The sequence below is a fragment of the Gopherus evgoodei genome, chromosome 12 (genome assembly GCF_007399415.2).
Source record: "Gopherus evgoodei ecotype Sinaloan lineage chromosome 12, rGopEvg1_v1.p, whole genome shotgun sequence".
Classification (NCBI taxonomy): domain Eukaryota; kingdom Metazoa; phylum Chordata; order Testudines; family Testudinidae; genus Gopherus; species Gopherus evgoodei.
In genome coordinates, this window is record NC_044333.1 from 718,797 (window position 1) to 859,708 (window position 140,912).

Below are 140,912 nucleotides of genomic sequence, written 5' to 3' on the forward strand. Positions count from 1 at the left end.
GAATTTTCCTCCAGGGAAGATTGGCAGAGGCCCTGGAGGTTTTTCGCCTTCCTCTGCAGCATGGGGCATGGGTCACTTGCTGGAGGATTCTCTGCACCTTGAGGTCTTTAAACCACAATTTAAGTACTTCAATAGCTCAGACATAGGTTAGGAGTTTGTTACAGGAGTGGGTGGGTGAGATTCTGTGGTCTGCATTGTGCAGGAGGTCAGACCAGATGACCATAATGGTCCCTTCTGACCTTAAGTCTATGAATCTATGAGTCCTGACTCCCTGCCCCTACCTGCTCTACCCACTAGACCCCTGCCTCCTGGTTTCACATGGGCCCTGTGGCCATGTGGTTGGGTCTGTGATGCTGAGGAAGGGGGAAGCTCTTGTTCATGGCCAGCTGGATGTCAGTGGAGCTGCTCCCAGCAGGGCCCAGCTGTGGCTGGGTGCGTGTGCCTGCCAGGGTGCCAAGGAGCAGGCTGCGACTAGGGGGGAGGGTGAGTGGCGTGACAGCCCTGGGAGAGGGTATCTGGTGCTGGTGTCAATCACCCCCCTGCAGAGTTGGCAGTGGGTGAGGCAGATCTCGACAGGCTCCCCTTCACCTGGGCAGCAGGGGCCGTCTGGGCCGTTCCCAGGTCCAGGGTAGTAATTTACGGAGTGGTACAGAGGGCTCTGGGCCCCATTGTTCTGGAAACAGCCCTCTCTGGGCCCAGCCTCACTGGTAATAACCATGCCGGATTCCAGAGCGCTGGCTCACCGCTGAGCCACAACGGCAGGGGCGGGAGGGGGCAGAGCAAGCAGGGCTTTCCCACAGTGCCAGGCCACTGCCCTGCTGAGGAGGGGATGTGCTGGAGACTGGGGGAGCTGTGACAGCCTCCCCTTGCTGCAGCGGGGGGGGGTCTCTGAGACCCCCCCACTATTCCCTTCTCATGCAGGCTCCGGGAGTCCCAAGCTAATCCATCTCCTGGCCAGGGCAGGCCCCGATCACACGTTGCCCCATTGGCCTGACTTGCCCCATTGGCTCCAGGAGGCTCCTGCTGAAGCAGGGTTCCTGTAGGTCTGGCCAAAGCCCAGTCCCAGCCTCACTAGGGTGACCAGAGAGAAAGTGTGAAAAATCAGGACGGAGGTGCGGGGGTAATAGGCACCCATAAAAGACAAAGCCTCAAATACCAGGAATGCCCCTATAAAATTGGGATATCTGTTCACCCTACAGTCTTGGTGACAGCTGGACTTCCCTCCCTGCCTCGCCCCAGTGGCTTTGACATTAACTCTTCTTAATATAGCCATTAGCTGCTCTGAGATGTAGAACCAGATGGGTTTGTCCCTGAGGCACGGCCTCCCGCTGGCCAGCTTGCTATAATGGCTACTGCGTCCCAGGGTAGGGGGCAGGGAAGGGGACAGTAGCTTGGGGGGGCAGGTCAGGGCCTGGCTCATCACTCATGCCCGCACAGCTACTCCAGCAGCGTTCCAGCGCTCTGCGGATGTGCTCGGTTCGCCAGCAGGCGTGTGGCACAAAGGAGTCCAGCCCCTTGCCATCGAGTTTCTCTGCTCCACGGAGCCTGGTGCCACACAACAGCCCCTGAGCCAGCAGCCCAAGCTGATCTGGCCCATTTCCTGCCCCCCAGCTGCCAGGACTGCAGGGTTGGTAGTTCCCCTGGGCCTCCTTTTTCCCAAACCCCCCTGCTCATCTCCCCAGTGTGGGGAAACGCAGAGCCCTACGGATGGCAGCTGTCATGGCGCACTGCCCCTGGGGCTGGGCCCATTGCTCTCCGGGCCAGCAGGGGTTTCCTTAGGAACCCAGCTTTGGGAGCGGGGGGCCATGGTCCCTGCACACTATTCCACCTATCCAGGCCATGCCAGGAGCAGGGGAAAACAGGAGCCAGGGAGCTGCCTCTTTGGGGTGATGGCCCAGCTTCCCCCGCTCCCGCAGATCCAGGGTATGTGGCTCCAAGCTGTGCCACAGGAGGGCAAGCCAGCTGTCAGCTGCTGCTGTAGTGCCAGTCACCCTCTTGGCTGATGCCAGGGATCGAACAGGGACCTCCACAGCTAATAGCATAAGGCAGCTGCAGCTAGAGAGCCAAGCTGCAGGCACACCAGGCTGGAGCAGTGCAGCTCCTCCATGGACCAGAACGGGTGTGTATGTGTGTGTGTGTCTGTAACACACGCTCACCAGTGAACTACATCAGCACTGCTGCTGCACCATAGCCAGAACCAGGCTCCCACTCCCTCATGGCACCTCCCCTGGCTCCCTGTGCCCGCCCTCCGGAGGAGCACAGCTGCAGCAGCACTGACAGCCCTGGGCACAAATGCTGCTGTCCCTCCAACTGACCTTTTCATTTGTAGTAGATTGTTTAGCGTGGGGAGCATGTCCCTGCCCCCAGTGCCACAATGTGGGGGATGTAATGAGAAGGTGCCAGCAGCAGAATGGGCAGTGCCCGCTGTGGATGGAGAACTCCACTTGGAAATCTTCAGTCCCTGGTTGCCAGCAGCTCACATTACCCTGACTACCTTAGTCTGTGACCATTTGATTCCTCTCACCCCCGGTCAGTGGAGCTGGGGCCCCTCTACATCCCCCTGGCACTGCCCCCCTCCAGCACTGCCCCTCCTGCTGAACCGCTCTGGAGCAAATGGGGCCCAGCAAGTGGGCTGTCTGAAACTTGTGGGCACAGTATGCACTAGGCAGTGACATGCAGTATCTGCCCACACAGCTGGGACCACATCACCCCTGGTAGAGCTGGCACAGCCATCCCACATGCTCAGCCCAGGAAGCTGAAGCTGTGGCTGCTCCCTGGTACCAGGGGACAATCCTGGGCTGCCTCCATCACAGAGTTTTCTGTGCACCTGCGTAGCCCTATTTCCAGGGGGGCCTTAGCCAGGTCAGCTTCCACATGCGGGTGAAGCACGAACTCCAAGCCCTGGGCCTGGGCACTGCCTGCACATTGTTTGTGGTTCCCACACAGTGATGGTGGGACCCAGTTGGCCAGAGGCCAGGAATTGTTTCCCTCTGTGCCTGCCAGGGGCAAAGGCCATTTCCACAGTGTTTAGTCATGACACGGGAAAGATTTCCAGATGTTAGCACAGTACTAAGCATTGCCATGATCACCCCTCACAGAGACCACCCCCACACCTAGCCAGAGCCAGACACTCGCAGTAACGCTCCAAATTGGGTCTTTGGCGACCTGCATTCTAGATCTAGCTTTGCCTCTCAGCTGCTGGGTGACCTGGGGAAAGTCACTTCCTAGCTCCATGCCTTAGTTCCCCCTACCAGCCGCAAAGGAAGCCTGAATGAAGCTTGTCAAGTGCTGTGAGCCAGAGATGTGCAAAGTGTCACAAGGACATTTAAAAAACTTGAAGCTCCCTGTTCACTGGAAGCTTCCCACATCTGATTTCATTTGCTTTTCAGTTCTATATGACAGAAGGGAATTCCCAAACCCAGAGCAATTTAACCCAGGTCATTTCTTGGATGAAAATGGTGCCTTTAAGATATTCTGCTTGGTTAGGGGACCCTTCCCCCTCCCTTTGTCTTCTTTCTAAAGCCCTGTGAATCTTCATCCGAGAGGTTAAATGGCATTAAGAGGAGAGCTGGCTGGATATTTTCCAACAGAGCAGTTCTCCAGCGGAAAACACTAATTTGACAACATTGAAACTTTTCGTGGCAATGGGTCAATTGTGTTGAAATTTTTGTGGGAAATTAACAAAATGTTTAATGTAATATAAAATAATACAAATATCGTGTCCCAGTTTGGTTAAACTCTGCCCACACTAGAGAAGTAGACACACAGCTTAATCCGCTGTTGCCTACTCTCATGATAATTATTGTTTTCCTTAAAGCCACAGCTCCTGGAGTCAAGTGGATATGTGATGAGTTCAGCCTTCATTCTTAAAGAAAAAATAAGTTTCTAGCTCTCATGGCTGTAGAGAAAGCTTCAAAATGCAACCCCAGTGCACCCAAAAGGTTCAAAAAGCAGAAGGCAATAAAAAGAACCCCAGATCTTTTATTTGTACATAATCTCATGATTTTAAAGCCAATCTCATGATTTTGGTTGAGTGGGATGCATGATTTGTGAGCATTTGCAGTTGGCGATACTGTTAATCATACCGTGAGAATTATCCCAAGCACACTGAAGTCTACAAAATTATGGCAGTGTTTCCCAAACATTTTTGGCCACGGAACACTTTTTAGCCTATTACGGAACACTTATAATATTATTTTGTAGTTGTTTGGTTTTTAAATAAAAAAATTGCTTTATTTATGCTCAAATATATTTTATTTTATAAAGCAAAGCAAAAATACAAATTTCAAATAACTTGAACTAACAATTTCTAACTGGAAAGCGCGTATAAAGTAGTACAAAAATCAGGTGCAAGAGTAAAAATTAAAACCAGTATTCTATTTAAAAAACCTGTTTACACAAACACCAAACAAATTAGATTTTTACTAGGAAAATCTATTTTTATAAATAGACATACAAATTGGGACTTAATGGGATTGATGTTTTGGCATTTTTCTATCACAAATTCATTTAATATTAGGAATAATGCTGGAAAGTTGAATCCTCGTGTCAGGCACAGCACCGTCTATTTCCATATTTGGTTTTTGTTGTAGTATAATAAGAAAATTCTGTCTCTTACAAATAAGTTGTAGCAAAAGGAAGGAGCACTCAAACTGCACGTTTAGCTACATTAGAGTACTCTTCTATTAGGCTGCTCCAAAAATTATTCAGCGGAAGATCCTTAAACTTTTGTTTCAAATCAGAGTCAGAAATTAAGTCAATTAGGCTTTCATAATTGTGTGCAGTAAAGCCGAATGGTTTGGCTGTAATTACAAAAGGATTTCGAATCCAAGCATTATCATCAGTAGTTGTAGGAAAATATTCTAATAAAGAGGCCTGCAAATCACGTAAGTGCTGTAAAATGGTGCTAGAAACTTCTTCATGGACTGTAGAATTTATTTCAGTCAGAAATTCATGTACCGTAGGGAAGCAGTCAAAGTTATTCTGTTCTACACAAAATGACCAGAATATCAGTTTGTTTTTTAACAACAACATTTTATCCATTGTAGTAAAAATGGTCACATTCTTTCCTTGCAGCGACAGATTAATTTCATTTAATTTTGCAAAAATATCTGCAAGATACACAAGTCTCATTAGCCACGAGGAATTTGTCAGTCATTAAATTTTCGTTCTGAATTATCTGAAGTGGAGAATACCAGTAGTTCACTATGAAGCTCAAAAAGTCTCACAAGCACTTTTCCTCTGGATAGCCACCTCACTTCCGCATGTAAAAGAAATGTTTCATGCCGACTATCCATTTCCTCGCACAAAATTTTAAATAACCTGGATTGAAGTGGTCGAGATTTGACAAAATTGATCATTTGTACTGCTTCATCGAGCACAATTTTCAGATATGCTGGTATTTTTTTTACTGCAAGTGGTCATCTGTGTAGAACACAATGGCTCTTAGTGCTTTCTGGTGCCACACTTATGATTCGCATTACAGCTCCCTTCATCGTCCCAATCATTGCCCGAGCACTGTCAGTACATACATCAATGCATTTTTCCCAACCAATTTCATGCTTTCTGATAAAGTTGTTGATGTAGTTGAATATTTCTTCTCCAGTCATGTTGCTTTGCAGAGATTCACATAAGAGCAGGTCCTCTTCAATAATATTATTAAATCTTTTTTGGACAAATACTGGTAGCACAGCAAGTCCTGAAGTGTCAGTGGACTCATCTAGCTGCAGTGAATACTCATGGCAAATTTTCAGTAAGCAAACTAGCTCTTTTTCTTTGTCATTGGCAAGATTTTTAATACGACATGCAACAATATTATTTGACAACTGTACAGAATCAATTTTTTTACCAGACTGCTCGCTCAACATGCACATTACAGTATCTTTCGCGCAAGGCTTGATAAGTGTTTCTCCAATAGTGTGAGCTTCTTCGGCAAGCGCTACAGTAACTTACTCGATAAGATGCCTCTGTTCCACTTTCGTTGTCTGTTTTAGCAATTTTAATCATCAAAAGTTTACAATTTCCGTGAGTCACGCTGCCTCCTGAAAAAAATTATATCTTTGTCTTTGTATTCAGCATGCTTGGTTTCCAAATGCCTACAAAGTTTAGCAGGAGCCAGTGAACTGTTTGCTAGTATTTTGTTGCACACGACGCACTGCGCATCAGGAACATCTTTATTTCCAACACACATAAAACTGAAAGACAAATAACTTTCATCATACTTTTGTTTCTGTCTTCTAACACCTGCTTCTTCTTGTTTTCTGATATACTTCAGTGGAAATTCTTTCACCTTGGATAACTCACTAGTACTAGCAGATTTTTTGGCAACAAAAGACTGCGATTGTTCATCCTCACTTTGAAGTGTCACAATATTTTGCTCGTTTATTTCAGCCACAGTTGGAGTACCAGAAGAACTTGCTTTTTGTTTCAAAGTTCCTTCTTTTAGCCACAAACTCACGGTGATTGGGTTTAGTAACAATATTTAGAAATATTGATTTTTGTTAAATTTTGTTTGTCACAAATATTTATATTGTTTTGATCGAAGCTAGTTTAGTTGTGCTTATCGCACACACGGTAAAGACCCACAGGTTTGAACGTGTTGAGTGAATATGTTACATTCAGCATGCCGTAAAGAGAATGGTGTGTGCATACCGCTGCTGTTCACGCAGCCTCGAGTGGAAGGGGTACGACTGAAACGTGTCCAAAAGGGGTAGAGGTCAACATGCTTGCATGCCGCGTTCTCTTTACTCAAGGATATTCAATATGAGATCTATCAATAACCAGGAAAAGAGTTTTATGTTAATTATAGTCATTCAAAAAGAGTTGTAAACTATGCTTCAAATATGCCAAATTTAAAATTAAAAAAAATTTAAAGACCCTTTTTTAAAATTACGATTCTTTCATAGAACACCTATTCACATCATGCGGAACACCAGTGCTGTGGAACACAGTTTGGGAAACACTGAACTATGGTTATGTGATGGGAGGTGCTCTACTCACCACTGGATGGTGCTGCCTCCTGGCACTTCTGGGGATGAGGTGACGCCCCTTCCAGCAGTTATACCCCATCTATTCCTCCTCTGCAGCCCTTCCCTTACTCTCAAGAGCCACAGCACCCACCCTCTTTGTGACACACCACTCTGGCCATGTCACTAGTGTGGTTCCCCTTATGGGGGGGGGGGGCAGTGCATCAAGGTCCCTGCTCTTCAGCCATCTGTCTGCTACACAGTCTCACCAGTGCCCCTTCCCCAGTGGCAGGTGGGGAACCCGGGCACACGCCCTCTACTCCAGGTTCTAGCCCAGGGACCCTCAGCCCAGCAGTTCTGGGCTTTTCTCTCCCAGGCCTCATGGCTCCTCCCCTGGTCTGCTTCCTACCACTCCTAGTTTCCCCCGCCTTTTGCTGGGTGTACCAGCCCACACAGTGTGTGACAGCCCTGTCCCAGCAATGGCCCCTTCTGGCTTATATAGGCCCTGCCTCTTCCTGCCTCTCTCCAGCCTAAAGCTCTTCAGTTTGCAGCTTAATTGGCTGATTGGGCCCACCTGGCCTAATCCAGCTCTTGCAGGGCCAGGGTGGGGAGCTCACTCCATCACAGGTTACCAGTCCTACCCAATATCCCTCCACCTAACATCAGCCAACCAACTGATCCCCAGGGTACAGCACACGCCACGCTTGCCACTGTTCAAGGAGAGATGGGATGCACCCTGTCACCAAATGAGTGACAGAAACCGTATCTGGACAGCGCTGCATGCTCTCCATCCAGCGGCTAACACATGAGCCACTATCAGGATCAGAAATCACCACCAGGCTGGAGAACGGCTACCTGGCTTTGGGGTCCCATGCCACCCTGGAAGCCAGCTTCACAGGCCCAGGAGTTGCACGGTTAATGGTCCACTGGGCATGTGTGGTGCCCAAGGGCACCCAGGCAGGCTGTGGCACTGGAACCTGGGTGACCATGAGCAAGCCTCTCTGTGCATCAGGGCTAGCTAGTGCCCTTGTTAAGGTCAAATCATTTCTCACCAGGACAGAAATGCCATTTTCCAGCCAGCTCTGGTTAATTATTAACACATTAATTACAGCTTCCACTCATCTAAACTGCCATTCACAGGATTTTGGCTAGGTGAACTGCTCCAACAAGAGGAAGCGGTCTAGTAGTGTGGCATAGTGGATAGAGCACTACACTGAGGCATGGGTTCTATTCCCTGGGTGACCTCAGGCAAGTCACTCCCCCATTCTGTGCCTCAGTTTCTCGGTCTAAATGGGGAGATGATACTGGTTCTCTTTGGAAAGGGCTTTGAGATGCACTGGAGACGGACCAGTGGTATTGTGATTGTTAGCGATGGCTCACCCTTCTAGCTGGGCTGGCACTGTGGCTTGTCGGGGGTGGGGGAGGCAGGAATATTGACCTCATTATGCTTCTCAGCTCCCGCTCAAGGATTCAAACCCCAAAACTTAAAATGAAGCCATGGCTGCCAAAGTCTTTGTATGCTGGGTGCGGTCCGCTCTTGTCAGGATGGAGCAGTGCATGCTGGGAACCATGGCCTCTGCCAGCGGCAAAGGCCCTTGGATAAAGATGGAGCAGTGTTTGCTGAGACAGATAATGTTTTCAGCCCACAGCTGCACAGTGAGGGACAGATTCTCCCCGGTTCAGGCACAGGGACCGAGGGGAGGCAGTTTGCCCCTCCCCAGCTCAGGGGCTTTGGAGGCCCCTGTGTGTCCAGCATGGGGTGGGGACCCCAGGACTAGAGTATTGGGAGCAGGGCAATGGGTCAGGCTTGAGAGTATTAGTGGGACTATGCCACAAGCACTGGGTGGAGGTGGGGGTTCATTTGCCCAGGTTCAGCTGGAGCAGCAGGTGATTTAAATCACTCCACCCTGCTGGGGGCCCAGGCCTAGAATAGCAGCAGGGGGCTGCAGGTCAGGACTGAGGGGCATCAGCAAAGCCATGGGGCTGGGGAGTAGCCTGGGTTTGGGATAGCAGGGGTGGGGGTTGCAGGTTAGGAGCAAGGGGCATTGGCAGAGCTGGGGGCAGGGAGAGACCAGGGCTGGAATAGAAGGGAAGCTGTGGGTTGGGATTGAGGGCGTCAGCTGCACCATTAGCACAGTCATGACCCAGCCCCTTTCCTCAGTGATAAGCCATGCCCTGCCTAGAGACGGTCTAGCCCTTGGAAGTATGAAGGCCTATTGAGCTCCCTGGCTCTGGAATCTCCCTTGGTCGTGGACTGGGGCAGCATATTCTAGCGATTAGAGCACAGGACGGGAGCTGCGTGATTGGATTCTGCTCCCAGCTCTGCACTATGGGCACTGGAGATGGGGACCCCACTTCTGAGTAATGGAAGTGCAGGGCCTCCCACCATCCAGAGCTGGGTGGCATAAGAGCAGAGCCCCTTCCCTTGGTGTGGCTGCCTCTCCATCATGATGGAGAGGTGGTCGGGCCAAAGCTGAGTGTTGTTGTGGCCCTGTGCACCTGGTTGCAGCACCACTCCCTCAGAGCCATCTCCAGCCCGGCAGCCCCTCTGCTCAAGGCTGGATCACAAGCCAGGGAGGTGGCCATGTGTGGGGCCAGGTGCAGAACTGTTGTGCTGGGTAACAATGCAGCTGCAATTTGCCCTGCGCATAACAGAGTTACGGCTATGCTGCACAACCGGGCTGCAGCAGGGCTACCGTGGAGAGCCCCTGCACTCACCCAGCCCTTGGGATGCCAGAGCACTCACCAGGGAGCTGTAGATGGAGCCTTCTCAGCAGCTGGCCGTAACATGAGGTGCTGTGGCCCAGAGCACCTAAGGAGAACCGCAAAGCTGCCAGCCCACAGCTGCCCTCTTAGCAATGCCCCATCCCCCACACTCCACGGATACCATCAGACACACGCCCACCTGAGCTCAGAGCAGGGAGAAAATCACAGCAGGGACAGGAGCTCAGTTTTGGGCAAGCTGCGCACTCCTGAGCAGGGGCAGAAGAGAGGGGGAGGCCAGTTGTCAGGACAGGGCCAGCGCTAAAGCAGGGGCAACCTACCAAAAGCACCAGCCAGCTGGGAGGATCCCCAGCAAGGCCATAATGCTGAGCCAGCTGGAGTGGCTGCTTTCATGAGGAGCCAGTAGACCTGCCTTGGGGTTGCCCAGTTAGGCTGGGCCCTTAGGAGTCACAGGTCGTTACCAGGGATGGCTCATCAGGTTCAGAACACCCCTCGAACCAATCCCATGCAGACCCTCTGTTCTTCTGAGGCCTTGTCTTCCCCACAGTTCCGTGTTGTAGCTCGATGGCTGACCCAGGCCTCTGCCACACAAAAACTCCTGTGCAGTGGTGGAACGCCCAGGGTCAAAGGGCAGAACTTGTCAGCTGCTAACATGACCTGGACACAAGCTGGCGCCAGGATACAAGGCTCAAGGTCCTCTAGTCCTCCAAGGCCTTCCCAGAACTCCCCGGGGGCCCTTTCTAGCCATCTTCTGGATTGGAAGTTGCCAATCCATAGAATTCATATAGACTCCTTCAGTGTTTGAACCCCACATCCACCAACTGGAGGGGCTCGGATACGGTGGTCCAGCAATGGGTCCTGACCCAAACGTTGGTGTGTTGCTTTATAATAGGCCCATCCCAACTCATCCTGGCACGTAGCAGGCACTGGGCTGAGTTATGTGCTGGAGGTAGTGAGCTCTGCCTGCCTGCCACGCTGTGGATATTGCAACAGTACACATCCCTGCCAGCAAACAGGATGGGCCAGAGCAGCCCAGGGACGGAACTAGATTTGCTGGAGCTGTGCCTGTTTGCACCAGATGAGCATCTGGCCCCTCTTGCTTTCTGTGATTCCAGTTTGACCTTATACTGCCTGCAGCCTTGGGTCACAGGTTTGCAGAGCAGCAACTCGCCCCATCCTCTGAATGAGACCCTCCACGGCATTGTCCATGTGGCTCTTTCATCTGATCCCAGACTCCAGGGGCCCTAAGCGCTCTGTCCGGGACTCGACTTTCTCTGGGCTGAAGTTAGCTTAGGCACCTGAAACTATGTGTCTGCACCCAGGTCTTTGTGATCCTGCTGTCAGAATATGCCAAGGGAGGCGAAATGCTGAAAACCAGAGATGCCTCACCCAAATCGACCTGCCCGAATCTCCTTCCATGCTGCTTCTTGGTGTCATACCCCACTCCCTGCATTTCCTGCTGCTTGGGGAGTTTGGGAGGGGTGGATAAAGTCTGTCGCCCTGAGGTGAAAGTAAGCGGGTACGGCTTCCGCGGTGGGGATTTAAAAGGCTGGGCGGGGGCTGGGGCTGGGGCTGGGATTGGGATTGGGATTGGGATTTAAAGGGCTCAGAGCTCCCATGGCTGTGGGCAGCCCAGAGCCCTTTGAATCCTGCCCGCAGCTCTGGTGGCTGGGCTGGGGATGGATTTAAAGGGCTTAGAGCTCCCCACAGCAGGGAGCCCAGAGCCCTTTGAATCTCGTCTGCAGCTCTGGTGGCTTGGCTGGGGCTGGGATTTAAAGGGCTCAGAGCTCCCATGGCTGCATGCAGCCCAGAGCCCTTTGAATCCTGCCCGCAGCTCTGGTGGCTGGGCTGGGGATGGATTTAAAGGGCTCAGAGCTCCCGTGGCTGCAGGCAGCCCAGAGCCCTTTGAATCCTGCCCGCAGCTCCGGCAGCCGGGCTGGGGCTGGATTTAAAGGGCTCAGAGCTCCTGCCACAGCAGGGAGCCCAGAGCCCTTTGAATCTCGTCCGCAGCTCCGGTGGCTGGGCTGGGAACGAATTTAAAAGGCTCAGAGCTCCCCACAGCAGCAGGAGCTCCAGGCCCTTTAAATCCCAGCCCCAGCCCGGCAAGGCTCAGGGTGGTGGGGATTTAAAGGGCCTGGAGCTCTGTGGCGGCTGGAGCCCCAGGCCCTTTAACTTGCCCCTGAGCCCCGGGGGCTCCCAGCCACCTCTGCAGCTGAAAGCCCTGGGTTGATTTAAAGGCCTTGGGGCTCCCAGCCATAGCTGGTGCACCAGGGCCTTTAAATCTTGAGAGGCCCCGCCTCTTCCAGTTGAGGCCATGCCCCCGCAGGGCTCCGGCAGTACCGGTAAGTCCTGTAAGTTACTTTCACCCCTGCTGTCGCCTCTCATCTGCTTAGCAGCAAGTTCCATGAGGAATCTGCCGTCTTCAGGGAGCACAGGGTGCGAACAGTAATGTTCAGTGCTGCCACAGGGGGCCCCCCTATTTCCCAGTGCTGAACAAACCAGGGGTAGGGTCATTATTCCCCTTGCACAGCTGGGGGCCGAGGGCCAGGAGCAGGTGCCTCACCCAAGGTGACACAGCAGGGCTGTAGCAGAGCCAGGGCAGAGCTCGCATCTCTGAATACTCTCCAGAGGCTGATCCACCAGCACACACCAGCCAGCATGGAACATGATCACAGCACAACAGGGGACACAGCATCATGAGGGGGCTGTGACAGGCCGGACACGCTGGGTTCTAATTTTAATTTTCAGGCCCTGCTGAGCAGTTGATCTGGACCAAAAAAGCCCTCTCAGTATATGTCCCTGGTTTCCTGCTCCTTCGCCTCTGCAGTACAGAACAGAATTACTGAGCAGACAGTGTGGGCATGGCTAGGGAGACAGGACATGCTGCTACAGCTGGGTAGTTCCAAAAAACGGAAACAAAGATTTGTTCCATGTTGAGCCGAAGATGAAATTGTTCAAAACTGTCAGCAAAGCAAAACATCCAACCCAGTTTCATTTCCGGTTGGCTGAACCATTTCACTTCCATGATTCATTTTGAGTTTCAGGGATTTTTTTAAAAACATTTGTTTAAAATCTAAAATGAAAAGAAATTATGAAGCAAAAAAAGTCACTTTCAGTAGAAGAATCTGAACCTTTCAACTTCTCCAAATACAATTTGACTCAGCGAAATACACACAAACTCATAGAATGTTTCAATGGGGCTGAAGCTGCGTTTTTCATCCCCCAAACTTTGGCTGAAAAATTTCACCCCGCTGGGTTGATCGCATCAGGGACCCATCCAGAGGCGGTGCTCTGTGTCCCCAGTGGAGCACAGGATCCCTCTTCCCTCCCAATAGAGCCTGCATCCCAGCACCCAGGGGCCAACCAAGCTAGTGATTGTGGTTTCCTTCCCTGTACAGAGCAAATGACCTATCCCTTCCCCTAGCTGCCTTTTAATCAGCACTGAAACCTAGGGCCCAGAGGGGCCTCAGCTGGGGGCGTGTGAGATCAGACAGAGCTGCCTGCTGCTTTGAAAACCACTTTGTGCAAACTCTCTGACCCTGCTGGCAGTAAGAATTTGGGGAATCAGGCAGCTGTCGCAGGGCCTGGGAATGGCCATCGCTGCTCTGAGTGAAGGGAAGTTCGTGATTCCAGCAAGGCTTAATGTGTGCTATATGCAGCCTGCCACACCATGGGCCTGACAAACTAGGAGACTGGGGTACATCAGATAATTGCACATTGCAGTTAACCCCTGGCTGTCCCTGCATGGCACAGCACGGCCATGTAAACGTCACTGCAACAGCAAGGAGAGAATCCAGATGCTGTGCTCTGTGAGCCCATCTCCCTTGAGCTACAGGGAAAAATTTTTCAGCTGTTTTATTTTTCAGAACAACAAAAAGGCAGGTTCAGTGACACAGAAACGTTTCCTGAATTCATGGGGGTTTCGCCAAATAATTTGTGTCGAGAAAAAAGTGCCAAACATTTTTTTGCTTTGAAAAAGCGAGAGTGTTTGGTTTCAACACATTTTGACTCTTCAATTCAGTTAAAGGGCCCTTCAACTTATTTACATTTACAAAACTGCTCAAAGTTGAAATTAAACATTTCATTTGACCCAATTTTTTTTTACCTTTGATTTCCTGAAAATTTCTGAAAAAGGTCATTTCAGATCGACCCAAAATATGATTTTTCCCCCTAATTTTTTGGATCTGTCAGTGAACCAAACAAATCACCTATTTGTAGAGCTGTATTCTCCATCAGCTACTAGCCATATAAGGCCTATGACACACACCTGTGCAGTCCAGATTCTTTTCAATGACTTCAATGAGCTCTCTCAGGACAGGGCTCTCTATCTAGCTGTAGACAACAGCATCAAACCTTCATTTCCCAGGGCATACAATAAATCCCTCATACAATCTTTTAAAATTGATATATACCCTAGAGGGGTAGGAATGCCATTTCCTCCAGCTATTAGAAACCTGCAAGAAAATACTCAGTGGAGAGATGTTGATTGACCCTAGCTGAGGATATGGCCTTGTTTCTCCCTTAAAGAAAATATTATTCCTCCACCCCAAGAATATATCCAGTAGGGAGATTAATACACTTTACACTGGTTATGTTAGTCACTATATTCATTGCAGCGTCACAAGATGTGGAGAATTATGATGCGCTGAAAGGAAAATGAAATAATGGGAAGTAAAGACAGTCCTGCACAGTTCCCACCTTGCAAACCTCCCCAACACACACACAGAGCTGCAGCTCCATGCAGCACACGCTCAGATTTCTGGCAATGTTGCAAGCAGGTGATATTCTCTCATGACAGTGAAGATTTTAGTCCTGCATCAGCTGTGATGACTGTGGCTGTCACAGCAGATCTGTGCAATTGCTTCCCCAGCCTCGCCAGGCCCAGGGTTCCTCGCTACTTTAAAACCCAGTGCCGTAAATATGTCTCCAGAAAGCTGTAAATTGTTAGCAGTGTGAATCCCAGATGGGTTTCAGTGTGACAATGGGATCCAATCTTTGGGGGGGCGGGGGTGAACAATGTACCTATGGGGCATAACTACAGGACTCACTGCCTTTGCAGAGAGGCCTAAAATACAACCAGCAATCCCCTGGAGATCTACACCCTGATCCCTGGTTGCCCTCATCTGGAATGTGGGGGTGCAGCCCTGGGACAGCACAGATCTCCCCACTCAGGGCTCATCTTCAGCCAAGCGGCTGGTATGTAAGGCTCAAGAAGGAGCATTGCATGTGGGAATTGTAGTCTTCAGGGGCAGCACCTCCATCTCAAAGTCTGTTGCACTTTTGTTAAGGCTGGTGGCAGATTTCCTTGGTGGATGGAAAGGAGCATTTTCCACTAGGCATAAATATCCGCAAAGCATCAGCTGCCCACGGGAAACACTGATTTTATTTTTCTGGCAAATAAATGCCCCAAAACTGAAATATCAGGTCAATAGAGGGAGACCATGGTGCATCATGGGAATGTAAAAGGCTGAGCTCCCCGCTGGAGTGCCTCTTTGTGGCCAGGAATGGCATGGCAGCTCTCTTCCTGTCTGGCACCCCCTGCCAACAGCCTGCTGGACCTCTGCCTGCTATGTGTCAGAGTCGCCCTTTCTGAAGTCCGGTGTCCTTCTTTTGCTGTTCTCATGTCCTCCTTTCTATAGGATCTTGAATTCTATCAGTGCATGATCACTTCCTCTCAAGTTCCTGACCACCTTCACGTTTGTTCACGACTAATTCATCCCTGTTGATCAAAAATGGACAACACCCTAGTTGTTTCCTCAACTGTCTGAATCTTTAGATGATTCATAGACTCCAAGGCCAAAAGGGACCATTGTGATCATCTAGACTGGCCTCCTGTATAACACAAGCCAGAGACTTGCCCCAAAATAACTCCTAGAGCAGAGATTTTAGAGAAACAGCCCATCTTGACTGACAAATTGTCAGTGATGGAGAATCCATCACAACTGTAAGTTGTTCCAATGGTTAATTACACTCACTGTTAAACATGGACACCTCCTCTCCAGTCTGAATTTGTCTAGCTTCAGCTGAATCATGTTAGACCTTTCTCTGCAAGACTGAAGAGTCCATTGTTACATTTGTTCCCCACGTAGGTATTTATAGACTGTAAATAAGTCAGCCCAAACCTCTCTTTGTTAGCTAAACTAGATAGACTCAAGAAGTTCAATCACTTTCAGGCAAGTTTTCTAACACTCTAATCAGTCTTGTGGCTCTTCTCTGACCCCTCTCCAACTGATCAACAGCAGAATAGTGTTTCCCATTCTGCCAGGCGGCTGCTGTGGCCGTGGATCTCTGAGGGCATAAAGGAACGTGTGAGTTCAGATGGAGGGGGGCAGGCAGAGAGAGCAGACGGGGACTGCCACCACTATGAGAGAGAAGGCTGGGAAAGCCTGGTGCTTAGCAGAGCTACCAGAGGAAAGGGAAGAGTATAAATTTGTATCATTTTGGATTTTGCGTGCCCCCAAGGGATAGAACTGTGGGACCTAGCCAGAGGGCTAAGTCTCTGGAACCCAGAAGGCACTGGGGACTGGGCAGAACAGCAGAAGACTGGCTGGGAAACTGAGGCTGAGTGGTTGGTGCACCACACTATGCCTCAAGGAGGTGCTCTGGAAAGGACATGCTATAACAGAGGGTTCTCTGGAGAGAACAGCCACCTGTGTGTTTTCCTTAAACATTTCCAGCCTCCTCTATGGCTTCACTGTATGAAGATTTTGCCACTGCTGAGCTTTTTGTACAGAGCATCTTGACGCTCTCTTCCCAGTCTACTCCTGGTGCCTTTTGAGTTCATCTTTGAATACTGTTGGGGGAAAATTTACATGCATTATCTTTTCTCATCAAAAAATGCAAATTCTGGTCAGTCAAACCAATTCACAAATCTGAGTAGACTTCAGCTAGTTGTGTTGGTTCAAAATGGCCAAACTGAACTCTTGCGACATTTCTGAACCAAAATGTTTCAACGTCTTGTTTCGTTTTGGAATTTCCCTCCCTTGGATTTTAAAAAAAAAGCTTGAAAATGTTGTTTAAAAAATCTCTTGAAATGGAAACAAAATGGTTCCATCAGCATAAAACAATTTTTTGATGTTTCATTTTGTCAAAAAATTCAAAACCTTTTGATTCAGGTTGACCTAAAATTATTTTTTTTGCCTCCCCGCATTTTGGGGTTAAGTCACTGACCTGAAAAATGGGTTATTCGCACAGCTCTGGCTCTATGGTCTAAGTGTGTCAGCGTCGGGATTCAGAGGCTTGTTACAACCCCCCAGCTTCTGGAGTTGCTCATTCTTGCTCTTGGATTTTGGGGGATTCACAGAAGACCCTTGGAGGGTGGAAATCAATTAGCAATGTCTCCCTGTCTAATTTCCTAAGCTGGTAAATCATCTCAACCTGCTTGTCTTAACATCCTGGCTTCATGAGGGCATCTGGCCTGGGACACACTGCTCCTGCTTTGTAAACTCAGAGAACAGTGAGTGGAGACCACTCCCCTAGGACAAGGCTCCCCAAATCAGCATCCCCCAGGAGGCCTACCTGGATTGATCCCCTCCTAGCTGGCAATTCCCTCCTCACCTCCACTAGTGACATGTCCTGAGACCCCCCCATCTCAATCGTTCCCCTACACCCACTGTGACAACAGGGATGGTGTCCTGGCTGTCAGTTGTACCCATCCTGCTGCCATGGTCCCTAGCTGGGGAGCATCCGATGCCCCTGCAGGTGCCTTCTGGCCCTTTGGGAGCTGGGACTTAGTTGCTTCTTTATGGTGCATTTCATCACTCATTAGACAGATGCGTGAAGCTGGGCAGCCTGCTGGTGGTCTGAGCTCAGCACCATAAAGTGGGGTGTTTTGTCCCTTCACCTCCAGCTCCCCTGTGGATGAAGCTGTTGGCTGGGGATGGGCCAGTTGCTGAGCCCTTTCCCTGCTCTGCTCCAGTTGCCAGGCAACCCAGAGCCAAATGTGTGGGCACAAAGACTTTCTTCCCCTGAGGAGGAAATGGATGCCTGGGCTCAACACAGTATGTAGCTCAGAAGCCACGTTCTCCAAAGCGTGCATGTTACATTGCACATGCTCTGTTGTGCCTGATCTATATGAGGCAAAGCCCAGTGCACACGCCTGGCAGAATGTGCCCATGCCTGGCGGGATTCTCACATGTGCAGTTTTGGCCTGGGCTTACAGAATATGCAGCTACAATGTAGGTGCCTAAAGTTAGGCAACTAAATCTGTCTTTAAGCATGTCAGGCAGTGGGCTGATTTTCAGAGGTGCTGAGGCAGTGCGACCTGCGGGTTTGCTCAGCACCCTCTGACAATCCAGCTGCTCATAATGGTGTCTAAATCTGGATTTGGCTGCTTAAATTCAGGTGCGGAAACATTGGCCCCTTAGCTGACAGTCATGCTGGTTCTGATTATGTAAAAGCCCCTGGCTGCCTGGCTGGATACTTGGAAGGAAATTAAATAAGCAAACGAATTGATTAATTGCATTCAAACACAGTGGAAGAAGAATCAATGGGGCAAAGAGGATCTTTGAAGGGCTAGAGTCAGTGTAGTGAGGAAGTGGGGCCTCCCTTGGAGATTGACAGGAAGTCCATGCCCACCCCATCGGAAGCAGAGGGGCAGGATAGGAACAGGAAGTATAAAAGGTGGGCCCTGCAGATCAATTGGGCTGGAGCCGCCAAGGGAGACAGATGCATCCCTACCCACTGCTGCACTGAGAACTTGCCAGACCTTGCTGAGCTGCCAGGATTACCATTGGCATTGTATCCCAGGGGACAGAGGATAACCTCTGGATGCAGGTACACCCCAAGGGGAGGGGAGGAAGTAGCCCAGGGACAACCAACTCCAGTCCCGTCTGCATTGCTGCCTGAACCCAGGTCAGTGTGTTTCCCCACTGACAGGGCACTCTGCACAGGGACCTGCTGGAGCCAGGTGGGCTGGGTTCCCATACCCCCTGCCCCAGGAGGCCTCTGTGAGCCTACTGTCTGCCAGATCTAGGACACTAGACCCTTTAATGCTCTGCCCTGCTGGAGCCTTAGACTGTGTGGTGCCCTGTCCTGCCTGAGGGCCACAGTCCCCTAAACTGTTTGGGGCTCTATCATACCTGGGGGCTTGAACCCCTGAGAGTGATTACTGCCCAGCCCAACTCAGAGGGCCTGGACATCAGAGAATGCTAATTTCTTCTTTTACCAGATTACCTTTCTAGGAAGAAGCCAGCAAGAAGGCATTGGCCTCACTTTGAGATTGACAGGGAGGGATGGCCATGCACTCCTACAGTCAGCTTCTGTCTAACTGCAGCTTCTCTGTCAGTGCTAGTGCTAGCATGAGCTGTGCCCAGGAGTCCATTGCTCAGGGATTGGGGATGATATTTCCTTTCTCCCGCTCTCTGATACTTGCGTGGATTTGTTTAATTTTTCCCTCTGTGTGTCTTTTGTTCCTTGCCCAAGTGGCTCAGCTCCTCTTGGTTCCGAATACCTGAGCCTTCATAGGATATCAGGGTTGGAAGGGACCTCAGGAGGTCATCTAAGTCCAACCCCCTGCTCAAAGCAGGACCCATCCCTAACTAAATCCCCAAATCGCCCCCTCAAGGATTGAACTCAGAACCCTGGGTATAGCAGGCCAATGCTCAAACCACTGAGCTATCCCTCCCCCTTGTGCAGGCTTGTGTACGTTATCAGATTAGATTGTCGGGATTGCACTATTTTAAGATTAGATCACACGATGAGACAAACTGTTCAGCTTTAAAGGGAATTTTGGGCCTCATTGAAAGCCCGTTGGGCAAAGACAAGATAACCAAAATATAATCACTCCCTGGGAGTGTGTTACAAGCAGTTTTTAGGATCAAAGAGGCTGAGACTGACTCATAATTTATGGGGTGTGGAGCATGCACAAGTGATCTGAATTCTCTTGCCCCTGAGATAACTCTGCAATGCTGAGAATCGGAGAGTGGCTTCACCTGTGAGTTCAGCCTGGCTTCCATACAAGGATCTCCACACAGCAGATTATGGGGGACAGGGCTGGTCAGCAAAACCAAGTGCTGGGTCTGCACAGCTCCCTGGCCAGATTTATGGCAATCTGGGCCTTGATCATGGCTAGGTCAAGTTCTGTTGGGGTCACGGTGATCTTTGGGCCAGATCCCAGCTGATATAAACGGGCACAAGCTCCTCAGAAGTCCAAGGCGGGAACTGAAGTCAGTGATACTGCTGAGGCGTGTCCGCCAATCACCTCCATCTTCCACAACCCGCTAGTGCAGGGCAGCAGGGCCGGATCAGCTGCTGAGCTTGGGCAGTGCCAAGCCATCCCAGGGCTGCCTTGGCCAGTGTCCACAGCCCACTGCAGGAGCTCAGCACAGAGCCACTCAGGGTGCAGAGACCCAGCAGTCAGAGGAGGGGGGCAGAATTAATGTGGTTTTACCATCCTAAAGCTCTGGTCCAACACTGCACTGCAAGTCTCTGCTGAGGGGCTGCTTCGAAAGCGAGTCAGAGCCACCTCACCAGCAGGTCCCTCCTCCCCCTGCTGCACTGACTTCGCTGGAAGCAAACCGGCTAGGAAGTAGAGGGGGGACTCCATGTCTGGACAAAAGCCACTCTCTGTAGAGGTTAGACTATGTCAGCAAGAGCAGACTAGGTCACGGCATGTACAGAAATCCCATAACCCTGAGGCCTGTAACATGGGCATGCATTGACAGAGCCAGCTTGTGCCCATTCTCGAGGTACCTGGGGCACCTTGCTTGAGCCTGGCTGGGTGGCAGCTCCCTGATACCACCAGCCCGTCAGCCACTCCAGCCCTCTCCTCGGAGATGTGCTAGCCCCTCCCTTGCCTTGCAGGTTAACAAGGGGTGCACCCTGCTCCCTGAGTCCCTTTGAAGCGTTCCCCTGTGTCATGGAGTCCCCGGGCAATGCTCTGGAACTGCTCCCTACAAAGCCAGTCACGACTTTGGGGAGCCTCCTCTCCCTTGGAACAGATTGTCTTCAGGGCAAGCAGCTCACACGGCTTCACCTTCCTGGGTTTGACCTAGGAGCATTCAGCATCCTCTGCCCCTCCATGCACTTCCCACAGCGAGTCCGCCCAGGTGGGGTCCTGGGGAAGCCAGAAGGTCCTGCATACACCCCAACTTTGCAGTCAGATGTGACTCTTAGCCAGCCAGTAAAACAGAGGTTTATTAGATGACAGGAACACAGAGCTTGTAGGTACAGAGAACAGAACCCCTCAGCTGGGTCCATTTTGGGAAGCAGTGAGCCAGACAACCACAACTGCACTTCACTCCTTGTCCCCATCCAGCCCCTTCTCTCTGGGCTTTGTTCCTTTCCCAGGCCAGGAGGTCACCTGATCTCTTTGTTCATAGAATATCAGAGGTGGAAGGGACCTCAAAAGGTCATCTAGGCCAACCCCGTGCTCAAAGCAGGACCAATCCCCAGACAGATTTTTGCCCCAATCCCTAAATGGCCTCCTCAAGGATTGAACTCTCAACCCTGGGTTTAGCAGGCCAATGCGCAAACCGCTGAGTTATCCCTCCCCAAAACGGCTCTCCAACACCTTTAGCGATCTCCTTGCAGAGGGGAAGGGCCCAGGCCATTAGTTGCCAGGAGACAGAGTGTCAGCCATTTATGCACACTGGCCCTTTGCTCTGCAACAATCTCACCCCTTAGAGACTTAAGAAATGCATAGGGGAAACTGAGACACCCACACAGTATTCAGAGGAAACATTAAGAACGGTCCCACTTCATCAAACCCTGTGACACCCAGCCCCTGACACTGGCTACTCACAGGACTGCCAGCTCTGCTGTTTCCAAAGGGACAGAGCTCCCCAGCTCAGAAGATCCAAGTGTGGTTCACGTGCACTTTGCTTAATGTCACAGCACTGAGATACATTGACAGCGACAACAAGGATACGATTCAAGAGACAGTGAGTCAGAATACTGGAAACAAATGGTTGCATATCCAACACAATCCTAACGCACTTTCTAGAGACTAGACTTAACTATCAGGTTAACCAGCTGTCTAAAGAAGCTTGTCTCACCCAAAGTTCTCACCAACCTTTTCAAGCAAGGTTGGCTAAGATCCTGTTTTCATGAATGTAAACACACTGTCTGTTTACTTCCCAGGTGCAGAATGAGAGGGTGTCTCCTTTGCCTTCCAGATATACCCCCAAAGTTCACTGTCTTTGCTCACAGACAGGATAACCACATGTGGCTGATTTGCTTGCTTGTTCTTTTTCCTTTTCTGTGTGCTGCTTCCCAGTTGACTTTCCATCTCTTCATTAATGTCTGACTTTGTATGCAAAGGGGCACCCACTGGGTTAACATACAATGCTTACCTTACCTCCCGCCAGAGAGAGGTGAATCAGTCTCTCTGGTCTGACAGAAAACATCTGATGGTGGCTCAGCCTGGCTATAGAACAGACGCTAGGAACATATTCCCAGTATAGGTACAGAACTCCTCACAAAGTGTCTGCTCGTACGTTTCACAACAATATTAATGGCTGGTGTGACACATTGGAGGCCTCACCTGACATCCTTTGCTGAACCAGAGTGTACTTACCAGAATCAGGACAGTCCTGTAACACCGCCCCCCTTGCCAGTTGGCATCAGGAGGTTCCTGGTCACACAATTAGAGGCGTAGCTGTGCATAGATGTGTCTCGTATGTATCATGGAGAGCCCTCAGATCAGCTGGGCGTAGAGCTGGGAGAGGGAGGTATGTATCAGACAGTGCCACCAGATCACCTGGGGATATAGAGGGGTGTGTCTGTAGTAGCCTGTCTCCCCAGCTGACAGATGACACTCCTCTGTATCTCCTGTGGAGAACCCCACACGCTTTGGGGTGCCATTAAATAAGGAGATCAGCAGAGCTCCATAGACTACCAAGGAGCAACCCCAGAAGGCTGCCAGCTCAGATAGACTCACCACATATTTTAACAAGTCCCAGTTCAGTCCAGAGGGCAAGAGGCCTAGTGTCAGGGCTGGATCTCTATTGAGACTTGACTTGATATTGATGTCAGTGGAGCTGAACATCAAGTTTGATTGTGTTGAGAGACATATATTGGTCCCTGGAGGGGTGCTAGATTTTGATATTCGCTGACACAAGAACTAGGGGTCCCCCAATGAAATTTACAGGCAGCAGGTTTAACACAAACATAAGGAAACATTTTTTCCCACAGTCACAGTCAACCTGTGAAACTCGTAGCCAGGGCATGCTGTGAAGGCCAAAAGTATAACAGGGTTCAAAAAAGAATTAGCTAAGTTCATGGAGGATAGATCCATCAATGACTATTAGCCAGGTGGGCAGGGACACAACCTCATGCTCCAGGTGGACTGGATGACAGGGGCTGGATCACTCAGTGATTGCCTGCTCTGCTAATTCCCTCTGAAGCACCTGGCCCCGGCCGCTGTCAGAAGACAGGACACTGGGTGAGATGGACCTTTGGTCTGCCCCATTGTGGCTGTTCTCATGAAGTCCATCGCCGCATTATTATGTGCATTCAGGGGGTTTGCACTGGCTTGAGCTTAGTTTGGAGATCTCTGCCTTGCAGCCTGGGATTTCAAAGGTGAGACAGCTCTTCAATGGGCTTTTGAAAAGGGAAGCGGAGCCAGGTCTAGAAATCCCTAGTCTTCTCTTCTCCAGAGGGATGTGTATTCCTTTATGCTTGTAATTACTGGCCTGCCGGGTGCCACAAACACACCAAAGGAACGATGTCTGCCCCAAAGAGCTGCCAGTTTAAGTTACAGCTCAGTTGCCAAGCTGACCCAGTCCCTCTCTGGGCTGACACTGGTGCGATCTGCTGGAGTCGATCCTGTGGGGACATCTTTGGCTCCAGGCAATGGCCCGTCATAGGGGCCGTATTTGAATTGGACCTGTGCTCTTCACACCTGCTCTTCATGTGACCTCTCTGGCCTGGCTACACAGCTGCAGGTGACCCTCTCTCATGCCAGATCTTTGCACCACTTTGCACCACTTAGTAGCTTAATTCCATGCAGTGCCCCCCGCCCACCATTCACCTGCCTTTCCCTGTAGAAATTACCTTTCCACCCAGAGGAGGGAAGCAGCATTTGTTGTCCCAGCCTATCCTCTCAAAGCAAGGCCTGATCCTAGCTTGAACTCCTCACACAACAGCTTCTCCACAGCTCTTGGAGTGACAGATGGGGCGATTTCACAGAAAAGGTGCACGGCCATCATATGCCATAAAACTACAGACCCAGGTGCCTTTGTAGGGGCCTGTGGGGTTGCCAGGTGTCCAGTTTATGACCAGAACACCCGGTCGAAAAGGGATCCTAGAACTGCTGCGCCATTAAAAGTCTGGTTGGCGATGCTGCTGGCAGAGCGGGGCTGGCAGGCTCCCTACCCGGCTTGATGTGGCTCCCAGGAATCAGCCATCATGACCCTCCAGCTCCTAGGCATAGGGGTGGCCACAGGAGCTCTGTGCACACACCCTGCCTTGAGCACCAGCTCTGCAGCTCCCATTGGCTGGGAACCACGGCCCATGGGAGCTGCAAGGGCGGTGCCTGCAGGCAGTGGCAGCAGGCAGAGCCCCCTGGCCACTCCTACACCAAGGAGCTGGAGGGACATGATGCTGCTTCCTGGGACCCACCTGATGTAAGCGCAACCTAGAGCCCGCACCCCACTCCTCCTCCTATGTCCCAACCCCCTGTCCCAGCCCTGAGCCCTCTCCCTCACCCAAACTCCCTCCCAGAGCCTGCACCCCCTCCCATACTCCAGCTTCCTCAGCCTCCATCCAGATCTCCCTCCTGCAACCCAAGCCCTCGACCCCAGCCCAGAGCCCCATCCCGCACCCGCAGCTGGAGCCCTTACCCCCTCCTGCACCCCAACCCCCTTCGCCAGCTCGGTGAAAATGAATGAGTGAGGGTGGGGGAGAGCCAGCAACAGAGGGAGGGCGGATGGAATGAGCAGAGGCGGGACCTCGGAGAAGGGGCAAGGGCAGGGAAGGGGGTGGATGGGGCAGGAGTGTTCATTTTTCTGCGGTTAGAAAGTTGGCAACCCTAGTGCCGCATGACCTAGTTGCCTTTTCCATCCTCTGTTTACTCCCCCAGCAGTCACCAGGGTGACATACGGGGTAACAAGGCCATACCACCGGGTAAGGTGCCTGGCACAGAAGTGATGGCAGCTGGTCCACGGGAGCTCCCCTCACCCACTCACAGCATGCACTCTCCACTGGGAGCCAAAGGGCAGGCGAGAGGGCCCCTGTGCACCATAGATACCCGAGTACAGGGGGCCTTTACGCCAGATGCCAAGCCGGCTCATCAAGGCCCCGACTAGGAGGGCATTGTGAGCTGAGCTGGGGCTGAGTGGGGCTTGGACAGAGCAAGGAGGGGTTCAGACATACCCATGACCCGGCCCCTACTCTCAGTGAGGCCGTGCAGGGCTGGCCGCTTTCCCACCGAGTGGCAGGACTAACCTTTCCCCCATTTCTGACAGTCCTGTCTGCGTGTGTTTTGCTGGAGGGGCTGCTGGCAAGTTGATGGAGCCTTGATCCTGCCTATATTTATTTACTCCACATGGCCTGCCCATGTGTAAAATCCCTGTCCCCTTGGCAGCCCCCAGGTGCTGAAAACCAGCAAGACCCTTTGAGTCTCTCTCTGGGACGTCCCCGTGCATTCCCTGCATAACGGATGGTGTCCTCTACCCTGCCAGCAGGCTTCCCACTATTGTTCTCCACTGCAAACACAGATGTGAAAGCACCCTGGGTCCAGATCTCCCAAAGCCCCCAGCAGCCCCCATTGTTCTTAGGGCAGTGGGGCCAACCACCTTCTCCCCCAACATTCAAACATCACAAGTCGGCTCAAAAATCAGGAGCTTGGCTTAAAAAATGAAGAGATTTTATTTCACAAATAATGCTCCTTGGGGTCATTTCCTTTGTATTCTGCTTCTGGAGCCTCCAAGTGTCACGTTTCCAAGCGTTTATTTGAAACCACAAGGACGGGAAGCTTTGTTTTTATGTTAAAGGCAAGCTGAGAGTCTCACAGCCTCAGAGGACTCCAGGAACTCCTCAAATATTGCAAGATGCATGATAAACCCAGAGAACTGGCAGCCCTGTCTGCAGGCATGGAGCATATGAAAATCTGGCCCTGAGGATCCAACTTCAAACCCTACAGTGTGTTCCCTAGAAGAGACCAAACTTGGGGTCCCGACCTCCTTGAGGCTGTATCTTTAAGACACACAACACTGGTGTGTGGGTAAGAACCTTCAGAATAATGTCTTAGGTCCCAGCTATGACCTGGCATCAGTACAGCCTGCCTCTCCAGGAGAGCTCCGAGGGCCGAGCAGCCTACAGGAATCTGTTTGGGATGGGCAGCGTCCAATGAAAGGAGGAGCTCTAGCCTCTGAAGATCATAGAATATTAGGTTTGGAAGGGACCTCAGGAGGTCATCTAATCCAACCCCCGGCTCAAAGCAGGACCAATCCCCAGATTTTTACCCCAGTTCCCCAAATGGCCCCCTCAAGGATTGAATTCACAGCCTGGGTTTAGCAGGCCAATGCTCAAACCACTGAGCTATCCCTCCCCCCAAGATAAGATAAGATAAGAAGAAAGGAACATCTCTGCAGGGCATGGTCCCTGGGAAATTAAATCCTGTCCAGAAGGAAAGCTCCAGGGAACTCAGCACGGGCAAGGCACAGATGAACACATCCTGCTTAGAGGGTCAGCTCGGCCCTGCCCAAGCTCTGTTCCTGCCCCTGTATTCATGGGACCAACCCAAAAGACTCCAAGGAATGAGGTGTACGAGGCTGGCCACCTGCTTTGTATGGAGCAGAGCAGATTGCTGCAGATGCCTCTCCTGCCAGGCAGGCAGGCACAATGCAGAGACCATGTCCTCTATGAACTTATCTACTTATTTTCTGAACCCTGTTATAGTCGGCCTTCACAACATCCTCTGGCAAGGAGTTCCACAGGTTGACTGTGCATTGTGTGAAAAAAATACTTCCTTTTGTTTGTTTTAAACCTGCTGCTTATTAATTTCATTTGGTGACTCCTAGTTCTTGTGTTATGAGAAGGAGTAAATACCACTTCCTTATTTACTTTCTTCACACCAGTCATGATTTTATAGACCTCTATCATATCCCCCTTAGTCATCTCTCTTCCAAGCTAAGAAATCCCAGTCTTATTAATCTCTCCTCATACGGCAGCCGTTCCATATCCCTAATAATTTTTGTTGCCCTTTTCTGAACCTTTTCCAATTCCAATGTATCTTTTTTGAGATAGGACGACCCCATCTGCACACAGTATGAAGATGTGGGCATACCAGGGATTTATATAGTGGCAAAATGATATTTTCTATTTTATTATCTATCACTTCCTAATAATGCCCAACATTCCATTAGCTTTTTTGGCTGCTGCTGCACATTGAGTGGATGTTTTCAGGGAAATACACACAATTACTCCAAGATCTCTTTCATGAGCACGAGTAAGGGGCTGGTTTCTTTGCGCCTGTAGCACACTGGAGGTTCCAGCTGTGTGGAAAGGGCCAGCCCCTCCCCGAGGTGCTCGTGGTCTAAGGCTGGCGGACAGACAGATAGCTCTGGGAAAGGGGGCCAGCCCAGATTTCTGATACCGGTCAGCCAGGTTTGCACCTTAGAGGAGGTGCCAAGCTGTTCACATTGGATTCAATGGCAGCTGGGAGCCAGAGAGGGGGGATGCCGTCCTGGACAGTGGGGCATCTGCATCTGCCGAAGAATGGAGAGGCGGGGAGGCCAGAAAGGAATCTTGTTCTGTCACCCCACCTCCCTTCCTGCTCCGGCCTGTCCCTCACTGCCCATCTCCATTGACCCTCCGAGCCCAAAGGGGGAAAGTTCTAGGCAAGGATGTTCCCTTCCCAGAGGCCTCCCTGTGACGGCCTGAGGGGAATCCAGCCACATCCGCTGATGATGCTGGCGCAGCAGGAACGCTCGCTAAGATGCACTTGGCTGCACCTCTCCCTGGTCCCTGACTAATGTGCAGTGGGGTTAGGCTGCCCTTCCAGCCAGAGGGCAGGTGGGAGACCCCCCCCCCCGAATGCAGAGATGGAAGCCGGCGCTGGACAAATTCAGATTAGAAATCAGGTGCTCACCTGGAACAACGCACCTAGGATCATGATTCCCCACTGCTTTAAGGGGAGGCAGTGTTGCCTAGTTGCTAGCTCACTAGCCGGGGGCTTAGGGAACTTGGGTTCTATTTGTGGCTCTGGGTTACCTCAGATGGGTCATTTCCCTCCCTGGTGCCTCAGTTTCCCTGCCTGTAATGGGAATAATGACACCGACCTCTTTTGTAAAGCACTTTGAGAGCCCCTCATGCTCTGTTAGAGCCAGGTGGTGTTCTCATTCAATGCAAGATTGGCATCTCTTTCGCTGCTCTCGTGAGGTTCCAGGCTCAACACAGGAATTACTGCGCCAGGTTGGCTGGCCTGTGCCAGCCAGGGCAGACCAGAGGATCACACCAGTCTCTTCCGGCCCGGAGATCTCAGTCTTGACCCACACAGGTCTGTTTCGATAAAGCACTTGAACTCGTCAACGGACGCTCTCGGACTGGAGAGGAAATTGTGGCTCACTCAGCCTGGCTTTTCGGGGGCAGCTGCGGTTTACCAGCTTGACCACGGGCCTGCACAGCAGGGGATGTGGGTTCTATTCTGGGACAGGAACTCGTCAGGTCACCTCAACCAAGGCCCTGTGCCTCCGTTTGCGCGCTTAGAGAGCTCTGTGGAGGCCAAGTAGGGGTGTTTGGAAGCCGCTGAGGTGAGGTTATTTTGGTCACCCTGCCTACGGATTGATCCTTGGTTCCCTCTGCAGGTCTTTCTCCCCACCCGGGACACTGCTTCTTTACGAGGGAGAAGCTGCTCAGCACACCCCAGCTTGGCCATTTAACAGGGTGGGGCAGCACCTAGAGGCCATAAAGAAAAGGGTGGGAGAGCCAGTGAGAAGGAGCCCAGGTGACTGGAGCCTGAACGGGAGCCAAGGACAGGACAGAGAGGGCAGATCTGGGGAGCTGGGAGACTGGCCAGGTGCAAGACGTCCCTGGGAGCGACTGCCAGAGGCCGGGGGCAGAAACCTGTCAGGCAAGACCAGTGAGTTGGAGCAGACTGGGTCAGACAGGATCAGGGGAGAGCTGCCCCATCCCTGGGAAACTGGAGGAGCCCAGGGAGGGAGCAGAAGGTGGCTCCCGGGAGAAGGCAGGAGAGCAGCACAAGGGGTTTGGTGGCTGGTGTTCCTGAGCCAGAGCCAGGCCCGCAGAGAGCTGAAGACTGGAGAAACGACAAAGGGCCATGTCAGCTGGCTCTGGGCAGGAGAGTACTGAAGGCAGAGGAGCAGCAAAGAAGCTCCCCTGCTGATGGGAGCTGGCCAGGAGGACCCATGTGAAGGCTGGAGGAGCAAGGAGTGCATTCCTGGTACAAACTATCTCCCAGAAGCCAGGCTTGGGGGAGCAGGGGAAGGGCTGTGCCCTGGTTGCAAGGGCTGGGGTGGCTGTCCCGGCATGAGGACAGGAGAGGACTGACAGAGTCCGGGTGTGGGCAAAGGTGATTGGTATGTGGGGCAGCGAGGCATGAGGTGTCTTGAGTTGTAATGACCGTGCCCGCTAGACTGAGCAATGGACAGTGTGTCAGACTTCTGTTAGGTGCTCTCTGGACTGGGTTGTTGTAATACAGCAGCCCCAAGGAGGGGGAGTGTGGAGACAGGAAAGCCTGAAGTGAAGTAATGGGGTCACCTGAGAGGGGAGACTGAGGCAGATGGGCCTGTCATGCTGCGGCCTGCCCCGAGAGGGTGCTCCCAGTGGAGCAGCATTCTGACAGTTAGTGTAAGAATCCTCCAAGCCAAGGGGAAGGCGGGCAGCGGGTGGTGGTGCAGCACAGGGAATCACGGCAGTGCCAAGGGCTTCCTCTCAGCCCACATATGTGGTCCCGGCAGGGCGGCCAGCGAAGTCCTCCCATGGTTGCATTGAGCTGGAGCTGTGCCACCAGGCAGCTGAACCAGGAGGAGGGGGCAGGATCCGGGTCAGGCCCTGCGTGAGGCAGTGATGTCAGCCTGGCTGTGGGGGGAGAGGAGGGGAAACCATGTGTTAGCAATTTTGCCTCTCGCAAGCAGCTGGCTGGCACATAGCAAAGGTAACCCCCAAGGGGGAGATTTCCAGAGAGGAAATGCCATTGCAGAGGAGTGCACTGCTGCAGGATGAGGAGGAAAGGGGCACATTCCTGAGATGCCTGTACCAGTGCTTCTGCTGTCACACACTCACAGCACTCGTATGCATGCAGCTTGCACACACAGATCTCACAATGGCTCTTTGACACAAGCACAGTTCTCATGCATACACATCGCTCACCGAGCTCACACATGGCTCTTACACACACATTCACACATGATGCAGCTCTCATGCTCATGGAGCTCACACATGGATCACACACCCTCACAGCAGTCACACACACAAATCTCACACATGGATCTAACACACTTGGATCTCAGGCTCACATGCAGATCTCACACTCACTGCACTCACCACATGACTTACACACACACATTAACCACACAACACACTGATTTCACACTCAGTACTCCCACACATGTGCACTCTCTCTCACACACACACAGAGCTTACACACCACAGATCCTACCCCTCCCCACAGGTCTAGGACACTTATAGGATTCATCACACATACATATAGCTCACACGTGGATCTTACACACTCAGTGCTCACTGTCCCTCCACCACAACTGTCACATGTGGATCTTACACACACAGCTCTCATCACACACACAACTCACACATCTAGTGCTAATCAAATACAGACAGCTCTCTCAAATGCCCTGATCTCACCCAGCAACCCTCATGGACATGCCTGGTTCTCACATGTACGCAGCACTCACCACACACCCACCTCTTACACCCCCAGATCTTAGTCTGACTCCCGGTGCTCGTCACATGCACCCAGTGCTCACAACACACATAGAGTGCACGTCCACACCCAGATCTCCCTTGCACACAACTCACACAGGTGGTTTGAATCCCTGCCTCATGCACAAGTTCTCACACAAACGGTTCTCGACTATGCACCCAGAGACAAAGGACTGGGTCAAGCCAATCCAGAGCCCTAGGTATGCACTCACATGACCCTGTCCCTGCCCCTGCCACTCCATGGGGTAGCATTGGCATGAGCTGCCCATCCACCCAGAAGCTGTATGCAGGGCTTGCCAGCAAGGACTCCCTGCATACAGATCCCTCGTCTGAGGAACTGTTGTTAGGTTTCAGAGTTAACCACCCGATGAAATGCATGGGGCAATGCCCCATCAGAGCTATTGCTGAGGCTCTCTGCAGACGCAGCAGATGTCCCTGCATCAGTGACCCCCCGCCCCACCTCATGTTTTCATGGCTTTGTTCACAGCCATGAGGGCTAGAGCCATATTGTTTTTCAGTGAGAGCGAAGATTCTGTGTGATCTGGGACTCCAGGCGCTGGGCCTGAGGCATGGCTCTGTTGTGCTTAGGTGCCTCTTCCTCACTCTGAGTTCTCCTATCTTCAGCTCCCAGCCACTGGCTCCTCTTCTACCTTGGCCTGCCAGATGAAAGAGCCCTTGGAAGCATCAGACCCCTTCTCCCCTGCAGGTACCAACATCTTCTGATCTTAAACCTGCCACCAGGGGCTGCTAAGGTACAGTGACCTGCCCCTGCCCCTCGCATGCCACAGCCAAGTGCTGTTTGTAAGAGAGGCAAGTCGCAATCTCCTTTCATCCCCCAACAATCCGCATTGGCCTTCAGCTAGGGAGCAGGTTTGCTTGGCTGGTGGTGTGAAAAATACCAAAGCGGCAGATGTGAACCTGGCATCCTAAACCCTGTGGCAGGGGTTGGCTGCCCAGCACTCCCCTAGGGTGCCATGCTCTGGTGTCCAAGTACTACCGTGGAACAGTAGTTTTTTTTTAAAGGGACAGCATGTACAATGGGGGGAATGACCCTGCACCAAGGCACAGGCGCCGCTCAGCAGGGGCAGATGGGTGGTGGGTTCTGGCAGGACCAGGGTAGGCCCTGTCTAGAGAGCAGCAAGCACTGCGTTAACCTCTAGTCCAAGCCCTCCTGTGCACGAAGGGAGGTGAGGGGCCAACCAGTGTACAGTGCTGCAGCCTTTAGGAGCAAATGCTGCTCCCGGGTGTGGGCTGGAGGGTTTCTGTCCTGCTTTCACCCTGTGGAATGGCTGATGGAGTTAGGCACCAAGGAAGGGAATTTCTCTGGGGCAGCGAGGGCTTTGTGATGCACACAGACCTTGTGTGTTTGCTGGGAAAGTCAAACACCTTCATCAGACAAGTGCTGCGCTCAGTCATGCAGACAGGGGGAGGCTGGCCTGGCCTCGTGGGTAGGACACAGCCTGGGACCCTTGCATAGTCTTCTGGGCTCTGCCATTGATTTGCTGCCTGACCTTAGGCAAGTCACTCAGCTTCCATATGCCTCAGTTCTCTTGTCTGTGAAATGGGGATGCCAGTGCTGCTAACCAAATACAGACAGCTCTCTCACACACCCTGATCTCACACACAGCCAATGCTGCTGCCTGCCTTTGCCTATTTCTTCAGGATCTGCCACTGTGCTAGTGAAATACAGTGGGCAGCTCACCCTGTTTCTCTTGAGCACAGGGATTTTCTCTGCGGGTGGGAATTAACCAACTATGCTCCCAGTGGCCCCTCAGGGCCATGCTCAGGTGCTGCACTTCCTCTGGGACCCAGAATCTGTGTGATCACACAGAAAGTGCAGTGGCTGGCGAGGAGCTAGACCAGTGGAAGAGAGGAAAAGGTTTGCACTCAGAGCTCTGCAAACCTGAATTGTGCTGGCACCTGAGAAGAGCAAAGTGAAACTGACTAGACACAGAAGAAGAAACTGACCAGCCAGGCATGACTGTCCCAGCAGAGAGTAGCCAGCAGGGAAAGGAGCTGCAGAAGCCAGGATGAGGGATGAGCCTGCTGTGTTCTATAAAACGCTGTCACCTTTACTAATCACAGGTGTTCCTGGGACAGAAAGAACCTGCTGCCTGGAGGATGAGCCCAAGTCCATTTTAATGACTTGCAGGCCCACATGTAGCAATCCTGCCTGGATCTGTTCTGAAACAAGAAAATGAAACTTTCTTCCACTTGGGTGCCATTGTAAACATCCCCCCGCGCAGCACCAGCCAGTGCTGATTTACCCACTCGGCCTGCTCTGGCATGCGTTTCCTCCTCAGCCTTTACCCACGTGGCTAAATGCAGAAGCTGTGAGACTGGGTGGTTTGTGTTGAGGACCCAGCATTCACACTAGGTACTCTGGCCAGATCCACACTGCGAATTTCTGCTGATGCTCTGTCCGTCAGAGCTGTGATGAGGTGCGAGCTACACCGGCAAATGCCTCTAGGGCAGAGACAGCTCTACTGGCTGCACTTCTACCAACAGAGAGGCTGGTTTGACTATCCCAGTGCATAATGCACAACCTCCATCCTTGGAGGTTTTTAAGGTCAGGCTTGATAAAGCCCTGGCTGGGATGATTTAGTTGGGGTTGGTCCTGCTTTGAGCAGGGGGTTGGTCTAGATGACCTCCTGAGGTCCCTTCCAACCCTGATATTCTATGATTCGAACACAGCTTTGCTGGACGCAGCAGCATGAGCGCTTTGCTGGTATAGTATACTGGTATTGCTAGCCTGATAAAGAGCTCCCAGACAACGCCTCTGTCTCTATACAGCACCTAGCACAATAGGGCCCTGATTTTGGTTGCAGCCTCTGAGCGCTGTAATAATAAAGGAGAAGGCTAGGAAAGAACAGTGTGTGACCCTGTTCTCTTGGGTTGGATACGCATCTTTGAACTGCTGGACAAGTGACCTTAAAAAAAAATGTTCCTTGTCTGTGAGATAAGGCCAGCTCTTCTAAACCCTGTAATTCCAGTCTCAGCAGCGGCCCCTTTTGAAACCCTTTGCCGGTTGTTTCTTAACAGTGTGCAGTATTGTTAGAACATGTCTCAGCTCCAGAGATAAGAACCCTTTCTTATAGGCAGCCTGTGCATCCTCCTGACTGAGTTCCCCCTTCTCATCCGGCCCTCGCAGGATCCATTTGTTGTACAGAGCAGAGTTTAGGAGACTGCTAAAACCAGGTTTAGGGGGATTTTGCTGGGAGCCAGGCCTCTCAGCAGAGGTCAGAACCGCTGTGTCTCAGGGCTGTTGGTGTGGCTTGCTGCAGCCAGCTCTGGGATTTCATTCCCACTTTCCCCAGCCTTGAAGGGAGATGGTGTCATCACTGACCAAGTCCCTGGGAATCTGATTTATAGATAATGGCAGGGCCGTCCAGAGGATTCAGGGGGCCTGGGATCGTTGGCGGCGGGAATCCCCCACCGCCGAATTGACACCGAAGACCCAGCACTGCGGCGGGGGGTCCTTCTGCCCCGGGACCTGCCATCACGGGTCTTTAGGGCACTTCGGCGGTGGGTCCTGGAGCGGAAGGACCCCCCGCCACTGAATTGCCGTGGAAGATGCTCCAGGGCCCCCAGAGCAAGTGAAGGACCCCAAAAAACTCTTGTGGGGGCATCTGTGGGGCCCGGGGCAAATTGCCCCACTTGCCCTGGGAGCCCTGGATAGCAGAGGTTCTGCACTGGGGCAGGCTAGCTTCATGCTTGGTATCCCAGACACCACTCAGCCTCACCTCATCCCCTAGCAGCACTGAGGCCTTCTTTTTAACCGTCCCACCAACATTCTCAGCCCCAAACATGACTGTAACTGTAACCAACATTTAGGGTATGTCTACAGTATAGGAGTATTCCGATTTTACAGAAACTGTTTTTTGGAAACATTGTATAAAGTCGAGTACACACGGCCACACTAAGCACATTAATTCAGTGGTGTGCGTCCATGTACAGAGGCTAGCGTCGACTTCGGGAGCGTTGCACTGTGGGTAGCTATCCCATAACTATCCCATAGTTCCCGCAGTCTCCCCCACCCATTGGAATTCTGGGTTGAGATCCCAATGCATGATGGGGCAAAAACAGTGTCGCGGGTGATTCTGGGTAAATGTCATCAGTCAATCCTCCCTCCATGAAAGCAACGGCAGACAATCGTTTCGCGCCCTTTTCCCTGGATTGCCCAGGCAGACGCCATAACACAGCAACCATCGAGCCCGTTCAGCCTATTTTCACTGTCACCATATGTCTACTGGATGGTGCTGACAGACGCGGTACTGCAGTGCTACATAGCAGCATCCCCTGGCCTTTTGCAAGTTAGCAGAGACAGTTACCAGCCCTACTGTACCGTCTGCTGCTTTGCAAGTTGACAATGATGCTTACCAGTCACACTGTATAGTCTGCTGCTGTCATGGGTGCTCCTGGCTGGCCTCGGTGAGGTCGGTCAGAGGTGCATGGACAAAAATGGAAATGACTCCCCAGGTCATTCTCTTCTTTAAGTTTTGTTTAATGGAGAGTCAGTCCTGTCTAGAATATCAGGCAAGCCTACTAAAGAACCAGAGAGGCGAATGGCCGCCCCGGGTCAGAGCCCCAGACATCCCGCAGAAATGATGAGCTGCATGCCATTCTAGGGGGTGCCCCTGCAACAACCCCACCCATTGCTTCCCTCCTCCCCCACCCCTCCTGGGCTACCGTGGCAGTTATCCTCCCATTTGTGTGTTGAAGTAATAAAGAATGCAGGAATAAGAAACAACACTGACTTTATTGCCTCTGCAAGCAGAGATCAAAGCGGGGAGGGGAGCGCAGCCTCCAGCTGCCATGATATTCCAGGCAGGAGTGATTCTCCATTAGACAAAGCTTAAAGAAGAGAATGACCTGGAGTCATTCCCATTTTTGTCCAGGCGCCCCCGGCCAACCTCACCGAGGCCAGCCAGGAGCACTCACGGGACGACAATGACGGATACCAGTCCCACTGTACCGTCTGCCCTCCGCAAGGCAAGGCAAGGCAAGGGGATGCTGCTGTGTAGCGCTGCAGCACCGCGTCTGCCAGCAGCATTCAGTAGACATACGGTGACATTGAAAAAAGGCAAGAAACAATTTTTTTCCCTTTGCTCTCACAGGGGGTGGGGGAGCAGGGAGGGGCTGATGACATATACCCTGAACCACCCGCAACAATGTCTTTGACCATTCAGGCTTTGGGAGCTCAGTCCAGAATTCAAATGGTTTTCGGAGAGTGTGGGAACTGTGGGATAGCTACAGTCGTCAGTCGCCCCTCCCTCCATGAGTGTCCATTTGATTCTTTGGCTTTCTGGTACGCTTGTCTCAGCTCCTTAAGTTTCACACAGCACTGTGTTGAGTCCCTGTTGTGGCCTCTGTCCATTATAGCCTTGGAGATTTTTTCAAACGTTTTGGCATTTCGTCTATTGGAACGGATTTCTGATAGAACAGATTCCTCTCCCCATAAAGAGATCAGATCCAGTATCTCCCGTATGGTCCATGCTGGAGCTCGTTTATTATTCTGGGACTGTGTGGTCACCTGTGCTGATCAGCGCTCACGCTGGGCAAACAGGAAATGAAATTCAAAAGTTTGCAGAGCTTTTCCTGTCTACCTGGCCAGTGCATCCGAGTTCAGATTGCTCTCCAGAGCGGTCACAGTGGTGCACTGTGGGATAGCTCCTGGAGGCCAATACCATTGAATTGAAGCCTCACTAACCCTCATTCGAAATGGCAGTACCGATTTCAGCACTACTCCCCTTGTTGGGGTGGAGTACAGATATCGATATTAAGAGCCCTTTATATCGAAATAAAGGGCTTCGTTGTGTGGACGGGTGCAGGGTTAATTCGGTTTAACGCTGCTAAATTCGAGATAAACTCGTAGAATAGACCAGGCCTTAAACAGGTTGGGCCTGAATCTCCTCTCGCTGCAGCATAACCAATATCACTGGGGATACCCACTAGTGTCAGTGACAGGAGACTGCTGCTTTCCAAGGACTTAATAGGTCCAGGGCTGTGGGGAACATCCCTAGTGGAGGCTAGGCGCACAGCTCCTCCTGATCTGAAAACTGAGGCCTCTGCCACTTCAGCAATTGATAGAAGAATCTCCAGTAATGGCCAGCAGTAGAGGGTCTATGACATAAGATGAGCTGTAGGACACAGACACACTAAGTAGGTCTTTACAACAGGAAGGAAAGAATCTTGAGCAAACTGCTGTCCCAGGGTGTTAGCCAGGGACAGGCTGCCATGGGCATTTCACCCCGGGGAGGATCAAACAAAGGGGTTGGTTTGCCTCCGTTTAGCAAACAAGGGGGTTGCAGAGATGAAAAAAGAGAAAGAGAGAGAGAGAAATGAATGTTGGATTGAGGGGGGTCTGTCCTACCCCAGGCTGCAGACCTCATGATCAGTACAGCAGCCCTGTGGCTGCAGTGCACTCTCCCACTCCCATGGAGGAAAAGACTGGGGGAGCTTCTCCCCCCCACTGAGGCACATGGGGCTTTCAGAGATTTCCTCTTTGGGGGCCACAGATCTTCAAGGGGCTCCCGAGATCTTCTCCTTTCTGTGCTCTGGTTCTGCTGCAAGCAGGAGGTGGCACGAGTGTAGTGCTGTATCCGTGGCTGTAGTCAGAGACCTCCTTGAGAGTGAGGCCAGGAGCTTCCCCCTAGCAGGGCTGTCGCAAGACAACCAAACTAAGCCTGCTCATTCACAGGGGGCTGCCGTAGGGCCAGGAATGCCCCAGGGAGACTGCAGGCAGATCACCACTAGCTATTGCACGTGGCCTGTTGACTATGTCTTGGGGGTGGGGGGGTGTCATGGCCAAGCACGAGGAACCTGGGCCATGTCGCTGGGTGTTATTTTCCTCTGCCGGGACTGCCTCTGTTCACAATCCATTGCCTTGCTATCTGGGCACCAGCATATACATCTTTCATCTAAGGATCTTGGTATTCTTTACAGGCGTGTGTTGCTGCTGTTAAGCCTCCCACCACCCCTACAGTGTTCTTTGAGCCATAGGACAGATGGGTCGAAACTGAGCCGTGCAGAGATTTGCCCAAGGTCCCCCAGTGGCAGGGTTGTGAATAGAAAGGACCCAGAAGTCCTGACTCCCAGGTGCCCTTCTCTCATCACTAGACAATGTTACAGTGTTAGCTCTCGTTCCCAGAAGCTGGATTCTCTCATGCAATTGTTTTCAACCGTACAAAGTGGCTGTAAAATTACCATGGACCCAGTGGCATTTCATGCCCACATTGAACAGATGTGAATGACCACACAAGGGGCAGGGGAGCTGTGAACACGGCCCCCCATTCTTAAGGAAGTGGTTTGATTCAATGAAAACCCACCAACTCTCCCCCACACCTGCCCTAGGCTGAACACATCCTCCTGTTTGCAGAGGAATCAACTCCATGGCGTGTTTTATCCAGAGATCTCGCAGCACTGCAGGAGAGTGCAGGAGGATCGTCACCCCATTTTACAGATGAGGAACCTGAGACACAGCTTTGCCCAGGGTCACACAGTGAGTCACAGAGCCACTCTGGCCTCCTTGATGCTCACAAAGCCCCATGCCAGCTGGTGCAACGTGCAGCTGCTAAGATAAGCGTCCTTGCCTTTCACGCAGCTTGTGTCAACCCTTCTTTGCATCTTTATGCTGGCTCCTTCTGTTGTGCTGCACCCCGTTCCAGCTTCCTGTCTTTGTCTTAAAGGCCCTTCATAGCTGTGTTGTCCCTCCTTACGTGTCCTCATTTCTTTCCACATCATCCTCTCCGCTCTGCTAGAGACACTTGTTCATCTGCTTCTCTGCCCTCTTTCCTCTCTGCTGCTTGGCACACCCTTCCTGCAGTGCCCACGTAGCCACCACCCTCTGTGCATTGAGACCCATTCCTCAAGTCCCATAGCCACTGGGATGCCTACAAGGAGCTAGCCATCAAAGCTTGGCGAGGTGGAGGCAGTGCTGGAGGACTGGATATAATTCTAATATAAATTAAAAACCAACAGAACTGTTAAGCGTTGAGTGGTCTAACCCAGTATTATTTCTTACAGCTGGTCAAAAAAGTTTTCCATTAGAACATTTCCCCCCTTCTCCCCTGACAATGTTTGTGGACAAAAAATCTGATTCCATCAACAACAACAAAAAATCAGATTTTTATTTAAAAAAAAGAAAAGCAGCAGCACACATTTTTTTCTTTCGGTTTCAGTTGTCAATCTCCCCGCCCCCAAGTCAGCTTTTAGGAGTGGCGGAGGGACAAAAACCCAAATAATGTTGAGAAATGTGAAAATAGTTTCATTTACATCACAAATTTTCATGGAGAAAAAAGATTCCCAGAGGGCTGCATTATGTACATTCTGCTAGTACCTAGAATCAAGGCCCAGGTGTGCCGGGAGCAGTAGGAACACGCAATAAGACAGTCCCTGCCCCAAAGAGATCAATCAAAATAGATGAGACAGACAAAGCATAGGTGGGAAAAGAACTTGCCCAGGGTCACACAGCAGGAAGAGAAGCCAGGTCTCCTGATGCCAGTCCAGAGCACTATTCTGTCTGCCAGGCAACCTTCCCTTTCTTTGTTGTACCCTTCCTCTGACCCTTTCAAGCTCTTCGGGGCATGGGCCATGCATTCCTGCATGTTTGTACAGCACCGAGCATGCTGTGGACATGACTGTAATACAATTAACAAGAGCCTGGCATATAGTCCACTTATGCCGTCTACTGGTTCCTCTCTCCTCTGCCCCGTGCTTCCCCATGCTCATCGTCACTCGTAAGCATCTTTCAATATGGTCTCAGGGCCCTAACTTAGGTCTTCATCCTATCATGCTGGGCACAAAATGTGAATAGGAAGAGCCAGTCCCTGCCCCTAAGAGACGGAGTAGACACAGGCTGGGAGAAAGAATGGATTGTCCCCATTTTACAGATGGGGCAAGGATGCCAGAAGTAGCTGTAAGCACATATTGAAGCCAAGGCGATTACTCCCATGTTTCAAGTGACATCCGTGCATAAGTGGTTTGCTGAACTGAAGCCAGACATTCAGCCTCATTCAGTTCCTAGTGAGCACCACAGTAAGAAGCCAGTGTTTCCAAAGAGGCATCAAATCTGTCCCTAAGTGTCCCAGTAGAAACTGCTGTAGAAGCGGCCAGTGTTTCCTAAGAGGCATCAAATCTGTCCCTAAGTGTCCCAGTAGAAACTGCTGTAGAAGCGTGCCAGTAGAAGTGTCCCAGTAGAAACTTTGGGAAATCCAGCTCTGATTTCAGAGCTGAGCTCTGGAAAATCCAGCCGCACATGCCAATCTGGCCCAAAGGACTTACATGCACCAGAAAGTTTTATTAACTCCAACTAATGTGGACAGAATTAGACTGGTCTACAGGTGAGCGATTCCTGTATGAACCACACTGGTATAAGGCCCCTTACATGGGTAAAACTGGGTCCACCCCAGGGCTTTTACCAGTATTATTATTGCAGTAACAACTCACAAACACCTCTGACATTGTTGTAGCAGTAAAACTTTGTGAGCCAACGAGACCAGAATGACTCGCCCAGGGTTACACAGGCAGTGTGTCAGAGCCAAGAATCAAAGACAGATCTCCCGAGTCCTAGTCGAGTGCTTTGACCACCCAGTCCCTGTCACACACACACACAATCACTCACACATCCTGCCTATCTCACATACCCAGCTCGTCCCTCTCTCTCTCACACACACACACCACTCCTGTCACACACACACACACAGTCCGTCTCTCTCATGCACACATAATGCGTCACACACTCACATACACACCACACATCACTCCACACACACAGCCCGTCTCTCCCTCTCTCACACACACACACCCCACTCATCACTCACACACACACACCCAGCCCATCCCTCTGTCTCTCTCTCACTCACACTCACCATCTCTCTCACACACACCACCCATCACTCACACACACATAGCCCATGTCAATCATATACACACACACACATAGAGCCCGTCCCCCTCTCTCTCTCTCTCATACACACACACCCCATTCCTGTCACACACACACACACAGTCCGTCTCTCTCATGCACACACAATCTGTCACACACTCACATACACACCACGCATCACTCCACACACACAGCCCGTCTCTCTCTTGCACACACCACCCATCACTCACACACACACACAGCCCATGTCAATCATATACACACACACCCAGCCCGCCCCCCCATACACACACATCCCATTCCTGTCACACACACACACACAGCCCATCCCTCTCTCTCTCACTCACACTCACCATCTCTCTCTCACACACACCACCCATCACTCACACACATGCACATAGCCCATGTCAATCATATACACACACACACAGAGCCCGTCCCCCTCTCTCTCTCATACACACACCCCCCATTCCTGTCACACACACACACAGAGTCCATCTCTCTCATACACACACAACCCGTCACACACTCACATACACACCACGCATCACTCCCCCACACAGCCCATCTCTCTCTCACACATACCCACCACCCATCACACACACACACACAAATCCTGCCCCATCACACACACACCCAGCCCATCCCTATCTCTCTCTCTCCCACACACACACCATCTCTCTCACACACACACCACCCATCACTCACACACAGCCCATGTCAATCATATACACACACAAACCCCACCCCGTCACACACACACACACACACACACACCCCCAGCCCATCCCTCTCTCCTCTCACCCACACACTGTCTCTCTTTCTCTCTCTCACACAACATAGCCCATGTCAATCATACACACACAGCCAGCCCGTCCCTCTCTCTCTCTCTCTCACACACAAACACAGCCCACGTCAATCATACACACACACAGCCCGTCCCTCTCTCTCTCTCTCACACACGCACACACCCCACCCATCACTCACACACACACAGCCCACGTCAATCACACACACACACACACACACACACACACACAGCCCGTCCCTCCCGCTCTCTCACACACACACACACCCCACCCATCACACACACACACACACACACACAGCCCATGTCAATCACACACACACACACACAGCCCGTCCCTCAATCTGTCACACACACACACACCCCACCCATCACTCACACACACATACACGCACACACACAGCCCACGTCAATCACACACACACACCCCCAGCCCGTCCCTCTCTCTGTCACACACACACATACCCCACCCATCAGTCACACACACACACACACACACACACAGCCCACGTCAATCACACACACACACACACACAGCCCCCCGTCTCTCTCTCACACACACACACACACACACACACGCCGCTCCCCGCGCTGGGCTCGGCACCGCCCCCTGCTGTCCCGGCCGCGGCCGGCGGTGGGCGGCGCTGGAGGCGGGCTGTTCCCTGGCCAGCCCGGGGCTGGCGGCCAGTCGGCCGGGGGAGCGCTGGGGTGCAGAGTTGCCGAGCCGAGCCGAGCCGGGCCGGGCCGCGCCGCGCCGCCTGGGCCCGCAGGACTATGCGCTGACGGGGCCGGGGCGGGCAGCCTGCACCGAGCGCCGGGATCGCGGCTGGGCAGTCGGCGGGGCCCTGCTGGGGCCGCCCGAGGAAGATGAACTACCTGGTGAGTGCCTGGGCCGGCCGGAGCCCCCGCTTTGCAGCCGGGGGGAGCAGACCGGAGCCCGGCTGGAGCTGGCTCTGGGGTCGGCGGCGGGGGTCTCCGGAGTGGGGAGCTGGGCCTCTCTGCCTGCCCGCCGGGCCCATCTCCGCTGCCTCCGCGGCGGCCAGAGGGGTGTCGTTCCCGGGGGTGCTCCGCGGAGCCGGGCGGCTGGAGCTCGGGCCGGGGACGCCGCCGGGCGACGGTGGGTTGCCAGCCCCGCCCGCCCCAGGGAGCCGGACCCAGCTGGCAGGGACGTGCCTGGGCCTGGGAGTTGCCGGGCGCCGCCCCCTGCGCCCCCAGCGGAGACAATGCGGAGCCCTCCCGGCGCTGGGAAGCCCGAGGCCGCGGCGAGTTTCCTGCTCCCAGCTCGCCCGCTGGCCGGGGTCCCCAGGCTGCGTCCGGGGAGCCGAGCGCCCAGTGCCCGCGGGGCCGGCCGGGTTAGGCGCATGTCCCCTGCTCGCTGCGATCCGGGACCTTCCCGGGCTCTGCTCTGCCGGCCCGGGATCATGCCGCTCTCGACGTGGCACAAACCGTTCCGCGTGGCTCCTGGGGACCCTGATCTGGCCCCGGGCCGCTTCCCTGGTGAAGCCTGGGACTAGGGCGGGCGCCTGGGTGGCAGCTGGGTCTTTCTCGGGGTGGGGAGCTCTGAGGGCAGGGCTGCGGGGCAGTTGTCACAGCTACGGACAGCGGCTGGTTTCTGTGCCCGGGTCAGGATCTGGCCCAGCAGCCCGAGGCGGATGGGGGACAGTATTTCCAAGGTGTGGAGCAGTGCCTTTGTCCTTTGAAGGAGATCTGAAACAGAAATCAGTGGCCAAATCCCCTGAGACAGGCTGTTGCCAGCCCTGTGGCTGCTCAGGGACCTCCCTGTAACGAGTTTGTTGGGTCTCAGGCCAGTTCCTGGAGGGCCTGGCATGGCCTGCTATAGAGCCCACCAGCACTCCTGGCGCTCCCTTTGTTGGCAGGAGAGGCCACAGCGGTGAGCTCCTCTCCCCCCAGTGTCAGAGCAGGCATGCTGGAGTTACCTGTTGCAGTGCACTAGAGTCCTCGGCGCTAGCAACCGTGGCAGCAGTGGGTGCAGGCTTGCCTGGCGCTGCCCCTGCCCTAGGGGCGTGCATGGGAAGGGAAGCCCCAGGGCTATCTGCCCAACATTGCAGTCCCCTCCTGTGGATGTGGGTTTACAGCCTGGGTGCCTGTCCCAGGAGAAGGTGACCTGGCTGTGATGTGGGCAATTAGCTGAGTTAAGCTAGGAGGCTGGAGGGCATATTTCCCCCATAGGATCCCCTCCCTCAGCAGCAGCATGGATCATTGCTCTGCCCCAGGCTAACATCAGCACCTAGCACCTGCCAGCCCAGGATCTCAAGCTCTTAATGAGGTGATGGCCGCCATCTTGGCTGACAGGCCAGGGCTCGAACTGGTCACCTCCAGGGCTAGCTGCGTGAGGTGGCCCATGGCACATGTTTGCCTGTGACACTTGGTACCTTTGTCTCCCCTATAGGGAGGATCATGATCGGGGTCCCTGGTTTACAGATTGGGAACTGGGGCTCTGAGAGGAAGTGATCTGCCTGGAGGCTGTGCAGAATATCGGACTGAGTGCCTTACTTCCAGGCCCTGCTCTCACCACTGGCCTGTGCTCTCTCTTGGACTCGACCCCATCTGGGATGGCACGAGACTCTAAGCAGGGGGCATTGCTCCCTCCTCCCACCTTGCTGGCATGTTCCTGAGTCACCCTTCAAACCCTGCCCCCCTTTTCTCTCTGCCCCCCGAGGAGCCATTGATACCCTCCCCATCACTGTCAGCACCCTGTCAGCCAGGAGTGGGCACCATGAGGCTGTCCCAGGCAACCCCTTCTGTTGCTGTCCCCAGGAGCAAGGGCCCAGGCCCAGCAGCACCCAGACCCTCACAGGGCCACCCAGGCTGGCTCCCCTCAGGGGCCGAGCCAGTGGGCCTGGATCCAGGCAAGCTGAGCTGGGAGTCTGGCCTCTAGAAGCATTTTACCATCCAAACCTGGGCGCAGCGGCGGTCTGGGACTGCACTGGGCAGCAGGGCCCTGAGGCCTGTCAAGGAGGCGTGCTGGATTCCCCCCTCCCAAGGCCGGGTTTGTCATTGGTAACTCAAGGAGGAGGGAGGGAGCTGTTCGAGGGAGGAGGCTGCATGATGCCAGGAGGCCGGCTGGGGGTGAATATCTGGCATGGGTGGTGGTTAGCGTGAGAGCGTAAGAGCCCTGCCCGTGCACGTCAGCGGCCCAGAGCATTTCGTTAATGATTCACCCGGCGATAATCAGCAATCTCCAGGCCTGGCTAATCTGGCTGTGTGAGTACAGTACAGGGCCGGGGGAGGGGAGCGACTCCTTTCATGTCAGATTTCAGCATAGTGGCAGTGCTGGGTGGGGCAACCAGAGCAGGGGCCTGGTGTGAGGGCAAGCTGTAAGCATGCCCCATGTGGCGCTAGCAACCCGTGAGAGGAGATATGCCCCTGCGTCTCCCCTGGTATTCAGGCAGCACGCCCCTCGGGCAGTGCCTGGACCTCTGGCTGGTGCTGAGCCATGCAAACCCACAGGGGCCAGGGCTCATGAGGGGGCTCTTCCCTCGGGGCGGTGGGTGGTCTGTACGCTCCCTTGTTGATCGCGCTCTTGTGACAGTGCACGCTGAGGGGGTCTCACCACACAGAGGGGTTCTGTGCTCTGGGAATTTGTGGCTAATACACTGGCTGGTCCCCTTGCTCTATTTAGCTGTTCTCTATTTAACCCTTTCACATCCAGATTTGTCCAAGATTTACTTGAGCAAGAAGGATCAAACGAGTAGCACCTAGTGAGTAGAAAGGTGGGGTGGGCTGGTGGAAGGGGCGGGAGCCTGGGTCTGCTCCTGTCTCTGCCAGCAGCCTTGGGTGGCTATGTGCCCTCTCTGGGCCCGTTTTCTCCTTCCATGTTTTACCTTGTTCAGATTGCAGGCTCTGTGGGGCTGGGACTGTCTGTCACCAGGGGTACGCCCAGTACGACCGAGCCCCGAATGCGATTGTTACCATAATATTCACCAATAATGAAGGGGGAGTTTGGGGCCTGTTGAGTTGATGGCAGTCCCCCAAATGGCATCCATCCTCCTGCCTTGGCAGAGACCATCGGCGCCTGTCAGAGGACATGTGTTGGCCGCTAAGAACATAAGAGCGGCCAGACTGGGAAACACCAGTGGCCCACCTAGCTCAGTGTCCTGTCTTCCAACAGTGGACAGTGCCAGGTGCTTTAGAAGGGCTGAACAGAACAGGGCCATGGAGTGATCTGTTGTTCAGTCCCACCATCTGGTAGTCAGAGATTTAGAGACATCCAGAGCATGGGGTACACTACAGGGGATGGGAGCAACTCCTTTCATGTCAGATGACCATCTTGGCTAATAGCCATTGCTTGACCCATCCTCTGTGCTATACTGGCCCCTCCAGCTGCTGGCAGCCGCGTGTGAAGTGGGGCTCTAAAAGCAGGTGGCGTGTGGGCTAGTTCCAGGAACAGGGCATGGTGAGTGTGCGAAGCTGAGCTTATGTGTCTCTTTATCTTTCACTTTTCTGGGAAGGTGTCACTCCCAGGACCTGGCTCTCCTGGCTGCCCCAAGGGAGGGCGAGGTGAGTGCTGGGCATGGGGCTGAACCACAGCGCAGGCTGGGGAGGGACCTGCCGTTTGTTTGCCTTGAAGGTCCAGCTGCTGCACAAGAGCCTAAAATTGCTGGCGTGGGGCCCTGGGCAGTTCCTGACTGGAGACTGAAAAGCACACACTTGGTCGCAGTGGTTACCCTGCGCAGCTCCCGGTGGGGCTTGCTTCCAGTCCCTGGGCAGGGCTCATGGCAGACCCCTCAGAGAAGGCAACCAGTGTGGCTTGTCTTCACCAGATGGCCAGAGAGATCCAGTGTTGGTGAGGAAGAACGGCATGGTGACTTAGGGCCCCAGACTGGGACTTGGAAGACCTGGGTTGAAATCTCTGCTCTGCTACAGACTACCTGGATGACCCTGGTCAAGTCACTTAGCTGTTCTGTGCCTCGGTTTCCCCATATGGACAATCAGAGTAGTGGCATGGCCCTGCCTCCCAGGGCTTTGGGAGATTAAGTATGGGTAGGAGGGACCAGATAAATACCATAGATAAGTGAGCATAAGTTTATGCGCTGTGTTGGACCCTCACCCAGCCACTTACCAGAGGTGGTAGAGCTGAGCTGAGGCCATATGGGGGGTACTTTGGGCCAGTCTCATAAGGCAGGAGGTCACCTGATCAGGGCAGGCTCTGCCTTGGTCTGGGGGGGAGGGGCAATGGCTGAAGGGCAGGTGTGGGGAGGCGGAGCTCAGTGTCTGCCATGGGGCGGGATGGGACACCCAGGCTAGTGTGAGATGGGCCCTAATGGACCCAGTGCTGGGGGAAGAGACCCAGATACCAAGGCCTGAGAGCTGGAGAGGTGACAGGGGCTTGCACTGCTATGGAGCAAGGGGCAGAGCAGCCCCTGGGACTGCTCCATTGTCAGGGGCAGGGAGAGGGAGAGGAGGAGGCAGCCCACTCAGCTCACAAGCCTCTTTGTGCAAGACCCCCACTGCAGCCTGCTTGTAGGTTCTGTGAACTGGCAAGCCCCCGTTTGATGGCAACATGCCTAGTTCGGGGGGGGGGGGGCACTGTGCCCCATGCATACAGCGGGTGGCTAGGTGCCTGGCGGCTGCCTGCTCCCGTCCCCAAGAGGAACGTACGCTGATGGCGTGGGGGAGAGCAGACTCCAGGCCAGGGTTGCCTCAGCCCTGGGGGGGGAAACGAGGAGCAGCCTTTCCTAAACAAGTGTCCTGCCCTAGGGCAGCAGTGTCTGAACAAAGCCCGGGGCTCCTGGAGGGTTCAGCCCCAGGCAGTGAATGTGGCCATGGGTGTGAGCCCACTCATGCCAGGACACCCCCAGCAATGGGTGATCAGAGCATTGGCTCCCCCTATCTCTGTGTGCGGCAGCTGGGACTAGGTGCTGCTGAGGTGGGGGCGAATGGTACCTGAGCAAGACGCCCCTGGCAGACCCCCCACAGCCAAACTGCAGCCACAAGGGAGCAGAGAGTCAAGGGGGATCCCAGAGCAGGAGCTTCCGAGGCCCTTCCCACCTGGTGCTGGACTACACAGTGCCCGTGGTGGGCACTGGGACCCGGCTGCTCAGGCTCCACGTGCTTCTAGCCTGCAGGGGCAGGGCAGGGCCTGTCTGCAGGAACGGCTCCTGCTGCAGCTGGTGCACCGAGCTCCAGAGTCGTGTCTGGGCAGGACAGGCTGCTGGAAGGGGTGGGGGGCGGCGCTCCCATCCGGCTGCCTCCCCGCTCGCGTCAGCTGGGCGCACCTGGAGCTGGGCAAGCTCAGCCTGCAGTGCCCACTGGATGGCACTCTTGTGCGGGAATCCCAGCCATGCAGATGTTCGGGGTGGGGGGCCTATGCAGGTAGCTCTGGTGGCAGGTGTTTGTGTGCATAAAGGAGGCGGGTTTGATGGCAGCCGAAGGGGGAAGGACAATAAATCTGCAGCAGCAGCTGTTCTGCTGGACCCCTGCCGCCAATCAGATGTACAAAGGGCTGGGGAGGGTGAATACAGCGCTGTGTCTACGTAGAGAGCGGGGCCCAGGCGGTTCTGGGAGCAAGGTATCCAAACTTCGGCCTCAGCCCGGCTGCTGCGCAGAGGTGAGGGCCCTGCATGGGGCGGGGATGGTTCCCCAGCTGCCCTGGGAAGAGCACATGGCTTGGCTGCTGTGATCAGCACCGTGGGGTGCAGCTGGGACCTGTCTACCCAGGGGGGGTTGTGTTAGCCAGTGAGCCCCTGAGCCAGTGGCGGATTAAGGATTTTGCTGCCCCTAGGCCCTGAAATAATTGCCACCCCCAGCCCCGTAGGAACTTGTTTTAGTTTTTTTACAAATTTGTTTGAACTAAAATGAATCTAAATATCATTAAAATAATTGAACAGTTACAAGATTTATTATAAATAAAATTACAAGTACAGCGGACCCTTGCTTGAACGCATGTCTGTATAGCATGATGTTACTTATGGGCCAGGACCGCGCATCGATCCGAAACTGAGAATCGCTTAATTTCTTCCTTCCCGTCATATTATTGACGTTTAGGATTCTCATGAGTGTGTTTACTAAATGGTGTCATGCCGTCATTGGTGGTTTCAGTACGCGCTATGATTGGTAGAATTGCGGCGTCACTGATGCCGCAATTACAAAAATGCTACTATTATAAATTTGCCACTGCTGGGAATTTGCCACCCTAGGCCTAGGCGATAATACGCCGCTGCCTTGAGCTGTGCGGCTGGCTCGCAGGCTGCTGCTGGATCCCACTGGGTGAGACATGGAGGCTGCCTTGCTGCAGGAGGTGGCATCGTGACTGTGGATCTCCCAGTGGACTGGCAGCTGGAGCCAGCCTGGTGTCTGGGGGTACCTGTCCTTCAGCTGCCCCTGGGGAGACAATCAGGGCTCGGAGAAACCCATGATCAGACCCAGCACGTTGTTAGATCCTATCCCTAGGGCTGAGTCACGGGAGCAGCTTATAACACAGGGAAACACTAGTGTAGACGAGACCTGGCCACGTCACCAGCACTGGGCCAGCCTGGTCACCAGGATGTGGTTAGGTCCTTGTGTATCCCCACTGTGAGCAGGCCAGGACACCAGTGGGTGTTCACAGGAGTAGTGAGGCCTGGCCCCTTGCAGCGGGTACCCCCTGAACACCAGTTCCTGAAGGGGGCAGATCAGTCGCCAGGGTTTGGAATGATTTGGACCTCACTTGTCATCATTGCAGAGCAAGACAAGCGTGAACCCACCTGCCCACGGGTGCCCCACATATGCACCCCTCTGGGGTCCTTCAGCACACGTGTGGGGGCTGGGCGAGCTAAGCGCAGTCCCAGACACTGTTTCTCTGAGTTTCCCTCCGCTCAAGCCTGCCTGTGAGATGGACCCAGAGCCTCTGCTGCCGCCCCTAGACAGCACAACAGGCTCTTCAGTCCTTCGTCCCCACCCGTCAGTCCCTGCACGCTGTGAGCAACCTGAGGGGGCAGGGGCATCACCTGGACGTGGTCAGCAAAGGGGTTCTCTTCCACTCAGTGCCCGAAGGAAGGGCTAGAAACCGGCTGTGGGAGTGATAGAGCGGGTGGAGGATGCCCTTGGGAAGGGAGCAGACCTCCCCCGGGTCATAGCACTGGGCTGAGCCCCAAGCTGCTACTGGCTTGTGTGTACTACTGCCCTCTAGTGGCTGGAATCGGACCTATTTGGCAATATGCTGTAGGTCCTGTGCTGCTAATGGCTAGTGGAGAGTCTCCTGTAGCTCAGGCAGCAGAGTCATATGCAGGAGCATCTGGCTTCTCTCTCTGCTGCCCCTGGCGTGTCTTGAGTGGCTGAGGTGGGCAGCGCCGTGAAGTCCTTGCAGTGGGGGAATTGGTACGATACCAAACCCAGTAGAGGCTCAGGTCTTTCCCATGGGTTCCTCCCTCCTGTTTTCTGAGCACGGCAGTGTTCTCCTGGGAAGCTCCACGTCCTGCTATACAGCTGCTATGTTCAGGGTCTGCAGCCCTGTCCTGTGCAGGGAAAAGGATGGGAGAGGCCCTGGATGAAGGGGTTGGGACCAGCCCAGGGGGGTTGCTTGAGCTCGGAGGTGTGTAGGGGGGTCCCCCAGCAGAGGGGCTGGCTGGCTTAGCAGATGGAGGATTTACAGCCTGTGACATTTGTCCCTGCTCTGAGACAGCCAGCAGTGTTCGGGTGGCCATGTGGCCCAGCCAGCCAGGAGCTCAGGGTGCAATGCGCTGGCTCCTCTGGGGCAAAGGAGGTCAGGAATGAGGCTTCCCGGCTTCAGCTCTGCCATTGACTCACCTGTGGCCTTGAGCAAGTCTCTGAGCATGGGAACTGGGCCTTGCTAACACTAACCTCCTGTGTGGCTCTGTCCCACGGAGGGGCATGGTGTTGTACCTGCTGAGCATTGGCTGTGAGGGTGAAGGGCTTTGTTCTGCATCTGTTAGTGCTGGGATCTCTGAGAATTGGGGTGGATCCAGCACCATGCATCTAGGGAACAGAAAACGGCTCCGTAGCCATCCTTGCATTAATCTCAGCGCACTTTGCTGAGGGGGACAGGGTTATCTCCATTTAATAGCTGGGGAAACTGAGGCACAGAGCAGGGACATGACTTGCCTGAGCTCACCCAGCAGAGTTGAGAATAGAACCCAGGTTTTCCAAGTCCCAGTCTACTGCTCTGTCCACTAGGCAAGGCTGCCTTCCCCCTTCTTGTGTTTCCCCATTGTTGGTGTCTCAGGGAAGGAGATGCAGCCAGTGGCCTGTGCTCCCTACTGCCAGGCTGTAGCTTCCACATTTATTGGCAAAAAAAATTGCGGAATTTTAACATATTAAGTGCAGAATTTTTAATTTTTTTGATGCAGAATTCCCTCACGGGGTGCTGTGCAGCTGTGAGGGGGGGTGTTGGGCAGTGCGGGGGGTGCTGGGCGCTGTGCAGTTGTGGTCAGAGGCCAGTGGGGAAGGTCTCAGTGAGGGTGTGCTGGTTATAGCGATCTGTGGTGGAGGTCTCTGGGCAAGAGGGTGCTGGGCATAAGGGCAGGGCACTGGGCAGGGGGGCACGCTGGCAGCACAGGGCCGGGCGGGCTAGTGTGTGTCTGGCTGTAGGTATGTAAATGGTTCCCTCATACTGGGCTGAGTGGAGCGGGGCCACTCCTGCCATGCGATGACCTGCCTCATTGCCTCACTCTGGGGACCAAGCCCTCTCGCCGTGCCATGCCCTACTGCCCCCATGGGGGTCCACGAAAAGTTAATCCAGCCCTGCCCCTGGGCTCAACTCCCTGCAATAACTCCAAGAGTCTGCCTGCTGGCTGCCTTCGGCCCAGCTATGTCTGGGAGCGACACCAGTTGGGTTTGGGTTGGCAGCAGAGGGGGAATCATCAAAACTGCTTAGCAAACAGCCCTGTGAGGCTCACCGGATGCATCGATCCGGCAGAGCTTGGAGCTTCTCTGAGTCCTGAGCCTCAGCCCAGCGGCGTTCCGCACCCCAGGCTTGCACTGTGCCAGGGAATGAAGGCACCTCCGAGCAAGGAGGAAGGGGTGGGGCATTTCCCTGCAGGGCTGCTGATGCTCTTCTCCTGAGAGCTACCGGACAATCCCTGTGGCACAAACAGACCAGCTGGCTGATGCAGGCGGGTTGCTGGGTCCGCTCGCTGTCGGGCTGCCCAGGAGCTGGGGAGTTGAGCTGCATAGTGAACATCTGGCATTGCCCCACGTGGAGCTGGGTGCTGTCTCTGGGCCAGGTAGGACCATCCCTGTAAGAACTGGCCATCCCTCTGGGACAGACTGACTTGCAGGATTGGGATTCTGGATGTAAAGAGCCGCCAGTTGGGCCCGAGCTGCAGGAAGGCGTTCGCTTGCCCATGTCCCCTCCCACTTCCTTTGGACAGCAGCAGGCGCCCCTCCAAGATGCCCTGTGGGTCAGGCCTCACTCACTCCAATTGCTGTTGAGAAGCAGACGTGTGCTCCCCTCTGTGGGGCTCACGCTGCAGGGAGGCAACGGGCCCAGGCTTGTACCCTGCTGTGCCTGGCGTATGGGGGCAGCTGGCTTGCCGCCAGGCAGAGGGGCCCTAGAGAAGCTGTGAGGTGGGAGCATTAACAACACACACAGATCCTGCGCCTGGAGGTCTCTGCAAAGGCATCTGGGGAACATGATGGGAGTGGGGTGCGATGGGGGAGGGGAGCTCCAGGATGACCGCGGGATTGGCAGCACCAGGGCTAGTATTAGGGGTGTGCCGGTGGTGTCAGTCTCCACAGGGCTCTAATGCCAGCAGTGCTGCTCCGCGTGGCGACCGCACTGCCGGCTCCGGGGAACAGTCTCGGAGCTGATCCCCGGCACAAACAGGCATTGTTCCATGGGGCTGCGAGCAGGAGGGTCTCCGCGCCTGGCTTGGGCCTTGTGCCAGCAAAATGCCCTGAATGAATCCTGGGCTGGATTTTTTTCCTTTCCAAGGGACCTGCGAATGGTCAGGGGTGGCAGGTTGGGGGCACCATTGCTGAGGCTGGTGTTGTGCCAGCAGCCTCCACCGCAGAGGTCAGTGTGGGGAGTCTTCCCAGTACGGTAACCCCGGCACGAATCCAGGGGTTTGGCTAGCGTGCTGCATTCCAGCAGCTTTTAGGAATGGTTGCTTTGCCGTGTGGGACACCAGCAGAATTGGTCAGGGGTGCGGTGGCCGTGGGGAATGGAGGGGGACATTCTTCGGACAGCTGTGAGGGGGAGGATGAGATTCCCCCATGTGGGACCTGAAGACCCCTCTGGGCAGCCATGGGATGTGCTATTCCACTGGGAAGCCGTTGTCCTCTGTGAACTCAGCCAAGTCACTTTCCCTTGCTGTGCCTCAGTTTCTCCGTCTGTTACATAGAGGTAATGACTCTTCCCTGGGGCCTAGCAGGGAACGTGAGGCTGGACTCAGTGATGGCTGAGTGGTGCTTTGAGATAAGTGGGGTCATCCCTTTCCCCTCATCTCCTTAGCAGAGCATCGGGTCATCCAGGGGGACGTGGATTTCTGTTTCCATCTGTTTTGATACCAGGATGCACCCAGGGCAAGCTGCTGCTGCTGGTGACCACCAGCTGGCATGGAGCCTGCTGCGGCTCCTAGCTATAGCTCTGGCAGGCGAGCTGCTGGGAAGTCACGCTGAGCAGTGGTGGGGGAGGGGTGAGCTGGCAAAGCATGGATGCCCTTCCTGGTGAGTGGCATGCTCATTGCGAAATGCCCGCGGAAGGCCAGGGGTAAAAATCTGGCCTTGGTTGTAAGTGCTGCTCACATGAAAATCCGAGTGGGGGACAGGCGGGGCTTCTGGCAGGTTCCTTCGCAGCTGTCTCTTCCCAGTTTTCTGTCTCATGCCTGCCGTTCTCCAGAGAGGTTCTAGCCCAGCTGTCGCTGGGTTTTCCAGCAATCAGGGCTGGTACTGAGCCATACTGTGCTGCCAGTCTTTGGGGGGGAGTCTTAAAGCCCCAGCTCACGGGAGCATGTGATTCTGAGAGACTCGGCTTTCATTCAGAAAGACCATTAACTGTCCTGTCTTCCTGGTGGCAGAGAGAGTGGGAGCTGTGAAGGCTCTGAGACAGGACAAATGAAAAGAACACGGCATTTCTTATAGTCTAAAATGGAACAATTTGTATGCCTGGTTTGGGGGGGCCAATTTGTGGATTTTGGTTGGTCGTACACTGACCCCAGGGTCGAAAGGTGTTTCCGTGTGGGGACGAACGCTGGCCTCCACACCCCGCTCAGGTTCCTGGGCTGCCATCACAAGCCAGGGCCTCACGCCCAAGCTGGGCTAGTTCTGGGAGACTCCAGTGCCCCAAGCACTGCTCCCACATTGCCCCTCGCCCACCACGCTGCCATCCCGGCTGCCCAGCTTTCCGGCTGCCCTTCCCACTGTGCCGTGCCATGCTGTCCGTGGGGGAAGCGCTTGGCACTTGTGCAGGCCACCTGGCCAGGAAGTTCCCAAGGTGCTTTGCCTGCAAGAGGAAGCCCCTGTGTCTGTGCAATCTATAGACAGGGAAACTAAGGTGCAGAATGAGGCAGTGTCCTGCCCAGGGTCCCCCAGAGTTGGCAGCAGAGCCCAGGAGTCCCAGCCCCTTGTTCTCTGCTCTAACCATTAGACACCAGTGCCTGGCGCTGTGCACTGCTAGTGAATACAGTGCAGTCACCCTTAGAGAGTTACTGGGGAAAATATTGGAGACCCCCCCCCCCCCAAAGGGCACAGGACAGGGGCAAGCAGCCAGGGGCCAGCTAGGGGCCATCAGCTAGGGCCCTTGTTCTGCTCTCAATCACATGGGCACAGTGCCCTGAAGACTCAGTGAGACCATACCAGAATTGGGCCCTTGCAACAAGAAGTCTTTGGGACTGGGAGTCAGGATTCTGGGGCTCTGTGATTCTGGGGTTTAAGCACCCCCTGGTGCCTCAGTTTCCCCATCTGTAGTGGAGGAAGGATGATCGTGGCCTGGCTTTCTCAAGTGCCTCCTGTTTGGGGGGATCGAGAGGTCAGTGTTGCCAGTGGCCCCTCACATCCATGACCCGCCCCAGCCCCCACTCCTCCTGCCTGTGCCCTGTTCCCATGGCAAGGGGCTTCTTTCCGCACCCAGCAGGGGGGGCTGCTTCATGGCTCTGTGAGTCTGCAGCTTCCCCAAAGCTGCCACCATCCCCAGTGCTGTCTGCCCCCCCTCTCAGGTGGCTCGGGTGATGTACAGCCTGGCACAGGGGCTACTCCCAGCAAATAGTCAGTGCCATGGCCTTTGCGCCCCCCTCACCCTGCCCTGGGGATGGCATTGCTGGGGGAAAGGGGGAGCTGGCAGGGTGCTTCAGCAATCCCCAGGGCTGCTGGCAGCTGGTGACATTCTCAGCAGCCTTCAGGAGGCTGGCACGACCCAGGCAGCCTCGGGTCTGGGGCATCAAATGGGGTTGGAACCTCCTACTTCCCCCGCCCCCGTGGGCTGTGCCCAGGCTGCCAACCCAAGGGGCAAGGTAGTGGAAATCGAGCCCCAGTTCTCAAAGGACCAGGCCCAGTGCATGTGCTGCGAGCCCCAGCCTTTGACCACGTTTGATCTACTCTCAGGAGGCTGAGGCATTGCCCCCCCCCCACCGCGCCCCTCCTGGCATCATGGGCGGATGGCAGCCAATGGGTGCTGGATGGGGTGACCAGAGCCTGTCCCCATGAGGCTTGATGCGAGCAGGCTGTGTTCTCTGGGGTCAGCTCGCTGGCTGGGCTGGAGCTGGGGATTCTCACGGCGCTGGCACTTCCTGTCCAGCGGGTAGGGGCAGGGGGAGGGGGAGCCAGGCACCTGAAATGGAAGCACAAGCTGGGTGGGAGCGTGATGCGAGGGGCCCAGCCTGCTGCCAGGCGGCCCAGCCCCCTCCCCTCCCCAGCTCCCTTCCCAGCAGGCAGATCTGGACAGGATGTGAGCTGTTCCGAGCAGGAAAAGCAGGCAAAAGGCCATATTAGGGAAAGCTCCGTCCTGGCCCACTCCCCTGAGCCAGGCCCCTGGCTCCCACAGCAGCCACTGGGGGTGGGGGGGGGGGGGGGGGGGGGGGCTCAGCAGCGCTGTAATGACTCTGCCCTCCCCAGCAGGCTGGGATCGAGGTTTACACCTTCGCCCCGGGGCAAACGAGCGACTCGAGCTCTGCTCTGTCTCCATACGGTCCGCCCAACCTAAGGCAGCATTGGCAGCCCTGGGCTCAGAGCCTTCTGGGGATCACGAAGTGGGCTTTCCAATGGGGAATTTCAGTTGTTTTGTTGTTTGGGGATTTTTGTGGTTAAGCATCTGGTTTTGAAGCCCGGGTGCGTGAGAGTCGTGTTTCCAAGCTTTTCTCTGCTGTGACGCGGGCTAGAGACCGGCTGGAAATAAACCAGAGCTGAGATCCTGTCATCGTCACAGGACTCCCGGAGCCGGGGCTTGGGCACTTGTACCCCGAACTGGTGCTAAATGTGTGAGAGCCAGGCCCACCTGCCTTTGCTCTCCCTCCTCAGGGCCCGCTGCGCCTGGCTCTGGGGGTGGATTTGAAGCCCGTGGGAGTGGGATGTCCCAGCTTCCAGCTTTGCTTCAGTTGTCAGTTCCCATTGGCTTTACACCAATGTCGTTCCAGTGAGGTCACACCTGACAGACCCGTCCTGCTAGGTACTCAGCCGCTGGGGGAGGCACTCAGCAGGGTAGGACCCTTGGTCCGGTGTCATTTCTGATCTGGCGCTAGCCGCTCCCAGGTGGGGATGGGGCCTGTAGCTCACTACACTCAACGCCCACCCAGCCATTCATGGTACCAGGGATGGGCTCAGTGCCTTGCGAGGAGTGAGAGCAGGATCGGACCTCTCTTTGGACAGCCCTGGAGTGAAGGGACCTTTTCTTGGCTCACTTCAAATGCTGTGAACTAGCCATGCTGCAGGAGGTCGCTGGCCTCAGCCGGGCGCTGTCCCTGCTGCTTCCTCCTCTGCGCACCTGGGCCCCTCCCTGCCCCCCTAGAGGGGCCTTCACAGCAGGAGCTGCTGGAGCAGGGGTGTGGGAGGAATGGCTGACCCCCAGCGTCCGGCTTCCTCTGGGACTGGTTGCCCACCGGTCCCTGGTTCCCAGCATGGCTGAGCCCTGTCACCCCTGCTTTGTGGGGGAGCTCCCGGCTGCTAGGAACCCCCCTCTGTCTGGGGCAGGTGGGAAATAGAGCTGGAGAGCAGTTGGGCTCTCAGGAGAGGGCAGGGAAACCACCTGCTTCCAGCCTGCACAGGGCAGACAGGAGCTGGGTCTGCTCCCCGCAGACAGCTCTGCCAGTGCCCCTCAACCCTGACCCCCTGCTGTCCCAGCCTTGGGCTCTCTCCCACTCTGCCAGTGCCCCACAGCCCTGTGGTCTCCCAGCCCTGTCCCGCCCCCCCCCCCCCAGTTCTGCCGGTGCCCCTCAGTATCGCCCCACAGCCCCAGCTATCCCAGCCCTAGACTCCTCTCTGCTCCTGCCCCCAGCTTTGCTGGTGCCCCCCAGTCCCACTTGGAACAGTCTGCTTTGCAGAATCCCAGATGAAGGTGTGGCCCTTCGTGAGATGGGCAGATGGGACGTGCCCCCATTTGAGCCAGTCGGGTCGTTCTGGCTTTACCCCATGAGGTCTGTAGGCAGCTGGGTCTGGGTCGGGGGAGTCCCTTGTATCTTGGGGCAGTGGAGGGGCTGTGTGACAGGTGTAGCTGTGCCCCCAGGGGACTATGTGGAGGGAGCTGCATATGGGCTCAGTGCCTTGCATTCCTGTTCCCACCTGGATCCCAGCCTCAGGCCAGGTGCTGTTTGTAGCAGCAGCAAGCAGGGGCTGGCCAGGAAGCAGAGCAGTGCGGTGTGGGGATGACTAATCCCCAGCCGGCGTCTCTGCCTGCAAACAGCTAGGAGCAGAGTGACTGTGCGTGGCCGAGCACTGAAGGTTCTTTCCATCGCTCAGCCCCTGGGCCAGGCTGGGTTATATTTGGAAGCATGACCAATGTGTCATGGTCCTGAGGAGCGCTGGTGAGTATTGACTATCAGTGCCCCTGGACCAGGGAGGGAGCAGGAAAAGGCGGCACTCTGTGCCTGGGGCCCGATCTGGGGCACTCCCAGCCCTGCAGGAGCCCTGGCACAGGGCAGCCAAGCATCCCCATATCCATCACCACGTGACTCTAAACTTGGAGGAGTGGTAGATATGCTGGAGGGTAGGGATAGGGTACAGAGGGACCTAGACAAATTAGAGGACTGGGCCAAAACAAACCTGATAAGGTTCAACAAGGACAAGTGCAGAGTCCTTCACTTAGGGCGGAAGAATCCTGTGCACTGTTACAGACTAGGGACCGAGTGGCTAGGCAGCAGTTCTGCAGAAAAGGACCTAGGGGTTACAGTGGACAAGAAGCTGGATATGTGTCAACAGTGTGCCCTTGTTGCCAAGAAGGCTAATGGCATTTTGGGCTGTATAAGTAGGGGCATTGCCAGCAGATCAAGGGATGTGATCGTTCCCCTTTATTCGGCATTGGTGAGGCCTCATCTGGAGTACTGTGTCCAGTTTGGGGCTCCACACTACAAGAAGGGTGTGGAAAAATTGGAAAGAGTCCAGCGGAGGGCAACAAAAATGATTAGGGGTCTGGAGCACATGACTTATGAGGAGAGGCTGAGGGAACTGGGATTGTTTAGTCTGCAGAAGAGAAGAATGAGGGGAGATTTGATAGCTGCTTTCAACTACCTGAAAGGGGGATCCAAAGAGGATGGCTCTATACTGTTCTCAGTGGTGGCAGATGACAGAACAAGGAGCAATGGTCTCAAGCTGCAGTGGGGGAGGTTTAGGTTGGATATTAGAAAAACTTTTTCACTAGGAGGTTGGTGAAGCACTAGAATGGGTTACCTAGGGAGATGGTGGAATCTCCTTCCTTAGAGGTTTTTAAGGTCAGGCTTGACAAAGCCCTGGCTGGGATGATTTAGTTGGGGATTGGTCCTGCTTTGAGCAGGGGGTTGGACTAGATGACCTCCTGAGGTCCCTTCCAACCCTGATATTCTATGATTCTGTGATTCTATGCCTCTCGCAAAGCCTTAATGTCCAATTCCCCTGGAGGAGGGGCTCTAAGTTGGTGGGGCTGGGATGGGGAGGACACAGCATCTGGGTGCCCAGCTCCGGTTGCCTTCAATGAGACCTGGGTGTCCAACCACCGTGGTTTGCCAGCTGGCAGTGCCCCGTTAAGGGGCAGGTGCGACAGGCGCCTTGCTTGTCTCCCAGCAGATCTCTGGCACCTGCTGCATCGTGCCCAGTGGGGGTTCAGCAGAGCGCAGGGCAGGGTGGGGGGATGCAGGCAGGCCCTGGGAGATGCTGGCGGAGCCCAGCCAGGGGTTTCTGACCAGGGTCACTCATCCACAGGGGCAGCCCTGCAGCCCGAGCGCTAGCCTGTCTCTGTCCTGCTGGGGCGTGGCTGGACTGTGTGCACAGGGGATTCTGGACCGGGGCTGCTGGCTGTGGGCTGACCCTGCAGTTCTCTCGGGCCACCCGGTGTCACCAAGCGGCGTCCTCTCGTTAAGGGCTACCACAAAGGCCTTTGGCCGGCCGTATGGGCTCCGAGGATATCACTCAGGGCGGGGATCACCCCGGGGACCTTCCAGCTCTCAGGGGAGCTTGGCAGCAGTGAGCACTTGTGGCTGCTTTGCAGGCACTGGGGCGGGGAGCTCAATGCTTTGGGAGGGAAAGGCCAAGTCCATACGGCTCTAGGGGAGAGAAGGCCAAGGTCTCTTGGTGCGCTGCCCCCAACGATGGCCTTGAGCGGTGCAGGTGGCATGGGTGGCCAAGGGGCAGGAAGGCTGGGTCCCCGTGCGACTGACTCACTCTCCCTCATCTGTCCCCCCCCAGAACGTGCTGGCCAAGGCGCTGTATGACAACGTGTCCGAGTCCCCGGACGAGCTCTCCTTCCGCAAGGGTGACATCATGACAGTGCTAGAGCGCAACACGCAAGGCCTGGATGGCTGGTGGCTCTGCTCGCTGCACGGGCGCCAGGGCATTGTGCCCGGAAACCGCCTGAAGATCCTGGTGGGCATGTATGACAAGAAGCAGCAGGCAGGGCCTGGCCAAGGGCAGCCACCCTCCCACCAGCACCCGCTGCATCCCACCATCCGGCCGCCAGGGGACAGCATCTACCTGATCCCAGCCCCAAGCAAGGGGCAGCTGGGCCTCTACCCGGGCTCTGCACCAGGAGCCCTCTTCCCCTCGCCTCCAGCCAAGCAGCCGCTGACGTATCCAAAGCAGCCGCCGCCCCACGCCTGCCAGGACATCTACCAGGTGCCTCCGTCGCTGAGCCATGCCCCGGACATCTCCACCAGCCCCCCACAGGAGATCTACCAGGTGCCCCCAGCTGCGGGGCTGGGCCAGGATATCTACCAGGTGCCACCGTCCTTGGACATGAGGAGCTGGGAAGGGCCGAAGCCACAGGGAAAGGTAGGACGCATCCCCACATGGTCCAGGGCCCAGCTCTGTCCTGAGAATTGCCCAGGGTCCCCGCAGGGGGATCCAGGCAGCTCTCCCAGTGCTGGGGCAGGAGCTGGAGGCAAGCATGATGGGCAGGGGATGTTTCTATTCTGGGTACCCCTGGGTTGTGGGGGAGCTCCCCGGCCTTCGCTTTCTGGAGAGTTTGGGGGCAATCCTTCCCTTCTTGGTGCTGCTGCAGGGCACTCGGGGAAACGTCCGCACAACCAGGACCCCGCCCCGTTCAGGCTGGGTTTGAGCGCCATGCCCCTCACCAGAGCATCTTGGCTCCCGGCATGGGAGAGCACAAATCTGTGTTCACCTGTGCTTGGGGCCCAGAGGGGAGGGGGCCAAAGTGGGCATTAACCCCCTGCCGCCCACCTGGCCTCCATGCACGTTGCAGCAGCCTGCGAGCTGCCCTCCTCTGGGCTTATTCTGTGGCCCCCGAGGGCACAGAATAGCGCAGGATGCTCTTGGCACCCCCCTGCATGCCCCCTGTGTCATCGGTAGGGGCAGTGTGCCAGCTCCCTGACACTGCGGGCTTTCAGGGGCAGGGCCAGCCCACAACATTTTGGCACCTTAGGCAGGAGCTCAAATGATGCCCTCATGCCTCCTTGCTTGGGCCAAAACTTTGAAAGGTCTCAATTCTGCCATCTTCCTGTTCTACTTGAGGGTCCACAGTCTGGGCCAGCTCGTGCTCTATTGAGATGGTTGCAAGGCTGACCAGCCTCTCCTGTGTCATTGTGGAGCATAGATGTGTTTTTATTAACTTTGGCTTGGAGAATCTGCGTTCTCCACTGGCAACTATTACAGGAAGTGTTAGAAGTATGTGCAGAGCAACAAAAGCATTTGGAAAGATCTTTTTTATGCACATATATTCCAGAACAACCTTTGGAGTTGATCCTGCTGAAATGTATCTTGAAAGGGTTTCAGTTATCACGTAAATCACTCACATCAATATCTCACATGTCATCATGTGTCAACACTGTCTCTAGTGCCCAGGATTGCTGGTGTAGGTCATCTTCAGGTATAGTAAGGAGTTTTGGAATATCCTACAACATCCCAAATATACTGCTGTGTTCCTTGAGCTGTATGAAATGTTCTTCAATGACTGTATTGCACAATCTAGCACCTAGTTAAAGAATTCAACTTTGAATTGTTGTTTGAGGTCTTTTAAGGGATTATCCTGTGCCTCGTAATCAAATGTTATCTGCTTCAGTGATTCTTGTATTCTTGAATGGGTGGGAAAATAGCTTCAGTGTGAATTTCTTCTGCCAACTTCTGTGCGCTCTTCAGAACATTTTGAAATCCCTCATCTGACCAGTAAGACTATAGGTATCACTTTGCTTTGTCCAGTTGTTCCATTGCTCCAGATATATCAAGGTCTTTTGCTTACAACTTTTATTTCAAACAGTGTGTCGTGCCACAACACTAAGCTACACATAAATTTGAAGTTATGTATGTTTCTGGTGATTCATCATAGAATATCAGGGTCAGAAGGGACCTCAGGAGAACCAATCCCCAACTAAATCAGCCCAGCCAGTGCTTTGTCAAGTCTGACCTTAAAAACCTCTAAGGATGGAGATTCCACCATCTCCCTAGGTGACCCATTTCAGTGCTTCACCACCCTCGTAATGAAAAAGTTTTTCCTAATATCCAACCTAAACTTCCACTGGACTCTTTCCAATTTTTCCACATCCTTCTTGTAGTGTGGGGTCCAAAACTGGAAACAGTACTCCAGATGAGGCCTCGCCAATGTCAAATAGAGGGGAATGATCACATCCCTTGATCTGCTGGCAGTGCTCCTACTTATACAGCCCAAAATGCCATTAGCCTTCTTGGCAACAAGGGCACACTGTTGACTCTTATCCAGCTTCTCGTCCACTGTAACCCCTAGGTCCTTTTCTGCAGAATTGCTGCCTAGCCATTCAGTCCCTAGTCTGTAGCAGTGCATGGGATTCTTCCATCCTAAGTGCAGGACTCTGCCCTTGTCCTTGTTGAACCTCATCAGATTTCTTTTGGCCCAATCCTCTAATTTGTCTAGGTCCCTCTGTATCCTATCCCTACCCTCCAGCATATCTACCACTCCTCCTAGTATAGTGTCATCTGCAAACTTGCTGATGGTGCAGTCCACGCCATCCTCCAGATCATTAATGAAGATATTGAACAAAACCGGCCCAGGACCAACCCTTGGGGCACTCCGCTTGATACCGGCTGCCAACTAGACATGGAGCCATTGATCACTACCCACTGAGCCCGACGATCTAGCCAGCTTTCCATTCCCTCTGCCTCTGTTTTCCTACGAACTGTTCCTGTCATAGGATTAGCCTCTATAATGCAACTATGGCATCATCTATCTTCCCAGTTTGGTGTTGGACAGGCTTTATCGCCTCCGCTCGACTTTCCCATTGTGTCACACTCAGTGGTTTCAGTGTCAGAGAGGATGTTCCCAGATGTTGCTTCAAAATTTCCCACCGATGAGTTGATGCAGAGACAAATACATACATGTTTTGAATTACGTTAAAAGATTCAGCAGCCTCACTAGAAGCTGATGCTGCATGACTGACCACCAAGTTCAATGAATGAGAACTGCATGGGACAAAAAAAAGCTCGAGGGTGAAACTCTCGGATCCGTGTCTGGACTCCTCTGTTCTTTCCTCTCATGTTGGCACCATTATCGTAGCCCTGACCTCTCATGTCAGCTATCGCAATTCCCGTTATCTTCCAGCTTTTTAAGAAGCACATTTGTCACATCAGCTCCTGTAGTATCATCAATGTCAATAAATTCTAGAAAATGCTCGCTGACAGTCACCATTGCAGGGACATTTTCACTAGGTTCTGTTGTTGTTACAAAACGCACCATTAAAGTCATTTGTTCCGAATGGCTGATGTCAGGTGTGCAGTCCAGAATAACAGAGTAATATCTTGCTGACTTCAGATCTGCCACAATCTTCTGTTTGACTTTTGCTGCCAGTAACTGCATGATCTCATTTTGAATTGTTTTTCCAAGGTAGTGGTGTGTGGATATTTCTTGAGTGGTGACTCTTCTTAGATGCTCCTGGAGTACAGCTTCAAACTCAGCCATCAGCTCCACAATTTTAAGGAAGTTTTCATTGTTTGGCACATACAGCTGATCTGCAGTGTCATGCAGTGCTAGGTTTTGGGTAGCAAGCATTCTCACAATGGCAATGAGCCTTTTCAGAACATTTTGCCAGTAAAAAGACTCTGGTGCAATCTTCTCTTGATGCTGATCATCTGTGGTGGCTTTTAACCTTAGTCTCATCTCAAGCTCTTTCCATCTATAGAATGCTCTCTGGTGATTTGCTGCCTTCTCATGGCATGCAAGATTTCTAGCCAGATTTTTCCAGTCCTTTGTTCCTGTAGAACCCAATGTGGCTGGAACATTAGACTGGAAGAGTTTGCAACAAAAACAGTATGTAGCATTCTGGGTTTTTGAGTACATAAGCCATGGCCTCTCCACTTTGTCACCATTGGCGATTTCGCACCAGTAATGTGTTGGATGGAAACTTCTATTTTCATTGTCTTTGGGGAACATGAAGTTTTTCACTTGCTGTGGCCCAGGCAGCACAAGGAAGTCCCTCAGTCTACTGCTCAAGTGGGTCCACAGTCCTGGATCATCTAGACTTAAGGAACTAAACTCAGCAGCAGCTGTTTCTTGCGCCTCCACCACACTCTTCCCTGATCTACACTTGTCTTCAAGAATGTGCATGGTTACTGTCATGGGCCTGGCACAGCAGCTGGCGGTGATACTTCCGGGGTACGACCAGCTGCCTCCTGATTCCCCCCCACACACACTCCATGTTCTCTGAGGGAGCCCATTCTTGGTACAGGAACCTTTTCTGGCAACCTCCCCCCATGGTCTGTACCACACTGAGGTCGGCCGGGTCCCTTATCTTTCGCAAGGAGGGATCTTTCTGCAACTCGGCCTGGAACTCAGCAACTGGGACAGGGATGGAGATCTGCTCTCTCTCACCGACTGGGTCTGAAGCCGCAGCCTCCTTGAGCTGTCTCTCTGGGCGTTACTTCCCCACCAGGGTAAGGTCCTGCTCTTCGGGCAAGGTCCCCTTCCCGAGGTCAGGGCACAGTGTCCCCCTGCAGGCTTGGGCTACAGGTCATGACCAGGGCCCCCTGGGGGTTGCTTGGCCAGTTCTCCATGTCTCCCCCCATTAACAACTCAGTGGGTAAATGGGGGTGCACCTCCACTACTTTGGGGCCCTCCTTGTCCCCCCATTTCAAGTGTACCCTCGCCATGGGCACCTTGAATAGGGTCCTGCCCACCCCCGTCAGGGTCAGATAGCTGTTGGGCATCACCTGGTCTGGAGCTACCACCTCGGACCGGGCCAGTGTCACCTCAGCGCACATGTCCCAGTATCCATTGACTTTCCTCCCATCCACCTCCAGAGGAACAAGGCACTCGCTCCGCAGGGACAGCCCTGCGCCCACCTTGTAAACGGAAAACCTGATGTCCGGAGCATTCAGCTCTGCGGAGTTGTTGGCTTGGGGCCTTCCTCTCTCCTGAACAGTTGATAAGCTGCCAGCTCCCCTTTCCTGGGAAGCCTGCCCCTCGTCCAGCTGGGCCTTTATTCAGTTAACCCTCTGCGGATCCAGTCTGCTCGGTCTGTACCTGAGCCTGGGGCATTGGGTCCGTATGTGGCCTCTTTGGCTACAGTAATAGCAGTCCATGTCCCATTGGTCCCTTTGAGCTGGTCGGTTGGCCCTGACGCCGGATGTCCCCCTTGGGAGGGGGTTCTCCATGTTTTCCTTATGGGAGGTCCCAGGATCACTCCCTCTCTGCATCGCGGCGGGCCTGTTCCTTTGGGACTCCTCCCTGCCACCCCCTGACCGGCTTTTCACAAACTCATCGGCCAGCTGCCTTGCATGTTGCTGGTTCTCTGACTTTTGGTCCCTCAACCACAGCCTCAGGTCGGATGAGCACCGCTCATACAAATGCTCCACTACCAGCAGTTTAACCAGGTCCCCCTTCATCTGGGCCCCATCTGCCCACTTGCTGGCATATCCCTCCATGCGGATGGCTAGTTGCAGATATGAGACCTCAGAGGTTTTATACTGACTCCAGAACCTCTCCCGGTACATTTCAGGAGTCAGCCCAAACTTGCGCAGCAGGGCCTGCTTGAATAGTTCGTAGTCCCCTTTCTCCTCCTCTCCCAGCTGGCGGTACAATGCCATGGCCTTGGGGTCCAGTAAGGGGGTGAGAACCCGGAGTCTGTCCGCAGAATCAACCTGGTGCAGCTCGCAGGCCATCTCAAAGGCCTCCAGGAAGTCATCCATGTCCTCCCCCTCCTTACGCTGGTCCAGGATGCACTTATCAAAGCTCCGCACAGTCCTGGGCGCCCCCTCCCCACTCACCGCAGTCAGGGACCTGCTGCTCCTCAGCCTCACCAGCTCCAGTTCATGCTGCCTCTGTCTCTCTTTCTCCTCCAGCTTCCACTGCCTTTGTCTCTCTTCGTGCTACCTCTGTTTCTTGGGATCCTCCATCTCTCTCAGTTTTAGCTCTCTCTCCCATTTTAGCCGCTTCCGCTCCACGGATGCTGAGTGTCGCCGGGGGGATCCCCTGCTGGCCGGCGAGCTTCGCCGGGAGCATCACGGTGCCCTTGGTATTCGCTGGGCTCCTTTCCTCTAGGCACAGGAAGAAGAGGTCTTGGGAGAAGAGTCCTCAGCCAGCGGCTGACCACTCCCAGCGGGGACAGACATTGGTGCCTGCACCGCATCTGCCAGGCTGCTTCCCTCAGAGACAGGGATCAGTTCATTCAAGTGATCTCCCTCCTCCAAGTGGGCAATCAGCTGGTCTTTGGTGAGCCTCCCATTGCGCAGCCCTCTCTGCTAGCACAGCTCCACCAGGTCGCTCTTAAGCCGCTTGGCATGCATCTCCCTGCTGGCCACTCGCAGGCCTGGGTGCTTGCCGCTCCCCACAGTTTCCAGGAAGATCCCTAGTGTGTCAGCCTTTCTTGAGGTCACCTCTTCTCTGCCAGGGTCGAGTGGCAGACTCCTCTGCCCCTGGGACTGCTTGCTGCAATCCCCTGGGGGACCTTGTTACTGCAAAAGTCCTTCTCTCTGGTCACACACTCCCAGGGGTTAATTACCCCCCGAAACCATCTCTCTCTGAATCTTCAGCACACCTGGTCCCCCTCAATCCCCCTTCGTTTTACTGCTCCTCAGTCTCTTACTGCAGGAAGCGCTGTCCACGGGGTGCAGTAGATCCCACCTTTGCCGCCAGTTGTCACGGAGTCCCCGGGTGATGCTCTGGAACTGCTCCCCGCAAAGCCAGGCAGGACTTTGGGGAGCCTCCTCTCCCTTGGAGCAGACTGTCTTCAGGGCAAGAATCTCACACAGCTTCACCTCCTGGGTCTCTCCTAGGAGCATTCAGCATATGCCCCTCCGTACGCTTCCCACAGCGAGTCCGCCCAGGTGAGGTCCTGGGGAAGCCACAGGGTCCTGCACCCCCACTTCGCAATCAGACGTGACTCTCAGCCAGTCAGTAAAACAGAGGTTTATTAGATGACAGGAACACGGTCTAAAACAGAGCTTGTAGGTACAGAGAACCGGACCCCTTGGCCAGGTCCATTCTGAGGGACAGTGAGCCAGACCCCAACATCTGCACTTCACTCCTCATCCCCAGCCAGCTCCAGACTGAAAACCCCCTCCAGCCCGTTCTTTCTGGCCTTTGTCTCTTTCCCGGCTCAGGAGGCCACCTCATCTCTTTGTCTCCAACACCTTCAGTTGGCACCTTTGGAGGGGCCCAGGCCATCAGTTGCTAGGAGACAGAGTGTCAGGCATTTAGGTGCACTGGCCCTTTGCTCTGCTAGATACTTAAAAACTGCCTAGGGGACACTGAGGCACCAACGCAGTATTCAGAGAAAACATTAAGAACATTCCTAGGTCGTCACAGTTACATCCATTTGAGATGGAGATATGGATGCTGCTTTAGCTGCCAGGTCACCTGCACTCTGACTAGCTGTGAGTTCAATCCTTGAGGGGGCCGTTTAGGGAACTGGGGTAAAAATCCATCTGGGGATTGGTCCTGCTTTGAGCAGGGGGTTGGACTAGATACCTCCTGAGGTCTCTTCCAACCCTAATATTCTTGTTTCATTGATCAGGCATCTCCTCACCGCTCCCATCCTCACTGGGGCTGGAAGGCTCAGCGTGAACATTTGTCTCTGTGTATCTCAGGAGAGCTCCTTCCTGCTTAGATAGAAAAGCCTCCTATGCTTTCTTTCTTTTTCTGAATGCTGCCCCAGAGGGGTGTTTTCTTCTTTCACTCATGACTGCTGTTCTCTGCCAGCTAGAGTGGCTCTCAACACTCGGTTGAAGGGCACAAATAAGCAGGCTGGTAGAAGGACCTGAATGAGGGAAGATATCAGCATCTTAAGGGCCTAACTGGCTCCTACTACTTCAGTTGACTCCTGTTCTCCTCAAGTGGGTTCAGAGAAGCAAGAGGAGACAGGAAGTTCCCTGACAAGCTGGTGTTAATTAGTCCAGGCTCTTGGGGGTGCTCTAGAGGTACAGAAGAGGCTCCTCCTCCTCTCTCTCCCTGCAGCTCCTGCTGCTTTCTGTTATTCCCTCTCACCTTTTCTGTTATGTCTTTTGTGCCCTCCGTCCTCCAGCACAGCACCCCACCATCCCTGTGCATCCAGAGCAGAAAGAATACATATGTACCAGCAGCAGCCACAATTTTCGACCCCCTGGGTCCTAGTGGTGGCCCCACCACAGTCTGGCACCTAAGGCAGCTGCCTCAGTTCGCCTCATGGTAAGGCCAGCCCTGCTTGGGGGTACACCTCCACCCCACGGGGCACTGTCCCTGGACAGACACACCGTGGTGCAGGGGCCTGGTGGTGCCCTCCGGCGGGTAGAGCTGGGGACGAGGAGAGTGGCGTGGTATGGCTGGGCTAACGAAGCACCGGGCTGTGCTGGATCCCAGCACCGGGCCATGATGGGTGTGGGGCCGTGCTCTGATGCCGCCTGACTTTGTTAGACCCACTAATGAGCTGGACAGGGACATGTGTGCCCCCGCCAAGCCGCTCTGCCCGTACCCACCAGTACCCACCAGGGGGCACCTCCTTGCCCAGTGTTATCTAGCAGGGGTCATTTACCACAGGATGCCCAGCAGCTGGGCAGGCCTCAGACACTGCTGGCAGGGGCTGGCACACCTGGGCACAGGGGCCCAGACACACTGTTGCCTTGGGCTGTTTTCCAGGCTGTCTTCCTGCCCAGCGCCCCCTGGGAGTGCAGCCGGGGGGCTGGCTCCAGGTCTCTTTCGAAGTGGGGTGGGCAGCGTGGCAGCTCTGGGGAGAGAAATCACCACCTGGGCATGCAGCACTCTCCCCGGCTGCAGAGCAGGGGGCCTGCTGGTCCCTTGTGGGTCTCCTGTGGCCTCTGCTGTGAGGCTGGGGGGACAGGACGGGCACTGGAAAGCTCCAGGAGGCGGAGGGTCCAGACCAAGCTGCTGGGGCAGCAGGAGGGTCTGTGTTTGGGGGTCCGCTGGTCCCGGAAGTGGGTTTGAGTCCCACCCATGCCTGTGGCACCCAGTCCATGGATGGAGCTGTAGGTGGTGAGAGGCGCTGGCTGGGCTAGGCCAATCCCTCCTGCCTGTCTCTGATGGTTGTGCCAGCCTCAGGGAAGGATTCATGGGCAACATGCTACAGAGGGAATGAGGTGGTAAACAGGGGCCCAAGCTTGCATCTCTGCTTCCAGCAGAGGCCTGGTGAGCACTGCTGCCAGGTGCCCGGTATGCCCTTTGCTCACAAGGTCGCGGAGTGAGAGTCACGGCTCCTGAGCTCTGTGGGCAGAGTGCTGGTGGCCGGATAAAGGGCCTGCCATGCCCCAGCTGGAGGTTCAGAGGGGCACAGCTCAGCGAGTCTTTTGCTCCCTGGGAAATTCAGCCCCATGGGCACTAAGTCACTTGGCACCGGGCAGGGCAGAGCCCTGTCTGTTGGGAGCTTTGTGAGAAGCCCTAAAGAGGGGCCAGATTAATGTTGGGGTGTTACAGATCCAGAATGTCAGCCCAGATGGGGCAAGGGGGCAAGCAGGCCCTGTGGTCTGACCACAGCACTCTGGAAACCGACTGGTGCCCCAGCGCCTAGCCAAGCACAGCTGGCACCAAGCAACCCAGGTGGCCTGGGGGAGGGAAGCAGGCAGGAGAGCTCGTGTGGGTCAGGGAACTAGGCGCCTCACTGCCGTACACTGGCCATGTTGGGGTGCAGGACAGCTCACATCTGTGCTTGGGACAAGGCCCTCAGCCAGCATCCCAGCAGTCACAAGCAACGGCTATCTTGGGGTTGCTGGCAGCCGAGGTCTGGCCTGCTGCACCCCGCCTCTGAGCCAGGTCTGCAGTGAACACCTGGCCCCAGGGGTGGGGAGCTCTGGGTTCTGTTCCAGGCTCTGCTAATGACTTTAGCTGCCACCCTGCCTCAGTTTCCCCACCTGTCAAATGGAGGCAGTGACACTTGTCCTGTCATGCTCTGCAATGGGGAGTGGCTGTGCCAGCCCCCTGGTCTGGGTTTATGTGCTGGATGTAGACGCATGTCATAAAATCTCTGGCCATTTCTGTACAAGCGAGCACGCCCCAGGGCTGGGCAGGCAGGAAAAGCCCGTAAGTTAGCAAGCTTTTTGCAGGGCCCCATTAATGCAAATCCCTAGCTGGGGATCTCAGAGTGCTTTCCAGTGCAGGATCAGTGTTGTCATCTGTAAGATGGAGAAACTGAGGTCCAGAGAGAGGCTATCCTGCCGACTTGCTTGCCCGGGGGCTCTGTGCCAAGGCTGCATACCCAGGGCCCCCCCAGCACCTGGCAGAGGGTGTCTCAGTGGGGTCAGCGCAGCCGTGCCTGGGGGCCCGATCCTGCACTGCTCTGGGGTTGACATGGCCAGGGGGAAGGGCTCAGCCATGGGCAGGATCAGGGCCTGGATTCCCAGCTGTGGTGGGAGCCCAGGCCATCCCCCACCTGCCCTTTCCCGGCAGCCTGACCTTGAGGCTGGCCTGACGTGGCAGCTGCCCAGACTGAGCACGTGGTGCTGCTGCTTGGCCTGTGGCCAGCTGAGCCTGCAGTCCGGAGTCCGTTAGCTTCCCGGCCTGCTCCCAGCCGCTGGCCTCAGCAGGCAAGCACCAGCTGTAGCGGAAGATGGAGGGGTGTGTACAGGGCTGGAGGGGGGGCAGCAGCGGAGGGGAACAGGGGGGTGTCTGTGGGGCTGGAGGGGGACAGAGGGTGTGTACAGTGTGTTCAGGGTGCTAGGGCATGAGCCAACCAGAGAGTCTGAGTAGCTTCTCATGCCACCCTGAAAGCAGCCGGGATCCGAGGCCCCTGCCTCCAGCGGGCCTGGCAGCTGGGGTGTGGGACTGCTCTGTGAGCGCTGCCCTGAGGCTGACCCCATTGTTCTGGTGTTCATCCCCTCCCTGTACAGCCCTGGGCTGGGCAGGCTCCAGGACACGCCCTTTTCATAGGCATGATGTGCTGCTGCCAAACCCTGCTCCAGGTGTCACCTTGGGGGCGGGGGCAGAACTGGAACCCTGAGCTCCGAAAGCCCGAGCCCCTCTGTCAGAGTCCCCGGGTGATGCTCTGGAACTGCTCCCCACCAAGCCAGTCAAGACTTTGGGAAGCCTCCTCTCCCTTGGAGCAGACTTGTTCAGGGCAAGAAGCTCACACAGCTTCACCTCCTGGGTCTCTCCTTGGAACATTCAGCATCCGCTGCCCCTCTGTGCGCTTCCCACAGCAAATCCGCCCAGGTGGGGTCCTGGGGAAGCCAGAGGGTCCTGCAACCCCACTTCGCAGTCAGACGTGACTCTTAGCCATCCAGTAAAACAGAGGTTTATTAGGTGACAGGACACAGTCTAAAACAGAGCTTGTAGGTACAGAGAGCGGGACCCCTCAGCCGGGTCCATTCTGGGGCCCAGCGAGGCAGACCCCCACATCTGCTCTCACTTCCTGTCCCCAGCCAGCTCCAAACTGCCACACCCTCCAGCCCCTCCTTTCTGGCCTTTGTCTCTTTCCCAGGCCCAGAGGTTACCTGATCTTTGTTCACCTTTAGCTATTGCCTTGCGGGGGAACGGCCCTGACCATTTGTTGCCAGGACAGTGTGTCAGCCATTTATACACACTGGAGACTCAAGAAATGCATAGGGGAACCTGGCACCCACACAGTATTCAGAGGAAACATTAACAGTCCCACTTCATCACACCCTCCCCTGGAGTGAGGGGACCCCCACCCCTGCCCCACAGGGCAGCCCACACATGGTAGCACCACCCAGGCTGGCCTGGGGCTCTCTGCTGGTGCTGTGGGATTCAGTACGCAGGGCAGGGCCGTGTAATGCTGTAGGGCAATGCCCTAGAGAAGCAAAACCCACCAGTCCCTCGGTGCCAGGGCAGCTAATCAGAGCAGCCCGGCCGGGCCTTTACAGGGGCCAAGGAGCAAAACCACAGGCTGACAACTGGCCTGGCTGCTGGTGCCCTCCGCATCCCTGCCCCCAGGGGTTTGTCTTGCAGGGGAAGCAGCTGTGGGGGGTGGGGGAAATTTGCCAGTACAATCTGGGACCAGATGCTGCTGCTCCCACATCTGTTAAGCCTTGAATTTCTGGGGTCAGCTCTCACCTGAGTGCATATGTTACATCTGCTGGTTGGGATTGAGGGGCAGATGCGGCTGGGAAGCCTTGGCTAGGATGGCAGCAGGCTACAGGTCAGGATTGAGGGGCATCGGCAGAGCTGAGATAGTGGGGGGGCTGTGGGTGGGACCTTGCCTAGATACCTGCTCTTCCCCCCCGCCCCCATGCAAGGTATGTGCACAGATATGCATACCCCATGAACCCCCCAGCCCCCCGCCGCTCAGGGGAACCCCAGCTAACTCCTGCCCACAGGGGCTACTGTGAGCCCCAGGCGCTAACAGATCCCTTAGGCTCCCCCCAGCGGATGGGGGAGTCAAGGGAAAGCAGAGTGGAGTCTGCTAGGTCTGTGCCCCCCAGGGGAGGGGCCCCAGCCAGCCAGCTCTGGAGTCCTCTCTTTGCCATTCAGTGTGTTTACAATGCTACACACTCTCTCTGCTATGAGACAGCTAGTGGCACCCCACCCCCCCATGCACCCAGGGCTGTGCTGGCGCCGGACACCCATCTCACTGGCTGTGCTGGTGCACCCATAAGCCACACGCAGACCGATGGCTGCCCGCTGACGTGCCCAAACCCTGAAGCAGGCAGGCACGTGCAGACAGACACATGTATGCACAGGCAGGCACACACGTGCAGATGCTTGCACACATCCAAACACGCAGACAGATGGCCGCGGACATGCCCACGCCCAGAAGCAGCCAGGCACACATGCAGACGCGCATAGCAGGGCACACGGCAGGTGAGCTGGGAATGCTTGCTGCTACAGAGATGCTGACCCCGGGACCAAAGGCTCGAAGGCAGGGGCACACTGGGCATAACCCTCCTCCCCCCAGCCTGGGGCAGACTTCCCTGGGGTTGGCGAGGGAGCCAGCCTGGCCCATGCTTCCCAGAGCAGGTGCACCAAGGCAGCATCTACTGTGCCAGATGCCAGCATGGGCTGATCCTCGATGGCAAAGCTCCCTGGGATGGGGGCAGCTCAGGGGCAGAGGCTGGCTCTGGCACCAGGCTAACAGCCCCTGCCAGGATGGTCCTGGCAGCACTCTTGGCACAGGCACCAGGGAAGAGACATGACTCATCTCTGGGTGTGGCTCAGGGAGAGTCCTGGCTCCACCTGGCACTCCAGCCATGCACGCTGGGAGCAGGGCAGTTCTGCTGCCCTGGTAAGGCCATGAAGGCGAAGGGCAATGGGGATAAAATACAGCCCAGTTTTACAGCAGGTCGATCGCCAGTGAGGTATCAGACAGACCCGGGGGGGGGCTGTTAGTCACACAGGAGGAGTTGGGGATGAATTGGGGAACCGAACATGGGTAAGAAGCGAATATCCCTAATGACCAGGGCAGGCTCTGAGTCACTACAGAGAATTCTTGCCCAACTGTCTGGGTCTTGCCCACGTGCTCAGGGTCTGACTGATCACTGTGTTTGGATGGGGAAGGAATTTTCCCCTGGGTCAGGTTGACCGAGACTGGGCAGGGTCACTTGCTGGGTTGAGTAAATGGTGGATTCTCTGTAACTTGATGTCTTTAAATCAAATCAGCCAGAGATCAAGGGTCTGTTACCGGAGTGAGCAGGTGAGGTTCTGTGGTCTGCGATATGCATGTCAGACTAGATGGCCCTTCCGTCCTTAAAATTGGTGAGAAGCAAAGCATGCTGTCAATGCTGGGATTGCACCGGGCACCCTTCGACCTGCAAGCGGGCCCAGGGGTGCTGTAGGGCTTGCTCCCCACGGCCCAGGCCCTAGAAACAGGGCTGCAATCCCTCAGCCCAAACTGACTATGGCCAGCATGCAGCAATGCAGGGCAAGGGGTGCAGACAGCAGGCAGCTCCAGGCCTGAGGAGCCACTCCAGGGCATTGCCTGCCCAGCATGGGGTCAAGCACGCAGCTGTGCAAACACCGACCCATTGCTATTCCAGCCCCAGGCCCAGCTCTGCTGCTGCCCCTCTACCCACAGGTTAATGTTCTTGTCACTTGGACCCTGCGGTGCCCAACTCCCATGGGTGGGCTATAGGGGAGTGGGAGGGCCAGGCCAGCTTTATGCCCTGCGTGGCTGGTAGAATGCTGGCAGCACCTGCCTCGGTGTGTGCAGGGGACGGCAGCCTTGGCTAGTCCTTTGCCTTTCAGCCACTGCCCTTTTGCCAGCTGCTTGCGCCTGGGGCTTGGCTGCGCCCACTGTTCCACACTCCCTGTGGCAGCAGAGCACCTAGCTCTCTTCAGTGGAGTTCTCCTCACAGCCCCTGGCAGGGCTAGTGCTCCCATTCAGCAGTAGGGGAAACTGAGGCACATCTCCAGGGGCATCAGGGCATGTCTATGGTCAATTTAGGGTTTGAACCTGGGTCTGCCAAGTCCCAGTTTTCAGCCTAATCACTGGGCTCTCCTTCCTTCTCCGGCAGCCCTCTCCTCACAAGCTGGGCTGGGCCTGGGCATGTCAACTACGTGCTCTCAAATGCATAGCCCCATCTCCTTTCCCCCACACAGCCCCATTTCCCCCCCCCACACACACACACACCCCTCCTCCCACATGCAGCCCCCTTCTCTTCCTTCTGCCCACCCAGAGAGGCTCCCCAAGGAGCTGACTCCCATCTTCCATACATTGTCCCATTCCATGGGGAATGTCGCAGCCCCACCCTAGCTCCAGCTGGCTCTGATCAGCAGCTCAATGATCAGACCCCACTGGCATGTAAATGTGGACGATGTGCGGACCCCTCCCCGTCCCCCAATAGAGCCAGCTGGCCCAAGCTGTGTGGCATAGCTGGGTTCACCCAGAACCCCTCCCCCCCCCCCCAACGCCTTCATCCAGGCCCTGGGCTGGTGCATTCCTTGCCATGCTGCCGGGGACATGAGCCTGTGTGTACCCAGCCATGGAGAGCGACACAGACGGTGTAAGGGAGTGGACTAACCCCTGTGGCACCTCCTGCTGGTCATCCGTGGGAATTAGCTTTTCCAGTGTCCTGGAGCACCCCCTGCAGGCTGGTGATCCACCTTACTGCTGGCCCCCAAGTCCCTCCCAGGACCCCAGTGCCCCTTGCTCTGGGTTGCTGCCTCCCTGGCAGTACCCCCACACTCTGAGTCTCCCCTCCCCACTCACTAACCACACCTTACCTCAGTGTAAGGTTACTGCCAGTCACCATCTAGCCCCACTCCCTGGGGCAGACTGCAGTGTCAGCCACTCATCACAGGCAAGGGTGGGTTGGACCTGATGCCTCTCTCTATAGCTCAGCTGCCCTAGTACTGGTCTTAGGCCCTCAGCTAGGCCCACAGCCTGGGGGTTTCCTAGGCCAGAACTCCCAGCTCCTCTAGCCTTCCCCCAGCCCTGCTCCACTCCTGGTACCTTGCTTAGCTCCCTGCAGCCAGGCCCTTCTCTCTACAAGCAGAAGGAGAGTGCCCTGAGCTTCTGCCTGTCTTGGCCTTCTTATAAGGCCCCCTTAGTCTGTTTGGGGCATGGCCCCAGCTGCAGCCACTTCCCCCAGTCAGCTGGGTTTTCACTCCCTTCCCCAGCTCTCTGCAGGGCTTTTCCAACCCCTTCCGGGCTGGAGCGGGTGTTTGTCCCGCTACAGATGGGCATGGAGCCCTTTGCTCTCACACCCTTCCCTCCTCCCGCCAGCTCAGGGGGCTGGAGTGGATAGTGGGAGAAGCTGGACTGGCTCTGCCTTGGGCTGATAGTGAGTCCCACCCATGGCCTCCAGGGAGGCTGGGCTTGCGGCCATGGCCCTTGGGCCGCCTGAGTTCCTGGCTTCAGCATGGTCTCTCTGTGTCACCCAGGCCATACCCTGTGGTCTCTCTGAGCCTCAGTCCCCCCAAAACAGGGCAGTGCTCCTCCCTTCGCCAGCCTGGCACATGAGGTCTTGGGGAGGGGCTCTCCCACCAGCCCTGGGCTGCCAACTGGGGTCCTGGCCACTCGTGTGAGGCCAGTGATGCCCGCTGCTACTTGCCATGTGCCCAACTGCATTGGAGGAGTGCTGCCCCCCAGCCCCAGCTCCCACCCGCTGTTGGCCTGGCCAGGATGCTCAGCTGCAGGCTCTGACAGTGCTGCGAGCAGGAGCAGGGCGGGGAGGGGAAGAGGTTCAGGAGGCAGAGCTGGCTGCAGAACACCAGTGTGAACAGGCAACAGCTGGCGCTCAGGGGGAGGTGCCCATCTGTCTGTAGCTGGGATGGAGCACTTACTCTGGGCACTGTCTCCTCGTTCAGTGCCTAAGCAGGAGCTGCTGAGACTCCCAACAATTTCTCTTCTCTGCTCCCCACAACTGCCACCCACTCATACCAGGGGAGACTTTGCTCCCTCCCAGGCCGTGGTGCCTGTGCCACGTGGCAGCACTCTGCTCCCCCCCAGGCCGTGGGGCACTTGTATCGCATGGCAGTGCCCTGCCCACCTACCCATGTGCTCTCTTCCAGGTGGTGGTTCCCACCCGCGTGGGGCAGGTCTACATCTACGACTCACCCAAAGGCGAGCAGGATGAGTACGACATCCCACGGCACCTCCTCGCCTCTGGGCCCCAGGAGATCTACGACGTGCCCCCCGTCCGCGGTGTGCTTGCCAGCCAGTACAGCCAGGAGGTGAGGCCCTTCGCCAGCAGGTGGGCAGGCTGAGAGGCCTGGCATGACCAGCTAGCTGCTCTTCCCCCTCCCTCATAGGTGCTGTCCTGACCACCTGGGGCTGGGGGCAGAGCTTCTTCAGGGGTTCTCTGGATCTTGTCGCCTTGCTTGTCCAGCAGCGGGTGATGTTCAGGACAGGGGCTCTCTTCTCCCGGCTTTGGTCTAAGGGACAGTCTCCAGTGCGAGAACAAGGGATGCCCAATGATGCTGAAAAGAGGGCAGATTCCAGTATGATTAGCCTGTGGAACTCCCTACCACATGAAATATCCAGGGGAGGGAAGGAGGGATAGCTCAGTGGTTTGAGCATTGGCCTGCTAAACTCAGGGTTATGAGTTCAATCCTTGAGGGGGCGATTTGGGACAGAAATCTGTCGGGGATTGGTCCTGCTTTGAGCAGGGGGTTGGACTAGATGACCTCCTGAGGTCCCTTCCAGCCCTGAGATTCTATGATCTAGACTGTAGCAAGCTTCAAAGAGATTCGTGGTTAGTGCTAGCAAAGGCAGAAGGGATACTAACCAGTTAGCATCAACTGGAGGCTATCTGTAGCATGAGAGTGATGTGGGGGACAGATGACCCCCCCCACACCCCATCTCTCTATTGTGGGGTTCATGCACCTTCCTTCCTGGCCACTGTCAGCTGGGCTCAGGGCGGTGGGGCTGAGCCATCCAGCCATCCCAGTGTCCCTACGGATCGACATGGCTACGGGCAAAGGGCCTGGGCATCCGCTAGCCACAGGAACCAATGCCATTGCTCACTGTGCTCGCAGGTCTACGACACGCCCCCAATGGCAGTGAAGGGCCCCACCAGCCGGGAGCCCGGCCAGGAGATCTACGACGTGCCGCCCAGCGTGGAGAAGGCCCTGCACCAGGCTCCTCAAACTGTGAGTGGTGCCAGCGGGGGGCCTTGGGAATTCCTTTGCCTGCCCCAGGACTAGGATCCAAGCCTGTGCTCCCTGGCATGCCCCAGCACTAAGCCTTGCCCGGTTCTGCAGCACGGTGGCACCATGCCAGCCCCCATGGCAAGGTGCAGCACAGGATTTCCTCCAGCCGAGCTCCCAGGTGGGGTCAGCGCAGCATTGGCAAGCTCAGACGGTGCCACGGGCAAGCAGGGGTGGGCGCCTGGGGTTGCTAGAGCAAGGGGCTCAGCAGGGACTGGAGGGCAGGTCCCAGCCTCCAAGAAGCTCCAGGTGGGCCCCACAACCATCAGAGCAGCTTCAAAGCCACCAGACTTTGAAAAATAATAAATATTGGGCAGTTTTCTGACCCCTCGGGGCTCTCCCACAGTGTCTGCTCTGACATGAAGAAGGGGCGTGGGCAGGGCTAGGCAGAGGTGGCAGGAAGGGGTGCAGGCAGGGCCAGGCATTGTATGCAGGAAGAGGCACGGGCAGGGCTGGGCACTCACAGCGGCTGTCCCTCCATACAGGTGTATGATGTCCCCCCATCTGTGAGCAAGGATGTCCCGGACGGCCCATCCCGAGAGGAAACCTATGATGTGCCCCCCGCCTTTGCCAAGTCAAAGGCGCTGGACCTGTCCTGGCACCCAGTGGAGCTGACCCTGCCCGAGGACGTGTACGATGTGCCACCGGCAGCAGGGAAGGGCGCCCCTGAAGCCCCCTTCCCGCAGGAGATCTATGACGTGCTGCCCAGCCTGCGGAAGCCGGCGGGGCCCGCGCAGGACGTGTATGATGTACCCCGGGAGCTGCACGCTGGCAGCCTGGACAGCGAGGGCGAGTACATCTATGACGTGCCGCCACAGGTGGACCGGGAGGCCAGGGCAGGTGATGCCAAGCGCCTCTCAGCCTCCAGCACGGGCAGCACCCGCAGCAACATCTCCAGCTCCTCGCTGGATGTGGGGCCAAGCAAGGATGCACCCAAGGAGCTAGGCCTGGACCTAGACACGGCCATGGAGCTGTTGGCCCGGCTGCAGCACCACATCAGCGGTTCCGTCTCCTACCTCATGTCCTTCATCAGCACTGGCTGGCGCAGCCCAGAGCAGCTGGAGCTCCACGCACCCAGCCTCCGAGCGGCGGCCGAGGGCATCAAGGGGGCACTGCGGGACCTGCTGGAGTTCGCCCGCGGGGCCGTGGGAAATGCGGCCCAGGCCTCTGACCGCGCCCTGCATGCTAAGCTCAGCAAGCAGCTGCAGAAGATGGAGGACGTGTACCAGGCCCTGCTGCGGCACAGCCAGGCGCTGGATGGCTGTGGCTGGGCCCCCAGTGCCCTGGCAGCCGGCAAGCCAGGCGGCACCGACGACCTGGACCGCCTGGTGATGTACTCACGGGGCATCCCTGATGACACCAAGCAGCTGGCGTCCTTCCTGCACGGCAACGCCTCCCTGCTCTTCAGACGGGATAAGCCGACGGCGGATGGCCCGGACTCCAGTCTGCTCCTTGCCAGCCACCCCCCGCCAGCGCCCGCTGACAAGGCCAGCAGCATCCAGTCGCGGCCTCTGCCCTCCCCACCCAAGTTCCTGGCGCAGGACTCGCCCGACGGGCCATACGAGAACAGCGAGAGCGGCTGGATGGAAGACTACGACTACGTGCACCTGCAGGTGGGCAGCGGGGAGGGAGAGAGGAGATGGAGGGGGCACTCCAGGGTAGAGCAGGGGGTAGTGTGGGGGCTGGGCTTGCCCCCCAACTGAGACGGGCCTCCCCCATTCACCCCTCGCCCTCACATGAGGACTCTCTCTTCCTCCTGCTTCTCCCTCCAGCATTGCCCCCACTGGCCCCTGCCCCAGGCACAGAGCTGGTGCCCCTGGACAGGGTGTGTTGAAATGTGCCTGGGCGTAACGCGCTCGATGCCCCTGCATCCAGCCCCAGCAGGGAAGCAATGGGTCAAGCTGGGACTGACTCCTGAGCAGGCCATGGGGGTAGGGACTGGTGCCTGCTGCTTGCCACCCACCTAGCACCTTTGCTTCCTTCCCTGGCACACTGCCCGGGCCAGGGAGTTCCCACTTGCCAAGCCAGGTGGGGGGCAGCAGGGTGCCAGGGGTGAGCCTGGGATGGGCAGGTTTCCTGAGGCCAGGATGCTGCACACCGTGATGGAGGTAAGGTTCCTTGCCCCTTTTTGACAGCCCAGAGGCCCATGCTTGTGGGGCTCCTTCCCACTATTTGGGGGGCTGAAGGGGTCCTTCAGTCTTCTGCGTCCTTGGGGAACCTCTCCATGTGCCCCATAACCAGCCCCGGGCACCTCCCAGATGCCCATGCACTGGCTGCACTTCCTCTGCAATGGCTGCTCCCAGGGAGCAAGCCCCGGGGGACTGTGTGGACACAGCCTCTGCCTGGCGCTAGCCAAGCCGCTTCTAGTGCCAGTTACGTGGGGGGTGAACCTGCCTCCATCCCGCCTGGCCGAGTCCCCTGCTGGGCATCTCCCCTTGGCCAGGCCATGGGGCTGGGCACCCAGCCAGCCTGTGCGGTTTGACGAGCTCGACTTGTGGCATCTGGGACCCATCTCAGCCAGCCTAGGCAGAATTCCACCCATCCGGCCACTGCCACCAGCATGCAGCGCCACCGCCTGGCCTTCTGCAGTACTGCACCCGGGCTGCAGCACTAAAGCCAGCTGGGTGTGTACTGGGAGGACTGGGTGTGCTGGTCCCACCTAAGGGGTGGGGCACTGCATGCTGGAGCTACAGTGGGGCAGCTGCCTCTCGGGTTCCTCACAGCGGGTGGCTGCAATCCGCCCCCTCTCGGGAGCCCTCATGGCAGGCAGGCTGGGAATGTTTCAGGGGACAAGGCAAAGCTGCCACGTTTATTATGATGATAATTTGATCTATAACCACTAGCTAATACCTCATACTTATACACACACACACGCACATCAAATGTTCTGCAACTGCTGGATAGTTACCAGTCCTAAAGGTAGCTTGAGTTCATGGCTTGATTTTGCAGCTTGGGATTGTCGCTCGTGGTGGCTAACTGGCCAGGAAAGCCAGGCATGAGGAAGGGCTGGGTCTCTGTTGGGCGCGCACCGATGCCCTCCCATGTTGGCAGCAGAACGTTACCCAAAGTTTTCCATCTCACCCACCTTTTTTATAGGCTTTTAGTCTGAATCCAGAGTCTATAGGACTTGCTGTGTCACGCTGCCTCTGGAGTTGGTGTGACTGATCACCCGTCAATTGCAGACCTGACTTTCAGCCTCCGACCTGGCTTTGATCTTCCTTTTTTTTTTAGGGTGGACTTACTTTGTTAGGGCTCTTGTCTGCATTTTCAGCTGTTGGTGACGGGCTGGGCTGGAGGTTGATTCCATCATCCATTCATACCTCATTCACACATCTAAACTAAACTAATAAGATTACATTAGGGTTTTGCAAAATGAAGGTTGCACCTTTTACAAAATGGAGTGAGCATTTTAAAATGGAGCTTGAGTTACAATATGGCCAGGTATAATGAATGGCAAACCATGAGCAGAAGTTACAATGTTGAAAGAGCACGTTTCAGTGATTTAAGCAGCAATTGGATTGAAAGTGAAACTTACAAGGGCAGCTGGCTGAACAGCTATGGCTCTAAACAAGCATCTTCATTGTCAGTTAGCCAGTTATTGGGGTAACAGGTTTATGAATGAATGTTGTTTCATTCATAAAACTTTAGTTATGAACAATTTCACAACCCCCCAGGGGTGAGTGGCTGGCAGCTGGAGAGCCAGCCCCTGCCCATTCTGGAGGAGAGGGGCTAAGAGCTGTCTCCCAGGGCGAGGGCTCCCCAGGCTGGGAAGGGGTGACAGTGCTAGGCCAGCCCCATTTATCGCTGTGCTCCGTGCCGGAGAGAGAGCGTCCCGGATCTCTGCCCTGGTGTGGAACCCCCCAGTGGGCTGTGATGAAGGGACCTCCCCCCATGGCCATGACTCACCCTCTGGCCTCCCGTCTTCCAGGGCAAGGAAGAGTTTGAGAAAACCCAGAAGGAGCTGCTGGAAAGAGGCAACATCATGCGGCAGGGCAAGGGGCAGCTGGAGCAGCAGCAGGTACTGGGGCCCAGCACTCGGGTGGGGGGCTCCCACTCCCACAGCACTCTGACAGGAGCCTAGGGAGCACAGGCAGGGGCTTAGCTAGTGATGGGGGGAGTCTGGGAAGCGCCCTCTGCTGTCGAAGGCTCTCCCCAAGCAGGGCCCAGCTGTCTGCCCAGGCCCCTCCTGTCCCGACATGCACGGCGCAGCCTCTGTGTCAGGCAGAGCTGCTCACTCGTGAATCCGCCCCAGCTCGCTCTGTCTCACGAAGGAGATCCTCTGGCTTTGGGGGAGTCCTCCTGAAGGCAAGAGGGGCCTGAGGCTGCCCAGTTCCAGGGTCTGGGTAATACAATAGTAAACAGTAACGGGATTCGGCCCTGGGGAGCTGAGGGATGCTGTCGAGCCAAGTCCAGAGTCCAGTGCACACGGCAGTTCCCCGCTCCATTCTCCTGACTTGCTGGAATTAATGCTGTGGACAATGCATGAGGCAGATCAGACTCTGGCTCCCTCCCCCGTGGCTAGCCCAGGCCCCCAGGTCCCCCAGGGACAGACTCTGGCTCCCTCCCCCATGGCTAGGCCAGTCCCCACATGTCCCCCAGGGACAGACTCCGGCTCCCCCCCCCATGGCCAGGCCAGGCCAGGCCCTGCCAGGGCCCCCAGGGACAGACTCCGGCTCCCTCCCCCGTGGCCAGGCCAGGCCCCACAGGTCCCCCAGGGACAGACTCCGGCTCCCTCCCCCATGGCCAGGCCAGGCCCCACAGGTCCCCCAGGGACAGACTCCAGCTCCCTCCCCCTTGGCCTGGCCTGGCCAGGCCAGGCCAGGGCCCCCAGGGACAGGCTCTGGCTCCCTCCCCTGTGGCCACGCTTTCATGTGAGCCTCACTGCTCCCCTTTCCCTCAATGCCTAGGGCTGGGGCTCTGAACACGCTTGCAGTGGGATGTCTGTCTGTGCCCCAGTTGGCAAGTAGAGCCAGGCCTGGGCATGCTGACCCCACTGCCATCAGCCAGGATGGACCTGGAGCCTTTAGCACTAACAGATTTTCAAGAATCAAGGGAGTCGGTGCCTAATCTCCTTGGGCAGCATTGGCAGTGCCAGGCTGTGGCACAGGCACAGTATTGACTCCTCTGGCTGAGTCAGTAGCTGTTGCGGGAGCTAGCCACGGGAGGGTGAGGGCAGGGGCCCTTTGTTGTACTTGGCTAGGCCTGGCCACGCCCTGCCCCTAACGTGCCGTCCATCTCCCCCCAGCTGAAACAGTTTGAGCGGCTGGAGCAGGAGGTCACACGCCCCATCGACAACGACCTCTCCAGCTGGACCCCGCCACAGCACTACGCCCAGGTGCGGGGCAGCAGCGTCCTGTGCCCCTCCGACCGCCAGCTGCTCCTCTTCTACCTGGAGCAATGTGAGGCCAACCTCACCACGCTCACCAATGCCGTGGACGCCTTCTTTACCGCTGTGGGCACCAACCAGCCACCCAAGATCTTCGTGGCCCACAGCAAGTTCGTCATCCTCAGCGCCCACAAGCTGGTGTTCATCGGCGACACCCTGTCACGCCAGGCCCGGGCGCAGGACGTGCGCCACAAGGTCACCCACTACAGCAACCTGCTGTGCGACATGCTCAAGGAGATCGTGGTGACCACCAAGGCTGCCGCCCTCCACTACCCATCCCCCTCCGCTGCCAAGGACATGATGGAGCGGGTCAAAGACCTGGCCAGCAGCACACAGCAGTTCAGGATGGTGCTGGGGCAGCTGGCGGCCATGTGACGGCCTCGCCAGCACACACCGCGCTGGGAACTACTTGGAGAGATCAGTCTACTATTAACGACTGCCTCTGTGGACGCGCAGCAGAGCACGAGACGAGTGTAAATGGGCTTGTAAATATTTAAAGAGACTCCCATGGGGGGGTAGAGGTGGGGCACAAAACAAGCATCAACGCTGGGCTCCTGTTCGCGCCTCCCCTTTTCCCCCCAAGAACGAGGTAGTTTTTAGGCCACGCTGGTGATTCTTTAAGGGTGCTTTGAGGTGAAAGGCTGGAGAGCCAGGACAGAGGCTGTGGCCTCGGAAAGAAAAGGGGGCCCCAGGCCCCCCATAACAAAGCCACAGAGGCAAATTGTTGTCAGTAATGGATTCAGAGCGCTTTAGGCCAATGGGCGATATTTAAAAAAAGAACTAGAATTTGAATCAGAGCAATGCAATTATAGCGGGCGGGAGCAATCAAAGGGAAATCTAGTAGTGTCAGCCAACAGTTAGGGGTAAGTGTGATTTCCATTGACTTTAGGGCCTGATCTAATTAACGAGCTCTCTCGCTGCTATTTGACAGCCGTTTAATTGTGCAGAACGAATCAATCCAGTGGTATCTGGGTGGAGACGAAAAGGAAACTGACAGAGTCCAATGGGGGAAAGTACAGTCAGACTGTAAGCTGGAGGAGTGCCTGTGTGTCCATTGCCTGGCCTGACAGACAGCCCCCGGGGCCGGCAGGACGGACACAGGGAGGTGTGCCTCACCATGGCATGTCACGGTTGGGTTTTGCTAAGATCAGCTGTAGCAGAAATGCGAAACGAAATTGGTGCCTTGAAATGTGCGGGTTCCCAGAGCTCTGAAGTACCTCACGCCTGTATGGATACTCATTGCTATGGAGCCTGCTGGCATGGCAGCATAAAGGTTTGCCTAGAACCTCTCTGCCTTGTGGTTGTGTTTTGGGGGGTTGGGGGGGGCTGGTGTGTGAGCATTGCCTGGAATGCAGAGGAGATGGGATCCCACATTCCCATGACAGATGGAGATGTGAGAACTCATCTTCTCCTAGTGGGAGCGCCTAAGGCATGGGCTGGAGTCAGAAAGCCCCCAGCTGTCTGGCTGATACGGCCATTATTTCAGTGCCCTCTGTGGTCCCTCGTGCTCACCAGCTAAGCAGTGTGGGGCTGGGTCACTATGAATGGGTCCCTGAGGGATTGCCCATCCTGTGAAGTCTGTACCAAGACCATACCCCAGCCAGCAGGTGCTATACTGCTGGGTCAGCTCTCATGAAATGCAGCACAGAGGATCTGACTAAGGGGCCACTGAAGCTCCTATTTCACCCAATAAGAGATGGGTGCATTCCACTCGTCTCTAGGTTCAGCCCACTGAGGTGTAGCTGGTAAACAGCTGCCAGGTTCCACCTCAGAGGTGGCTGCATGTTGCTAGCAGGGAAGCAGATTGCTGCATAGAGCTTGCCAAGGGTTTTGTGGCCCTCTAGGGGTGAAAGTTGTTGTTCTCCATCCCTAACTCCTATGCCCACCGAACTCAGCTTGGGCATCTCATTGAGGTTTGCTCAGCTCCCAGCACTCTCCTCAGCTGGGTTCTTTCCTGCCCATGGTTAATCAGGATGTAGGCCGTGATCCCCTTAGCCCATACAGTGTCACTCTGGCCTACGGAGGCGCTCTGTGGACACAGGATTGGCATGCTGCTGCTGCCTGATGGGGAACTGAGTGCAGCCTGCTTGTTCGTGGCGCTCAGCTGAGGAAAATGAGGGTGAGCAGGAAACTCAGTGGGAAAGACCAGGGCACCCTAGGTAAAGATTTGGGGGTCGTGGTGCATAATCCACTGAAATGAGCTCCCCATGCAGTGCTGGGGCCAAAAGGGCTCATGCAGAAATGGGGGAATCTCGAGCAGGAGAAGAGAGGTTCTTTGATCTCTGCATGTGGCCTTGGTGCGACCGCTGCTGGAATTCTGGGTCCAGTTTGTGTGCACAGTTCAAAGATGTTGATAAATTGGAGAGGGTCAGAGAAGAGCCATGAGAATGAATAAAGGATCAGAAAACCTGCCTGGTAGTAACAGACCCTAGGACCTCAGTCTGCTTATCTTAACAAAGAGAAGGTTCAGGGGGACTTGACGCAGTCTGTACGTATCCATGTGGGGAACAAATATTTAGCTCTTCGGTCTAGCAGACAAAAGTCTCACACAAGCCAATGGCTGGAAGTTGACACTAGACAATTTGAGACTGGAAATAAGGTGTCAGTTTTTAATGATGAGAATCATTAACCACTGGAACAGTTTACCAAGGGTCTTGGGGAGTTCTCCGTCATCCACCATTTTTAAATGGAGATTTGCTGTTTTTCTAAGATACCTGCTGCAGGAGTGATAGTGGGCAGGGCTCTGGCCTGGGCTGTGCAGGGAGTCAGACTAGATAACAACACTGGTTCATTCTGGCCTTGGCTTTAGGGCTCAGTGACGTCTAAGCCCCATGGGGACAGTCAGGGGCGCTTTACTAATGGCAGCCCAGGATTTTGCCCCACGTAGAGCAACGTGTGAGCCTACCTCAAGTGGCCATTTTTGTGGGGTCACTTTCAATAAACTGTGCAGCCTAGTGTATTGTGCACGTGCCTGGGACACAGCAGAGCCGGGCTTCATTCCCGCCTCTGCCCCTGGCCAGCAGGATGCCTGTGAGCAAGTCACTTCCCCAGACTGCCTCAGTGTCCCCAGCTGTGAAATGGGGAGGATGTACGGTGCTGAGAGCTCTGGTGCCAGTAAGCACTGTGGAAGAGCTGGGCCTCATTACTAAAGGGACACAGACAATTGAACAATAGGGGTTTTGTAGGACCACCACTGTCATGTTGCACAGTGGGGCCTTGATCCTGACTGGGTCTCCGGCCGCTAATCCCATACAAATCCCTACAACTAACAGTCTTTGGGGCTAGACAGCCCCACTCCCTTCCCCAGTAGCCTGGCCGGTCCCGCTCAGTTTATGGACAGTGCAAGCACCAAGAAGGCAGCAGAGTCGACTGTCTGTGTTGGCCCACCAGGGTCTCATGGAGGCAGGGGCAGGGCTGTTTGCAACACCCGCCCCCCCAAATTACATGAAAATGAAACAAACTTTTATTTTTGTTGTTTATTTTGGGGGGCCAATTGTCAAAACGCTGAATTTCCTGGAAACGTTTGCCCAGCTGGCCGCCAGCACGGCACCGGAGTTGGAATGGCAGGAGAAAGGTCCTTTCCTTCTCAGGAAACCCCACCAGGGAGCTGAAAGGGACCCTGTCCCATGCTCCCAAAACAGCCGTTTTTCCATCCCAAACCAGTAGTGCTGGGAACCAGCAGGGAGGGGGAAGCTGGGGCCCAGTGGTGCAGGCTGCTAGGGAACTGCCCCGGGCAGGGAGGGGGATAATAGGTCTGGGAATGCAACATAGGGTGGTGTTACTGGGACAAGCAGGTGGGCTCAGCAGACCAGAGGTGGAGAAGGGGCAGTGGAGGAGGTAGAGACGGTGACTCCAGGGTGACCAGAAGCTGGATTGGTTATACACGGTGCAGCACTGGGGAAGGGAGGAAACAAGTGGCCAGCCAAGGACTTGCATTTCTAGAAGGCTGTCCCTCCCAGAGCACCGGTCGCTAGACATGGATTGTTCATCCAGCACTGAATTGCAGCCACCTCGAGTGTGGAGTGTGCTGGCTGGGTAACAGCAGACAGGAACGCTAAGTGCCAGTCCAGACAAGGACAGAGCACGGTTTTCTTCAGAGTGCTCCAGGCTGCTTGCAGAGCTGGGCAAACCACACAACTTCCACTATGCTAGTGCCCTAAGAGCTAGGGGAACCTCTCCAAGTGGCTGGGCAAGCTGGGTCAGCGCCACAATCCTGAGCAAGATGCCCACAAGCTGCCACCCCCATGCACAAGCTGTGAGGGCTGCACTTTGGCATGCAGACCCAGTCCCATCTAGGCCACCTGCTAGCACCAGCTCTGAGTTCAGCCCCTGCACAGGGCTCTTGGAGGCGCACCGTCGCACCCGAGTGCAGCGTGGCTGTGTGCCCTTCCAGTGGCTGCACCAGGTAAGTGTGTCATGAGGCTGCAACTGTAGCCATGGAGCTGGCTTTACTCAGCGATGGCTTCTCTGGGCACCATTAGGTGCAGTGGCTGGGGGCGTTGAACAGCCTCCACAGCCAGGTGTGACACACCCGCTACTGGCCCTGCCAGGTACACAGCTGAGGCGTCTGCTTCCCCCAAACTGACCAGCTGGTTTCAGCTCCGGCAGTGGAGGCTGGCACTGGGAGCTCGCTAGGGTGGTGCCCAAACGCGGCCCAGCCAGCAAGCATGGCACTGGCAATGCGTGGCCTAGGCCTGAAAAGGCAGGATTGTGCCGCTGTGATCATGAGGGCACATGGGAGCCGTGACACAGCCAATGTCCCGACCCAGTGACCCAGGCTCTGCGCCATGCACCCACGCCAGGGCTAGCGAGCGGGTCGGGCTGAGCCATGCAGACCTTGAAGCCAGCATGGGCGCACCCTGACCCTCAGTTACCCCACACACACTGCCGGGATGGGGAGGGGCCCTTCCCTCATGGATCAGCTTCCCCAGCTCCATGCCAGTGGCCACAGCCTGGCTGGCCACCTGGCCGTGGGCACAAAGCTCAGTTGAAGGGCAGGGAACCTAAAGGCGGCTTCACCTGGTGTGGACCCTGCCTAGGCGTGGTGGGTGCGAGTGCCTCCTGCTGGGTCAGCTGCAGCTGGCATGTGCCCAGGCTGTGCCCGGTCCCGTGGACACAGTGTGCTGGTGCCCCGAAGAGGCAGGAACTCAGAGGCACCATGCTGCAGAAGGGTTTTATTGGAAGGCTGCAGGGCTGCGTCTGAGCCAGGTGGAATTAGGTCACCCGCGGCAAAAGAAGGATGCAGAGCTGCAGCGGCTGAGCTGGGGCCTAGCCACTAGGAGCCCCCCCCCCCCCCCGACAGGCTCAGTTGTTGGCCATGATGCTGTTAATCCATGGGCGTAGCAGGCTCACACGGGCATAGACACCTGGCGAGGTGGTGGCACAGCTGCTGCTACCCCAGGACACGATGCCCACCAGATTCCAGACTCCATTCTCCTTGCAAACAAGGGGGCCACCAGAGTCACCCTGTGAAGCAGATGGAGATGCAGGCTCAGCTGCCAGGGCTTCAGAGAGCTGGGCACTATGCCCTCCAGCGCCTTGCCCAGACACCCTGCCAGGAATCCTCCCAAAGTGGGACCCTTGAGAGCCTGGATCTCACTCTCCTGTGCCACGCTGGAGAGGAGCTGCCCTGGAGAGACCAGACCCTCCCCTGCCCATGGCAGAATGCCTGCCTTTGCTCCCCGAGGGACAAGGACCCTGGCCCTAGACTGTCACATTCTCCCCGGCCTGGTGCCCCGAAGATGGGGAACCATGGCCAAGAGCTTACGCTCCCCTGCTTCCCCTGGGCCACAGGCACCATCCTAGCCAGGCAGCAATGACTAGGCCAGTCAGTGCTCTGGGCAGTGCCTCTATGGGCCCATGCAACAGGCATGAGGGTCTTGCACCCCGCAAGGGATCACTATGCCCTTCCCCCTATCAGGGCCACCCAGAGGATTCAGGGGGCCTGGGATCTTCGGCAGCAGGGGGCCCCTGCTTTGGCAGTAATTCGGCGGCAGGGGGTCCTTCTGCTCTGGGCCTGCCACTGAAGTGCCCTGAAGACCGGGGCCCCCGCCGAATTACCACCAAAGACCTGGCACTTGGCGGTGGGTCCGGGGCGGAAGGACCCCTGCTGCTGAAGACCCAGAGCAGAAGAAGCTCCTGGGTCCCAGGCCCCGCGAGAGTTTTCTGGGGCCCCCGGAGCGAGTGAAGGACCCTGCTCCAGGGGCCCTGAAAAACTCTCATGGGAGCCCCTGAGGGGCCCAGGGCCTGGGGCAAATTGCCCCACTTGCCCCACCCTCTGGGCGGCCCTGCCCCACCCACCCCCCCACCACCCCTGGATGGGAGCAGAAGACCACGGCAGGGCTCAAGCAAGGTAGCCATGTGTGGCAAGGCCGCAGGACTAGTAGAGAGGCAGGGCGGCCACAGAGGGCACGAGCCTGCACTGGGGGTGGAAGGAGGCTGGCCAACGGGGCAGCCCCAGCCAACGGGGCAGCCCCAGCCCTGGGGCCGTACCATGCAGGAGGAGGAGCCGGCTGCTCCAGCGCAGATCATTGAGTCCAGGATGTTGCCATCCCAGTAGTTTTTACACTCCTGGTTAGTCAGCAGGGGCAGCACCGTCTGCTGCAGTTTGCTTGGGGTGCTTAAAGCTGTGGAGAGAGGGCAGTGTCAGGACTGCATGCCACGGAGTGGCCACGTGCATTCCACATGACATGGCGCACGGCCTGTGAGGCTCACATGTGCCACATGTGGGAGCTGGGTGCACTGCTGAACACGCCCTGTGGAACAGGTGAGCTGCACAGGAGCCCCTCACGACCAGCCTGTCCTGCTACCGAGGCAGGGACCCCTTCTCCCAGGCCAGTGGACCACTGTCTCCCCAGTGGGGCTGGGCATCCCCTGCTCCTAACAATCGCCCACTTACTGTGGCTCACATTCCCCGCCCACACATGGTGAGCTGGCCAGGCCTGCCCAAGCAGCATCCCACAGCAGCCTGGCTGCGGTGGGTTCACGGGCTGGCCTGCCACCTGGCCAGTCAGTGCTTTGCATGCAAGGAGTTAGCTCCACCCACGGCCAGCTCCAGCCCTGCTCTGGCAATGCCCCAATGCACGACTGCCTCAAGATCCGACCCCGCACCCATGCGTGGCTCTTGGTGCGCACCTGGCACATTGGGGCTAGACCAGACACATCACTAGAGAAGGGCCACAGTCCTGGGTTTCACCACCTGCGTAGAAGGGGCTCGGGCCAGGCCAGGCTGGTGACAGGAACAGAGCCAAATGGTTTCTCACACCTCTCCCCAGGGAGTGCTCTGCGCACGGGGGAGCGGGGACACCAACATGCCCCAATACCAATGAGGGTGTGAACCCCAGGGGGCCGATAGCTCAGTACTGCCGAGGCGGGGCATCTCTCATTCCCCACTCTGAATGTGTGTTGCAATCACCAGTGTGCACAGCCACCCAGCTGGGTACGTCAGCATTACTGTCCCTGCCCACAGGTGGGGCAACTGAGGCATAAGGTGGGTAACTAACCGGCCTTGATCTCGTGATTTCCAGCCCTGGGCCCTACCCCGCAATGCATGTGAGTGACCCAGCTCCAGGGGCTGTCACAGCCAAACCCTAAGGCCATGCGGGCTCCATTCCCTGCGGCGCCAGGTGGACGTACCGTTGTAGCGGGTCTTGCCCCAGCCGCTGGTGACGCAGCGCTGTCTGCTCTGGTACTGCTCCCCAGCAGCTGCCAAGCACACCGGGGCCACAGTGCTGCCCAGCACCGCCGCCGTGGCCAGCTTGATGAGCGCGATGTCATTATTGACAGTGCTGGAGTCATACTGCGGGTGGGTGAAAACCTGCAGCACAGACATGGGCCCATGAGGACAGGTCCCTGCAGCTACCCCTCCCGCACGGTGGGTGTACTCACATGGGCCCTGTTGCCATGACACCTGGCCAGGGTACATTCAGCGGGCACTGAGACCAGCTGGCATCACCAGGCCTGGGGCAGCCGCTGAGCCCACTCCTTAGAGCCAGCAGGCAGCATGTGGCAGGCAACCTCCCACCGCTCCCAGGGCCTGCTGTACCCAGAGAGGGCTGCTGGGAGCTGCAGTCTCTCAGGAGGGCACCGGGGCCCATGGGGCACAGGCTGTGTGCGGACTCAGCAGCACTCTCCACATGGCTGGAGCAGAGCAGCAGTCAGATCCCTTGGGGGGCCAGGCTGTGCTCAGCAGGGGAGACAGGGCCATAGCCTGACACTGCAGTGGCTGGCACAATTGTATGGCTTTGGAGGGGACACCCCATTGCACCCCTGCAGGGGCAGCTGCCCCAGCTGGACTCCCCCAGCTGGCTGTGGTGCTGGCACAATGCGCCCAGGCCTGGAGCAGATACGCTCACACGGGAGTTCCCAGCTGGTCCCCATCTCACCCCCGGAGAGCTCACTCTGCAGACCAGGGCTGCACAGGGGCAGCGAGCAGACAGCAACCCTGGGGGGTCATGGCACCCACCGTGAGGTCGTACCCAGAGGCTCAGCATCTGTGCCAGGCTCCCCCACCTGCAGTGGGTCGGCACCGAGCAAGCACTCACCCACCTGCTGGATGGCCAGTTTCTGCACTTTCTCTTTGGAAGAGCTGCGGTCATGTTCCCCGAGCACCACCACGTTGGATTTTCTGCGGCCGGAAGAGAGGGCAGTTAGTGTCCAGGGAGAGCTGGGCTCACCCCCAGCGAAGGATGATGTGTGGGGCACTGTGGGATGGGGAGCTAGCAGCCAGTGGTGCCAAGCTAGCCCCTTCCCTGCTGATCCTGTCGGCACTCCCTGACATGCCATTGGGCCCGTGAGCTGTAGCTGGTGCACTTGGCCATGCAGTGGGGGCTCCTGCCTGACTGGGGCTAGTGCCCAGGTGCACCCGGGGCTGTTCACCCGTGCAGAAGGAGCCTTCCCCTGCACACAGATGGGGCCTTCCATGCAGGCAGCTACCTGTCTGGACCAGGCACAGTTTTCCCCTTGGTCTGTTTGCTGGGTTAGCCCATGCAGCCTGGCATGCTGGGGGCAGCCCAGCATTACGGGGTGAGGGGCTGGAACAATCGTCCGGGTGCTAGGTGTGATCTCTAAGGGCAAGGGGAGGTGACATCTCCATGGCTGGGGCTGGAGCCTGGCTCTGGGCTAGCAGCACCCAGCTGCCCCATTGGACCCATCGACCCTTCAGGCGGCACCAGACAGGCTGCTAAGCCCCCCTCCCACCCATCCTCGGGGGGGGTCCCCACTCACGTCACTCCACAGTGCGCAGCTGTCACCACCCAGCGCTGGCTGACCAGGGAGCCGCCACAGAAGTGCCAGCTGTTTGTCGCCGACTGCTGCAATTGCCAACCAGGAGGAGACTGTAAGACCCTAGAAATGCCCCCCTGCTCCAGGGCCCATGCCCCCCGGATATTGCCAGCAAGGTCCAGCCACACTGAAAACAATTGCAGTGTCCAGCTCAGGCATGGCCCTGGGCAGCTAGGAGGGGCCGTCCCTTGGCCTCAGCCACAAGCTCCCTGCAGCCTTCCCAGAAGGTCACTGGCAGCGGGGACTGAATCTGGCACTTCTGCTTCTATGAGCAGGAGCCACTACTGCCAGAGCTACACGGGACGCTGCTTGTCATGGGCAGCCACAGGCTCAAAACTCCCCCAGAGTGTGCCATGGGTGGAGGTAGGACAGCCCAGGAGCCACTCTTCCCACGCGCTTATCCCCAGCATCTGGGCTGTAGGAGCATGGCCGCTGGGAGCTGAAATGGGGAAGATGGGCTTGTGAAATGGGGGCCAGGGCTGGCTCTACCATTTTTGCTGCCCCAAGCAAAAAAAAAAAAAAAGCTGCTTGGTGACTGTGCCATCCCAAGACTGGAGGAAATGCCACCCTTAGCATGTGCCGCCCCAGGCACGTGCCTGGAGCTGGCCCTGATGGGGGCAGGGCTTGAAGATGGGACAGAGCCATGGGGGCAGAGCCAAGCGAGGAAAGAGTTCAGGTCACCCCTGGGGGGGGCGTGAAGGGAATAGCCAGGGCACCCGGCACCAACAGAGAGACTTCCCCACCCTCCTTACCTGCAGGGAGACCTGCCAGGGCCAGGAGCCCGGAACCGCCTCCTCACCATTCACAATGCGGGCGTAGCCGCTGATGATGGGCTGGATTTCCTGCACACCACAGCCTGGCAGGGAAAGGGAGTCAGCCTGGGTCTCCACCCTTTCCCCACTGGCACCTTGGGGCTTCAGCGCCAGCTAACCAGAGACAGCTCCAGCCCGTCTTCCTCCTGCAGCCTGGCGAGAGCATGGGCAGTGCCTTGCGGCATGACTGCCAGAGCCTGGCCCAGAAGGGGTTATGCGGAGGAGTGTGAGATTGTGGCCACACACCTTCCTATTCAGAATGAAAACCCAGAGACCCTGTCTGGGAGTCATGGCCTTGGGGCAGCCTGCCTGGCACCCTGCAGCATCACTGACCCCTGTGACTCCAAGAGATCTTGGAGTCATTGTGGACAGTTCGCTGAAAACATCCACTCAACGTGCAGCGACAGCCAAAAAAGTGACCAGAATGTGGAGAGTCATTAGGAAAGGGAGAGCTAATGAGACATAAAATGATACATAAATCCCTGGTACGTCACACCTTGAATGCTGTGTGCAGATGTGGTCCCCCCACCTCAGAAAAGCTGCAGTAGAATAGGAAGAGATACAGAGAAGAACAACAAAAATGATGAGAGGCCTGGAACATTCCGGGTGAGGCTTGGCAAACAGATGACTGGGGTGAAGAGTGAGGGGGATATGCTACAGGGCTATAAAATCAGGACTAGTGCAGAGACAATGAATAGGGAAGAGTTATTTCCCCCTTCATTTAACATACAAACCGGGGTCACCAGGTGAAATGAACAGGCAGCAGGTTTAAAACAAACAAAAGGAAGTATTTCTTCACACAGCGCACAGCTAACTTGTGGAACTCTTTTCCAGGGGCTGTGGTGAAGGCCAAGACCATAACAGGGTTCCAAAAAGAGCTAGATAAGTTCATGCAGGATAGGTCCATCAATGGCTATTAGCCAGGATGGGCAGGGATGCAACCGCATGCTCTGTTGGCTTGAAGCTGGGGGCTGGCCAACTACGGGTGGATCCTTTGATAATTGCCTGGTTCTGTTCATTCCCTCTGAAGCACCTGGCCCGGTTGCTGTCGAAGACAGGACACTGTGCTAGCCTGACCACTGGTCTGACCTGACCCAGTATGGCCGTTCTCATGTGGCAAATCTCACCTGATCAGAATGGCAGCATTCCTCGATGACACGGGGGCCCAGGCCAGGGAGGGTAAGAGCTGCTGGTCAATGCCCTAGGCTGGCCAGGTGTAGCTAGGCAGCCCCAGAGCACCCTGTGCCACGTGGGGGATCAGCCAGAGCAGTCCCTCACCTTGCAGCCGAAGGAGTTTGACTGGCCTGGCTGCAGAGTAACTAAGAGCACAGCTCCCATGAGAAAGCCTAGCAGCTCCCGTGCCACAGCCAAGCAGCAGGTAGCTGGGCCCCGGGAGGTCCTGCACAACTTAGCACACCCAGGCACTCCTGCCTTAGCACTTTTTAATAGTTCAGAGGGGAAAGTGATCTCTGGCACATGCTAAGTGCAGGCTGGTGTCCACCAGTCTCATGTGCGGCACAGGCTCCCCTGTGCACGTGGCTGCCTCCCAGCTGCATTCACGCACTTGAGCACAGTATTTGGGGTGTCAGGGCCACACAGCTGATGAAAGGGGAGCAGGACACAATCATGATTGGCTCCACACCAAGCCCATTCCCAGCCTGAGTGCTCTCGGCCACGCTAGAATCTTTCCCGCTGCTCCACTCCCACCCCTGCTGCGTCAGCAGCAATAGCAGCGCTGGGGGAGCCTGGATGGTAGCATTTTAACCCTCGCCCAGGTATTAAGCACAATGCGAGTGCAGTTATGGCCAGAGGGGAATATTTCACTGCCACATTTCACCTGCCAGCTCCTAGCCATTCGTGCTGGTCACAGAAAGGCTGTTTACAGGAAGAACCTCGTATTTATACACCACTCTGCATGCCTGAAAGCAGTTGAGCCACTTTCCCACAGTTCACCACTAGGCAGAGGCCAAACCTAGGCTATTCCAGCTGCCCAGAGTGCGCTCCAGAGAGTTACTGCACCAGGCTGCAGGAAGGTGGTGAGACCGGCACCCTTATCTACAGTACTCACTGCTGCTGTTACAGCAGACATTACCCATTGCTTAGCCTTCTGTTGAAATGCAGCCAGCTCTGGTGCAGAACGTAGCAGCTGCTTAACAGCCCACAGCAACATCTCCCCACAACATTTTAGAGATGACACTGAAGACTATTGTCTTTCTTAAGCACACAGAGGGGCACTGAAGGAGGCACAAGGTAACTAGCCAAACTGGCCTGGACTAAACAACCCTGGTGCAGCATTTTGGCTGCTGACAAGTGCAATAGCAGCAGATTCAGGACTTAAGGGCTTTTAATCAAGCAAGATCAAAGCCCTTTACAACGGAGATCAGGATCATTAGAGGGGAAACTGAGGCACAGAGCAGGGAAGTGCAATGCCTAGGGTCACCCAGCAGCACAATTAGGAATAGAACACACATCTCCTAGGTCCCAAGAGAGTGTCCTGTCCCCTATGCCACACTGCCTTCCAGCTGATGAAACTCAAGGCGATTCCTGGACACAGCCAGCCCCGGGCATCTCTCTAGCTCCCAGCCTGACCAGCACAGTATGTGCTGCTATGTCCCCACACAGGACCTCCTGAGCCCGGGTGAGGCTGTCGTTTAATGAATTCTGCAGCCCAAGCAGAAAAGGACCCGCCTGGCTTACCATGAGCCGCGCCGAGGAGCGCCAGGCAGGAGAGCAGCCACAGAGCAGCCATGCTAGCAACGAGGCTGAGGCGTGCAGACAGGGCAGACGAGGCTGCAGGTCTTTTATCCCCAGTGCCAGTGTGGGTCACAGTAGGGCCAGTGAGGGGGCTGGGGGCCATGGGAACATCTGCTGCAAGGCAAACATGCCCCCCCCCGTGATACCGCGATTGATTACTGTATTGGCAGGAATCTTGGGCACTTTTTTTCTGAAGTGGATGTATTTTTAGAAGCAGGGCAGCTGGTTTGCTTTCCAGGCTGGCTCCCGTGGCAAAGAGAGGGGTTAGCCACCATCAGAAGGGCGCCGAACATGGCCCGTTTCCAGGAGGAAAACAGGCTTTTCCTCTGCATTGGTGTGTGACACTCTGCATGTGCCCTGCTGGCGGCCCAGTGCGAAGGGAACACCAGAGCCTCCCCTGATCTGCTCCCCCATGCCATTCCACTGAGCATCACAATCAGCTGCTTCTGGGGCCCAGGCAGGGCCTGGACTCATCTGGGTGGGCAGGGTCCTCACCACAGGAAACTAGACACCCCGACCCATGCCTGGAGAGAAGGGAGGGGCGGAGCTGAGACGCCCCCTTGCATTCTCTTTACAGCACTGCCCCTCTAGCAGGCTGCATTGCACGGGGTGCCACCAGCAATGCGCCCCCCCCCCCCAACACCTCTGACAGGAGCAAGCCTGGGCCAGCCCCAGGGACCTTTCAGGGCGCTCTGCCCAGCCTTCATAGCGCCGAGGAGGGGAAATGGTGCCGGTTGATATCACTGCCCCCGGCCAGCAAGGTCAGTTCTGCACGGCTAGGCCAGGATGCCAATGCCCCAGAACTGTGGCTTGGGCCCATCCCTGATGGGGGGCATTTAGGGGAGGGGAGCTCTCCTCCTTTTGCACCTCTGTTACCCCATCCCCCCTCTCCCTGTGCCCGGGTCACCAAATTGCCAGGGCATGGCCGATAAACTCTTCTCCTGTGCTGACCCCGCTGCTGTCGGAAGCAGCTGCCTTTCCCAGACTTATCCCAGCCTTACTGAGTGTGCAGCGCACACCTGTGGTCCACAGGCAGCAGGGACGAGATACCGCTCCTGGCCTTCACACCAACACCTGCCTCTCTGCACTGTGTTTCTCACACCCAGCAGGCCTGGCGCAACAGCTCCCCGCCAGTTGGATGGAGCCAGCAGCCCTCAGGCTGGGCCTTCCCCTGGCCCAGACATGCTCCCTCCCAGCCTTCAATGGGGCAGCATGGCCTAGCAGCTGTGGGCACCTCCCAGAGGCCACAGACTTGGGCTCTATCCCTTCTCAGGCATCAACCTACTGCGTGGCCCGGGGCAGTCCCTTCCCCTTGCTGGGTCTCCCTTTCCCCTCCCACCCTTTGCCTTGTCTAGTGAGACCCTTAACGCTTCTGGCTCGCAGTGCATCTTCCCTGCACCCAGAGGTGAAAGTAAGCTGGTACCGGCCAGGACGGAGGACAGAGGACCGGTAAGAAAAGGAGACTGAATGAGAGAGAAAGAGAGAGAAGCCTGTTCCCTGCATAAGAATAGTTTAAACTCAGCTGTTCGCTGATGGTTCAGCCCCCAGGGCTAGGTTTCTGGCCTCCTTGTTAATTTCACTCACAGTAACTGGGGGGAGGGGGTCGAGGGGAGGGTGTGTTTGACCATGACAGGGGTAGTCCTTTTCTGCCCCCAGGGATGAGAGGATCTCTCCAATAACTAATATACACAACAAATACAAGTATTTGGCTGCACAGTTTAAATCCAGAGCTAATAAAAGCAGGTGGAAGGGGAAAACTCACTGTCACATTGGTTTCTTGGCTCCTCCCTCCCCCTCCTCCAGCCAGGCTGCAGACAAGGCTCTGCATTCCTCCCCGCAAACCCCCAGGAGGGGTTCTCCTCCAGGCTCTACCTTGCAACAGGGACACTGGCTGAGATGCCTGCTTCTGCTGCCTGCAAAAGAACAGTTTAAACTCAGCTGTCCCCTGTGCAGTTCAGTGCCCAGAGTTAGGAGCCGTTTCTGGCCTCCTTGTTAATTTCACTGCCAGTTGTTGTTGGGTGTGTGTGATCATGGCAGGGGCAGTTCTTTTCTACCCCCGGGATGGGGGATCTCCTAAACACAATCAAAATCAGGAGCCATTTCCAAGTTTAAATCTATCCCATTCCCTCCCCAGCAGAGGATCATGGTTGTAATGTCGAAACTGCTTGCAGATCCTCTTTGAAATGTTACTGTTTAAAAAAAACAACACAAAAAACATGGAGAACATGGCAGAAAGATGTGTCATGGTGGAAAGATGTATTTAGCAATTTTGCTAAAGCAACTAAAGATTTACAGGGAAAGCAAATAGCCCCCATAGACAAAACCACAAAGGGATTGGAGGGGAAAACTTAATATTCAGCAAAATTATTGTACCTCCTTTGAAAGAAATAGTAGTTTTCATTCCAATCCACCCTCTTTCTATATTGATTTAAACACCTGAAATGTCCTTAGGACAGCGAGTGCAATCTCAGATCTCTTTGTTTTGTCCTGCCTGCAGAGTTCAGAGGCTGAAATTGATAAAACTCTCTTTAGATAGCTTGTATATTTCATGAAGGCTATTCCAGTTGTCCTTCATTCACCCCTGACTTTCCCTTCCTCTCCTCCTCCCCGCCCCCACCGGCTCCCTCCCTGGCTGGCTGGCTGTGGTTTTTGCCTTGGTTACTTACTCCTTGGCAGACGCAGCCCAGCGGCACCTGCTGGCTCTCTGCAGGCAGCTGCCCACAGGGGCCGGTCGCTGCTGGTCAGTAGCAGGCTGCAGCTGCATTGTTTGTGACACATTCACACACATACATAGTCAGAGGTGAAAGTAAGCCGGGCCAGTACGCCGTGCTGGACCGCATCGACTTCCATGGCGGGGATTGAAAGGGCTCTGGGTTACCCGCAGCTGTGGGCAGCCCTGAGACCTTTAAATCCTGGCCACAGCTGAGATTTAAAAGGCCCAGAGCTCCCTGCAATTCCAAGCAGCCCAGAGCCCTTTAAATCCCGGCCACAGCTCCGGCAGCTGGGCTGGGGCAGGGATTTAAAGGGCTCAAAGCTCACGGGCAGCCCAGAACCCTTTGAATCCTGGCCACGGCTCTGGCGACAGGGCTGGGGCCAGGATTTAACGGGCTCTGGGCTTCCCTCAGCAGCAGGAGCTCTGGGCCCTTTAAATCCCTGCCCCAGCCCCACAAAGCTCGGGGTTCCTCCTGGCGCCAAAGCCCCGGGCCCTTTAATTTGCCCCTGAGCCCCGGGGGGCTCCCAGCTACCTCTGCAATTGGCAGCCCATGGTTGATTTAAAGGCCCTGTGTCTCCCAGCCACAGCTTGTTCCCCAGGGCCTTTAAATCTTGAGAGGCCCTGCCTCTTCTGCTTGAGGCCACACCTCTTCCAGATGAGGCTACGCCCCCCTCTGGACTCCGGCAGTACCGGTAAGTCCTGTAAGTTACTTTAATCCCTTGCTGCACCCAGCACAATGGGGCCTCATCTTGTCCAGGCAAGATTCTACTGTAATCTAACTGACAATGCTATCAGGTACCACAGCACACCGCTTACACAGTCTATTCCTGGCTAACTGCCACCCTGGGTGCAGGCCTCTTGGCTGGAGGGACACCGGAGGAGTCATTTTCCCAAAGGCTGTGGGGTTTTTTCCTATCCTAAAATAGCCGGGCAGCTTTCTGGGGCAGAGACTGGGTTTTTTTCTGTGTTGGACCTAGCACAACAGTGCCATGGGCCATGGCTGGGGTCCTAGGCAGTACACCTCATAAATAATGTACAGCTCCCAGCACAGCAGGCACCCAGCCCATGGCTGGGCTCCTAGGCACTACTGTAATACACCTAATAAATGAGGCTGCGAGTTTGTGACTTTACGTGACCCCTGTGACTTCTGCAGCAGCTGGTGTGCTTTGCCTGGGGGCAGCTCAGGCAGGAGTCAGTTGCACTAGCCACTGCTAGGGCAGTCTTGGGCCACTGTGCCCCTCTCCCCCAGCAGCAGCAAGAGTTTGGGAGTAGGAGGGGGCAGGGGATTGGGGCACGGGACGGGGTGAGGAAGGTTCTGGCAGTACCAGGTTAACAATGGTGCTTGTGGCTCAATGGAGCTGGACCCATGCTCAGGAGGGGCCCCGGCTTGCTCTGTTTGCCCTGCTTACCGAGACCTCACCAGCCTGCCTGCTCCCCCCCGCTCACCACTAGCTCCTCTCAGCCAGCCTGCCGGCCGGCCAAAAACTCCTTTCTGCCCCCTGGTGCCAACCACCAGCTCCTCTCTGCTCCCTGCCTCTGGGCAGTCTCTCCTTCCCACCACCTGTGGGGCCCTGCCAGTCTCGGTCAGTTGCAGGGAGGACAGTGTGGGGGGCTTGGCTGGGCCTATCCAGGCAAGTGGGTCCTAAGGGAGCCCAGCTGGGGCAGGCCCTGTCCTGGCTGATTGCACCTCTCCTGGCAGGCCAGAGTGATTCCTCGCCTCTGGACCAGCCCTGGCTGCGCTGCCGGCTCCGCCTGGCAGACACAGTCGCCTCCCAGCAGGGCTGGTGACTTAGTGAGTGTAGCTAGGAGGCAGGGTGTGAGAGAGTGGGTCTCTGGGGGACCTGGGAAGGTGCTGGGCTGTGAGGGGGCAGGGAAGATCTGTGTGTGTTGGGGCACTACGGAGTAGGGGTTCTAGGGGGGCGTGCTGGGCAGTTCTGGTGGAGCTGTGGGCACAGTGGTGCTGGGCAGTGATAATGTTGTGCAGGGTGTTGGGCATTATTGGGGGTGTCTGGGGGGCATTGGGCATAGTGGGTCAGGAGGGCTCTGGCCATAGGAAACAGGGGGCAGAGGTGTCGAATTTCTGATTTACCCAGGGGTGCTTGACTCCCCTCTGCCCCTTGTCCCGACCCCTTTCCACCCTTTCCCAAGGCCCCACCCCTGCCCCACCTCTTCCTATGCCCGGTCCACCCCACCCCGCCTCTTCCTGCCCCATTCTGCACCCTCCCCAGAGTGCCCCCCCACTCTGCCTCTTCCTGCCCTTACTCCTCCCCCTACCCCCCAGAACAGCTGATCAGCAGCGGGCGGGAGGTGCTGGGGGCGAGGGGAAGGAGCTGATCAGCAGGCCTGCCGGGGTGTTCAGCACACACTATTTTTTTTTCTGTGAGTGCTCCAGCCCCAGAGCACCCATGGAGTCGGTGCCTATGGGGAGTTGTGGGAGGCGGGCTGTGTGGCGTGGCATAGGTCTGCCCCTGCGCGGAAGGGACACGGTTGCAGCACAGGCTGGGTGGCCCACTGTGTGTCTGACAACTGCCAGTTTGTAAATAGTGCCCTGCACTGGGCTGAGCAGAGCGGGTCTGCTCCTGCCAGGCCGTGCCCCATTGCCCTTGGCTGACCCCTCGCGCTGGGGACTGAGCTCCCTGCACCATGCTCCCTTGCTGCGGCATTCTGGGTGGAGGAGGAGTGCAGAGCTTCCTGGCTACATCTCCCCTCTGCTAGCACCAGTGGGGTCCCGGGTGGCCCCCTCTCCCCGAGCACCCACAGCTCCCCTGGGCAGCCGCTCCCCCCCAGTTTTAGATGGAGTATATAGTAGAATTTTACTAAAAATACCATGACTAAAACGTAGCCTTACTAATAAGTAACGTACAACCCCCAGGACAGCGGGTGCCTGGCCCACGGCTAAGCGCCTAGGCACTACCGTAATACAGGTAATAAATGGTATCAGCAATAATAAATGGTCCAGCCTGAAGTCTTTTCCTTCCTTGCAAACTATCTTGCTGCGAAGGACAGATAGGAAGACCAGTCCGATGCCACGGAGCTCGTTAATGACCTGAGGAAAAAGGGAATCTTACAGAAAGTGGGAACATGGACCAATTGCTGGCTGAACGGCTGCATTCAAAGAGTAGTTATCAATGGTTTGCTGCCGAACTGGGCCAGTGTATATAATGGTCCTGCAGGAGTCAGTGCTGGGTCTGGTACTAGTCAGTCTTTTCATTAATAACTCGGACAATGGAATGACGAGTACGTTTTTTAAATCTGCAGGTAACATCACGTGGAGAGGGGTCGCAAGCATGCTTGAGGACAGGTTTAGAATTCAAATCACCTCAACAAATTGGAGAATTGGTGTGAAATCACCAAGACGAAATTCAATAAAAGCGAATGCAAAGTGCTACACTTAGGAAGAAAAAAAATCAAATGCACAACTACAAAATGGGGAATAACTGGCTATATGGTGGTACTGCCGAAAAGGCTCTGGGGTTCTAGCAGATCACAAATTGCATAGGAGTCAGCAGTGTGATCTGCAAAAAAGGCAAATATGGTTTTGGAGTGTATTAACAGGAGTGTCGCATGTACGGCACGGGAGGCCATTGTCTCACTCGGCACTGGGGAGGCCTCAGCTGGATACTGGATGCTGTTCTGGGCACCACACTTTGGCAAAGATGTGAACAAATTGGAGTGAGTCCAGAAAAGAGCAACAAAAATGATCCAAGGTTTAGAAAAACTGACCTGTGAGGAAAGGGTAAAAAAACCTGGGCAAGTTTAGTCTGGAGAAAAGGTGGGGGACCGGATAACAGTCCAACTATGTTACAGTCTGTTACAAAGTGGATGGTGATCAATGGTTCTCCAAGGCCACGGAAGGTAGGACAAGATGTAATGGGCTTGATCTGCAGCAAGGGCTTGTGACGTTATTGACATAAACTATGACCATATATGTTGCAACCACTGTTATATATTTGCAGCAAATATTATACAACGGTTGCCGTGTGGTGTGTCTATAAGAAGGTTATGCTTTGCTGATTATGATTATGCTGGCTGTTTGTGTGTATCATTTTTGTAGTTGAAGTTACGAATATTGGCTAGGTACTTGTATCTCAATAGGTTTTGATTCTAAGTAGCCTCAGTGAAGCATTTGATGAGATTCTTGAGAAGGGGCTATTCTCAGTAAGTGCCCAGTCAAGTCTGAGAGACTTCAATCCACATAGCGACAGGTTTCAGAGTAGCAGCCGTGTTAGTCTGTATCCATAAAAAGAACAGGAGTGCTTGTGGCACCTTAGGCCTTGGCTACACTTGTGAGTTACAGCGCAATAAAGCTGCCCACAGCGCTGTACCTCACTCCCTGTCCACACTGGCAAGGCACGTCCAGCGCCGTGTCTCCATGGCTACAGCACTGCTGGCACTCAGAGAATCACAGATTATTAGGGTTGGAAGGGACCTCAATAGATCCACCTCCCCAAAAGGAATGAAGAGTATTGCGCTGCTGCTCCTGCGCTGCGGCGCCAGTGTGGCTGCCCAATGCGCTCTGACTGGCTTCCAGAACTATTCGGCAGTATCCCACAATGCCTGTTCTAGCCACTCTGGTCATCAGCTCGATCTCTACTGCCCTGGCCTCAGGTGACCAACCGTCAGACCCGCCCTTTATATTCCCGGGGACATTTAAAAATCCCCTTCCTGTGTGCTCAGCCAGGTGTGGAGTGCAATCAGCAAACCTTTCCAGGTGACCATGGCTCCACGTGCCAAACGAGCCCCAGCGTGGAGCAATGGCGAGTTGCTGGACCTCATCAGTGTCTGTGGGGAGGAAGCTGTTCAGTCCCAGCTGCGCTCCAGCCGTAGGAATTACGATACCTTCGGGCAGATATCAAGGGCCATGATGGAAAGAGGCCATGACCAGGACGCACTGCAGTGCAGGATTAAAGTGAAAGAGCTGTGGAGTGCCTATCGCAAAGCCCGCGAGGCAAACAGCCGCTTGGGTGCTCCCCCCATGATCTGTCGATTCTACAAAGAGCTGGACTTGATACTTGGGGGTGATTCCACCTCCACTCCGAGCATCCCCATGGACACTTCGGGGGGGGGGGAGGAGGAGGAGGAAAGCAAGAGTGAGGGTGCTGGGGCGGGAGGAGAAACCCTGGAGTCCCTGGAGGTATGCAGCCAGGAGCTCTTCTCAAGCCAAGAGGAAGGTAGCCAGCTGCAGCAGCCAGTACTTGCTGGAGGACAAACAGAAGAGCAGGTTCCTGCCTGGTAAGCAGCCCTTTTTCGGGAAGGAATTTTTTCAGTGCAGGCTCTTTGGGAGAGGAGGGTTAGGGCTGCATGCATGCCTAGAAGCGGAATAGCGCATTGATGTGGTCTATCACATCGCGGTAATCAGCCTCGGTAATCTCTTTGAAAGTCTCATCCAGAACGTGGACAATGCGCTTGCGCAGGTTTATTGGGAGAGCCACCATGGTCCTTGTCCCAGTCAGACTAACGTGTCCGTGCCACTGTGCCGTGAGGGGTGGGGGGACCATTGCTGCACACAGGCAAGCTGCATAGGGGCCAGGGAGGAAGCCGCATTGTAGTAGAAGACCCTCACTTGCTTCCCAGGTCACCCTCAGCAGTGAGATCTTCCAGGATAAACTCCTGTGGAAAATGTTGGCATAGTGTTCAGTGTAAGTGCCCCCTGCAGCTGTTGGCTCTCCCCAAGGCACAGAAACCCAGAGGACAGTACAGCCCTGAAACAATCAGTCCCCCTTACTCACCATTTCAGGGCTCCCATGGGTTATGTGCGCTCTCTTTGGGATGGGAAAATTATGCTATTGTGTAGACTGTGTGTGCCCTCCTTAAGTGCAGGGGAATCGTTACTCTGTCTGGTATAAGCAATGCTGCCTCTGTTAAGTGTTGCATTTTGCCTTTACAGATGCAACCTTGAGATCTCAGCTGTCCATGTTATCACCAGCTGAGAGGCTGCAAAGACTCAGAAAGAAGCTGTGAAAAAGCAAAGGAGACATGCTGCAAGAAGTGATGCATCAATCTCTTAAAGAGAATCAAAAGGCACAGGAGTGGAGAGAGAGCGAAATCAGGATCCGCCAGGAAAATGCAGCGCTCTGGTGGCAAAGCAAGGAGCACCAGCAGCAAAGTACAGATCAGACGATAAGCATCCTGGAGCACCAAGCGGACTCTATCCAGGTGCTCGTAGCCATGCAGGTGGAGCTCTACTGTGCCCAGGCCCTCCCCCCCCCCACAGCCCTTGTCCCAAAACTCTTTCCCTTGTGTCCCTATGTCACCTCTAACCCATTTTCCCCAACATCTGGGTTCTTACTGCCACCAGCTGCCTCCAACACCTGTGTGTTCACCAACCAGCCCTGAGAACTATGACCCTTACCCTCTGCACTCAATCCCCATCACTGTGCAGTATAGCCATCCTGAAGTGCAGCACTCATTGCCCAGCACTCCAGACAGGACATATGCAAATCTGTGACTGTACCCTTCACCACCCCACCCCATTGCCCTTTCTGATTCCCAAGCAGTTGTGTTTCTTTTCAATAAATGGATTTTTTTGCTTTGAAAATATTCTTTATTATTGCATAAAGTAAAAGATACCTTAGCCCAAGAAAGAAACAGCCACTGCAAGTCAGTTTAGCAAACAGATTCCTACTAACATTGGAACCACTGCACTTCACTCCCATGCAGGGTACCAAACATTACTGCTGGTTTTCAGCCTCAAATTGCTCCCTCAAGGCATCCCTAATCCTTGCAGCCCTGTGCTGAGCCCCTCTAATAGCCCTGCTCTCTGGCTGTGCAAATTCAGCCTCCAGGTGTTGAACCTCAGAGGTCCATGCCTGAGTAAAGCTTTCACCCTTCCCTTCACAAATATTATGGAGGTACAGCATGTGGATATAACCGTGGGGATGCTGTCATCGGCCAGGTCCAACTTCCCATACAGAGATCACCAGTGGCCCTTTGAACAGCCAAAAGCTCACTCCACAGTCATTTGGCATCAGCTCAGCCTGTAGTTGAACCATTCCTTGCTGCTGTCAAGGTTCCCTGTGTAGGGTTTCATGAGCCATGGCATTGATGGGTAAGCGGGGTCTCCAAGGATCACAATGGGCATTTTGATGTCCCCTACTGTGATCTTCCGCTCTGGGGAAAAAAAGTCCCGGCCTGCAGCTTCCTGAACAGGCCAGTGTTCCGAAAGATGCGTGCATCATGCACCTTTTCGGGCCAGCCTGCGTAAATGCCAATGAAACGCCCATGGTGATCCACAAGTGCCTGGAGAAACATAGAGAAATACTTCTTCCGATTAATGTACTCGGATGCTAGGTGGAGTGATGCCAGAATAGGAATATGCGTCCCATCTATCGCCCCTCCACAGATAGGGAAACCCATTTGTGCAAAGCCATACACAATGTCATGCATGTTACTCAGAGTCACGGTTCTTCTTAGCAGGATGCTATTAATGGCCCTGCAAACTTGCATCAACACGATTCCAGTGGTTGACTTCCCCACTCCAAACTGGTTGCCAGCTTCCAGATTGCAATAGCTATCTGCTTCTCCACTTTCCTTGCACCGCAGGGTGGGGGAGAGCTCCTCACACAGTCCCATGAAAGTGGCTTTTCTCATCCAAAAGTTCTGCAGCCACCGCTCGTCATCCCAGCCTTCCATGACGATGTGATCCCACCACTGAGTGCTTGTTTCCTGAGCCCAAAAGTGGTGATCCATGGTGCTGAGCATGTCTGTGAATACCACAAGCAATTTAGTGTCGTACGCGTTCCGTGACTCGCTGTCATCGTCGGACTCTTCACTGTCACTTTGGATCTTAAGGAATAGCTCAACTGCCAAATGTGATGTGCTGGTGAGACTCATCAGCGTACTCCTCAGCAGTTCGGGCTCCATTTCCCACAGACCGAAACGGAACACAGATTGTGCTGCAGAGAAACCATTGAAAGATGGCGCCAAATGTGGATGGAAACACAGGGATTACTGGGATGTGAAGCAATGCATCATGGGGCATTGGGAAAGGACCCAGAATGCCCTGCACCTCCTGCCCCCTTCCCACAATCCACAGCACCAGAATGGGAAGAGGTGCTCTGTGGGATAGTTGCCCATAATGCACCGCTCCCAATGCCGCTGCAAGCACCACTAATGTGGCCAGGACAGTGCACTGGCAGTTGGCAATGTGACCAGACTGCAGCACTTTCCCTGCTGTGCTCTGCGAAGGCGGGTTTAACTCCCAGCGCTGTACAGCTGCAAGTGTAGCCATGCCCTTAGAGACTAACAAATTTATTTGAGCATAAGCTTTCGTGGGCTACAGCCCACTTCATCGGATGCATAGACTGGAACATATAAGAAGAGTATCTATATACACATACAGAGAAGATGCCATACCAGCTCGAAGAGGCTAATTAATTAAGATGACCTGTTATCAGCAGGAAAAAACCTTTTGTAGTGATAATCAAGATGGTCAATTACAGACAGTTGACAAGAGGTGTGAGGATAGTTACCATAAGGAAACAGATTCAAGTAGTGTAATGACTCAGCCAGTTCCAGTCTCTATTCAAGCCAGAGTTAATGGTATCTAAAAACAGACCCCCCCTGGCCCGGGAAAAAGACAAAGGCCAGAAAGGGGGGGCTGAAGGGAGTTTTTCAGTTTGGAGCTGGCTGGGGACAGGAAGGCAGAGCAGACGGGGTTGTCGGGCTCACTGGGACCCAGAATGGACCTGGTCGAGGGGTCCCATTGTAGAACTGATAAATGAAATTGTTTTTAATTGTTCACTTTATTAATGTAGCTTCTGTTCACCATTCACTACACTTGCCTACACTGTAACTTCTGTTCTCTGTTTGCCATATTGTAATTCAAACCCCATTTTAAAACACTCATTCCATTTTGTAAAAGCTTCCTCCAACCTTCATTTTTGCAAACCCTGCTGTAATCTTATTAGTTTAGGTTAGATGTGTGACTAAGGTATGTATGTATGATGGAATCAGCCTCCAGCCCCAGCCTGTCCTGATGAAATAGAGTTCAAACCCGACCAGCTGAAGATGCAGCCAAGAACCCTAACAAAGTAAGAAGAGTCCACCCTAAAAAGAAAAAGTACAATAAAAGGAAGATCAAAGCCAGGTCCCAGGCTGAAAGTCAGGCCTGCAATTGACAGGTGATCAGTCAATAAACCCAGAGGCAACGTGACACAGCAAGACCTATGGACTCTGGATTCAAAGTAAAGCCTACAAAAAGGATGGTTGAGATGGGAGACTTTGGAGGGAAACATTCTGCTGCCAACATGGAAGGGCATCGGTGCAGGCCCAGCAGAGACCCAGCTAGTCCTTGTGCCCGGCTTTCCTGGCCAGTTACCGCCACAAGCTACGAACCCAAGCTGCAAAATCAAGCCACGAACTCAAGCTACATTCAGGACTGGTAAGTATGCAGCAGCTGCAGAACATCTGATGGGTGTGTGTGTGTGTGTGTGTGTGTGTGTGTGTGTGTGTGTGTGTGTGTGTGTGTGTATAAGTATTAAGTATTTGCTAGTAGTTATAGATCATAATAAATGTGGCATCTTTGTCTTGCCCCCTGAAAAGAACCTGTGTAGTTTTATCTGTACAACACCGTTCCCTGTACCTACAAACTCTGTTTTAGACAGTGTTCCTGTCATCTAATAAACCTCTGTTTTACTGGCTGGCTAAGAGTCACATCCGACTGTGAAGGGGTGGGGTGTGCAGGATCCTCTGGCTTCCCCAGGACCCCGCCTGGGCGCACTCGGTGTGGGAAATGCATGGAGGGGCAGAGGATGCTGAATGCTCCAAGGTCAGACCCAGGAAGGTGAAGCCGTGTGAGCTTCTTGCCCTGGAGATAGTCTACTCCAAGGGAGAGGAGGCTCCCCAAAGTCCTGACTGGCTTTGTGGGGAGCAGTGTAGAACTGATGAACTAAAATTGTTTTTAATTGTTCACTTTATTAATATAACTTCATAAGTAAAGTTTTATGAATGAGACAACATTCATTCATAAAACCAGTTACCCCACTAACTGGCTAATTAACAGTTAAGATGCTTGTTATGAGCCACAGTTGTTCAGCCTGCTGCCTTTGTAAGTTTCACTATCAATCCAATTCTTGCTTAAATCACTGAGACTTGCACTGTTTCAGTATCTTAATATTGTAACTTCTGTTCACCATTACTTACACTTGCCTACACTGTAACTTCTGTTCACTGTTTGCCATATTGTAATTCAAACCCCATTTTAAAACACTCACTCCATTTTGTAAAAACTGGCTCCAACTTTCATTTTTGCAAACCCTGCTGTAATCTTATTAGTTTAGGTTAGATGTGTGACTAAGGTATGTATGAATGATGGAATCAACCTCCAGCACCAGCCTGTTTCCTGATGAAATAGAGTTCAAACTCCAATGGCTGAAAATGCAGACAAGAGCCCTAACAAAGTAAGAAGAGTCCACCCTAAAAAGAGAACAACAAAGGTACAATAGAAGGACGATCAAAACCAGGTCGGAGGCTGAAAGTCAGGCCTGCAATTGACGGGTGATCAGTCACCAAACCCAGAGGCAGCATGACACAGCAAGACCTATAGACTCTGGATTCATACTAAAGCCTACAAAAAAGAATGGGTGAGATGGGAGACTTTGGAGGGTAACATTCTGCTGCCAGCATGGAAGGGTATCGGTGCAGGCCCAACAGAGACCCAGCTAGTCCTTGTGCCCGGCCTTCCTGGCCAGTTAGCCACCACAAGCTATGAACCCAAGCCACGAACTCAAGCTACATTCAGGACTGGTAAGTATGCAGCAGCTGCAGAACATCTGATGGATGTGTGTGTGTATAGGTATTAGGAAGAATGTGTGTGTATAAGGATTAAGATATTAGTTATTGGTAATAAGTCAAATTGTTATCATAATAAGTGTGGTATCTTTGTCTTGCCCCCGAAAAGTTCCTGTGTAGTTTTGTCTGTATAACAGCAGTTCCAAAGCATCACCCAGGGACTCCTGACAACTGTATATTGATCTGGGTCTGGGGTTTGGTCATCTGGGATCGGGAGAACCCTTTTTCTTTTACTGGGGTTGTGGTTTTCATAATCATTTGTCCCCATAACGAGTGGCACTGGTGGTGATACTGGGAAACTGGAGTGTCTAAGGGAATTGCTTGTGTGACTTATTGTTAGCCAGTGGGGTAAAGCCAAAGTCTTCTCTGTTTAGCTGGTTTGATTTGCCTTGGTGTGCAAAGGAACCCCAGCCTTGGGCTGTAATTGACCCGCTCTGAACAATTTGTCCTGAATTAAGAGCAGGAGTACTTGTGGCACCTTAGAGACTAACTAATTTATTTGGGCATAATTTGTTAGTCTGTAAGATGCCACAAGTTCTCTTGTTCTTTTTGCGAATACAGACTAACATGGCTGCTACTCTGAAACCTGTCCTAAATTGGTACTCTCAGAAGTGTTCCACCAAAGGCAGCACCGTTACAGGGCTATGCAGGTTGGATGTTAGGGAAACCTTTCGAACTCTCGGGGCAGTTCAGCTCTGGATCAGGCTTCCCAGGGAGGTTGTGGAATCCCCATCACTGGAGGTTTTTAAGAACAGGTTGGACAAAAACCCATCAGGGCTGGTCTAGGTTGGTTCTGCCTTGGCACAGGGGCACTAATGACCTCTCAGGGTTCCTCCTAGCCCTAACTTTCTATGAATCTATGACGCAGGGCAGTCACTGGCCTTCTCTGGGTCTGTTCCCCACATACTCTTCGTGTTTTCTATTTAGTTTGTTAACTCTTCAGGACAGAGACCCTATCTCTCTTATCCCTCTTGGGCTCCGTGTTCAGCCCCAGTACAGTGTGTCCCTGGCGTTGGTCAGGGCAGCTAGATTCTAAATTAACAATGGGCACTTTGGCTCTCGGTTCCTGGACAATGGCCCAGCTGCAGTGGCACAGGAGCCAGCAAACAGAGCTGTAAACAGGGGAGTTTACAGGGGGAGTTTGTGGGGGAGACTTAGAGACCTAGGCAGAGGAACTGACAGCCTAGTGAAGGGAGTGGGTGGTGGTCTGCCGGTGTTCTGGTGCCTGTTGGGGGTTTGTTTTGGTTTGTGTTTCCTGGACTAACAGGATTTAGGTGGGAAGGCTATGACTGATACAGAGGCAGCACAATGAGGATGACTGGATGTGGAAGCTGCGGCATGTACACGATCCTGGAGGGGGTACCTGAAAAGAGTTTCGTCTGCATGAAGTGCCGCCTGATAGAGCTGATGGAAGAAAAGATCCAAGGACTGGAGATGCAGGTGGAAACTCTGGTAGAGTGTAGAAGGGGGTTCGAGCGGATGATGGAGCAAAGACATGAGGAGGCTGAAGGGATAAGCTCAGACGTGCAGATGGAAACAGGACCAAACAGTTCTGAGGGGAGACTGCTGAGTGAGGAAAGTGGACGGTGGAAGCATGTGACTAAGAGAACCAGGCAGAGGAAAAGACGGGCCAGTGAAGGAGAAATAGAGCTCAGGAACAGGTTTGCAGAGATGGAAAATGAAGAAAAGGCACAGCAGGTGGTCGCTGAAGGTGAGAGGGCAGGAAGAAGAGAGGAGCAGCTAGTCCTATAGGAAGAGGGGAAGAGTCAATGGAGACAACACCAAATATGAGTCCCAGGAAGATACAGGATGGGTTGCGGAGGATTGCAAGGGACAATAGGAATCAAAAGGACTTGCAGCCAGAGAACAGGGGATAGACCGGAGAATCACACTGTCACCAGGAAAAGGCAGGTCTACATGATTGGGGACTCCTTACTGAGAAGAACAGACAGACCTTTAACTAGAGCTGATCCGGAGAACAGAAGGGTGTGCTGTCTGCCAGGGGCTAAGATACGGGATGTGGACCTGAGGCTGAAAAGGATCCTAACGGGAGCGGGAAAGAATCCGCTGATTGTTCTTCATGTGGGAACAAATGATACAGCTAGATTCTCGCTGGAATGTATCAAGGGAGACTATGCCAGACTGGGGAAGATGCTTAAGGAAATCGAGGCTCAGGTGATCTTCAGTGGGATTCTGCCTGTTCCTAGAGAAGAGCAACAAAGGTGTGACAAGATTATGGCGATCAACAGATGGTTCAGGCAGTTGTGCTATAAGGAGGGCTTTGGGATGTACGGCCACTGAGAAGCATTCATGGACAGAGGACTGTTCTCTTGGGACGGACTTCACCTGAGTAAGGAGGGAAATAGACTTCTAGGATGGAGGCTGGCCCAACTGATTAAGAGAGCTTTAAACTAGAATTTGGGGGAGATGGTTGGGAGATGTCCACGTAATCTCCCTGCCGGAATTCAACATTGAGAGGGAAGAAAACAAAGTTAAGAAAGGATGCAGCCGTGGGCAGGAGAATGGACATAAGGAGGAAGGGTAGTGGGGATACCAGTCTAATAGGTGATACTGGTGGTAGAATGTCTATGCCTAATCGGGTAAATGTCAGTGAAGCCAAACAGCAAAAATTAAGATGTTTATATACTCATGCGAGGAGCCTAGGAAACAAAATGGAGGAACTAGAGCTACTGGTGCAGGAAGTGAAACTGGATATTATAGGGATAACAGAAACATGGTGGAATAGTAGTCATGACTGGAGTACAGGTATTGAAGGCTATGTGCTGTTTAGGGAAGACAGAAATAAAGGCAAAGGTGGTGGAGTAGCATTGTATATCAATGATGAGGTTAACTGTAAAGAAATAAGAAGTGATGGAATGGATAAGAGTCTATCTGGGCAAAAGTCACACTGGGAAAGAAAGCTACTAGAGCCTCCCCTGAGATAGTGCTTGAGGTGTGCTGTAGACCACCAGGATCTGATTTGTATATGGATAGAGACTTCTTTAATGTTTTTAATGAAGTAAACACTAATGGGGATTGTGCGATCATGGGAGACTTTTAACTTCCCAGATATAGACTGGAGAACAAGTGCTAGTAATAATAATAGAGCTCAGATTCTTCTGGATGTGATAGCTGATGGATTTCTTCACCAAGTAGTTGCTGAACCAACAAGAGGGGATGCCATTTTAGATTTGGTTTTGGTGAGTAGTGAGGACCTCATAGAAGAAATGGTTGTTGGGGACAACCTTGGTTCGAGAGATCATGAGCTAATTCAGTTCAAAGTAGATGGAAGGATTGTCATAGTGTAATTCCCAGATTGAACCTTAGCGTCCAAAATATGGGTACTAGCATGAATTTCCCTAAGCTTAATTACCAGCTTAGATCTGATATGCTGCCACCAATCAGGACTTAGGTAGAACGCCTAATAGACTCTGGTCTCCCCCAAAACCTTCCCTGGGGACCCCAAGACCCAGATTCTTTGAGTATCACAACAAAGAGGAATAAACCATTTCCCTTCCCCCTCCTTTCTTCCTCCCGGCTCTTCCCACCCTCGGTGCACTAGGAGAGATAGACAGATTCAAGCTCCGTGAATCTAAACAAAGGGATTCCCCCTTCACCCTTCCTCCTTCCCCTCACCCAGGGGCAATACAGATTCAAGCTCCGTGAATCTAACACAAAGAGAAAATTTATCCTTCCCTTCTCCCCACCAATTCCCTGGTGAGTACAGACTCAATTCCCTTGAGCCTCAACTGGGGAAAAAAATCAAAAAGGTCTTAAAAAGCAAAACTTTTAATAAAAAGAAGGGGGGAAAAAGTACAAGTTATCTTTGTAATTTAGATGGTAAATATTACAGGGTCTTTCAGCTTATAAACAATAGAAAGAAAGCTTTCTCCAGCAGAAATACAATTTAAAATACTTTCACCCAAATACACCTTAAAACTCTACCAGCCAGATACACAGTTGCAAATACAGAAAAACAATTAAAAAGACTAAACTGTCTTTCTACTTTTGTACTTACAAAATTGGAACAGAAGATTAGAGAGCCTGTAGGTATTTGTGGTCACTCTCAGAGCCTAGAGAGAACAAAGCAAAACCCAAAACTACAAACAAAGGCTTCCCTCCACTGAGATTTGAAAGTATCTTGTTTCCTGATTGGTCCTCTGGTCAGGTGTTTTTTTTTTTGTTTTTTTTTGGTTCCCTGTTTGTTAACCCTTTACAGGTAAAAGAAACATTAACCCTTAACTATCTGTTTATGACAAGGATAAACAAAAATAGATCTGGGACTAGGGTTTTTGATTTCAAAAGGGCTAATTTTAAAGAATTAAGGAAATTAGTTAGGGAAGTGGATTGGATTGAAGAACTTGTGGATCTAAAGGCGGAGGAGGCCTGGAATTACTTCAAGTCAAAGTTGCAGAAACTATCAGAAGCCTGCATCCCAAGAAAGGGGGAAAAAATCATAGGCAGGAGTTGTAGACCAAGCTGGATGAGCAATCATCTCAGAGAGGTGATTAAGAAAAAGCAGAAAGCCTACAAGGAGTGGAAGATGGGAGGGATTAGCAAGGAAAGCTACCTTATTGAGATCAGATCATGTAGGGATAAAGTAAGAAAAGCCAAAAGTCATGTAGAGTTGGACCTTGCAAAGGTAATTAAAACCAATAGTAAAAGGTTCTATAGCCATATAAATAAGAAGAAAACAAAGAAAGAAGAAGTGGGACCTCTACACACTGAGGATGGAATGGAAGTTAAGGATAATCTAGGCATGGCCCAATATCTAAATAAATACTTTGCCTCAGTCTTTAATGAGGCTAATGAGAAGCTTAGGGATAATGGTAGGGTGACAAATGGGAATGAGGCTATGGAGGTAGATATTACCACATCCGATGTAGAAGCCAAACTCGAACAGCTCAATGGGACAAAATCAGAGGGCCCAGATAATCTTCATCCAAGAATATCAAATGAACTGGCACATGAAATTGCAAGCCTATTAGCAAGAATTTTTAATGAATCAGTAAACTCAGGGGTTGTACCGTACGACTGGAGAATTGCTAACATAGTTCCTATTTTTAAGAAAGGGGAAAAAAGTGATCCGAGTAACTATAGGCCTGTTAGTTTGACATCTGTAGTATGTAAGGTCTTGGAAAAAATTTTGAAGAAGAAAGTAGTTAAGGACATTGAGGTCAATGGTAATTGTGACAAAATACAATATGGTTTTACAAAAGGTAGATTATGCCAAACCAACCTGATCTCCTTCTTTGAGAAGGTAACAGATTTTTTAGACAAAGGAAATGCAGTGAATCCAATTTACCTTGATTTCAGTAAGGCATTTGATACAGTTCCACATAGGGAATTATTAGTTAAATTGGAAAAGATGGGGATCAATATGAAAATTGAAAGGTGGATAAGGATCTGGTTAAAGGGGCGACTACAATGGGTCGTACTGAAAGGTGAACTGTCAGGCTGGAAGGAGGTTACTAGTGGAGTTCCTCAGGGATCGATTTTGGGACCAATCCTATTTAATCTTTTTATGACTGACCTTGGCACAAAAAGCGGGAATGTGCTAATAAAGTTTGCAGATGACACAAAGCTGGGAGGTATTGCTAACACAGAGAAGGACTGGAATATCTTACAGGAAGATCTGGATGACCTTGTACAGTGGAGTAATAGTAATAGGATGAAATTTAATAGTGAAAAGTGCAAGGTCATGCATTTAGGGAGTAATAACAAGAATTTTAGTTATAAATTGGGGACACGTGAGCTGGAAGTAACAGAGGAGGAGAAGGACCTCAGAGTATTGGTTGATCACAGGATGCCTATGAGCTGCCAATGTGATATGGCCGTTAAAAAAGCTAATGCAGTTTTAGGATGCATCAGGCAAGATATTTCCAGCAAAGATAAGGAGGTATTAGTACCATTATACAAGGCACTGGTGAGATCTCATCTGGAATACTGTGTGCAGTTCTGGTCTCCCATGTTGAAGAAGGATGAATTCAAACTGGAACAGGTTCAGAGATGGGCTACTAGGATGATCCGAGGAATGGAAAACCTGTCTTATGAAAGGAAACTCAAAGAGCTTGGCTTGTTCAGCCTAACCAAAAGAAGGTTAAGGGGGGATATGATTGCTCTTTATAAATATATCAGAGGGATAAATATTAGGGAGGGAGAGGAATTATTTAAGCTTAGTACCAATGTGGAGACAAAAAAAATGGATATAAACTGGACATTAGGAAGTTTAGACTTGAAATTAGACAAAGGTTTCTAACCATTAGAGGAGTGAAGTTCTGGAACAGCCTTCCAAGGGGAATAGTGGGGGCAAAAGACCTATCTGGCTTTAAGATTAAGCTTGATAAGTTTATGGAGGGGATGGTATGATGAGATAGCCTAATTTTGGCAATTCATTTGGCAACTGATCTTTGATTATCAGCAGGTAATTATGCCCATTGATCTGTGATGGGATGTTAGATGGGGTGGGAGCTGAGTTACTACAGACAATTCTTTCCTGGGTGCTGGCTGGTGAGTCTTGCCCACATGCTCAGGATTTAGCTGATCGCCATATTTGGGGCCGGGAAGGAATTTTCCTCCTGGGCAGATTGGCAGAGGCCCTGGAGGTTTTTCGCCTTCCCCTGCAGCATGGGGCACGGGTCACTTGCTGGAGGATTCTCTGCAGCTTGAGGTCTTCAAACCACGATTTGAGGACTTCAATAGCTCAGACATAGGTTAGGGGTTTGTTACAGGAGTGGGTGGGTGAGATTCTGTGGCCTGCATTCTGCAGGAGGTCAGACTAGATGATCATAATGGTCCCTTCTGACCTTAAAGTCTATGAGTCTATGTGTGCGTTCCCCAGGTCAGAGGGATGCAGGAGCAGGCATTTTACTAAAGGCTGGATAATAAAGAACAATAATAACTAGTCCAGCCCCAAAATGTTTCCCTCCTCATTGGACAACTGGCTCAAGCCTTTCAGCACTGGCATTAAGAGACTCCACTTGTGTATAATAGACTTTGGTGCCAGGGGATTTCACTGGTTATTTGGCAAAACAGTTGCAAAGAAACCATTTTTCAGGCACTTAATCTCCAAAAAGAGAAAAACCCAGACCCCTTCCTTGCTGCACTTTTTGGGAAGAACTTGTCCCCTACTGAGATGTTTGGTTTTAAAAGAAGTTTCTTTCCAAGGCTTTGATGGGAGGTCGTTGTGATGGAGCAGGGAGCGGGCAGACTGACCTGGGCACGTCATCTAGTTTTACTGGGGCTGTCTGCATGGGGATGGGAGAGCAGGGGGTGACTTTAGGTGATGGACAGGACCTGAGCCAGGCAAGGGAGAGCGGGAGTCAACACCTTTGCCCAGGAAGCTGGACAAAGGGAGAGATCCTGCTGGAGAGGTATTTTAGATTCAGTTTTGGGCTGGCTGAAAAGAGGCAGAAAACCCCAAGTCTGGGGTCTAAGATCCTTGCCCTCCCCCGAGGGACCTGGCTGAGGGGTTGTCAGAACATTTTTTCCCAGATCTGGACCTTAGCGTCCAAAATATGGGTGTTAGCATGAAAACCTCCAAGCTTAGTTACCAGCTTGGACCTGGTAAAGCTGCCACCAGCCAGGAATTATACAGTGCCTGGCACACTGTGGTCTCCCCAAAACCTGCCCTGAGGGACCCCCAGACTCAGATGCCTTGAGTCCTACAACAAAGGGAAATAACCCCCTCTCCTTGTTTCCTGGTTACTTCCTCCCAGGCTCCCCTCCCTGGACGACCCTAGGAGATTCCCTGCTTCCAGTCCTGGAAACACAAGTACCGATAGATCTAATCTCTCCCCCTCACCCAGAGGGTATGCAAAGTCAGGCTTAGTAACTCTAACACAAAGAGATTTTCCCCCTGACTTCTTCCTCCCACCAATTCCCTGGTGAGCTGCAGACTCAATTCCCTGGAGTCCCCACTAAAGAAAAACTCCAACAGGTCTTAAAAAGAAAGCTTTATATAAAAAAAGAAAGAAAAAGACATTAAAAATAGTCTCTGTAATAAGATGACAATATACAGGGTCAATTGCTTAAAGGAAAAAAATGAATAAACAGCCTTATCCAAAAAGAATACAATTTAACACATTCCAGCAACTACACACATGTAAATACAAAAAAACAATATAAACTTATTGTCTTACTATCCTTGTACTTACAACTTGGAAACAGAAGATTAGAAAGCCAGGAGACAGAAAGTTCACTCTCAGAGCCGAGAGGGCACAGACACAAGACAAAGAACAAAGAACTCACACCCAAAACTTCCCTCCACCCAGATTTGAAAAAGTCTTGTTTCCTGATTGGTCCTCTGGTCAGGTGTTTCAGATTACTGGTGTTACCCCTTTAGAGGTAAAAGAACATTAACCCTTAGCTATCTGTTTATGACAGGGGTCCTGGTTGTACCTACAAGCCCTGCTTGGGACTGTGATCCTGTAGTCTAATAAACCTTCTGTTTTACTGGCTGGCTGAGAGTCACTGTGAATAGCAGGAAGTGGGGGCCTGACTCCCCCACACACTGGGACAGCAGCAAACTGAGCTAAAATGGGAGAGCCTCTCTGGCCAGCCTAGCTGGCTTGAGAATTGGTGTATTTCAGAGGAGCTGAGAGTGCTATTGACTGTCCAGAAAACAGACCCCAGAAACTGGGCCAAGAGTCCTGAGCCCCCTGCCCCAGAGACGCTAAGTGACAATGGGATGACCCTGCGAATCCTCGGATTACAGCTGCATTGGGGCTCTAGGACTTCACAACTGATGCTAAAATGGGCCTTAGAGGGACCTAGCCTCTGCCCAGCGTGGCTGGGAAAGGAGGGGCGTTCTGAGTCAGAGCAATGAGGAGAGGCAGAGGCAATCTGGAGACTGTATTATGTTCTTTCAATCAGGTGGGGTGTCATAAACAGATAGTAGGGTTTAATAGAACAGAAGTACTTCATATCTCTTTTACCTGTAAAGGGTTAACAAGATCAGTGAGCCTGGCTGTCACCTGACCAGAGGACCAATCAGGGGAAAGGATACTTTCAAATCTTGAGGGAGGGAAGTTTTTGTGTGTGCTATTAGAATTTGGTTGTTGTTCTCTCTGGGTTCTGAGAGTGACCAGACGTGCAACCAGGTTTCTCTCCAATCTCCCTGATACAGTCTCTTATATGTCCAGAATAGTAAGTACTAGGTGATAAGGCAAGTTAGGCTTATGTTTGTTTTCTTTATTTGCAAATGTGTATTTGGCTGGAAGGAGTTCAAATTTGTATTTTGCTGGAAGGATTTTAATTTGTACTTGTATACTTAGGCTGGGAGTATATTCCCAGTGTCTATAGCTGAAAGACTCTGTAACATATTCCATCTTAAATTTACAAAGATAATTTTTACTGTTTTTCCTTCTTAATTAAAAGCTTTTTTTGTTTAAGAACCTGATTGTTTTTTTATTCTGGTGAGACCCCAGGGGACTGGGTCTGGATTCACCAGGGAATTGGTGGGGAGAAAGGAGGGAAGGGGGAGAGAAAGGTTAATTTCTCTCTGTGTTAGGATTACTTTATCTCTCAGGGAGAATCTGGGAGGGGGAGAGACAAGGAGGGGGGAAGGTGAATTTTCCTCTCTGTTTTAAGATTCAAGGAGTTTGAATCACAGTGATCTTCCAGGGTAACCCAGGGAGGGGAAGCCTGGGAGAGGCAATGGTGAGGGAAAGGGTTTACTTTCCTTGTGTTAAGATCCAGAGGGTCTGGGTCTTGGGGGTCCCCGGGCAAGGTTTTGGGGGGGACCGGAGTGTACCAGGCACTGGAATTCCTGGTTGGTGGCAGCGCTACAGGTTCTAAGCTGGTAACTGAGCTTAGAGGAATTCATGCCGGTACCCCATCTTTTGGATGCTAAGGTTCAGAGTGGGGAATTATACCATGACATGGGGTAAAGCAGAAATCAATTAAATGGGGACAAATCACAAGGAAATCAGAGTTAGTTGCTTTAGCAGGAACTACTTCTTAAGTTTACACCATAAACTATTACTGTTATCAACTATGTATTAACGAGTGTCTTCATTAAACTCACTTCATAGGTAATGTGATAAATGAAGGCGGGGGAGACCTAGCTCCCTTTTATGGACACCCAGCCAGCCAGTAGCTATAAAATCCCTCTTAGCAGCTGTTCTCTAATTGCTCTACCTGTAAAGGGTTAAGAAGTCTCACTGCTGTGCATAGGTAAAAGGAAGCACTTAGAGGAGAGGAAGGTGATTAGGAACAGTCAACATGGATTCACCAAGGACAAGTCATGCCTGACTAACCTAATTGCCTTCTAGGGGGAGATAACAGGCTCTGTGGATGAGGGGAAAGCGGTGGATGTGATATATCTTGACTTTAGCAAAGCTTTTGATACGGTCTCCCACAGTATTCTTGCCAGCAAGTTAAAGAAGTATGGGCTGGATGAATGGACTATAAGGTGGATAGAAAGCTGGCTAGATTGTTGGGCTCAACGGGTAGTGATCAATGGCTCCATGTCTAGTTGGCAGCCGGTATCAAGTGGAGTGCCCCAAGGGTCGGTCCTGGGGCTGGTTTTGTTCAATATCTTCATTAATGATCTGGAGGATGGCATGGACTACACTCTCAGCAAGTTTGCAGATGACACTAAACTGGAAGGAATGGTAGATATGCTGGAGGGTAGTGATAGGATACAGAGGGACCTAGACAAATTAGAGGATTGGACCAAAAGAAATCTGATGAGGTTCAACAAGGACAAGTGCAGAGTCCTGCACTTAGGATGGAAGAATCCCATGCACTGGTACAGACTAGGGACCGAAAGGCTAGGTGGCAGTTCTGCAGAGAAGGACCTAGGGGTTACAGTGCATGAGAAGCTGGATAAGAGTCAACAGTGTGCCCTTGTTGCCAAGAAGGCTAATGGCATTTGGGGCTGTATAAATAGGGGCATTGCCTGCAGACTGAGGGATGTGATCATTCCCCTCTATTCAACATTGGTGAGGCCTCATCTGGAGTACTGTGTCCAGTCTTGGACCCCACACTACAAGACGGATGTGGAAAAATTGGAAAGAGTCCAGCAGTGGGCAACAAAAATGATTAGGGGTCTGGAGCACATGACCTATGAGGAGAGGCTGAGGGATTGTTTAGTCTGCAGAAGAGAAGAATGAGAGGGGATTTAGAATATTAGGGTTGGAAGGGACCTCAGGAGATCATCTAATCCAACCCCCAAAGCAGGGCCCATCCCCAGATCCCTAAATGGCCCTCTCAAGGATTGAACTCACAATGCTGGGTTGAGTAGGTCCAAGCTCAAACCACTGAGCTATCCCTCTCCCCCCAAACAATTGAAATCCCAATAGCTATTCCTCTCTAGCTCTGCACATTAGGGACCCTTTGCACAGCAGTCAGGAGGTGTGACTGCAGCATGCATAGGCATTCACAAACTAGCCTTGATCTAGCTAGCTAGCCAAAAAGAGCATCAAAGCCATGGCAGCACAAGCACAGGCTAGCCATGGAGTGCAAGCATTCTGGGGCACTAGATATGCATTCAGGTGACAAGCCCATTCCACTGCAGTTTCACTGCTATTTTTAGTGGACCAGCCAGAGCCAAGCTACAGTCACATCTCCTAACTACTGTAGAGATATACCCTAAAAGAGTGTCTTTTTGCAGTTTAGTTTAATCCACTTCTAAAGTCGATTAAGCTAAATTGGACAAAGGCATCCCTACTGCAAAATAAGAGTGTCCGTATGTGCAGCTAATGCAGAATAGGTATCGTACATTAGCTGTTCCAGGCTATTTCCCCATGTAGACAAGTCCTTAGATTGTAAACTCCTTGGAGCAGGAACCTGTCATTCTGACCAAACTATTATGCACACCTATAGTGCTGTATAAAGAAAGGACAGTTACAAGTGGAAACAGGAATGTATATAATGTACTTAATCTGGTTAGATTTTTGTTCCAACTACCATAATCATTTTTGGCTAGGGTCCAGATGGAAGTAGTGAGTTTCCCAAAAACCCTCTGCCCTAAGGTGTAAAAGTCATGCCAAAATAAATGTGTTCATATTACAGCAAATCACTTTCACTTATATTAAAGTGAAAGTATTTCTATTACAGGATTCATAGATTCGTAGATTCGTAGACTCTAGGACTGGAAGGGACCTCAAGAGGGTATAGAATCCAGTCCCCTGCCCTCATGGATGGGATAAGACTGTAGCAAAATAAAAAGCCATACCACTACAATGCTTTAGTTTTAATATAATGATAGGAGCTTTCAGCTACCTAAAAGGGGGTTCCAAAGAGGATGGATCTCGACTGTTCTCAGTGGTAGCAGATGACAGAACAAGGAGTAATGGTCTCAAGTTGCAGTGAGAGAGGTTTAGGTTGGATATTAGGAAAAACTTTTTCACTAAGAGGGTGGTGAAGCACTGGAATGGGTTACCTAGGGAGGTGGTGGAATCTCCTTCCTTAGAGGTTTTTAAGACCCAGTTTGACAAAGCCCTGGCTGGGATGATTTAGTTGGGAATTGGTCCTGCTTTGAGCAGGGGGTTGGACAAGATACCTCCTGCAATCCCTTCCAACCCTGATATTCAATGATTTTATGAAGTGAGTGGAATCTGGCAAAAAGAGTCAATGGGAAGGCTAGATCTTTTTTAAATTGAAACAAAGACTCCCCTTTTGTCTGGCTGTTGTCCTCCCAGGGAGAGGCGAACAGGACAGAGCTATGCTGTGAGAAGCTTGGGCCAGGAATGAAAAAATCATCAATATCATACCTAGAAACTACTCATTTAAAACCCCAGATATGTAAGTAGATCAGGAAATGTCTAGGAAGACGTGATTAGGTTTATCTCTTTTTATTTCTTTATGCCTTGTGGACTCCTCTGTGCTAACCCCAGATACTTTTGTTTTGCTAGTGAGGCAAATAGAAAGGAGCATAAAATCCTAGTGAGGCAAATAGAAAGGAGCACAAACACTGCCAAATTAAGTGCAAGAGTGTAATAAGAAAAGCCAAAGAGGAGTTTGAAGAACAGCTAGCCAAAAACTCCAAAGGCAGGTCTGCACAACTCGTAAAGCGGCGAGGGCCATATTACTCCAAAGAAAACAGCTGAGGGCTGAAACCTCCCTGCCCTGCAGAAACACCCCGCCCCAGGGCTGCCCAGCCCTGTGGAAACAAACCCTCCTTCCCCAGCGCTGTCCCACCAAAACAGCTGTGGGCCAAAAAGGAAGATTGGGGGTGGGGAGGTGATGCTTGATTTTAAATCAGCCACGGACTCCCAGCTGAAGAGGTGGCTGGTAGCCCTCAGGGTCAAATTAAAGGGCCCGGGGCTCCGGCGGCTGGGGGAACCCAGCAGAGCCGGGTCTAGGTTTTTTGCTGCCCTAAGCAAAAAAAAATTTGGCTGCCCCCCGTCCCAGCCCTGGGATCCCCTCTGTACCCCCCTGCTGCCCCAGTCCTGGGCTCTCCCCACACCCCCTGATGCCCCAGCGCTGGGCTTCCCCCTTTCTTCTCCACCAGTGCCCTCCCCCCACCCCGCTGCTGCTCCAGCCCTGGGCTCCCCCCGCCCCCAACACCTCCTGCCGCCCCAGCCCTGGGTTACTGGTAACGCTTCCAGGGAGGGTCATTCAGCAGGAATTTTGGATGTGCACAAAACACAGACAGGATTGGTTCCCATGTGGTTACAGAGCTGCAATAAAGTGGAACAATTTTCAGCTTGTGTGACTGGAGGATCTCTGGATGCATATTAAAAGACTGTCCTCCATAAATGAGGAAAAGTTGAGGTGCCTTTATTATTCTTTTGTTCCACTCTTTCTATGGGGAATTTCCCAATGCAATATAACTGTCTTCCTTTTAAACAAACAAAAAGGCACTGGCTGTTGAAAATAGCAATTCCAGGCCTTATAACCACGGGGAAGCATTTCTTGCTCAATTTCATCCTACTTTTTCTACAGCAGGTTACAGAGGATCAGTATATTTCATTTGGGAGAAATGAAGAACCAGCTGCCCAAACTGAGCTTGAGCACTCCTGAATTTTGAGGTGTTCAAATCTGGAAGGCAGGTGCTGGGTGTGTGTTGGGGGGGTGGGCTGTGGGCTCCGCAGGGGAGCATGGCAACAACGTGTCTGGAGCTGCTTGGAGCCAGACATGCTGGTCTGAGTGGCATGGTAAGGGGGCTGGGGGTTGGAGAAGAAGTAGGGGGTTCCAAAGAGCAGTCAAGGGACAGGGAGCAGGGGGGGTTGGATGGGGCAGAGGTTCGTGGGGGCAGTCAGGGGACAGGCAGCAGTTGGATAGGCATGGGAGTCCCAGGGGTTTGTCAGGGGACAGGTAGGGGGTGGGGTCCTGGGGGGAAGTTGGGAGAGGTCTCAGGAGGGGACATTTGAGGACAAGGAGAAGGGAGGCTTAAATAGGGGCTGGAGTTCCAAGGGGCAGTTAGGGGCAGGGGTCTCAGAAGGGGGCAATTGGGGGACAAGGAGCAGCGGCATTTAGATAGGGGGTGGGGTTCTGGGGGGCAGTTAGGAGAAGGGGTCCCAGGAGAGGGAAATCAGGGGACAAGGACCAGCAGTGCTTAGATAGGGGGTGGGGGTCCTGGGGGGCAGTTGGGGCAGGGGTCCAGGGAGGGGGCAATCAGTGGCCGCGGCTGGGATTCAAAGGGCTCTGGGGTGCCCACAGCCATGGGGAGCTCTGAGCCCTTTAAATCCGAGCCACGGCCAGGATTCAAAGGGCTCTGGGCTGCCGGTCGCTGCGGGGAGCGCTGAACCCTTTAAATCCCAGGCGGTCCCACCACTGGAGCCGTGGCCGGGATTCAAAGGGCTCTGGGCTGCCGGTCGCTGCGGGGAGCCCTGAACCCTTTAAATCCCAGGAGGCCCCACCGCCGGAGCCGCAGCCGGGATTCAAAGGGCTCTGGGGTAACCAAAGCTGCGGGCTGCCCTGAGCCCTTTAAATCCCAGCCACGGCTGGGAATCTCTGCGGGCAGCCTAGATCCCTTGGATTCCCATCCGTGGTTGAGATTTAAAGGGCTCAGGGATCCCAGCAGCTGCCGGCAGCCCAGAGCCCTCTGACTCCCGGCTGTGGCTGGGATTTAAAGGGCTCTGGGCTCCCCGCGGCTGCGGGCAACCCAGAGCCCTTTAATTGCCCGCTGTGGCTGAGATTTAAAGGGCTCTGGGCTCCCCATCACTGCGGGCAGCGCAGAGCCCTTTGATTCCCTGCCGCTGCTGGGATTCAAAGGGCTCTGGGCTGCCCACAGAGTGCTGTGTGCGGGGAATTTAGAATCTCCCCCGCGGGCCACACAGTGAGGCTCCACGGGCCACATGTTGTGCAGGCCTGTCCAAAGGTAACACCAAAATGTTTTTTAAGTACATCAGAAGCAGGAAGCCTGCTAAACAACCAGTAGGGCCCCTTGATGATCGAGATACAAAAGGAGCGCTTAAAGACAATAAAGTCATTGCAGAGAAACTAAATGGATTCTTTGCTTCAGTCTTCACGGCTGAGGATGTTAGGGAGATCCCAAACCTGAGCTAGCTTTTGTAGGTGACAAATCTGAGGAACTGTCGCAGATTGAAGTGTCACTAGAGGAGGTTTTGGAATTAATTGATAAACTTAACATTAACAAGTCACTGGGACCAGATGGCATTCACCCAAGAGTTCTGAAAGAACTCAAATGTGAAGTTGCGGAACTATTAACTAAGATTTGCAGCCTGTCCTATAAATCGGCTCTGGTACCCAATGACTGGAAGTTAGCTAATGTAATGCCAATATTTAAAAAGGGCTCTAGAGGTGATCCCAGCAATCACAGACCGGTAAGTCTAACATCGGTACCAGGCAAATCAGTCGAAACAATAGTTAAGAATAAACTTGTCAGACACAGAAAAACAAACTGTTGAGCAATAGTCAACATGGTTTCTGTAAAGGGAAATTGTGTCTTACTAATCTATTAGAGTTCTTTGAAAGGGTCAACAAACATGTGGACAAGGGGGATCCAGTGGCCATAATATATTTAGATTTCCAGAAAGCCCTTGACAAGGTCCCTCACCAAAGGCTCTTACGTAAATTAAGCTGTCATGGGATAAAAGGGAAGGTCCTTTCATGGATTGAGAACTGATTAAAAGACAGGGTACAAAGGATAGGAATTAATGGTAAATTCTCAGAATGGAGAGGGGTAACTAATGGTGTTCCCCAAGAGTCAGTCCTAGGACCAATCCTATTCAATTTATTCATAAATGATCTGGAGAAAGGGGTAAACAGTGAGGTGGCAAAGTTTGCAGATGATGCAAAACTGCTGAAGATAGTTAAGACCAAAGCAGACTGTGAAGAACTTCAAAAAGATCTCACAAAACTAAGCGATTGGGCAACAAAATGGTAAATGAAATTTAATGTGGATAAATGTAAAGTAATGCACATTGGAAAAATAACCCCAACTATACATACAATATGATGGGGGCTAATTTAGCTACAACTAAGTCAGGAGAAAGATCTTGGCGTCATCGTGGATAGTTTTCTGAAGATGTCCACGCAGTGTGCAGCAGCAGTCAAAAAAGCAAGTAGGATGTTAGGAATCATTAAAAAGGGGATAGAGAATAAGACTGAGAATATATTATTGCCCTTATATAAATCCATGGTACGCCCACACCTCGAATACTGCGCGCAGATGTGGTCTCCTCACCTCAAACAAGATATTCTAGCACTAGAAAAGGTTCAGAAAAGGGCAACTAAAATGAATAGGAGTTTCGAGAGGGTCCCATATGAGGAAAGATTAAAGAGGCTAGGCCTCTTCAGCTTGGAAAAGAGGAGACTAAGGGGGGATATGATAGAGGTCTATAAAATCATGAGTGATGTGGAGAAAGTGGATAAGGAAAAGTTATTTACTTATTCCCATAATACAAGAACTAGGGGTCACCAAATGAAATTAATAGGCAGCAGGTTTAAAACAAATAAAAGGAAGTTCTTCACACAGTGCTCAGTCAACCTGTGGAACTCCTTACCCAAGGAGGTTGTGAAGGCTGGACTATAACAGCGTTTAAAAGAGAACTGGATAAATTCATGGTGGTTAAGTCCATAAATGGCTATTAGCCAGGATGGGTAAGGAATGGTGTCCGTAGCCTCTGTTTATCAGAGGATGGAGATGGATGGCAGGAGAGAGATCACTTGATCATTGCCTGTTAGGTTCACTCCCTCTGGGGCATCTGGCATTGGCCACTGTCGGTAGACAGATACTGGGCTAGATGGACCTTTGGTCTGACCCGGTATAGCCGTTCTTATGTTCTCATGCTTGCAACATTTAAGCTGGACCTCAAGAAAGCTATTCTTGGTGCTTATATAGTATAGTTGCTCTTTTAAAATCTAGCAATAGCCTGAGTTCCCAGATGTATTTTCTTTTCTTTTCTTTTCTTTTTTTTATGACTAAATACCTTTTTTGGATTGGATTTTTGTGTCTTAAGAGGTTTGTGCACGTTTAATTAGCTGGTGACAACAGCTGATTTCCTTTGTTTTCTTTCTCAGCTCTTCCCCGGAGGGGGGTGAAAGGGCTTGAGGGTACCCCACAGGAAGGAATTTCCAAGTGCGCCTTCCTGGGCTCTTAAAGGGGTTCTGCACTTGGGTGGTGGCAGCAGCTACCAATCCAAGGTCAGAGAGAAGCTGTATCCTTGGGAGTTTAATACAAGCCTGGAGTGGCCAGTATTAATTTTCAGAATCCTTGTGGCCCCCACCTTCTGCACTAGAAATGCCAGAGTGGGGAATCAGCCTAAACAGGTAACAATTTTTATGTATAAAACAACGGCATTTTGAATTAGTGAACACAATGCACTAGAACAGTGGTTTTCAAACTTTTTTTTTCTGGTGACCCAGTTGAAGAAAATTGTTGATGTCTGCGACCCAACAGAGCTGGGGATGAGGAGTTTGGGGTGTGGGAGGGACTCATGGCTTGGGCAGAGGGTAGGGGTGCAGGGGTGAGGGCTGTGGGTTGGGGCCAGGAATGAGGGGTTCAGGGTGTGGGGCAGGGGGTTGGGGTGTGGGAGGGGGTCAGGGCTCTGGGCTGGGGGTGCAGACTTTGGGGTGGGGCTAGGAATGAGGGGTTTGGGATGCTGGAAGGGGCTCTGGGTTTGGGGGGGCTCAGGGCTGGGGCAGGGGATTGGGGCACAGGCTTATATCAGGCGGCTCCCAATTAGCAGCACAGCAGAAGTGGCCAGCAGCAGGTCTGGCTCCTAGGTGGAGGCATGCAAACAGCTCTGCGTGGCTCTCACCCATAGGCACCCCACCCCTCAGCTCCCATTGGAACCAGCCAATGGGGGTGTAGAGTTGGTGCTCGAGACAGAGGCAGTGTGCAGTGCCCCATGAAACACACACACACCCCTAGGAGCCAGACCTGCTGTTCGCCGCTTCCGGGGCACAGCACAGTATCAGAATACGCAGGGACTAGCCTGCCTTAGCTCAGCAGCACTGCTGATGGGACTTTTAATGACCCAGTCGGCGGTGCTGACCAGAGCTGCCGCAACCCAGTGCCTGACGTTCTGTAACCCACTGCTGGATCGAGACCCAGAGTTTGAAAACTACTGCACTAGAACACAAATCCCACGGCTCCACATCCCCCTGTCAGTTTCTCATTTTCAGCCTCCATAAGCCCAGAGGTCGGAGAAAAAGTTCTTAAGCTGTTTAGTTATCTTGGGCAATCCTCTTGTGCAAACTTGGTTCACTGGTTTGAGTTGCAGCCCAAATTTGTTGATGTGATTCCTTGGCTGAACTGTTATTCCTCGGCTCCTTTCTAGCTTACAGCCCCTTTGCTCCCTGACAGTTTCTCTGGCCTGGTCTACGCTACAAGTTTGTACTGAATTTGGCAGCGTTAAACCAAATTATCCCTGCACCCATCCACACAACAAAGCCCTTTATTTCGATATAAAGGGCTCTTAATACCGGTATCTGTAATCCTCCCCGACAAGGGGAGTAGCGCTGAAATCGGTATTGCCATTTTGGATTAGGGTTAGTGTGGACGCAATTCGATGGTATTGGCCTCCAGGCGCTATCCCACAGTGCACCATTGTGACTGCTTTGAAAAGCAATCTGAACTCAGATGCACTGGCCAGGTAGACAGGAAAAGTCCCACGAACTTTTGATTTTCATTTTCTGTTTGCCCAGCATGGAGAGCTGATCAGCACAGGTGACCACACAGAGCTCATCAGCACAGGTAACTATGTAGTCTGAGAATCGAAAAAGAGCTCCAGCATGGACCGCACTGGAGGTACTGGATCTGATCGCTGTATGGGGAGAGGATTCCGTGCTAACAGAACTCTGTTCCAAAAGATGAAATGAAAAAACATTTGAAAAAATTTCCAAGGCCATGATGCAGAGAGGCCACACCAGGGACACAGTGCAGTGCAGTGTGAAAGTTAAGGAGCTCAGACAAGCCTACCAGAAAAGCAAAGAAGCAAACGGAAGGTCCGAGGCAGGGCCGCAAACATGCCGCTTCTACGCTGAGCTGCATGCAATTCTAGGGGGGTCCGCCACCACTACCCCATCCCTGACCGTGGATTCTAAGGCGCGGGTAATCTTAGCTGTGCCTGAGGATTCTGCAGACAGGGAAGATGAGGAGGAGGAAGAGGAAGACGAGCTTGCAGAGAGCACACAGCACTCCGTTCTCACCAACACCCAGGACCTTTTTCTCAGCCTGACGGAATTACCCTCCCAGCCTTCCTAAGCCACTATCCCAGACAATGAAGCCATGGAAAGGACCTCTGGTGAGTGTACCTTTGTAAATATAAAACATGGTTTAAAAGCAAGCATTTTTTAATGAGTAATTTGCCCTGAGGACTTGGGATGCATTCACGACCAGTATAGCTACTGGAAAAGTCTGTTAACGTGTCTGGGGATGGAGCAGAAATCCTCCAGGGACATCTCCATGAAGCTCTCCTGGAGGTACTCCAAAAGCCTTTGCAGAAGGTTTCTGGGCAGCGCAGCCTTATTCTGTCCTCCATAGTAGGACACTTGACCATGCCATGCATGTAGCAAGTAATCTGGTATCATTGCATGACAAAGCCTGACAGCGTATGGTCCCGGTGTTTACTGGCATTCAAGCAACATCCGTTCTTTATCTCACTGTATTATCCTCAGGAGAGTGATATTGTTCATGGTAACCTGGCTGAAATACAGGAATTTAATTAAGGGACGAGAGGTGGCCAATCCTACTGGGCTGTTTGCCTGTGGCTGAAAAAAAATCCGTCCCTGCAGTTAGCCAAGCCGGGGGGGGGGAGGGGTTGTGATTGGCGCTGAGCTTTTTCGCATTTGGCTAGCAGTGATCTTCCCTGATACCAGACACGCAGTGGCGGGAGGGGTAAAGTGATCATCCCAGAGAATTGGATGGGGGAGGGAGTTTGGTTTCTGCTGCTGCACGTTAACAGGAAAGACACAGCACTCAAAGGGCTTTGCTTGGTATTTGGGAAAGGAGGGCGCTGGATATATGAAAGCTGCAGAAGACAAAAGACATTGGCTTACCATGGCCACATGCAAGCCAAATTCTGCTGCCCAGGCCTGCGTCTGTGATCTCTAACACCAAAGCCACAGGCACTCAAGATGCAAAATGCAACCTTGTACTGAAATCACATGTGCTATGTAATGTGAATAGTCTTGTTCACCGTGAAAGAGTATAACCATTGTTCTGTAAAATGTATCTTTTTAAAGACTTTTCTCCCTTTTTTCCCTCCCTCCTGCAGCTGCAAATTTTTCAAGCCTTCCTACTCCATCCCGAAGGCTATCTCAGATAAGGCGGCGGAAAAAAAAGACGCGAGATGAAATGTTCTCGGAAATCATGGAAGTGATCTGCAATGAAAGAGCTCATCTGAATGAGTGGAAGGACGTGGTATCAAAGTACAGGAAAGATGCCAGTGACTGTGAGGACAGGAGGGACCAACGTGAGGAGAGGAGAGATGAACGTGAGGAGAGGAGAGATGCTCGAGATGAGAGGTGGCGGCAAGAAGATCAGAGGTGGCATGATGCAATGCTGGGGCCACTGCGTGATCAAACTGACATGCTCCGGCGTCTGGTGGAGCTTCAGGAACAGCAGCAGGATCAGAGTGCCGCTGCAGCCCCTGTATAACCACCCTCCCCCCTCCCCTCTCCCCAAGTTCCATAACCTCCTCATCCAGACGTGTAAGAACGCGTGGGGGGAGGCTCCTTGCACCCTCCCACTCCACCCCAGTGGACAGCCCAGCCAAAAGGCTGTCATCATTGTGAATTTTTTTAGTGGCCTTTTTCTTCCCTCCTATCCTCCTCCCAAACTGCACCCAGGCTACCTTGTCAGTTCTCTCCCTCTTTTTATAATTAATTAATAAAGAATACATGATTGTTAAATGAGAGTGACTTTATTTCCTTAGAAAGCAAGCTGTAATCGAAGGGGTAGGGAGGGTTGCTGACAGGGAATGAGTCAATCAAGAGGGCGGGTTTTCATCAAGGAGAAACAAACACAACAGTCACACCTTACCCTGGCCCGTGATGAAACTCGTTTTCAAAGCTTCTCTGATGCGCACCACTTCCTGGTGTGCTCTTCTAATCGCCCTGGTGCCTGGCTGCGTGTAATCAGCGGCCAGGTGATTTGCCTCAGCCTCCCACGCCACCATAAAGGTCTCCCTCTAACTCTCACAGAGACTGAGGAGCACACAGCAAGCAGCAATAACAAAGGGGACATTGCTTTGGCTGAGGTCTGGGCGAGTCAGTAATGTGCGCCAGCAGGCCTTTAATCGGCCAAATGCACATTCTACCACCATCCTGCACTTGCTCAGCCTGTAGTTGAACAACTCCTGACCACTGTCCAGGCTGCCTGTGTATGGCTTCATGAGCCATGGCATCAAGGGGTAGGCTGGGTCCCCCAGGATAACTACAGGCATTTCAACATCCCCAACTGTTATTTTCTGGTCTGGGAAGTAATTCCCTTGCTGCAGCCGTTTAAACAGAGTGGTGTTCCTGAAGACGCGAACGTCATGAACCCTTCCCAGTCATTCCACGATGATGTTGGTGAAATGTCCCTTGTGATCCACCATTGCTTGCAGCACCATTGAAAAGTACCCCTTGCGGTTTATGTACTGGGTGCCCTGGTGCGCCGGTGCCAAGATAGGGATGTGTGTTCCATCTATCGTCCCATCTATTGCCTCACCACAGTTAGGGAATCCCATTGCAGCAAAGCCATCCACTATGACCTGCACATTTCCCAGAGTCCCAACCTTTCGTAGCAGCAGCTTAATGATTGCTTTGGCTACTTGCATCACAGCAGCCCCCACAGTAGATTTGCCCACTCCAAATTGATTCCCGACTGACCAGTAGCTGTCTAGCATTGCAAGCTTCCAGAGGGCTATCACCACTCACTTCTCAACTGTGAGGGCTGCTCTCATCTTGGTATTCTGGCATTTCAGGGCAGGGGAAAGCAAGTCACAAAGTTCCATGACAGTGCCCTTATGCATGCGAAAGTTTCGCAGCCACTGGGAATCGTCCCACACCTGCAACACTATGTGGTCCCATCAGTCTGTGCTTGTTTCCCAGGCCCAAAATCGGCATTCAATGGCTAGAATCTGCCTCATTACCAGCATGATCTCCAACGCGCTGGGGCCTGTGGTTTGAGAGAATTCTGTGTCCACGTCCTCATCACTCTCGTCGCCGCGCTGCCGTAGCCACCTCCTCCTTGCCTGGTTTTGCAGGTCCCGGTTCAGCATAGACTGCGTGAGAATGCGTGAGGTGTTTACAATGTCCATGATTGCGGTATTGATCTGAGCAGGCTCCATGCTTGCCATGCTATGACGTCTGCACAGTTCACCCAGGAAAAAAGGCGTGAAACGGTTGTCTGCCGCTGCTTTCACGGAGGGAGGGGTGAGGCTGTACCCAGAACAACCAGTGACAATGTTTTTTGCCCAATCAGGCACTCGGATCTCAACCCAGAATTCCAATGGGCGGGGGAGACTGCGGGAACTATGGGAACTACCCACAGTGCAATGCTCCGGAAATCGACACTAGCCTCAGTGCATGGACGCACACCGCCAAATTAATGTGCTTAGTGTGGCCGCGTACGCTCGACTTTATACAATCTGTTTCCAAAAACTGGTTTCTGTAAAATTGGAATAATCCTGCAGTGTAGACATACCCTCTATTCCTAGCGCTTCACCTTGTCGGCCTTAGCATGCTGTTTGCATGATTTGTTTTACAATCCTCACTATTTTCTTACTTTCACTACAACACTTTTCCACCTTATTTCTTAAGTCGGTTTCACTTTAATTACAGTTTATTTCATTCACCTTTCATTGGGCTGTACTTTTCTCACAGCTTTCTAACCAGGGGTGAAAGTAACTTAAAGGCCTTACTGGTACTCCAGAGTCCTGCAGAGGGGGAGGGGCCTCAACTGGAAGAGGCGTGGCCTCTATCGGAAGATGTGGGGCCTTTAAATCCTGGGGCTTTTAAATCAGGATTTAAAGGGCTCAGGAATTTGGCTGAAGCTAGAGCCAGGCCCTTTAAATTAACCCTGGAGCTACCAGCTGCAGAGGCGGCTGGGAGCCCTGGGGTTTGGGCAGGGGTGAAAGTAATTTACATTTCTTACCCATGTGGTCCAATCGCAACCCACCCACCTCTCCTACGTACTTCATGGATCCCTCCCATTGCATGACATACATAGAGAAAGTAAAGCTACTATTACTACTACCAGTACTGTGTGTAATAAAACTTTACTATTGGAATAAGCCTGAAAAAGTGAAAACTCACTGTCACATTTTTCTCTGTGTCTTCCCTCCTCCTCCTCCTCCAGCCAGGCTGCCAATGTTAGGCTCTGTGCTTTCTCCTTGCCTGGCACTCAGCAGCTGCTGCAGCAGAGGCTTCCCTCTAGCTTGCAGCAGGGAGACTGCCTCCTGCTTAAGAACAATTTAAGCTCAGTTGTTCCCTGATGGTTCAGCCCCCAGGGTTAAGAGAGGTTTCTGGTATCTTTGGTAATTTCACTCCCAGTTGTTGTTGGGGGGGAGCTCTGTGTGACCATGGCAGGGGCAGTTCTTTTCTGCCCCCTGGATGAGGGGATCTCCAATACTACTAAAATACAATAGTAGGGGCCGGTTTCTGGGGTCGGGGCAGTTGGCGGCAGGCTGCAGCTGCATTGTTTGTGACACACACATTCATACATACACATACATACTGTAGGTATGTGTGTGTGTGTGTGTGTGTGTGTGTGTGTGAGTGTGTCACAAACAATGCAGCTGCAGCCTGCTACCGACCAGCAGCGACCCCAGCAACCGGCCCCTGTGGGCTGCTGCCTGCAGAGAGCCAGCAGGTGCCACTGGGCTAGATCTGCCAAGGAGTAAGTAACCAAGGCAAAAACCACAGCCAGCCAGGGAGCCAGCGGGGGTGGGGAGGAGGAGAGGAAGGGAAAGTCAGGGATGAATGAAGGACAACTGGAATAGCCTTCATGAAATATAGAAGATATTTAAAGAAAGTTTTATCAATTTCAGCCTCTGCACTCTGCAGGCAGGACAAAACAAAAAGAGATCTGAGATTGCACTCACTGTCCTAAGGACATTTCAGGTGTTTAAATCAAAATAGAAAGAGGGTGGATTGGAATGAAAACTACTATTTCTTTCAAAGGAGGCACAATAATTTCCCTGACTATTCAGTTTTTTCCCCTCCAATCCCTTTGTGGTTTTGTCTATGGGGGCTATTTGCTTTCCCTGTAAATCTTAAGTTGCTTTAGCAAAATTGCTTTGCCCAAAATAAACCCTAATCATCATGACACATCTTTCCACCATGTTCTCCATGTTTTTTGTGTTGTTTTTTTTAAACAGTAACATTTCAAAGAGGATCTGCAAGCAGTTTGGACATCACAACCATGATCCTCTGCTGGGGAGGGAATGGGATAGATTTAAACTTGGAAATGGTTCCTGATTTTGATTGTGTTTAGGAGATCCCCTCATCCCCGGGGGCAGAAAAGAACTGCCCCTGCCACACCCAGATCACACACACCCAACAACAACTGGGAGTGAAATTAACAAGGATGCCAGAAACGGCTCCTAACTCTGGGCACTGAACTGCACAGGGAACAGCTGAGTTTAAACTGTTCTTTTGCAGGCATCTCAGCCAGTGTCCCTACTGCAAGCCAGAGCCTAGAGGAAAACCCCTGCGGGAGGGGGTGCGGGGGGCGGGGGGGATATGCAGAGCCTTGTCTGCAGCCTGGCTGGAGGAGAGGGAGGGAGGAGCCAAGAAACCAATGTGACAGTGAGTTTTCCCCTTCCACCTGCTTTTATTAGCTCTGGATTTAAACTGTGCAGCCAAATGCTTGTATTTGTTGTGTATATTAGTATTGGAGAAATCCCCTCATCCCCCGGGGCAGACAGGGACTGCCCCTGCCATGGTCAAACACACCCTCCCCTCGACCCCTTCCCCCCAGCTACTGTGAGTGAAATTAACAAGGAGGCCAGAAGCCTAGCCCTGGGGGCTGAACCATCAGCGAACAGCTGAGTTTAAACTATTCCTATGCAGGGAGCAGGCTTCTCTTTCCTTCCCTCAGTCAGTCTCCTTTTCTTACCGGTCCTCTGTATCGGCACGTACCAGCTTACTTTCACCTCTGTTTCTAACAATGTCTTTCTAATAGTTTCTTTACTCTTTGTTTATTTTTCCTCTCTTTTAACAGTACTGTTCTTCCTTTAACTTTCCCTCTTTTCCCCTTACACCAGTGTCTTTCCTCTTTCGAGGTACTGCCCCTTTGCGGCCAGCCCTGCTGTGCTTGCTTGCTCTGGCTTTCCTGTTCCTCCTGACCTGGACTTTCTCCCTTGGAGCTCTGACAACGGGGCCCCAGCCACTGGCTCCCCACGCGCTGCAGCCCTTCTTTGCTGCTTTGCTCTCTCTCCTCCAGCGCTGGGCAGCCTGCCTCCAGACTCCACCAGCCTTTTCCACCACTGCCTCTTTGGCCCGTTCACAGCAGGGCTCTGGGGGGAAGCCGCCACCTGCCCTTTCTTCTTTTTCCCAAAATCATCCTGGGCTCAAACTGATCCTGCTTAGACTCCCCTGGAATCCAGCCCCCCTCCTCCCTGAGCAGCTCCCCCTTTAAAAACATATTCTAAACAGCCAGAGGGTGCTTCAGATGCACTTTTGACCCCTGGCCTCCTAATGCCTCTGTGGGGAGTGGGGGGGCATCACATATTCAGTCCCTGCAAAAAAGCCACAGTCAGTGTCTATCCCCAATGCCAGGCTCAGAGCAACCCACCCAGAGTGTTATTGAATATCAAGGTTGGACAGGACCTCACCTAGTCCAACCCCCTGCTCAAAGCAGGGCCAATCCCCAGATAGATTTTTTTTTCACACCTGTTCCCTAAATGGAACCCTCAAGGATTGAACTCACAACCCTGGGTTTAGCAGGCTAATGCTCAAACCACTGAGCTATCCTTCCCCTCTGTCACAGCAAGGAGGGTGTCTGGTGCTCTTGTGCCCAGGCTGGCTGCTGTCCTGCAAATGCAACCCTGGGGCAGAGCCCCGTCAAGGGACCATGTGGCATTCGGAACCCCCATGCCCATCAAATACCCCACCCCACACGGGCTGTCCAGGGCTGTGTCCCGTGCTGGCAGTGTTCATGGGCTGGCCCTGGGGTGGGCTGTCTGGCACCAGGAGATCTGAAGGGACTGATGTGATGGAGTAGGGACAGTCTGTGTGGGGGATGGGAGAGCCGGGGATGTCTTTAGGTGAGGGACAGGATCTAAGCCTGTAACGTGAGCCAGGTTGCGGGGGAGGTGTGTCAGCACCTTTGCCCGGGAAGCTGGACAAAGGAAGGGGCTGGCTGGAGGGAGTGCAGTTCAGTTTCGGTTTTGGGCTGGGTGGTTGGAATTCAGGGAATCCTAAGCTGGGATCCAAAGACCCTGAACCCCCAGAAGGACTCAGTTGAGGGGTCCTTGCTGTGCCTACAAGCCCTGCTGTAACCTGCATTCCTGCTGTCCAATAAACCTTCTGTTTTACTGTCTGGCTGAGAGTCACTGTGAGTCCCAGGAAGAGGGGTGCAGGGCCGGACTCCCCCACACTCCCTGACAACTGAAGCACCTGAGCCATGGGCTGCAGGGAGATCTGAAGGGACTGAAGCAGGTGAGCCATGGGCTGCAGGGAGATCTGAAGGGACTGAAGCAGGTGAGCCACGGGCTGCAGGGAGATCTGAAGGAACTGAAACAGGTGAGCCAGGGACTTCAGGGAGATCTGAAAGGACTGAAACAGGTGAGCTATGGGCCGCAGGGAGATCTGAAGGGACTGAAGCAGATGAGCCATGGGCCGCAGGGAGATCTGAAGGGACTGAAACAGGTGAGCCATGGGCTGCAGGGAGATCTGAAGGGACTGAAGCAGGTGAGCCACGGGCTGCAGGGAGGTAGGAAGGGACTGAAGCAGGTGAGCCACGGGCTGCAGGGAGGTCTGAAGGGACTGAAGCAGGTGAGCCACGGGCCACAGGGAGATCTGAAGGGACTGAAGCAGGTGAGCCAGGGACTGCAGGGAGATCTGAAGGGACTGAAGCAGGTGAGCCAGGGACTGCAGGGAGATCTGAAGGGACTGAAGCAGGTGAGCCACGGGCTGCAGGGAGATCTGAAGGGACTGAAGCAGGTGAGCCACGGGCTGCAGGGAGATCTGAAGGGACTGAAACAGGTGAGCCACGGGCTGCAGGGAGATCTGAAGGGACTGAAGCAGGTGAGCCACGGGCCGCAGGGAGATCTGAAGGGACTGAAGCAGGTGAGCCACGGGCCGCAGGGAGATCTGAAGGGACTGAGCAGGTGAGCCACGGGCTGCAGGGAGATCTGAAGGGACTGAAACAGGTGAGCCACGGGCTGCAGGGAGATCTGAAGGGACTGAAGCAGGTGAGCCACGGGCTGCAGGGAGATCTGAAGGGACTGAAGCAGGTGAGCCACGGGCTGCAGGGAGATCTGAAGGGACTGAAGCAGGTGAGCCACGGGCTGCAGGGAGATCTGAAGGGACTGAAGCAGGTGAGCCACGGGCTGCAGGGAGATCTGAAGGGACTGAAGCAGGTGAGCCACGGGCTGCAGGCACCAGCAGCCCACTTCAGTGGTGGGGGAGGCTCAGTCCTGCCGGCTGGGATCTCGCCTGTGGGATGGAATCCCCACTCCCACTGTCACAGCTGGAGCATGGGGGTCCAGCCTAGTGGCTGGGGCCAGAGGCAGGGTCAGAAGCCAGGGACCAGAGTTAGGCGATGCAGCAGGGTCTGCCATGGCAGCCAGCTGGGGGTTGTCTAGCTGCACCGACACCAGGCCTAAGTAACACCCCTAGCTGTCAGGGCCCTTGGCAGATGGCCCATCAGACGGAGCCTGTGGTGCTTGGCTCCAGAACACTCACAGTCTGTGGCTGGTAACTGCCAGCACTGTGAGTGTGGCAGTCCCCCAGGAACCAGCAGCCCCACGTTCTACCCTGTGGATCCTCAAAGCCCTGAGGCCACAGGATTGGGCATCTCCTGCAGTGAGACCAGAAGATCCTCTGCAGTGGCAGCCTCCAGCTTTTTGGGCAGGTCTTGGCTGGTGACCCTGTGAGCCCATGGGAGTGCAGGTTGGTGCAGGGTTGTGTGTAAATGAGTGACACCCTTCCCCAGCAATCAGTGCACCCCAGAACAGCTGACATGGCTCAGAGCAGCTGACACAGCACATACCAGCCAGTGCACGTCAGAGCGACTGACACAGCTTGTACACACAGGCATGGCCCCAGAGCAGCTGGCACAACATGTACAGGCCAGAGTGACTGACACAGTACATATAGCCGGTGCTCTCCCAGAGCGGATGACACAGTGTGTATCGACCAGCACACCTGAGTGGCTGGCACAGTGTGTAATGGCTGCCACACCCTAGAGCAGCTCACACGGCAGGTACCAGCTGGTGCATCCCCAGAGCGCCTGGCATGGCACATACAGGCCAGCACGCCCCCCAGAGCGGCTGGCATAGGGTACCAACTGGTGCGGCCTGGAGCTTCAGTGAGAAGCTGGGGCTGTGCACAGCAGCATGGTTGGGAGTACAGTCTAGCCATGTGTGGGACCAGATCTGGGCCCTGGGGGGCCTGACTCGCACAATGAATCGAGCTTTGGGGATGGGGTCTGTGGAAAGTGCCACGGTTCTGCTGGAGCAAACCTGGGCCTGGCACTGTCAGCTGCATTGCAGCTCCTGCTGCCGGCTCAGAGAAGCAGGGGATTGAGGCACCACAACTGAAGCTGTGCAATCCCAGAGGGATGGGCTTGGCGGCTGAGTTCTATTGGGTGCAGGGCTGGCTCTTCCATTTAGGCGACCGCAGGATTTGGGAGGGTGGCAGACTGCTCCAGTGGACCTACCGCAGGCGTGCCTGCGGAGGGTCCGCTGATCCCGCGGCTCTGGTGAAGCATCCGGAGGCACACCTGCGGCAGGTCCACCAGAGCCGCGGGACCAGCGGACCGTCCGCAGGAACGCCTGCAGGAGGTCCACCGGAGCCGTGGGACCGGTGAGCCGGCCTGCGCCTAGGGCGCCAAAAACCCTGGCGCTGCTCCTGATTGGGTGGGGACTTTGAACTACTAGGACCTGCCCGGCCTGCTAGCAGACTGGCTCTGCCAAGCTGTGTCTTCACTGCACAGTTCCCCCAGGTTATCTGCACCCAGCGTAGCCTAGCTCAGCAGTGAGCATCCCCATGGCCAAGCGCATCTCTCGTTACTGTGCCCTCCCTGATTCTGCCCTCACACGGGTGTGGCTGGGCCATGGCCTGTGGTATGCTGGGCTGAGACGCACAAGGATTTCTTCCCAGTCTCTCCTTCGAAGGGAATGATGGGAAGGCACTGAAGGGTGAGCAGCACCTCTGTGATCTGTGCCAGCATCCCCACTGCAAAGTGGGTGAGTTAATGTCAAACTGCAGCCTGTGTCCAACTAGTCTGGGGAAAACTGGCTGGCTGCAGCACTGCTGACGGGCTGGAGGTTACAGCGCATCACAGACTGAATGGGGTCAGCAATGTGACGTTGCTGCAAAAAAGGCGAATGTAGTTCTGGGGTGTATTAAGAGGAGTGTTGTGTGTAAGGCACAGGTCATTGTCCCACTCTGCTCAGCACTGGGGAGGCCCCTGCTGGAGTCCTGTGTCTCATTCTGGTCACTGCACCTTAGGGAAGATATGGACAAATTGGAGAGTCCAGAGAAGAGCAACAAAAGGGATCAAAGATTTAGAAAACCTGCCCGGTGATGAAAGGTTAAACCAGGTCAGCCATGGACATGTTGAGTCTGGAGAAAAGACGGCGGAGGAGGTAGCTGGTAACAGTCTTCAAACATGTTAAGGGCTGTTGGAAAGACCGACTGTTCACCGTGTCCGCTGAGAGCAGGACAAGACGTAATGGGCTTAATCTGCAGCCAGGGAGATGTAGGTCTGATGTGAGGAAAAGCTTTCTAACTCTCAGGGTAGGTAAGTTCTGCAACAGGCTTCCAAGAGAGGCTGTAGAATCTGTCCCTGGAGGTTTAAGAAAAGGTGGGACAAACCCCTGTCAGGGCTGGTCTAGATTTCCTTGGGCCTGCCTCCAGGACCAGCGCTAGTGTTTTTAGCGCCCTAGGCGCACAGCCATTTCGCCACCCCGCGCGTTGGTCCCGCGGGTCTGGTGGACCTGCCGCAGTCGTGCCTGTGGAGAGTCCCCTGGTCTGCGGCTCCGGTGGAGCTGCCGCAGTCATGCCTGAGGAGGGTCTGCTGGTCCGCGGCTCCGGTGGAGCTGCCGCAGTCATGCCTGCGGACGGTCCACTGGAGCCGCAGGAGCAGCCGACAGTCCGCTGGCATGACTGCGGCAGCTCCACCGGAGCCACTTGCCGCGCCCGCCCGGCAAAATGCCACCCCCCAATAATCCTGGTGCCCTAGGCGATTGCCTAGGCCGCCTAAATGGAAGCGCCGGCCCTGCCTGCCTCCGCGCCAGGGGCTGGACTAGGTGATCTGTCCATGCTATGGGATGACTTGGCCGGTGGTACCATGTGCTGCGGTACATATCCACCAGGGGGCGCAGATAGACAGGAGAAGACCAGACACCATGTGCCTTAGGTCTCCATTGTACCCCACCCCATGAGCCCTGTCACAGCCCAGGAGCCAAGGACTGGAGAACACGGGCACAGCCGGTCTCTGACGTGCCTTTATTGACCCGTCACGCTGGGAACCAGCGGCTGATTGACCCGTCACGCTGGGAACCTGCGGCTGAATTAATTGGCCGCGATGATCTGGTCGATCCAGGCCCTGAGCTTGGTGACGCGGGCGTAAACGCCAGGCATGGAGGTGGAGCAGGTGCTGCTTCCCCAGGAGACGATCCCCACCAGGGTCCAGGCGCCGTCCTTCTGGCACACCAGGGGGCCGCCGGAGTCACCCTGCAAGGAAAGCAGCAGGTTGGGGGGGTGTCTCTTCCTGGGGGGATGGAAAGCGAGGGGGACCCGCTCATCTACCAGCTGTTCCCCGAATGCAAACGAGTCTGCGCTTGTCTGGCTGAGGCCCTACGTATCCACCATGGGCCCCAGGGCTGGGGAGAGAGATGCGGAGTGGGGATCACAGGCAGGGAAATGGGAGCCTAGAGGAAGGGACGGAGGGATGCACAGATCCCTGGTTAGATCAAGGGGGGCTGCCTGGACGGCTGCAGGGATGGGGTGACAGGCAGGCAGGGAAGGAGGGATGGCGAGAGAGCAGAGCTGGCTAGCAGGACAGTGTTCTGAGCAGTGGCTAGGAGTGATGTATGGCCAGACAGGCTGGCACAGAGGCAGGCAGGGGGGCTGCGGTGCTGCAGAGCTGGGTACCATGCAGGAGCAGGCTCCAGCGGCGCCGGCGCAGATCATGACATCAGGGATGTTGCCCCAGTACCTCTTGCACTGCGTGTTGGTCAGCAGGGGCAGGGCCGCCTGCTGCAGCCGGTCCGGGGTGTTCTGGGCTGGAAAACAAAGGCAGGCAGGAGATGGCCTCAGCCAGGCAGCATGGGGCAGCCCCCGATCCCAGACACTGCAGCCCCTGGGCCTTGCCTGGCACCAGGACCTCAACAGGGAGGGAGGGGTCTGGAGAGCTCCCCCTGGGGCCCCTGTGCAGAGGAAGGGGCCCTTGCTGCACCTGCCCTCCCAGGGCACACACAGGACAGCTGTGTCCAGTCAGGCGGGACCCCTCCCAGTCAAATTCTCTGGGTTTGGCCTGGGTCACGGAGAGCAGCAGGGCCTGGAGGGGCAGAGGGCTGCCCAGTGCTGCAGAGGCTGATCTGGGCGCTCTTTCCTTGTCCATCATGTGCCCAGGAAGGTGAGAGGGCAGGGGGCTGAGGAGAGGGGTTCGGGAAGAATCAGAACAGTTGGCTAAGCTGAGTCCCCCGCATGGCCGGAGATATGTTACCACTGGGATTGGTCAGGCCCCAGCCTGTGGTCACGCAGGTCAGGCCTCCAGGGAAGTTGTCAGTGGCCGCAGGAAGGCACACCGGGGACACACGGTCCGTCATGTTGGCTGGCTTGGCCAGCTTGAGCAGGGTAATGTCGTTCTTCATGGAGCCACTGCTGAATTTGCGGTTCTTGAA

The 140,912-nt window shown here is 54.0% G+C and overlaps 3 protein-coding genes across 3 annotated transcripts in view; 1 reads left to right on the plus strand and 2 right to left on the minus strand.

Moving 5' to 3' along the window:
• The first annotated feature begins 42,023 nt into the window (after positions 1–42,023).
• BCAR1 (BCAR1 scaffold protein, Cas family member) lies at positions 42,024–84,560 on the plus strand. Its single transcript, XM_030581770.1, has 7 exons — positions 42,024–42,106; positions 58,991–59,572; positions 75,612–75,773; positions 76,578–76,691; positions 77,234–78,361; positions 80,677–80,766; positions 81,994–84,560. The coding sequence occupies exons 1-7, from the start codon at positions 42,095–42,097 to the stop codon at positions 82,507–82,509; spliced, it is 2,604 nt and encodes an 867-aa protein (XP_030437630.1). The 5' UTR covers positions 42,024–42,094; the 3' UTR covers positions 82,510–84,560.
• Positions 84,561–87,438: 2,878 nt separating this feature from the next.
• On the minus strand, positions 87,439–94,977 carry LOC115660387 (chymotrypsinogen A-like). The gene is made up of 7 exons (XM_030581771.1): positions 94,926–94,977; positions 92,169–92,272; positions 91,360–91,442; positions 90,682–90,760; positions 89,770–89,950; positions 88,627–88,760; positions 87,439–87,600 (listed from the first exon to the last, which is right to left on the minus strand). The coding sequence occupies exons 1-7, from the start codon at positions 94,975–94,977 to the stop codon at positions 87,439–87,441; spliced, it is 795 nt and encodes a 264-aa protein (XP_030437631.1).
• Positions 94,978–139,578: 44,601 nt separating this feature from the next.
• The window catches only part of LOC115660544 (chymotrypsinogen 2-like), a 3,944-nt gene continuing 2,610 nt past the window's right edge, over positions 139,579–140,912 (minus strand). The window contains exons 5-7 of the mRNA XM_030582044.1: positions 140,735–140,912; positions 140,161–140,291; positions 139,579–139,740 (exon numbers count right to left, since the gene is read on the minus strand). The exon at positions 140,735–140,912 is cut by the window's right edge and continues 3 nt beyond it. Of these exons, the coding sequence (XP_030437904.1) occupies positions 139,579–139,740; positions 140,161–140,291; positions 140,735–140,912 (471 nt within the window). The remainder of the gene's footprint in view (positions 139,741–140,160; positions 140,292–140,734) is intronic.

Excerpts from the sequence above, each read along its gene's own strand:
- BCAR1 (XM_030581770.1), top strand. Across the intron at positions 76,692-77,233 it reads TGCACCAGGCTCCTCAAACT|GTGTATGATGTCCCCCCATC; the intron begins GTGAGTGGTGCC and ends CCCTCCATACAG. Across the intron at positions 80,767-81,993 it reads GGCAGCTGGAGCAGCAGCAG|CTGAAACAGTTTGAGCGGCT; the intron begins GTACTGGGGCCC and ends ATCTCCCCCCAG.
- LOC115660387 (XM_030581771.1), bottom strand. The coding sequence starts at position 94,977 with ATGGCTGCTCTGTGGCTGCTCTCCTGCCTGGCGCTCCTCGGCGCGGCT. Across the intron at positions 89,951-90,681 it reads AGAAACTGGCCATCCAGCAG|GTTTTCACCCACCCGCAGTA; the intron begins GTGGGTGAGTGC and ends TCTGTGCTGCAG. Across the intron at positions 87,601-88,626 it reads CCGGCTCCTCCTCCTGCATG|GGTGACTCTGGTGGCCCCCT; the intron begins GTACGGCCCCAG and ends TCTGCTTCACAG.